This window comes from Rattus rattus, chromosome 5 (genome assembly GCF_011064425.1).
Source record: "Rattus rattus isolate New Zealand chromosome 5, Rrattus_CSIRO_v1, whole genome shotgun sequence".
Taxonomy (NCBI): domain Eukaryota; kingdom Metazoa; phylum Chordata; class Mammalia; order Rodentia; family Muridae; genus Rattus; species Rattus rattus.
This window is the reverse complement of record NC_046158.1, coordinates 150,787,762-150,895,261: the sequence shown is the minus strand read 5'-3', so window position 1 is coordinate 150,895,261 and position 107,500 is coordinate 150,787,762. Positions and strand designations below refer to the sequence as shown.

Below are 107,500 nucleotides of genomic sequence, written 5' to 3'. Positions count from 1 at the left end.
ACCACTGAACCATTTCTCTAGTCTTCCACCTTAATTTTCAAGACAGATCCTCTGACTGGGCTCTCTGATTGGTTGGCGTTTGAGTTCCCTTGGGATCCTCTAGTCGGCTTCCCCAGCACTGAACATATACCTTGCCTTCTTACATGGGTTCTGGGGATTCGAACTCAGGCTCTCGTGCTTGTCAGCAGGTGCATCTCAGTGGGGCCATCTCCCCCAGCCGCTCTCCTTACTCCGTGAGACGGACTTAACACTTGACTTGAGGGGAGGGGCAGTAGGGTGTTCCATTATTTCAAGGAGCTTCATTCGCCATCTTCTCTCATCCCTTCCACAAACATCGACTGAACACCTACTGTGTGCCAGGCAGGGTTCCAGAGGCTGGCACAGCACTGAGACAGAAACCCTGCCAGGGTTGGGAAACGTTAAAAGTGACTGAAGGAAGCGCACTGTGTGCGTATTAGATCACGTCAAACTGCAGTGACTGCCAGGAAAGGAAGCAGGCAGGCGCGGGGCGGGGAGACAGCGTGCTCATGGATGGTGATGGATGCTGAGGACTTAGGAAGCACTGGCCATACTCGAGGGGAAGCTTCACTGAGCGAGTGAATTTTGAGCCCGCTTTGCAAGACGTGAAGGAGGAAGTTACTAGTCATTTGGGGCAAGTCTTCCAGGCGGAGGGAAGAGACAGGACAAAGGGCTGGAGCCATGAACGTGAGCAGGAAGCTGTATTTTTTTCCCTTTAAAGATAAAGAAGATTTATCTTTTTGTTTTGTTTTTGTTTCACGTCAGGGTCTCTGTAGCCGTGGCTGCTCTGAAACTCATTATGTAGACCAGACTGACCTCGAACTCACAGAGATCTGCCTCCCTCTGCTTCCTAAGTGCTGGGGTTAAATACATGCAGTACCACGCCCAGTTTAAAGAAGATTCATCCTATGTTTAGTTGTCTGTATGTGTGCCTGTGTGTGGGTTTGTGCACATGAGTGCAGTGCCCACAGTGGCCATAAGAGGGCACTAGACTTCCAGAAACTGTAGTTATGGGTGATTGTGAATCATCCTTCGTGAGTCCTCTACAAAATGAGTGTGTGCTGTTAACTGCTGAGCCATCTCTCCAGACCTCTGTCTGCGTGTGTGACATTGTGTGGCACATGGTAGTAATGGGTTGACACATGAGTAATAAAATACGTATGTCTATTTATTTAGGGGTGTCATGGAGCTTGTGGTGCAGGGAGACTTCTTGGATCTAGACAACACAGTGTATCTGTGAGGGAGCACATCAGACACGCCTATGGACCACATACCTATGTCTATTCCGGATCTTTTGGGTGTGGCTGATATGCAAATGCATGTATATGGATAACATTAAACCGTTGGGCATGACGGGTCATGTCTAACACTGGCACTTGGATGGCAGAGGTGGTGATAAGATTAGGAGTTGAGGATTATTCTTAATTACCTATCAAGCCAGCCTAGGCAACTTGAGACAATGTTACAAACCAACAAATAAGCAGAAACAATGAGTCTGGAGCACTTAAGAACACTGGCTGCTCTTCCAGAGGACCCAGGTTCAATTCTCAGCACTGAACATGGTGTGGTGCACAACCATCTGTAACTCCCGTTCCGGGGGATCTGATGCCCTCTTCTGACCTCTGCGGGCTGACGGTGATACATGGATTTACACTCAGGTGAACTGCCCATATGCATAAAAGTACATGCAATTAAAAACAACGAAATAAAATGAATTTTTAAAAGACAGGGCCTGGGCTGGAGAGATGGCTCAGTGGTTGAGACCACTGACTGCTCTTCCAGAGGTCCTGAGTTCAATTCCCAGCAACCACATGGTGGCTCACAACCATCTGTAATGAAGTCTGATGCCTTCTTCTGATGTGTCTGAAGAGAGGGACAGTGTACTTATATATAATAAATAAACAAATCTTAAAAAAAAATAAAAGGACAGGGCCTTTAAAGATTTATTCATTTTTATTTATATGTATATGCATGTGCGTCTGTGAGCTTCTGTGCTCCACATGAGGTACCCTCAAAAGCCAGAGGACATCAGAAGCCCTGGAACTGGAGTTACAGATGGTGTGAGCCACCAGGTTGATCGCTGGGAATTGAATCAAGTGGGTGTGAGTCACTTGATGTGGGTGCTGGGAATCAAACCCTGGACCTCTGGATCAGTAGCCGGTGCTCTTGACTGCTGATCCATCTCTCCAGATGCTAAAGACAGGGTCTTCACAGCCCAGGCTGGCCTCGAATTTGCTATGTAGCAGAGAATGGTCCTGAACTCCTGATCTTCCTGTTTCCGTCTTGCTGGTGCTGGGAATCCAGGCATGCGGGACACCGAGCCCAGAGCTTCACAATTGCTTACTTAACAGCATCACTGTGTCCGCCGATGTTGGAATATGGTTCCCTGGAGGTTTTTGCGCTGGTGCTGTTGATTCTGAAAGTACCATTGACAATGATGTTAGTGATCTAGAGTCCCTGGGTCTTCTGTGAGTTTGTTTGTGAATCTGACACAGACACATCACTCTCCTCACAATGGCTGAGCCCCAGGAGGGAGGCCTGTCTGCTTCCAGCACCTCAGCACGTGACCAGAATCCAAACACATTTGAGCACATTATGTTCTCTTAAGAGGAGACAGCCTGGCCCTGTGGTGGTGCACGCCTTTAATTCCAGCACTTGGGGAGCAGAAGCAGATGAATCTCTGAATTAGAGGCTAGCCTGGTCTACAGAACTAGTTCTAGTACAGCCTGCGGTACCTAGAGAAGCCTTGTCTTGATAAGAACCAAAACCTGAAGAAAAAAAAAAAAAAAAAGACAAGACTTCGAGCAGGGTGTAATTGCTCCTGCCTGGAATCACTGTATTTGGAAGCTGAGGCAGGAGCATCAAAACTTCAAGTCCAGCTACATGGCAAGTTTGAGATCTGAATGGGCTATGAGGGATTCTGCCTTAAAACAAGAAACAGGAACCCAAACCCAAACATCAGGAACGGGGATATAGCTCTGGGTAGAACACTTGCCAACATGCATGATCCCGGGTTCCATCCCCGCAGCATAGGCAATAAAGAGACAAGAGTCCAGGCTAATCACATGCCAGGACTCTACTCTTATTTCGTGTTCCCTTATGACCACTCCAGCGGAAGACGTCTGCCTATTCAACCAATGACCTGTCTGTGCACCCGCATGTGTGTGTGTGTGCACATGTGTGCAAGTGCATGTGTGCAAGTGCATGTGTGCACCCGTGTGTGTGTGTGTGTGTGTGTGTGTGTCCAAGGTTCTGCTGTGTGACCTCAACAGGTGTTCCTACAATTCAAGCCTCAGTTTCCCCACCAATAAATGTCGGACATGGTGCTGCCTGCCCCCAAGGGTAAAATGAAGGATAGAACGGTAATGAAGTAGGTTCCAGACCGGGGATGGCGAGAGCCGATGAATGTGAAATGTTATCGTGGCTCTGCTTTTGAGGGAAGGAGGGGTCTGGAGCTCCCAGCAGCCCTTGGCAGCACCTTCATCCATCATCTGCCAGACGCCAGGCCCTGGCGCTCCGATCCAGGCAGCACTTAAGGAGTCGCTCCCAAGTTTCTCTTTTAATTTTCATTATGTAAATTCCACATTTCCTGGAATTAGGATCTTGACTGTCTGCACTTCTTCGGAAATTGAGTCAGCGAAGGGCCTCATTTATATTAATCGGGTCTAGAGTCTGACCGGAGGAGCCCAGACAAGGATGGATGGCGGCAGTGGGCCTCCGGGCCATGCAGGCGATACTCGTGTGCTGCCAGGGGAGGGGCTGCCTCTGGCTTGAGGCTAAGACTCAGGATGAGGAACTCCTCACGTGGCCTAGATTCCAGCTATCACTGCTCATAGTTTGGAGAGAGCGATAGGCAGTTTGCCTTGTCGAGAGGCAGCTTGATGGGCTCCCTGGCCTCTCCTGTCTTCTACCCTTACCCTTTCCCTCATCCATCCCTGCTACCACACGGGCTTCACAGAGCATTCCTGCCCCAGGACCTTTGCATTTGCTGGACTTTACCCTGGGTTGTTCTCCCGGCTCATCCGGTGGCAAGCTCCCTCTTGGCAACTCAGTTACACTAACTACTACCATCTCAAAGAAGCTTTGCCTGATTGTCTCTCTAGGGCAACAGTCTCAGGCCCCAACCATTTCATGGTCTCCATTGTGACAACCTGTTCTCTAGTCTGACTGTGTATTTATATGTTGACTGTCTTGCTCCAGGAGAATTTTGACCCCAGGGAAGCATCCTTTATCTCCTTTGGGCTTGGCTTAGAAAGGACATCTCATAAATAATCATGAAGCAAGCATTAAGCAGGGCAGAGTCCTGCGCACCTGTCCCAGGTGAGGCCCTGTGCTGGTCCAGGTGAGGCACTTGGAACACAAGGGAGAATAAGACAAGGTGAGTCCCAGCATGGAGGGAGTGAGGGGCAACTGACGTCAGCTGAGCGTGATAGAGATTTTTACAAAGTAACACACATTTAAACTCAAACTCAGCCCCTGGATCCAGCTGTGACTTCCTCACGAAGCACAGAGAGAAGTGAAGTCACTCATGCGAGGTCACACAGCTGGAAAATAAAGCAGCCAAGATTGGAGTCCTAGTTGTCCGGCTCCTACCACCTTCTTGGGGTAATCAGCCTACCCAAGAGATGGAGGACCTGTGGGCTATGATTGGAGAGGTGTCAGAGGCTGCTGGAAGCGAGAGGAAGCCAGGCTTCAATAGAGGGAGAGATGTGGAAGCCTTCCTGAAAATGAGGTGCCTTAGCACTGTGTTGCAGATGGGTTTCCATGCTGTGGTAAACATTAGAAGCAAAAGCAGCTGGTGAGGGAAGGGCCGATCCCACCCTGTAGATCCTCACTACCCTCTATCTCTGAGGGAAACCAGTGCAGGAGCTCAGGGCAGGGACCCTGGAGGAACCAGCTGAAGGAGTGGGTGCTGCTGACTGGCTTGCTTCCCAAGGCTCGCTCAGCCTGCTTTCTTATACCACCCAGGACCAGCAGTTGAGGAGTGGCCACCCGGAATTCTGGAGGTGGAAGGTGGTGATAGCTTGGAACTGTGCACTTCAAAAGGGTCACCTGGAGCCAGGCTTGTGGCTAACACCTGCCATTCCAGCACACAGGAGGTGGAGACCGAAGGATCAGAAGTTCAAAGTCATCCTCAGCTACATAGCAAGTTTGAGGTAGCAGGCTGGAGAGATGGCTGAATGCTTAAGAGCACTTGATGTTCTCCCAAAGGACTTGGGTTTGAGTCTCAGGCCCCATATGCCTTCCACTCTCTTTCTAGGGATCTCATTTTCTCTTCTGGCTTCCCAGGGGCACCAGATGCGAAGGCAAAGCATCCATACTCACAGAGTAATAAAATAAAGAATGACAAAAGCAAAAAAGAAGAAAGAGGAGGAGAAGGAAGAGGAGGGGGAAAGGGAGGAGAGGAGGGAGAGGAGGAGGAGAGGAGGAGGCGAGGCTGGAGAGATGGCTCAGTAGTTAAGAGCACTGGTTGTTCTTCCAGAGGTCCTGAGTTCAATTCCCAGCAACCACATGGTGGCTCACAACCATCTGTAATGCCCTCTTCTGGTGTGTCTAAAGACAGCTATAGTGTGCTCATATAAATAAAATAAATCTTAAAAAAAAAAAAAAAAGAAGAGGAGGGGGAGGAAGAGGAGGGGGAGGAAGAGGAGGGGAGGAGAAGAGGAAGGGGAGGGAGAGAAGGGGGAAGAAGAGGAGGGGGAGGGATAGTAGGAGGGGGAGGAAGAGGAAGAGGTGGTGGTTATAAATTTACATGTACTTCACCAGAACAAGAGTAGGAGAGAGAGACCAGGCTTCTGTCCTTGGTTCGTTCACTCTGGAGAACATCAGTTACCGGGCGGGGCACTCTTTCGACAGAGAATTAGATGAGGTTCTGAGGTGTCTGGTCCCCAGACCCTCCCAGACAGCCACCCCTTGTAGGACAGAGGATCATCTTAGGGACACTTCCGCTTTCCCAGCCTCCAGTCACTCCTGACCACCCCTCGGCTGCTGCACATCAGTAAGACCCTTTGCAAATCCACTGGGGAAGATGTTCCCAGATGGCTAAGCCCCCAGAGACAGTGAGATAGTAAATGTTAAATTATTCAAGCCACTGAGGGACAGAATAACTTGTTTTCCAGTGACGGACAAAGGTGGCTTATCAGTGAAGGAAAGATGGTGACTTCGTGGTGAATCTCTCTGTGGGTTGTTGAATCAGTGCATTGCATGGCACACTTGGAGTAGTGCCTAGCATGCAGTAGGTGCTTAATAAATGCTCACTGGGACAGTTTTGCGTCTCCTGGGACTGCTGACACTGTGGAGTGCTTGGAGTCTCACTAAGGAGCAATTCTACACCCCAGGGTGCAGTGTGGGTAACGCATGAGAGCCACAAGCAGGGAGGCTGTGATAGCACAAGCTTGCACAACCAGAGTTTGGCTTTGTTTTGTTTCTCAAGACAGGGATTTTCTGTGTAGCCCTGGCTGTTCTGAAACTCGCTCTATAGACCAGGCTGGCCTCAAACTCACAGAGCTCTATCTGCCTCTGCCTCTAGTGCCCAGATAGATTTTTGAATTAGAGGTAGTATTTTGAGTTTGAAGCCAGTTAGAGCAACATGGTGAAACCCTGTCTCAAAACAAACAAACAAACAAACAAACAAACAACAAGCCAGGTTTAGCGGCTCACAGTTTAGTCTCAGTGTTCAGAGGCAGAGGCAAGAGGATCTCTATGAGTTCAAGGCCACCCTGGTCTACATAGTGAATTCTAGAACAGTCAGGGTTACATAGAGACCATATCTCAAAAGCAAACAAATAAAACCAGTAAGCAAAAACAAAAAGATGACATAAACGGTAGAGGCTAGAGGGATAGTTCAGTAGTTTGTCTGCTGTTCGTCCATAAAACCTGGGATTTGGCTCCCAGCACCTACATGAAGGGGCTCACAACCGTCTGTAACTCCAGCTCCAGGGGATCTTAATTCAACGCCCTCTTCTGTTCTCTTGTGGGCACTACACACCCCACCACTACCACCCTACCAACAAAAATTACCCAAAGATAACGCAATGAAGCCTGCCACAATTGAGCACCTACTATGTGCCTGCTCTTGGGATAAACACTAGAGCCTTTAACTGAAGCTCCCAGCAGCACTCCAGAGACCAACTACCATTTTCCTCATCTTAGACTAGGAATCCAAAGAGGTTCAGACAGGCAAGATTACAGCTCTAGGTAACACCGCAGAGATTCGGTATAGATAGAACTTGAACTCAGCTGCTTCAAACCCCCCAACTATCTTAAACGGAAGTGCTGAACTGAAGCTACGGATACCTCGAAAGCCCACTGCTCCCTTCAGTAGCCCCTGCTGCCTGGCACAGGGCTCATTGTCCAAGTGTCTGACAATGGGAGCATTTGTTTCTTTACCCCCATTTATACAGCCAAAGTCTTTCACATTGGGCAGTCGAAGGGCAGTCTTGGGAGACTCCCTTTTGCCATTCTGGGGTTCTTCTCCCAGCTGGTGAACAGCCGGATCTAGAATGAGAGAATAGCATGCAGGTGCACACAGAGAGAGTGCAGGTGCACACACAGAGAGAGTACAGGTGTACACATAGAGAGAGTGCAGGTGCACACAGAGAGTACAGGTGCACACACACACACACACACACAGAGAGAGAGAGAGAGAGAGAGAGAGAGAGAGAGAGAGAGAGAGAGAGAGCGTGCACAGGTACAGAGAGAGAGAGCAGGTGCAGAGAGAGAGAGGGAGAGAGAGAGAGAGAGAGAGAGCAGGTGCACATAGAGAGAGTGCAGGTACACACAGAGAGAGTGCAGGTACACACAGAGAGCGTATATGCACACCACCCAAGCCCTGCTACGTCCAGTGTTTCACTGGGGGCTTTTAGTCAGCCCCAGGCAATTTCAGCAAGCTGGCTTTGCACAAACAGCTCTCCAGATAGCTGCTGGAGGCCATAGGCTGGCCAGATCTCCAAACAAGCCCTAAACTCAGGCCATGGGCCTGGGTACATCCTGAGTGCTGAGCAGTGGGTCAATCACAGCAACATTGTCTTTTTTGAGTGGGTCTTAAGTGTGTACTTGGGCACAGCAGGAGAGGGGCCAGGGGCCAGACTGAGCCTGGTAGGGACTCAGAGGGACAAAGGCGCTTCCAAATATCTGTGATCTCGCCAGGGCTAAGTTGGGCCTTTTGGTCCCTATGCTGTCTCTATCATCCCTTAGATTTTTGCTTTGTTTGTTTTGTAGACAAGGTTTCTCTCTCTATGTAGCCCTGGTTGTCCTGGAACTCACTCCGTAGACCAGGCTGGGTTGCTACTCAGAGATGCATCTGCCTCTGCCTCACAAGTGCTGGGACTAAATGTGTCACCATTAGTGGGGCTGAGTCCCCAGAAGAGGGAGAGTTCACTTGTTGAGGTTGATGTATTGTGACATCAGAGTCACCCAGGGAAAGCTGCTCCAGACCCTTCAGTATCATAAAAACCCCAGGAGGGCTGGAGAGATGGCTCAGCGGTTAAGAGCACCGACTGCTCTTCCCCAGGTACTGAGTTCAATTCCCAGCAACCACATGGTGGCTCGCAACCATCTGTAATGGGATCCGATGTCCTCTTCTGGTGTGTCTGAAGACTGCTACAGTGTACTCACATACATGAAATAAATAAAATCTTTAGAAAAAAAAACACAGAAGAACAAGTGTTTCAAGTTGCCAGGTACTGGGGTAATCTGGTTCACAATAGTTACAAATAAAAGGATATTCTTGACCTTGTTACTTGGGGCAGAGAGCCCAGTGCTGGTGGTTACTTCTGGTCCATAGTTCTGGTTAGTCTATAGCTATGGCTGGCATGTGGCTGTGGATGTCTGTGGCTGTGGTGAGCCCGTGACTGTGGTGAGTTCATGGTGTGACCGGCCTGCACACGAACCTCCATTGGCCATTACACGTAAAGTGACTAGAAGTCATCACTAACACTTAAAAGCTGTCTGAAAAAGCTTAAAAGCTAATCTCTTGTAAAATATAGATTTCTGATTCTTGTCTTTTTTTTTTTCAGAGCTGGGGACCGAACCCAGGGCCTTGAGCTTAGCTCTACCACTGAGCTAAATCCCCAACCCCTAGATTTCTGATTCTTTTTTCTCTCCTTCTACCATGTAGGCCTAATGGTCAAACTCAGGTCACCAAACTTGGTCGCAAGTGCCTTTATTTGCTGAGCCATTTTGCCAGCTGCGACTTGCTGGTCCTTATAGGATATGATGTTGGTATCCTGGTCCCAAGGAGATAGGAACCAGTGGAGAAGACAGCACGGTGGGCGTGTCTTCCAGCTGCCCACCCCACCCCCACCCCTTCCTTTACTCCCGGAATCCAGGTTGCTTTGCAAGTCTGTCAGCCTTTCCGCCCTGTGTTAGTCTACTCCCTTCTTCTCTTCTGAAGAGACGTTATTTTGTTTTGGGCTTCAGGAGACTGAGTCTCCTAGATTGCGTGGAGCTGCTGCTCCTGCTCCTGCTTCCACTCCCAGGAGTGCTGGGATGCACCATGTTACCTCCTCACTTGTGCATTCTTATGGGAAAGGGGCGCCCAGGTAAGTGGCTGTGAGAACCACATGGCTGGCACTGGGTAGTGATTCATGGACCCAGGCTTGTGGAACGGGGTGGGGGTGGGGGTGGGGGGATGGAAAGCCAGTTGCGTTTTCACGCACCCACTCTTAATGGACCTTCCAGGTCCCCAGACTCTCAGATTGAGCCTTTCCTACACCCCAGCCCACCCGAGCCTTCCCCCCTCCCGGAAATAAGTCAAACACCACAGACTTGTTTTCTCCGTATCTTTTATTTGAACGCTGCAGACTTCATTAAGGGACCATTTGCTTGAAAATTCTTAAACATGTGAACTTTTTTTTTTTTTTTTTTTTTTTTACAAGACAGGACAGCAGCCGGAGGTCACACAAGGGTCACAAGTCCATCTCACCACATGCAGAAGATGACATTGGGGTTTGGTTGGTTTCCTTGTGTGTGCACTCTTGTGCACGTTTGAGCACACGCACACCGATGTGCATTGTCACATGGACCGGAAGGGCTGATGAAGGTTGAACAGGACCCAGGAACACAACCCAAAGAAGAGTGACTGAGGACCCTGGTGGATTATGGCTAATATGGTTGGCTTGGTCTCCTTGAAAGGTGGGACAGTCAGAATGGCTTTGCTGGCAGAAGAACCCTGACCTTACATTGTGGGGTTCTGGGAGGGACAGAGAGTCTGGGCTGATGGGATTGGGGTGCTTGTCATTTTAAGGGGGCTTCTGGGCTCAGATGAAAGGAGGGACCATCGGTTCTTACAGTTCAGATAATGAGACCCGGTGATAGACACTGGCTCCTAGGTTCCTAGTCAAGTCCCATATACCACCTTGGACCCTTGGCTTGGACTACTGGGTAGCCACTGTGGTCTCCATGTGACCCTGGGAACTGAATTAGAATAAGAAGGAAGACAGCCAGTGCTGGCTAGCCTCAGGGTTTGAGTAGATGATGACCCCATCCGCTTGAGGCTCCCAACATCAATTGTGGGCATTAGTGTGACTCCAAATAATATGGTCTTAGAAGAGATGGCATTTGTGGGGACAGTTCAGACAAAGGGACACTTCCACTCTTTCCTTCCTGGCTAGCAACACCTCCAGTCAGGTGAGAATCCAGCACCGTCTGCCCAAGCACTTACCATACTCACATGCACTCACCCCAAAACACAGGCTGGATGACGACCGCTCTGTGCCAGCAGCACATTGGCAGAGGGCCATGAGCTCCTGGTGTAGGAAAAGGGGACTCCTTGTCCTTTAGCTTGGACTCAAGCCAAATGGGCCCAGAGAGAAAGAAGACAGCTGCCCTACCCTTCCTGTAGCCACATCTGGTTCTTGGATACTCGATGGTCTTGGGCATTTCAAACCTTGGGGAAGCCTGGAGGCTGGAAGCTGTGCTGTTAAGATAGTCCTTGGTGGTCTCTTCTGTGGTGCAACCCTGTCTATCCAAACCAAATTTCACCCAGGGAGGCAGGAAGTGCCTGGGCTATGTGTGTGTGGCTTAGAGCACATCTAAGTGGGACAGAATTGGGTGGCCCTACATTTCTCTTATTTACTCTGTAACTGGCAGCTGAGGTGTCATGGGAAACACCTCTGTGGACTGAGAATCTATAAACCAGTTTCTATTTAATTTAGTTTTAGAAGATAATGGTTCAGGTAATTCTGGCCTACTGGTCTACCTTGCCTTTCAAAACCACCAGCTCTGTGCTGAGTGGAGACAGACAGCATTCTCTTTGGAGACGGATGTGGAAGTGCAGGCTTTCCTCTTGGAAGCAGCTGAAGCCTTGTTTCCCTGATAAGGCTGGATTTTAATTACCTCTGCTGTCTTTATTTTTCTGGGTTTATTTCTTGGGCAGAGACCTTTGAAGATCTTGATTAGGTTTCTTTTTATTTAACAAGAAAAAAAAAAAAACAGCCCTTTTGGAATGGCGCCATTTGGGATTGCTTGGGCAGTGGGTGGCTGACTTGTGGGGAGATAGATCATTGAGTCCCTTTGAGGGCACAGGATATAGGGGAGGGGCTGAAGCACCATGCGGTGGCCAACCACAGGTGAGACCTCGAGTTGGCCCTTTACTGGCCAGGGGAAGGGCGACGTGCATCTCTTCCCTAAAGTGGTCCTTGTTAGGCCGCTGGGAATGGGCTGGATAAATGCTTGACGGGGTCAGAAAAATAGCAAGAGCAGGCTTAGGATGCTGAGTTTTCTGCGGCAGCCTGTCTGCTGTGGCGCTTCCTGGGCTGGCCCAGCAATATAACCTGAGGTCCCAGAAGCTCTGCTCTAAGTCCTTGTCTATGAGGCTTGAACCTGGACCCAGAATGTTCAAGACACCTATGCAGATACCCACATGTGCATGAAGGCCATGGACACACACACACACACACACACACACTCTCACACACCAAGAAAGAATTGCTTTGAGCTTCCAGTCCCATTTTGTATTAATGCCAAGGCGTATTGGTGCATTCCCCAGCCTCCCAGGGAAAACCTGTGATACACTGGAGAGTCTAGATTCCCCTTACCCATCATGCACTGTGATCTGAGAGCAGATAACCCACCCTGCTGAGAAAGGGCTTCATTGCTTTGAGCTGAAATGGACAAGTCCTGTTGAGTGGCTACTTCTTTGGGCCAACTCCCCACCCATGCTCTCCCACTGACTTTTAGATTTCTTCAGGACCTTGGCTGAGAGAGACAGATGTAGGGATAGCGATGGAGAGGAGGGCTCAAATGACTAACAGCCCCTTCCAAACTAGGTTCAAGTTACCTCTTGGAAATTTCAAGAGAAATTCTAGGACAAGGAGAGAAGGTAGGAGGGTACCCCCTCTTTCTTGGGAAGACAGCCAGTATTTACTTATCTGGGCAGGAAACCTCAGAAACAAGACAGCAATTTTAAATTTTGTTCTTATGCAAAAGTTGCACACATGCGTATGTCACACACACACACACACACACACACACACACACACACACACACACACACACACAAAATCTTGTCTGTTTTATTTAGCTCTGGAACAAACCAGATTACCAGGAATTTTAGGGATGGGAAAAACGGATTAGAATCACATTCCGAATTAATACATTCAGGGGCTGGAGATGTAGCTCGGGGTTGAGCGCGCTTGTCTGATACAGCCAAGGCCCTAGTTAGGTCCCCAACACCACAAAACAGAACAAACCCAAGGGGAAGTAAGGAAAATCCAACCACCAGAATATTAAATTTGTGTTTAGGTAGCATCCTCTTGGGATTCTTTCGGTGGGGATACCATCACTGCCTGAGATGAGGCTGTTCTGGCTTGACTCAAATCTCTGGGGCTGGCAGAGCTCAGAGTCCAGAGCTGAGGCAGGCAGGTGACTGGTTGGGCATAGGAGGCAATCTGATTGGCTTTTCTTGTTGCCCTGTGTAAGTTGACGGTTGGCAAAGCCTTTTCACTCCATGTGGAGTCTGTCCACCACCTGTCCCTAGGTTCAAAATTGTTTCCGACATGTTCAGGACTGACCAAGGACTGGAGACTTGGAAAAGTAGAAGCTGGAAAAATACTGCCTCAAGTCTCTCATTGGCGCTGCTGAGAGGGGCTGGGTGGGGAGATCACAGCTTTGGGCTGTCAGTCCTCAGCGTTCGGCTACAAGGCTGTCTGGCCACTGGTTTTTGGTAAGACGGTGAGAAATGGTATGGAGACACAGAATGTTCTTCTGAGGTTTGCTGGAGGCTGCATACACTCTGGTCCTTGGATCCAGTTGGTGGCCCTGGGAAGCAGGATGCTGGACTTGGGGACAGTCTGGCCAGGAGGGACTCAGGAATGTTCCTGAGCTCAGAGACAAGTTTGCTTTCAGGTAGGTCTTGATTCTAATATTTCTGGGAACCAGAAAGCCAGTCCTTTAAGACTTGGGGAGGGAAGGGTCTGAGCTCCCGGCAGCCCAGGTGCCAACCGCACCTGTCTTCACCTGGCTTGCTCCTGCGCACCTGGATTCTTAAGAGTGACAGCCAGGGAACTCAGACCTGATGAGGACAGACATGGAGCTGCTCTCCCAGGCCCCCATCATCCACCCATTTCCAGGGCCTCTGTCTGCCAAACCCCAGTCTTTCCCCATCTCTAGACAACTGGGATCCAACAGAAACAAACAAAACAAAACAAAACGAAAGAAGGGACAGTGGGAAGGAATGAGCGCGCAGAGAAGACCAGCTATGCGAATGAACAATAAGATCCCCAAGGTATTACTCTGTTACAAAAGAAATCAGACTCGATTGCCCTATTATAAATATACTAAAAAATACATATATGTATATATTTTATCTGAACAAAAAAATAGACTACTCTTGAGATGTGCAGACATCCTAGGGTATAGAGGCTTCTAGAGCCAGAAAAATGGCAACGGAAAATGCGGAGGTAAGTCTTATTTCCAGGTGCGGCCTGGGCTGGTTTGGGTGGCCCTGGCCTAGGACATGAAAGCATTCAGGGGTTGTCTAGAGCGTTCTATTGTCCTGTTGGGGACCTCGGAGACCCCATCTTCTTCCTCTCAGATGCACCATACACAAAGTCTGCCCCCAAAGGACCATGTTCTAGAAGCTTTTCTGTGTGTCCTCCCCACTTTGCTTCAGTGCAGCCTGTGGCTATTGTACATGAGACAAGTTGGCAGAGAAATAAGGAGAAGAGATCTATTTATATACCTATACTTATCTATCTATACAGAGAGACCTGGCTTTAGGGACCCTTGTCTGTGATGGCCTTTAAATATCCCCTTGTTCATGGACTAGACATTCCAGCCATGACCAGAGTCAGACAAATAAGTAATTATAAATATTGACAATACATTACAGTTGTACAGAAGAGGATGCTTCTGCGTCTTGTTTCCTCCTTAGGGATGTGGATCTTCTCAGGAGAAGGGACAGAGACAAGGCTGCAGCTACAGAACACAGAGGAGATGAGGAGAAGGTGAGACTCAGTAGGGAAAAAAAACAAAAACAAAAACTCGTATTTCCAGCCACTGTCAGGGTGAGCGGAGAGGGTTAAGGGTGGCTTCCTCATGACTTTGGTGTTTCCTCTCTCCTCGATATCACATCATCTCTCCTCTTTTATTCTCTCTCTCTCTCTCTCTCTCTCTCTCTCTCTCTCTCTCTCTCTCTCTCTCTCTCTCATCTAAATGTGCTTAAGGTAGAATCCCAGAGAGAGGTCTGTCGCCCCAGACCTGTTGCTCTGGAGGCATCCAAAAATGAGAAGACAAAAGAACTGGGTTGTCCTCACCTTGTCCACAGTAAGGCTTTCCCAGCGTGATGGGTGCTCTGACGCCTGGCCTTTTCTGATGGTGTGATTGGTGCTGGAACTCAGGTTCAGCTGGTTTCTTGATGGTCCTGTGGACTTCATAACTGGACCGTAGATCTCCACCTCCAGTTCCCGCTGTTATTTGGGTACCTTACTTCCTTTTGCTCTGGTTGGGTCAGGTCAGCTGGACCACCAAGTTCAAGCGGCCTCTGCCTCCATATCCTGGCTCTTCTCTTCACGGCTGAGACCCATCTGTCGGATTCAGCTTCATCTTGGCAACCCAAGGTTTCCCAGTGCGTGTAGACACAGGTACCCGGGTCAGGTACACTCGGCATGAGGCTCTGTGTTCCTTCTTAGCAGATGGAGGGTTGGTAGGAAAATTTATAGTATTCTAACTTGAGTTACACACGGCGCGGGGGGTGGGAGGAGCTGTATTTCCACAGTACATACAATTATAAGTGAAGGAAAGAAAAAGCCAAATGAAAACCGAAACGGAAAACTTTTATGCATCGTCTACACTGCTATGATGGTTGTTTCTGTAGGAATTCTGTCGGACTCTGCCCGTGCAGCTAGGAAGGGTATTATTCTGAATTCATCATTTTCTCTGCATAATGCTACTTGAAGGTCAGACAAAACACAAGAGGGAGGGATAGCCAGGTCCTACACAAGGCAGAAGGGGCCTTTGGTTACAAGGAAAGTTGCACCAAGTGGTTCTTAAAAAAGAAAGCAATCATTTCTACACTGTACACCCGCCATCGGCTTAACCAACCAATGAAATGCCTTGGTTTTAAAGAAGGGGGAGGGGCGGTAACTTCCTTCTGGCTATATATGGCTATGTTAAGACGCATTTACTTCCTGATATGTAAAATAGAAGACTATATCATCAGTAGGAGTTTTTACAGATAGCTCTAAAAATATCTGAGTCGGAAATCACAACTATTTACTTTTTTATCAAAAAAGCATTTGTTTGTTTCCCTGAATTTTCACATTTGTGCTGATGGGTGATTGATGGGCAACACAAAAGACAGACATGGGAGATGGTCAGCGGAAAGGTCCCACGGTCACGGTCACGGTCAGGTCACGGTCACGGCAACAGGCCCCCAGCACCAGGCTGAGCTCAGCAAGGGGCCGTGGAGGCCCACGCCCTGCTTCCTGCCTCCAGGATGCTGCTGGTACAGGTGACCAGGCACGGTCTCAGCCCCTTTGCTTCTGCTCTGAGAAAGCTCTGAGGACGGATAATGAGGCAGAGCCAACGTCTCATCTTCTTCATTAACACAGCCAAGTCCCAAGCTGTGCTCACTGGAGGGAGGGGGACCCAGGTCTTTGGAGATGCTGAGAAATGTCATGAACTGTAGAAAACGCGCTGTTTAAGGGTGGTGGTCTGAGCCTTGAGCATCTGTAACAGGTGGCCTGGCCTCAGCCGTGGAAACAAGAGAAGAAGGCAGAACATCGTGATGTGCGTGTGCTGACGGGTGGATCATGCCATCGAACTACCGGGCCGACCAGCCACACATGATACTGAGGTCAGGTGACATTACTGCCATCGCCCATCACTGTTCTGAGGACAGGGAGGAGGAGGACACTACAGCATTCGGGACATTACCCACTCACACCATCGTAAGAAAACCACAGTGCCCTGTTGTACCACAGACAGGCTGACCAACGACATCGCCATAACTAGAGCATCGCGCAGACTGGTGTCACTGAGCGAGGGGCCAACAATACTGTGCCACTGGGTCACAGGCAGGCGGGACAACGCCAGGTCAACGCTTGGACAGGAAGACTGACACCAGGAAGTACACGGGAACCTCGAGGGATACACGTGAGTGCTTATTGCTTTTGGCTGTGCCGTCTGCCTAGATGGCTGTAGGAAGGAGCGTCGGGCTTTCGGGACAGACAGTAACATAGAACACACAATGGCCGGTTGACAAGAAAGAGCGGTATGACACCCGACACCTAACTCTTTCTGCGCCCATTTGAGACGTGTGTGTCTCTTGTACGCAGGACTTTAAGAGAGCCCTGCACCGAGAGCTGAGGACCTCTCCCGTCCCATGAGGGATGAGGAGGTCACGGAAAAGCCCCGGACTCTGGTGTGGTAATGGCAGACCCACTGTGGCCAGAAATGGGCACAAGTAATACCCCAAGTGCCAGCATGCGGCCCACGGGAAATAGTGCTTGTTTTAAAGTGCGAGATCTTGACACTGTCCCTGGTAGAACCTAGATTAGAAAAACATAAAGTGCTTTTTTTATTAACTTATTAGTATTTTTTAGCTTGAATACCACAGGAAACAAAAAACAAAACAAAACAACCCCCCCCCAAAAAACAACAAAAGAAAATTGAAAATCAAACAAACGAACAAACAAAAAAAAAGAACTTCCTCTCAGAGTAGGTGTGTTCCCCACTACAGCAGAAAGTACTCACAACTCTGCACAGGGCAGTTCAGTGAAGGATTTTTTTTTCCTTTTCTTTTTTTTTTTTTTTTCATGTAGAAAATGAAATTTATTATTTTTAATGTTGCTTTTCAGTCACACACAGTCTCTTTAAATAATCTATCTCATTTGCATATTTGACGCCTGCGTATCTTTTCAGTCCATACGAGCGTTGTTTGGAACCCACGTTCCTGTGCCAGCCCTGGCTGCGTGCCAACCGTCGGAACACTTCCTGGATGGCCAGGTGGGCAGAAAGAATTGAGTCTAAATTGTCAGCTCACCCCGACAGAGTCTCCGAATAAAGCCCCAGGGACCACAGAATACTGAATCGTTTGAGCCCCTTGCTTATTTAAGCATCACAATGCCCTAGGAATGTGGCTGATGGAGCAGAGAATCCCTCATGATCAAGGGTCCTCTGCACCCTCCTAACAGGAGGCCGACACCCAGTACTTCTTGGTCAGCCCACTCTTTCACTAGCAACCCCTCGCTCCAACACCCACCTCAGCTGAAGCCTTGAGAGATGGTGATGGCATATCCAGAGGCTGAGAGAGCCTCCAGACGAGACTAGGGAGTGTGTGTCCTAGGCTAGGTCTTAGTGGTGGCTGTCAGCTCTGCTCCGGCCATCTCAGGAAGATGCTGTTAGGTGTGGTCCCCGTGGCTAGTTAGTGTCCACAGATTGGTCATGGCTCTCGGGGTCTCTCCTCTTGCTGGGGCTCTGTGGTGGTGGGGGCCTTGGAGTTCATGCAGAACTCAGCGGCAGGCAAGCCAAGCATCCCTCCTCCTCGATTTCTCCTGCAGATGCCCTCTGTGGTAGGGAGCTCAGATACTCTGATCCCTAGTGCTCCCGTGTGCTCCTCCCCCAGGCAGCATGTGCACGTCCGGGGGGGTATGGTTCTCCAGCTTGCATTTCTCTTGAGCCCCAGGGCCTTTTCCAGTCAACCCTTCTGAGGAGTAGACACAGTTCGGCCTTAAGAACTTAGGGGAGGTGGGCAAGGGGGAGCTCTCGAAGTGGTTCTTCTCCGTTCTCGCTCCAGTGCTGAACTTGGGGCTGGTACTCCCGTGGAGACTTTTGGGAGGGCTGGAGTCCACGCTGTAGAGCAGCTGACCCTCGTCATCTGTGTCGGTGTCTATGTAATGGTGGACTCCGGCCTCGAAGTTGAATGCTATTGCTGTGTGTTTCTCAGGGGAGCGAGGGGGCGTCCTGGCACTTGCTGTGGTGTAGATGGAGGACTCCGGGCTCAGCACGGGCTTGTCTAAGAGGGAGGCACACTCCAGTCCCGCAACTGCAGCCGCTGCCCCTCCTCTGTTCCTAAGAGGATCGTGATACAAGCCCAGGGAGGGCAGCAGCGGGGTGGGGTCGCCCTCCACGAAGTTGACCTTGAGCGCTCGCAGCTTCAAGGGGTTGTTGGTCTTCATGGAACTCCTGGGGCTCTCCACGAAGAAACCAGAGCGGCTGGCCTCAGGAATGGGGTTGGTGTCCGTGAGCCTCCCACCGCTGGCACCGAGAGCCCCCCGCCAGCCCACCTCCGGGGCTGCACTGCTCCCAGCCTTGCTGGAGAGGGATGCCAGAGGACTGTGGGAGAATCTGGTGGCTTCAGGGAAGTCCGTGGCACAGCTGATGAAGCTGTCAATGCTGGACATGCTCCGCATGTCGATGACGCCCTCCGTGCGGGCGGGCAGAGGGGCCACGGGGCTGGGCATGCTGCTCATCTCCAGCTCCTCCGGAGGCTTGCTCTGCGGGGCCATCTCCTTGGTGTTGAGGATGGGCTGGGACTGCGTCTTGGCCATCTTACTGTACATGTCTTCCAGCTGCTGGACGTTCAAGTGCTGTGGACTAGACGAGGACCTGGCCTTTTCGGGGGATCCCTGCTCCTTGGTTTCAAAGGACTTACTGGAGCTGGTCTCAGAGAGTGCCCTCTTGGTCCATTTCCACTTGTTGGGGGACAGGTGGTTATCTTGCACTTTATCCTTCTTAGCCATGCTCTCGCCATTTTTCTCCACTACGATGTCCATCATCTCGATGCTCCGGGCGAAGGCGTCCTTCATGTTCATGGACACGATGCTGCCATTCCTCTTGGCTCTCTCCAGAGCCTCCCTCCGCTTGATGGCTTTCTCCTGGCGCTTCTGCTCCTTGTAGAACTCGGAGAAGTTATTGACGATGATGGGGATGGGGAGGGCGATCACCAGGACCCCGGCAATGCAGCAGAGCCCCCCGACGATTTTCCCCAGGAGAGTCTTCGGGTAGATGTCTCCATAGCCAACGGTTGTCATGGTGATGGTAGCCCACCAGAAAGAGGCGGGGATGCTTTTGAACTTGGTGTCGTCCTCATCCTTCTCTGCGAAGAAGACCAGGCTGGAGAAGATCATGATGCCCATCGCGAGGAAGAGGATGAGCAGGCCCAGCTCGTTGTAGCTTCTGCGCAGGGTGAAGCCCAAGGACTGCAGGCCGGTGGAGTGGCGGGCCAGCTTCAGGATCCGAAGGATGCGCATGATGCGGAAGATCTGGACCACGCGGCGCACGTTCTGGAACTGCAGCACGCTCTTGTTGGATTCTGTGAGGAAGATGGTGACGTAGTAGGGCAGGATGGCCAGTAGGTCAATGGCGTTGAGGGGGCCCTTGAAGAACTTCCATTTCTTGGGGGAGGACAGGAACCTCAGCAAGTACTCCATGGTGAACCACGCGATGCACACCGCCTCCACGTGCGCCAGCTGCGGGTTATCCGTGCTCTGGCCGAACTCGTCTAGGCTCTGCAGCTCAGGCAGCGTGTTGAGTGACAGAGCAATGGTGGACAGGACGATGAACATGATCGAGATGATGGCCAGGATCTGCGGGGAGAAGAGAGGGCTCAGTCAGCACCCAGCACAGCATGACAGCATGGCCCTCACACACACACACACGCACACACACACACGCACACACACACACGCACACACACACACACACACACACACATACACACACACACACACACACACACACACACACACACACACACATACACACACACATACACACACATACACACACACACGCACGCACACACACACACGCACACACACACACATGCATGCACACACACGCACGCGCACACACACACACACACGTGCACGCGGTCATCGCAGCCTTCTCCCGGCTCTCCAGGGCTTCATGACTGACCGAGTTTACAGAAGGTAAGGTCGTCTGTAAACCCGTTTATGACACAGATGTGGAAAACCCAAGCTAGAAAATTGAGAACCATTTCAAACTTGCCAAGCAGGCAGACCAGACCTGCTCTACAAAGGCACAGGAAGTTAAAAGGGTTGCCTGGTGCTACTTTGTTGCAGCTCATGCAGGCCTGCGGCGGCAGCCTGGACAAAATAAGGAATGGCTGTGGCTACCTCTCAATAAAATGTTATTTATAAAAACGTCGGGGGGGGGGCAAAGGAGGGGCAACGGTGACATAGTTCTGGGGCGCAGTGCTGATGCTCAGGGTTGAGCTGAGCAATTTCCACCCTGTGGTGTGTCTCGCTGTCCTTTGGCTTTTGCAGACAGGGTCTCACCTTGCCACCTAGGCTGGCCTCTCCACCCTGACTCTCCTGCCTCTGCCTCCCAAGTCCTGGGATTTTATGGGTGACACCACACACAGCTTGTATCTCACCGTTAGATCAACTCTCTAAGTGTTATTCCTGTCAGGAACTCAAGGCTGGCTTGGCCTTTATGGGATCCCACCTCCCTAACCCCCCACATCAAAGGAAGTGTCAATAGCTCAGCTGAACGGGGAGAAACTCAGCAGCGAGGAGTCGGAGAAGTGGCTCAGTGGTTAAAAGCACTGGCTGTTCTTCCCGGAAGACCTGGTTTGGGTCCCAGCACACACAACTGTCTGTAACTCCTTTTTTTCAGGGGACCAGAGCCCTCTTCTGGTCTCTTCTGGAACTGCACACATGCGGTGCACAGACATACACGCAGGCAAAACACTTAACCACATAAGATAAATGAATAATAATTAAAAAAAGATACAGCTGAGCCGTGACTTGGACCCAGGTTCTTCTGATCCCTCAGCACGTGCTCTTAAGTGTGTTGAAAGTCACATGCGGGGTGGGGTTGCTAGAGAGACAGCTCAGCGCTTAAGAGCACTTGCTGTTTCTCCAGAAGACCGGAGTTAGATTCCCAGCACCCTAACCGTTTGTAGCTCTGGTTCCAGGGGATCTGATAATGTCTATATAATACCCGCACACAACACACACACCTACATATAACTAAAAATAATAAATATAAATCTTAAAAGTGTGAGATGAGCACAAGAGTTGTTTGCTGACAACAAGAATCCGGAATGAGATCTTACGATTCGCTTTCCCGCGGGCACAGATGTCCTGCATGTGTCTCAGGAGCTGGAGGGAAGTGCAAACGTTTGGGCTCAAGGGCCTCTGCTTTACCAGTTTTACCAACTAGTCCCTTGGGTAAAGAAGAGAGCTTTAGGCTGGTGAGAGGGCTCAGTGGGTGAAGATGCTGTCACACAAGCCTGGAGACCCGAGTTCGCTCCCCGACACCCACGTAAAGGTGGAAGGAGAGAACGGACTCCGTGAGTTGTCCTCTGAACACCATGACACATATTTTCACTCGTGTGTGTGCGTGCACACGTACATATACACACGCATACAGATTATGACTATACAAGAGAATTGGCCAAGAGAAGGGGCTTGGTGAATATTTGTTGAGATTAATGAATCCATCTGCAAACAGATAAAATGAATGGCTTCAGGGCTCTTTCTGTAAAACTATGAATCTATGCTGGGCAGTGGTGGCGGCTCATGCCTTCAATCCCAGCACTCGGGAGACAGAGGCAGACAGATCTCTGTGAGTTTAAGGCCAGCCTGATCTACAAAGTGAGTTCCAGGACAGCCAGGGCTACACAGAGAAAAAAAAAATCCAGCATCATCAATTTCTGCTTAATACAGTTCCAGGATTCTCAGGACAAAACTGAAACCCTCAGCCTGTCTGTCTGAATGTCTGTCTGTCTGTTGAGACGCCCGTAAAGTCTCCTTGGCTGCCCTTCCTTCTGCCACTGCCTGGGGGTGGGGATGCTCATAGCTTTATGTTCTTGCCTGTTGCTGACTGGATTTCAGGTGGGCAGGAAATTCAGGCTCAGTCAACCCATCCTAGAAAAGCTGTGCTCAGAAGTCCAGGTAGCAAATGGCTTGAGGGAGGGTGAGAATTAGCTGGTCACCTTGTCAATCTGTCCGAACTGTCTGCACCTCCCGAGTTGTAGGAGAAGGGAGGCCATGAAAGTTCAGAGAGGGGGCCAGGGAGGGGACTCAGCTGGCAACAGAGCCGGCCTAGCATGAGGGAGGCTATGGTTTCCCGTCAGGTGAACCAGAGGCGGTGGTAAACACCTGTGATACCAGCACCATGAAAGTTGGGGCAGGAGGGTCAGGAGTTCAAGGTGACACATCGTGAATTTGAGTTCATCCAAGAGGGCTGACCCTTAGCCTTTCTGTGTACTCTGCTCAGGCTCAGGGAGCATCATCCAATCCAGTAAGCTGAGTGCCTGCGGCTGGCCAAGCCAGGAGCGAGAGCTCATTCTGGCCTTCCACTTGCTGCGCTGTGAACTTGAACGACAGCCTGCAGACAGGTGTGCCAGCCTCCTCCCATCAACCAGCTTTCCTGCAGCTGTCTGCACAGAGCACGAGCGCTCCCAAACAAAGCCTGTTTCTGTCAGCCCGACACCAAACTGTGCGTGTCCCCCTGTTACCGACACCGTTCTGCAAAAACATTCACACTCACCTTTATTTCAGCCACATTCTACAAAGTGGCACGTCATCCTACCCATTCTACCTGCCCAGTGACCAGTGTATTAATACCAAGATAAACTTCGCTGTCACTCTCCATGAACAGCTGGGCATGGCTCTGCCACCCTTGGCCTTGGAGACTGGCCCCTTCCCCAACTCAGTGTCCTTGTTTGTACCACAAGGCTACTTCCTAGGGTGGATCTTAGCAACTTCTTGGAAGTGTCTGGTTGCTACAGCCCACAGAAGGAGTGCCACTGGCAACATCAGACAGGCAGAGGACAGGGGTACCACCCAACATCCTGCAACGTACAAGGTGACCCCTAGAAACAGCACTATCCAGGCTAAGGTGGCAAGACTCTGGGGCACGCACATGGTAGCCCCTTGCAAGTTCTAGAGCAGGGACCTGTGTTATCTTTAGCACAGGCTGGGCACACAGAACTTGGGTGGTACAGACACGGGCCTTAAGTTGAATCCTGTTGGCACCTGCTCCCATCTCTGATTCCAACAGGAATGGATCTTGGGGGTGGGGGAGGTCTGTCCCTTTAAGAGCTGGGAGACTCTGTCTCCTCGGAGACTGGCAGGGTGTAGCTGGCACCTGCTCCTATTTCTAACCGCAGACAACTCTGGGCAGACCCGCAGAGTGCATAAATAGTCTGTGACAAGAAATGAGTTGTAGACCCAGCTATCACACATTGGCGGGGTCAAGGGTCGTTGACAGGAGTGACTTACAGACCTGGCCATTGGCAACCCTATGGCTTGTTACCCCAAGGCTGTATCTGTGTCCCTGTGCATCCAGAGACGGGCCCTCCGAGTGCCAGTCTGGATCTTAGGGAAGAGTGAAAGGCAGTCATTCGTGTGTGTATGTGTGCATGTGTGTATGTGTCTGCCATTGTGGGAGGGGAGAGCCCGAGGTATCAGCCCCTCTCCGTGAACCCTCATTGTATGTCTAGGAGCATATGTGTCCAGGCAGCTCGGGGACTCCCCTAATCTCACGACAAGGTTTGTTTCTTCTAGATCGTCAAAGCCCTCAGTGTCAGGGCCACTCTTCCTGCCTCGGGAACTTCCAAGTGTTAGCTAAGCCCTCTGTGGCTTGGCTTCCTATCTCAGCAGGCTGGCCATCATGGCAAGACTGAGGTAGAAGGCCTTTAGTCCGTGTGGCGCGATTGCCCCTAACTCACAGCTTCTGTTTCTCCTTAGCTTGTTTGTTTATAATCTGGTTGGGGACCTGGGTTCGAGTCTTAGTGACTTTATTCCTTGGCTATGTGTGGCCCTGGACAAGCAAGCTACTTTCCCTCTTAGAGCCTCCAATTCTTTATCGGTCAAACGGGGTGGAAGTAACAGAGCACTTGCCCGTGATGGTCACCGAGTCCACCTGTCATTAGGTCATTGTCCAGGTGACCTATAGCTAACCCCTGCAAGCTTCATATGACCCTTAGGTCATGTGTACAGGTCCTGGGATGGGTGGCTAGTTACCACACAAGGTCCTTCTGGTCCTGGGTCAGGCACAGAAAAGTCCCTGCTTTCTTGGGATTAGAGCCTCACTGGGTCAGAGGGGGACTCCAGGCTCCAGACTCAGAGGCAGGAGCCAGCCTACGGGACCTGTGCCCACATTCTCTTCCCATGAGAAGGTCCCAGGAGTGTCCTGAGTGTGCCAGACAGTAGAGGGACAGCAGAGGGATTCAGGGCTGCCTGGATCAGGTCTTCTTTAACTGCTCTGGCCCAGGGACAGTTCCCACAGTTGATGCCACCTCCCCGCCCCTTCTCTGTCCTTCCAATATGGAGGACAAGACATCAAGCGTCCAAATAGCATAGGCCTCAGGTGCAGCAGAGAAAGGAGAGGCCACCGTCACTTGGCCCCCTGTGGTCAGCAGAGACACAAGGGTCCTTGGCAAATTACTTAGTACATTTGGGACTCACCAGTTGCTTCTCCTACCTGTCTCTAAGAACTGTTGCTTCTAAGTGCTGCAGAGAGCAACAACCAGAATTCCACCAAGCCATGATCAGACAAACCAAAGATGGTCCGCTCAGGCTCAGAGGGCTCAGGAAATGCCATGAAGGCGATGTGAGGCGACAGAGAGAAACGCCATTCTTTCCCTCCTTCCCTCCCTCCCTCCGTCCCTCCTTCCCTTCCTTTCTTTTTCGAGACAGGTTTCACTGTGTAGGCCTGGTTGTCCTGGAACTCACTTCGTAGACCAGGCTGACCTTGAACTCACAGAAATCTGAGGCTGCCTCTGCCTCCGAATGCTGGGATTAAATGTGCACCACTGGGGTTGGGGATTAGCTCAGTGGTAAAGGCCCTAGGTTCGGTCCCCAGCTCCAAAAAAAAGAAAAGGAAAAAAAAAAAAAAAAAAAAAAAAAAAAAGGTGTGCACCACCACCACCACCACCACCACCCGTCCGTTAGACTTAATACAAGCATTATGACCATGACCTCACATCACTGGCAGTTACCTGCACTGGGCCCACACAAGACCAGCCCTAACAACCAGTCAAGAGGTGGAAGGGACTCACTAGGCCTCAACCTTTACCTCTGAGCTACTGGTTACTGATAGGTCCTAGGAGGGCGGGGACCATGGTCTTCCCTTGTGTGCCTGATGCTGAGCCCAGCAAACTCCAAGGAACGGCTCCTAGGCCACAGTCACGCAGACCGCCTTGTTTAATCTCAATGGGTCGTAAAACAAGATAGAGTTATGAACTATGTATTACAAGAGAGATGTGTGGTGTGGGCTGGGGGTGGGGACGAGAGTGGTCAGTATTTAAAGTGAGCGTATTTGGAAATGTTAACAAACAATAATTTAAAAAAACTCAAAAACATCGTCGAATTGTACACGAGAAGTGGGTAAATCATGACATGTAAAGCAAGCGTCAGTAAAGATAGGAGTCATTTTCTGCCAAGGATGCCCCATTGCTTCAAGTCCCCATGACCTCAGGAGTGTCATAGACAGGGTCTCATTACGGGACACAAACTCAGGATCCTCCTGCCTTGGTCTCCTAGGAGTGGGGGTCACAGGTGGCTGTGAACCCAGCTGCTAGCTAAGGGGTTGCCACTTGCAAGCCGAGTTCTGGAAACCTCTGCCCATCGTCACTGAATCCTAAGTAAGGTAGCATCAGCGGAAAACGGAGGCTGAGGCAAAGACACCTGATTCAGCGAAGGAGCACCGGATCCGTCTCCTTCATGATGTCCCCAGCTCTGACTCTCAGGGAACAAACTGGAGCCTCATGGCCCTCAGCTTCATGCACCCACTCTGCCTGGCACTGATTCAGGAGCTGGGGATACCAGTGACCCTGTCGGAGAAAGACAACAGAGGACCTGCTTCCCTCCGGTGACGCTCCTGAGGTCACGGGGACTAAAAGCAAGGGGATGTCTTTTGCAGAAAATGACTCCTTATCCCACGTTCGTTGGCTCTTGCTTTGCAATATCACATGCTTTTTCACACTGTCATCTGTTAGCATTTGACGTCCGCTCTCTTGGTGGATCTGGGATGTGGTCTCAGGCCGTGGGGCTCCCCAAGAAGTGCTCAAGGACACAAGAAGGGGTTCCTTTTATGGTCCTTCCGCTTCCTGGGTTTTAGGGGGGCCGAGGGAGATTACATCAGGGAGTTTTAATTGGAAGGGTCACTGTGGCAAATCCGATTAAGGGATTGGGAGCAGCTTGAGGAACTGTCTCCTCTCTGCCTGATGCAAGGGCTGGGGTGGGGGGTGGGGATGGCAGGGGATGCTGGTGGGCACCTGGGCCTGAGCGAGAGAAGCCATCGCAAGAGGACAGGTGTGTAGGACATATCTCAGGGACATCCAGACAGCCAGAGCCTGGATTCATTTTCCTCAGTTGCCCATGTTTCAAGTTGGGAGTTTTTGTTTATTGGTTGGTTTGTTTGACAGGGTCTCACTGTATAGCCTTGGCTGGCCTTGGAACTCATTACATAGATCAGGATGGCCTTGAACTTGAGATTCTCCCGAGTGTTGGGATTACAGGTATGCGCCGCCACATCTGGTTAAAATGGGGAGATTTCACATAAAAATCCAGATGTTTGTAGTCCCTCAACAAACCAGAGGCATGCCACCAACCTGTGCTTTCAGTCATGGCCACTAGGTGGTGCTAAGGAGCAACAACTGCTTCCCAGGCAGAGGCTCAGGACCTTTGCACCTCACCCTAGGCCACCATCTCTATGTGCTCCTGAACTTCTGGGCCTACGTGGTACTATGGCAATGAGAATAGCTATTAACAGACCTGCTACTATGTGCAAAGAATGTTCTAGAGATCTGCATGGAATAAGAGGCAGAAACAAAGGGGGCAGGGGAACCCTACCCTCCTGCCTTAATTTGCCCCATATTCACAATCCAGCCACCACCCTGTCACAAACATCATCAGATCCCACTTGTACGGCTGCAAACAGATGCCTCTCCTGCCTCCTCCAAGTCGCTGTACAGACCCCACACGCCAGTGTATATTCCCTCCTTCCATTTCTGGGTGTGGACCATCCAGGATAAAGACTGCGCTTCCCAGCTTCCCTTGCTGTGTAGATGAGGTCCTGTGATCTGGTTTGGGCAGCAAAAGGCACCTGGAATTGGTGTAGACGCCCTCTCCTTTCTCAGGTGGGGAGAGCCATTATTCTGGATATGGGTGAATTAGCCACGGCACTAGACTGACCTTTTACAGTGAGGCCTGCCAGCTCTTGGTCTGTGTGGTCTGCATCTCCAGTCAGACAAGCTCGGTGCACAGGCCCGACAGCGGCGGCGGCATCGGTCCCAGCCTCTCTGTTCTCCGATCGCAGGTCTTTCTAGCCCCCTCATGGTCTCTACGGTCCTTCCTGCCTCAGTGCCTTTGCCCACACTGTCCCTCATGCCTGGGATGTTTCTCCCTCCACTAGCCGACTGCTTCTCATGTGTGGTTTAGCTGGGGGTCACCTCCTCGGGGAAGCCACCCCAACCATCCCCAGAGGCACAGCCTTCTCTTCTCTCAGAACTGTCCACCGGGAATTTCCAGCAGCAATGTTTGCCGTAGATACTTTCTGGTTAGTGGGCGTGGGCTGAGTCTCAAAGTCGAGTCCTCAGGGACCGTGGGAGACCTCAGCAGAGCTGCACACAAAGATGGGTATGGTGGCTCGTGCCAGCCACCCTGGCACTCAGAGTTGGTAGTTCCAGGGCTGCCTGAGCTACACAACGAGAGCCTGAATGAATGAATGAATGAATGAATGAATGGCCTGCGTGTATCTCAGTGGGTTGAGCACTGGTCTAGCAGGCACGGAGCCCTGGGCTGTACCCAAGCATGAACCAGGTATGGCTGGGCTCTTGTCATCCCAGTACTTGGGGAGTGCAGAGGAAGGCGGATCAGAGGTTCAAAGTCATTGTTAGCTACAGAGGGGGATTTGTGGCCAGCCTAGGCTACTTGAAACCCCCATTTTACAAAATGTAGGAGAGGGCTGGAAATACAGCTCAGTGGAGGAATGCCTGCCTAGCCTGTTTGAAGTCCTCAGTTCAATTCCCGGTGCTTCATAACAACCAAACAAACAAAAGCCTAGCACTGGGCCAGCAAGACGATTCCTTGGGGAAAGGCGCTGGGCACACAGAGTGGAGATCTGAGTTTGTGAGTCTGGTGTTCACTCACACAGTGGAAAGATGGAAAGAGTCTCACAAGCTGTCCTCTGATCTCCACATGCACTCTGTGGTGAGCATATGCTCCCTGTGGCCAGCGCACATGCACATGGACACTTACACACACACACACACACACACACACACACACGCATGCACACGCACATTGTAGTCTGTGTGCATGCATACTGGCACACATGCACACTGTGGCACGCACACACACACATGCAAGTTGTGATGGGGACACACACACACACACACACACACTAAAATAGAATTCAAGATATGCAACCTAGATATACAGAGGGAAAAAACTTTCCCTGTGGAGGTCAGGGGCTGGAGATTGTCCCCCTCCTCCTGAGCAACCTTGTGAAGGGGGAGCAGAGGTCGGCCCTGGTCCACATGGGGGAGACTAGGGAGAGGTCCCTAAGGTTCCTTTCCGAAAGGGAAAGTTCCGGACTCTGCCCTTCTGGCTGGGTGACCACCAGTCCCCTAGACCTGCAGAGGACATGAGAAGCCAGGGGAGGTGGGACTGTCAGTCAGGATTGACCAATGTGCAGGCTGTCCCTGCTAGCAAGTAGCACTGAGAATATAAGAGGTTTGTGTCTGGCCAGGCAGGACAGCGTCCACAGGTTCTAAGCCTCTAATTGGTGACTCTGTCCCCTGGTATGGCGGGATGTGAATGTAGAAATGGTCCCTGAGAATCTAACCGTGGTAGCTAATAGTGGAAGGCACACCCTGTGGGTCAGGAAAGAGGCTGGGTATGGCTAAAGCTACAGCAAGGCCTTCAAGAAAGCCATCTTCACAGCCACGTTTGCTAGTAGACAAAACTGAAGTGTGTCCATGAACTGTGTCAGCCTGCATTTCTGCCTCTCAGCTGGGGCATCGGAATGTCACCGATATGTCACTCACGGTAGGCTAAACGCAGGGACGACAGGCTGCGGGTCTGCCTCTGCCTTGCCACTGGGGAAATAAGAACGCAGTCTAGGATGGGTGCTGTGGTTCTCAAACTCCTCTGTGCACAGACACTGCTGGGACCTCGAGGAATTGGGAATGGGGGTCTGTGAGCTGCGCTCAGCCCTGGACAGGGCGGAATCCAGCTCAGTTCCGAGTGAATGCCAAAGTAAAGAGGGGTTGGAAGAGGGACCCTCTATGGGAGACTTGGGCTTTGCCCTGTGTGACTAAGGCCTCGCTCCACAGCGGTCCCTGATGAAGGAAGCAGTCTTCACTTGTCCAAACTGCTCTATTCATGGCAGATGAGGATGCATGTGTCTTACTCAGGATAAACCAGGGATTAAATACCTTTTGCAGAAAGGGATGCCCAGGAAGGGAAGCTTATTAGCTAAACACTCGGGCCTCTCTAGATACCTCATTAGTATGGAGAACTCTAGGTTTTCCTGCTATGGGACCGGTTGTCATGGTCCTCTCAGTGGGGTGTCCTAGTCACGTGCTCCAGGACAGGAACCTGGTCAGAGGCTAGTTCCTATTCCTGCCATGCTCAATTATGAGATTTACCAGGGATTCTGAACTTGCTACAACCTTACCAGTTCTGTCTGGTGGCACGGTCCACTGCCCCACAAACATGGCGGATGTGTTGGCTGGTGGGTCAACACCATTTTCTCACCTGATCTCACACAGGTCACCGACACAAAACAGACAGGTGAGGAGTCGTAAGAGTTGCCTTCTAATTCCAACTGAGCATCCTTAGGCAAGTATCCTCATGGCTCTGGCTTTGCGCACACAACAGCCACTGAGAGTCCGGTGGGCCTCCCGTCCCCTTCCCTAGTGACTCTCTCACCCTAGGGCACAGCCACCATGTGTGCCACAGCAGAGTATGTTGTCCAGGCTGGCCTTGAGCTTATTATCCTCCTGCCTCAGCCTCTGGGCCCAGCCTGATCCCTGTCTTCCTTCAGGCATTTAAGACAGGAAGGTAAAACGAATGAAAACCATTTCAGAACTGCTGGGGATCGAATGCGGGGCCTTGTGCACAGACTTGGAGATGTCTGGAAATGAACAGTGACCTGTGTCCTGCAGGAGGGCAGCGGGGAATGTGTTGGTTAAGATCCTGTACTGGGCCGCGATGTGGCTCAGTTAGTTGGTCGTGCTTGCCTGGCGTGCATGAAGGACCGCTAGCTCAAATAGTGGTTTGGGTGTTTGCAACGACCCAGTCAGTCTTTCACTCACTCACTTTCTCACTCATTCATTCACTCATTCATTCATTCACTCATTGGCTTGCTCATTCACTCATTCATTCATTCATTCATTTGCATTCATTCATTCGCTTGCTCATTCATTCATTCGCTCATTCATTCATTCGCTTGCTCATTCATTCATTCGCTCATTCATTCATTCACTCATTCACTAATTTGCTCATTCATTCATTCATTCTCCCTCTTGCTCACTCACTCATTGACATGCCAGGTCTCATCCTAAAGACCCAACAGTAGACAGTTCAGACAGAAACCCAACTGTGTGTGTGTGAAGAACCTGCCAGTGTATACTGGCCAGAAGCAAACCGGGTTGGTTTGGTTTACTAATGTCTATGGAGAGTGAGGTGGGCCTGTGAGAAAGTGGTGGCTGCTATGGTTCGTTTTGGCTGGTGGGGCTGGGCCTGGGCTCCAGCCTGAAGGATAAGGAGAAGCTGGCCCTGGGGAAGCACAGCAGGTGCAAAGGCCCTGGGGTGGAAGCTGCCAGGCAGGCACTTTTGAGTTAGGGAGAGGGGGAGGAGGGAGAAAGAGGTAAGGGGCAGTCTCCAGATGTCTCTCTACACGACAGGCAGCTCAGGCTGAGACAGCCACTCAGCAGAAGAGCAATGCAAGGAGACACCCCAGAAAGCACCGCCATTTTTATCTTCTGAGAGACATTGGCAGTGTTCAGCCGTGCCCACGAGACGCTGTGGGCAGCACAGTGAAAATCGGAAAGAACACCGACAGGGAGGCTTAGTCACGACCTTGGAGCGGCCATGTTACTGGGGCTCAGGGGAAGGAAAGGAAGCCGTGGGGAACGCCGGCTGCAGCACTCTGAGCTTGGGTCTCTGCTCCCAGAACCCTCTCCCTGTCTCCTCTAATCCCTCATTCAGTGCATCTCAGTGATGGGCTCCTCACGGGCCCAGGGCCACTGGAGGAAAGTCATGTGCTGCAGACAGCAAGCACCCATGTGCTGTTCCTTCATACCAACAGAACCCCGATTTTCAACGGTCTAACACAGATACTTGGCTTAGAGACTACATTTCCCAGCTGTCCTTGCTTCTAGATGGGTACTCAAATGTTTGGCCAATAACACAGGAATAGAGGTGTTGCATGGGCTTCTGGAAACCTCCTTAAAGCAGAGACGATTGCTTCCTCTTTCTAGATATTTTTCTTCATCCTCCTGCCAGGGATGATGATGTGATGGCTAGAACTATGGCAGCCATAAAGCGCCACCACACTGAAGCTATACTCCCTAGGCAAGGCTGACAAGAGCAGATGAGCCGAGGCTGTGATGACCTCATGAAGCCACCTCACTGGCCCTTGACTGTTTACCTCCAGATGAATGTGAGGAACCTAGAGAAGAAACATCCGGAGTCTAGATGTCTCTCTGAAGAACCAACACAGCAGTGGTTAGCCCAGCAACCCTCCTGTAAATGGAGACTGGAGTGCTATTTGCACACAGGACTGTGTGCCGATCTGATGGGTGGTCCCACTAAGGGAGTAGGGACGTCAAGCAAAGAATGAAAGAATGGACTTGGAGCTCAGTGTCCTCTCGTCCACAGGACCAGGCAGAGTCTTCTCTTTCATCTGCCCCTCCCTTCCTTCTCTGGCCCCAAATGGCTTCACTTTTTCCTGTCTTGGTTTCGGCACCACCCTGTCTGCGTGCCCAGGAGTGTCCGGGAGTTGTTTTCCTTGACGTTCACACTCCTGACGGGAGGAAATGTCATCTCCTCAGGAAAGTCTAAAGTGCTTTTTCCAGATGGAATCAACGCACTACCATGGTCCTTACAAGTACAAAGTAGGGGCACGACACACGTTAGAGTCCTGCCCCGTCTTCCTGTTGCTCTCAACTCATAGAGGCTCACGTGGCCCTGCCTGCACTGGCCTGGCTGGGTTCTAGGCCCCCACCCCTCACCTCCCGCCCTTATCTACGGTGTCACCTCCTCTGGTCATACCAACTGTCCATCTTCCCACGCCAAGCTCACAAACACAGATAACAATAACAAATACAGTGGTGGGTGCTCAGGCTCACACGGCCTGCATGGCTGCTCTGAGGAGGTGCTTTGTGGGAAACGGGCGGGGGGTGGGGGGTGGGAGAAAGTTTCCAGGATGATAGCAGCAAGTTCAAAGGTCCTAAGGTTGGGTACAAGAGAAAGACTGAGGACAGAACTGGGCCTGGAGTGAGGGTGGAAGGTGAGAGATGAGAAAAATGAGGCAGGCCTCGCAGACCCGGATGACCCGGGACCCACACACGGGGCCTCCTTGTCAAGCTAGTAGGGAGTCTTGTGGCCTAATGGAGCTTTAGGACCTGATACCCCCTCCCTCCCACATTTAAGACAAGTTGTAGGAAGGCTGGGGCGGAAGCAGCAAGAGGAGTGTGTGAAGAGGCCATGGCGGGCGTTCAGACGGGAGGTAGAGGCCGCTGAGAACTCAGAAGCCAAATTCAAGGGTTTGCTGAAGCCAAGGGAATTGCTGATGGGGCAAATCTCTGGGAGGGAAGAGCCAATCATTGGCCCCTCGGATTTGGTCCTGTGCCACCAGGAGAGTGCTGGCACTTCCCGAGACAGAGAGGGTGGCCTGGGCTGTGGACACTGGCTGAGACCCTGAAGGCAACACGGAGCGGTGGAGGATTTTGAGCAGACGTGAGGTTCCTCAGTCTTTTGATGAACATTTATGGGGAATGTAAGCCCCCTTCCCCCTCAGACAGTTAAGCTCCCTCCAAGCCACCATAAGTCACAGGGTACACACCTGGCCATCACCAGAGCGAGCACAGGGACCCCTACGAGCCTCATGAAAGGTGGACGCCCCTTTGTCACATCTTTGTTCCCACATGCCCTGCACACAGTGGGTGCTTAGTAACTATTGAGGAACCAAAATTTCAAAATAAGGAAGTGAATACCACAGGGTGAAGGATCAAGAGAGACATGGTACCACGCCCAGTACACAGCAGGTGCCTCCGGGGCATAGTGTCTTGAGGGTGTTGAGGCTACCCCAGAAAAGCAAGCGCCGGAGTTGGAAGGCGGTCTGTCAGGCATGCTTTGGTCTCTCTTGGGCTTGGTGTCTGCATTAATCCACTGAGCATCGCAAGCTTCCGAAGCAGCAGACCGAGAGACAGCTTGAGCCCGATCTTGACTGGAGGACCTCCAGCACAGGAGAGCCTATTCCCCAAGGCCACTCACAGCCGAGAGCCTCTCTACCCATACACCTCTGCCCCAGGGTCCTCCCTGCTGGGTGTCAAGCTGCACACATTTTCAGGGAAGGTGTCGAGCCATTCATTCCTTCACTCACTCATTCATTCCTTCAGCAAATAATTATGGAACCCATGTCATGCTTCAGGTGCCATCCCGTAGCTGGAGGAGACAACTAGACCCTGTCTTCATGGGTGTATATGTATGTGTGTGTATGTGTGCAAGTGTATGTGCATGCATGTGCATGTATGCACACATGTGTGCATGTGTATGTATGCACACATGTATGCATGTGCATGTGTGTGTGTACACATGTGTGTATGTGCATGTATGTGTGCACATGTGTTGTGTGTGTGTGTATGTCCATGTGTGTGCCTGTGCCCATGTGTGTGCCTGTGTGTATGTGCACACACCCATGTGCATGTGTATGTTTGTGCATGTTTACACATGTCTGTCTGTGTGTGTGGATGCATATGTGCATGTGTGCATGCACGTGCACATATGTCCATGTGTGTGCCTGTGCCCATGTGTGTGCCTGTGTGTATATGTGTGTATGTGTGCACACACCCATGTTTGTGTGCATGTGTATGTTTGTGCATGTTTATGCATGTGTGTATGTGTACACTCGTATATGTGTGCATGTGTACATATGTGTGCGAGAGCGTGTATGTGTGTGTACCTGTTGTTTCTGTGTGACATTTGGGGCAGGAGAAGCAGACACACCTCACAGGAGCAGATCACTCACACGTCACTTCAGAGCTACAGAGGCAAGAACATGAGTAGCAGGGGTGACCAGGTGCCAGGCTGATCACCATGATGACCAGGGGCTTCTCTGAAGAGTTGAGATGGACTGGGTGCTCTCCGACCCTGAGGGTTCACATGTTGGAGATGTGGCTCTCAATGTGGTAGTGTTGAGGTGATGCTATCGTTAAAGGGGTCAGAATGGTGGGGTCTTAGGTCTTGGGACTCTTTAACCCGGCTGAGAAGATTGTGTATCTCCCCAGCCTCAACACCCTTCTTCTTCCCCAGCCTCTGGCTCTCCATGTCTAACCCTCTGCTGGCCATGTGATCTCTCCTCTCAGACACCAGTCACTGTAATGCCACCTGCCAGGAAGCCTTGCAGCCAAGAGGCCCTCACTGGAGCCCGCTCTATCCTGTTCCAACTTCCAACCTGTGACATGGAGACTAAATAAAGCTCCTCACCCCGGGGATTCTGTTACAGTCATGAGAAGCTGGCTAATAGCGCAGCAGCTGTCTGAATGAAGCTCACAGCAGTCTGCAGCCCGGGAGAGGAACGTCCAGGCAGAGGAAGGGTTTGTATCACTAGTCCTCCCGTCACATGAGTCGGCGCTGTGACTTCCATTCTGTAGACAGGAGAAATAGTGTTTACTGAGCACCCACTCACTGAGTGCCACACTCTGTTCCGAGCACTTCACACACAACAAACCATGTCGCGTTCTGGCTGCTGGGAAGGTGGCTCAGCAGCTCCAGTTTCAGGGCACCCTCTTCTGCCCTCCCTGTCCTTTCTAGCAATTTCTTACAGGTCCTTCAAGCCCCGACACCCCTTGTCAGTTGCTGTGGATAAAATGAGAGCCCCAGTTCCTTTGGAACAGAGCGCATCTGAAACAGTGGAGTGGGTCCCATTTCTTCTCCCCTGTCTCAAGGACCCCCAGTATCATCTGGGCACCCAAGATTCAGTGGGACTCTCATAAGCGATGTCATTCCTCAGCTGACCCCAGCCTCTGCCTTCAGAGGACAGTGCTGGGCCAACCAGGCTACAGAGAAGGCACACATCCCGCCTTTAGAAGGACAATGCTGCCAAGCTCCGTGATAACAAAGGACACAGATTGAGTACCTACTGTGTGCTGGCGTAACACGGGAGAACGGAAGAAGGGCCTTAGATTTATTTCTGTGTGCAAGGCTCTCTCTCCGTCTACACGTTCTCTGGCGCTTCTGCAGGCTGACACTGGCAGTCGGCCGAAGGGACAGGCCTGGAGATGGGGTCTGAGGACACATGTCCTGTCCTGCTCTGGCCTTCTTGGCCCTGCTCTGATGTTTGTAGGCAACAGAGGGTTAGGCTAGCCCTGGTTCTCTACTCAGCTGGGCACGGGGCCTCCTGCAGCCTCCTTCTGAGGCACATGAGTACATCCTGGCTCTCACTGACTAACCAGGTGCCCCCAGAACTGAGCCAATGGTGATTGTGGGGCTAGGCCTGGGGCCGGGTGGCCAGGTGAGATCCTGGGTTCCATCCCTAGCCTGACCTCCCCTGCCAGGGTAGGGACCCCAGAGTCTTCAAGTCCTCTTGCCCCGGATAAGCCACACCCAGGGAGTTTCCTGTCGTATTCCTATTCAGAGGCCAAGGAGTGGGACTGTCCTCCCCGCACCCCTTCCCTTCCGCCAGAGGGCCTGACCTCTCTGCTCTACAGGGGCCAAATGGGAAGAACATGGGGCTGGGCCAGGCTGGGTGTGAAGCACCAGGAAGTGCGGGCGGCCCTAACCAGCTCCACGGGGGCCTGGAGGTGTCCACAGGGTGGCCCGATTTTCCTGCTTCTCAATACATGTCAATGAAGAGGGCTATTGTAAATATAAATATATATAAGTATCTATACATATATTTTTTTTTTTTGTGTGTGTGTGTGTGTGTGTGTGTGTGTGTGTGTGTGCCTCCAATAAATTAAATTATGCGAATCAACAAAGTCAGCCCTGATGGCAATAAACCATTGACCTCAGCCCTGAGGAGGCGGAGGCAGGAAGATTGTAAGTTGGTGAGCAGTTTGAGCAAATGTAGTTTAGCTGAAGTTCACACATTTACGGGTGATGTCTTTCTCCTCCTCTCACAACAAGTCCCAGTTGCTAGCTGGGTGTCCCTCCCTCCCCTAAATTATTACAAGCAAGCTCAGCTCCCTCGGGAGCTCACTGCTTCTGAGCATACAACAATAATGACAGTAGCAGCCACCACAGAGGGAGGCAGGGAGGCGAGTGCCCCGGGGTTGGCAGAAGATACTAAAGTCACCCCAGTAGGTAGTAGGAGGAACACACAGGGCTCAGAGAGGTTAATCAACATGCCCAAGGTCACAGAGCTAAGTGACAAAATGGCTTTGTGCCCAGGCTGTGTGACTCAAAAGACTATGATCTAGCCCAGCGATGGTGGCTCTCTCCCTTGGGAGACATTTTGGAAACATGGGGGAGGGAAGGTGTTTCTGACTGCCATGCTACTGACATTGGGGGGGTGGTATCATAGTGGCTTTCAGTGGTGCAAATGAGGAATAAGGCCATCCTGTGATATAAGTCGCCCTGAGTCATGATGTCACATCCTCACCCCAGTGTCAACAGTGCACCAGATCTCCCTTCCATAACAGAGTGCCGGCTGAATCCAGTGAGGGGGGCTTCACCAGCCCCAGTCTCAAAGAAGGGATGCCATAGATCAAAGAGAGGAGGGGTCGTGACCGGTAAATGGCAGTGGGGCTGGAAGTCCGTGGAGTGAAGTTAAGAACACTCGTTTTGTCCGGAACCTCAGGTCAGGACAGGGCTATGCTCCGAGAAGTTGAAACATTGGCAGTCAAAACCCCATTGACAAAGGGCTGGTAGGTGGGCAACCCGCCTTTAGTCCTGGCACTCAGGAGTCAGAGGCAGGAGGACCTCTGAGTTCAAAGACAGCCTGGTCTACAGAGTGAGTTCCAGGACAGCCAGGGCTACACAGAGAAATCCTGTCTCCAAAAACAAACAACAAGAAGCAGAAATAAAACCCAACCAAATAAATACCCTTCCATGCAACTGTCAGCCTTCCCGGCAGAGCCCGGCAGCTTCCCGGCAGAGCCCGGCAGCTTCCCGGCAGAGCCCGGCAGCTTCCCGGCAGAGCCCGGCAGCTTCCCGGCAGAGCCCGGCAGCTTCCCGGCAGAGCCCGGCAGCTTCCCGGTGCACCTGTGGTGATCTTGGGCCACCTGCCAGGGGTTTGTCTTCTTTTGCTCTCCCCCTTCCTTGTGTTCAACGACTCAGAGCCGTGCACACGCCAGACAAGCACTCTACAACTGAGATTTAGCTCTGGTCCCTAAAACAAGGGTTTTTAAAAAACCATCTCACTAAACTACTCAGGCTGGCCTTTTAACCGTTATCCTCCCGTCTCTGGCTTCTGAACAGCTGGGATCGCAGGCCTCTGCCTCTAGGACAGTCTAGCCCGAATCAATGGACTGTTAGGCCACACCACACCAACCTTTAAGAAGCTTAAAGAAGGGGTTGGGGATTTAGCTCAGTGGTAGAGCACTTGCCTAGCAAGTTCAAGACCCTGGGTTCGGTCCTCAGCTCCGAAAAAAAGAAAAAAAAAAAAAAGAAGCTTAAAGAAAAAACCAACCTACCAACCTACTAACCAACTTACCAACCTACTAATCAACCTACCAACCTATTAACCAACCAACCAACCAGCCTATCAACTAACCTATCAACCAACCAATCCCAACCTATTAACCAACTTACCAACCAGCCTATCAACTAACCTATCAACCAACCAAGCAACCTACCAACCTACCAACCAACCAACCAACCAACCTACCAACCTACTAACCAACTTACCAATCACCCTACTAATCAACCTACCAACCTATCAACCAACCAACCAACCAGCCTATCAACTAACCTACCAACCAGCCTATCAACTAACCAACCAACCAACCAACCAACCAACAAAACCCCCAAGATTCAAAGTTCTAAGTACAGTGTCCACCAAAGCAGTCATGGTCACCCACCACCAACCATCATGCAAATTCAAAATGTCTAATGTCAAACCACTTCCAGACCAGACGGGGTGTGCTCAAAATATTTTAAAGGGGATTTCTTTGTTTTGTAAACAAATAGCTCAGGTTGAGCTAAATCTTGGAAATCTCCTGCTTCTGTCTACCGAGTGCTGGGATTTCAGGCACGTGCCATGGTGCTTGGTATGATTTTTTTTAAAGGTTCTAACTAAATGTTGCAGTTGCTAGAGTGCTGGGCTAGCAAGCATGAAGGCCTGCTTTCAGAGACTAGGCGTGGCAGCCTATGCCTGCAATGCCAGCGCTTGGGAGGTGGTGGCAAGCGGACCAGCCTTGGATACATAGCAGATTCCAGGTTCGTCTGTGCTACATGAGATCCTTCTTCACAAGACTTAACACAAAATACAAGATGTTTGGATCAGTAGTACAAGGCTCACGCAGTGTGCAAGAGGCCTTTTGATCTATATACACACATTACAGATGCACGCACAGACATGCCATTAAATCAATCTATAATGAATAAAATACCCTTATTAAAAAACAGAGCCTGGGGTTGGGGATTTAGCTCAGTGGTAGAGCGCTTGCCTAGGAAGTGCAAGGCGCCCTGGGTTCGGTCCCCAGCTCCGAAAAAAAAGAACCAAAAAAAAACAGAGCCTGAGAAAAGTGGTAAATGAACACTGATTTTGTGCCCGGGGGGGTCCCTCAGTCTCACTGAGAGCAGCAGGCCTTTCTTCTGGAACCCTGAGCCTGGTGAGACATGGAGAGTCCAGTCTCCTGCCTCCACTGTGGATCTTGGAGAGCATGGTTAAACACAGGCTACCACCAGCACTGGTCTGTAACACAGGAGGCAGATAGTCCTGTCATCAGTGCCATGCTGCCGGGTGGCTGGGCAGCTGGGCAGCTGGGCAGCTGGTGGGTGCTAAGCTCTACACCCCAGCTTCAAATAAGCACCGGAGTTCCCAACAGGCCAGCTTCTACTGTTTGCTTCCCAGAAGCCTCTTTTGGAAACTGTTTCGCAGAAAGTGGCACAGACAGCTATTTCTGCCCCAAGGAAGAGAAATGAGCTTGTGGCAGGGAGCCAAGGCCCAGCCCTGCCCCTCACTGCTGTGTGGCCTTGGGTAAGTTGGGACCCTTTCTGAGTCTGTTTGCATCTGCCAATGGCATAGAAGGTTGAAAACCCTACGTAGCCACTTTGTCATCGCCATCTCTCTCTCTCTCTCTCTCTCTCTCTCTCTCTCTCTCTCTCTGTGTGTGTGTGTGTGTGTGTGTGTGTGTGTGTGTGTGTGTGTGTGTGTGTGTGTGTGTGTGTCCAGTGAGGCCAGAAAAGGGCTTTGGCAGATCCCTAGGACCTGGGGTCACAGGTGGTTGCGAGCTGCTTGACATACGTGCTGGGATTTGAACCCAGGTCCTCTGGAAGAGCAGTCAGTGCTCTTAACCACTGAGCCATCTCTCCAGCCCCCACAAGGAAGCTGTCCCTAAGTTTTGAAAGTGGAATCCTGAGGACGCAGGACCTGTCAATTGTCAAAAAGCCAACAATTTCATTTATTTCATTTTTCCTTCGTCTTGAGACAGGGTCGTGACGCTTAGCCCAGGCCATCCCTGAACTAATTGTGTAACCTAGGCTATCCCTGAACTTCCCATCCTCCTCTGTAAGCTGCCCAGGTGCTGGCATCCCAGGCGCATACCACCACACCGGACTTCAAGACCAGCAATGCTCTTCCTTTTCTCTGTTGTGGTCTCCCTCTCCAAGGCAGAAGAGCAGGTGGTTCACACAGGGCAGAGGGTATATGGTGGAAGGAGGAAGAAAGGGACGGATCTTAGTGTCTTTTCCTTCTCAACTGGGAAAATGAGCTCTCAGAAGCTCAATGCTTTACAACACAGTACTCCTGAGAAGGGCCCTTGTCACCTGCAACTTCTGTGGGGCGTTTCTGAGGGTCTCCGTCCTCTCAGCTGCTGTCACCACACACATCTGGGAGTAGCACTGTCCCCAAGCTGACTAGTGCACACAGAGCTGCTGAGACATCACAGTGGGTTGTGTCAGGGCTGCTGGCTTTGCTGGACGCTTTCCCTGGCACCTTTGAGGCCTGTTGACTCCCAGGACTAATTAACCAAGGATGTGTGAGGATGGGGAAAGGACCCTGACAGTAGTCCTGTAAACAAGCTATCAGCTTACAGCCGAGTCATCCACACAGGTCTGGCTGTCACTCGGGGTTGGGTTCAAGATTCCAACTAAATGTTCTGAAAATCCACAAGGATGTTCCACAATAGCAGAGGATGCCACAGGCAGGAGCGAGCAGAAGCTGGGATTCCAGGTGACTTGGGAGGCACCAGATGGACTTGATCTTCAGAGCAAGCGTCTTCCCTTGTATTGATGGTGACAGGCCCTCCAGTTGGTGACAACTTATCTTACACTTCTTACGCCTAGATTCTGAGGTTTTTCTTTTGTCCTTGCCTCTTTGAGACTGGGTCTCATGTAGCCCAGGCTGTACTTGAACTCTATCTGTAGCTAAGGATAGCCTTATATTTCTGACCCTCTTGCCTCCCTAATGCAGGGACTGTGGTGTGCTGGGTGTGGTACCCAGAGCTTCATGTACACCAGAATGATGCTCTACCCACTGAGGCACATACCCAGCTCTGCTGAATTTCCCAGAAAATGCATTTCCTGGAGAAAAGAAGGGACCAGAATTGCCTTTCCTTCAATTCAGATCTCCCATGCAGGGACCATGGCATAGTCAACAACTTATTTATGTCCTTGTCACACTCTCTCCATAGCACTGGCAGCTCTGTGGCCTTTTCTGGTACCATTGTTGTGAGCAGATATTTGCATAAGCAAATGAATACACTGTCCATGCAAATGAGCACAATGCTGGCCATTTCCTTTAAATTTCTTGTTTGGATGAGGTTAGACATTATATTGACTTTAAAAAAATAATTATGTGTGTAGAAAACATGCTTTTGTTTTTGATTTTGAGACAGAGTCTCCTTATGTAACCCAGGCTGGTCTCAAATCTATGATCCTCCTTCCTCTCCCTCCCCAGTGCTAGAACTGAAGGTGTAATAAATCTATTATATACAGACTCATAATCTGATGACCCCTGAGAGGATGAATTCAGAAAGTCTATAGATGGAGGGACCTGGGGCTGGATGTGGGGAGCCAGAGGACCTCTGTGACTCTGATCCCTTTGAGCTCTGGCTAGATGTCAATGTGCCTGAATTTTCACAGTGTCTGCCCTTACTTTTCACTGTGTACAGGGACCCCATAGGCTGTTCCTGCCTCAGGTCCAGGCACCTCTTTTTCAACCTGTAACTTAATGACTTATAAGATGAGCACACTCACAAACATGCACATGCACAGGTGCACACAAACAAACACACACACACACACACACACACACACACACACAGAGAGAGAGAGAGAGAGAGAGAGAGAGAGAGAGAGAGAGAGAGAGAGAGAGAGAGAGAGAGAGAGATGTTGTTTTTTGTCTTGCTTGCACATGGTTGAGATTTCACGACATCATTTTGACATAACATTCCGGAAACACACATTCAGCTAAACCATGTTTTTCTGTGCTAGAGACGTGTCACCTTTCCAGCATTGCAGCATGTACAATGACAGCCAATATTTGTCACTCAGAGATAAGCGAGAAGAAAAAAAAAAGAAAAAAGAAAAAAGAAAAAAAGAAAGAGAAAGAAAATTCAGCAAGAAGGGAAAATGTGCTCAAATAGCCTGTGTTCCCTTTCATTTTCATTCACTGTCAATGCTGGGTGGACAGCTGTAGACATAGCTGCCACATTTCCTCCTCAGAGACTATCAACAAATAAGGTAACATCAGCCCATGAGAAGCAGCATCTAAGAAAGCCAGTGCTAAAGGAGGGCAGCAAGCAGGGTAGAGCATGGCCCTGTGACTCATCCACTCCTTCCATCAACATTTAGGGAGACAATGATTCCTAGAGTAGGCCTGTTTCCAGCTTCCCTTGCAGCTAGAAAGTCTGTTTCCAGCCTCCCTTGCAGCTAGAAACCTCATGTGTCTCAGTTCTGCCTTGTAGAAGTGAATAGGTAGGTTTAGCTGTATTTGTTCTTAATGGTGTGCTGTCTGCTTTCCTCTATTCCTTCCTGTCGGAGCCTCTCTTTAAGACTTTAGTACATTTTGTTTGCTTGGTTTTGAGTCTTTGAGACAGGGCTCATGGAGCCCAGGCTAGCTTCAAACTTGCTATAGAGCCAAGGTGACCTTGCACTTCTGATTCTCTTGCCCCTACCTTCCAAGTGCTGGAATTATGGGTATGTACCACTAGATTCAGTTTGATGGGGTCCTGGGCTTCATGCATGTTATCAACTAAGTCTTATTCCTCAGTCTCTTTCTTTTTCATTTTTTTAAAAGATTTATTTATTGTATTAATATGAGTACACTGTTGATCTCTTCAGATACAGCAGAAGAGGACATCAGATCCCATTACAGATGGTTGTGAGCCACCATGTGGTTGCTGGGAATTGAACTCAGGACCTCTGGAAGAGCAGGCAGTGCTCTTAACCACTGAGCCATCTCTCTAGCCCCCTCAGTCTCTTACTTATTTTGATTTTCTTGATTAATCCATTTATCTGTCCACTGGACAAGCATGTACAGAGAAGTGAGCCTGTGCTGAAGATGCATAATTGAACTAACTCTACCTATGTGTCAAGGAGCCTCAAGTCCTTTAAGAGGGAGGGGACTCAAGTAGCTCTTTATACAACAGGACATATAAAGTCTGAAACTGTTGCTTTGGTTTCTAGCTGCAAGGGAGTCTGGAAGCTTACTCTGGGAATCATTGTCTTCCTAAATGTTGACGGAAGAAATGGATGAGTCAGGAGGCCATGCTCTGCCCTGCTTGCTGCCTTCCTCCAACACTGGCTTTTTTTATTTGTTGCTAAAATAACATCAGAGTATGAAACTGTTACTGCCTTGAAGCTGTAACTTCATGTCCCTGAACTTTAATTTTCTTGTAGTAAAGCAAAGACAGCAATGGCCACTCCCAAAACCCAGGAAGAAAAACACTTTTGGGGAGTGTGGGGCCAGCTGAAACTCACAAGCCACTTCCAGCTATTCTATTCTAAGTGGAGACAGGGAAGACATGCTTGGAGACTCCCAGGCATTGTATGGGAGCTGAGGAACCTGGGTGTGTGTGAGAGGGAGTTAGAAAGGAGATTTATGCAGAAGGCAGGGAGAGCACAGGCGGATGCATACATGGATACAGCTGACTGTGGGGCAGTGGGGAAGGGTTCGCTGTCTCTTCCCCAGTGTCCCACTGGAAAAGACTGGGGATGGGGTATAGGCTTAGAGCACCTGCCCAGCGTGTCCCAGACAGCTACCAGCAGGCAGAACTGGGCTGTGGGAGTTAATATCTGCCCTAGGTGCCCAGAGTCTTGGGAACTCTCTGACTCCTGTCCCCTGTATTCCACACTGGGTGTTCCTACGGACCTCTATCTTTGAGGCAAAGTTCTTTAAAGAACTCACATTCTGACTACTTTCTCGTGCTCACTGCCCTGGCCCACGCCACCGACATGTCCCACAGAGGCTACTGTGTTTTTCCCTTGTCTCCCTCCATCCCTTTCACCTCCACAGTCTATGTTCTCTTCAGGAACAGCTTTGTAAAATAGACCCCGACCTGCTCACAAGTCCTCCGAGGCACCTCCCACCCCGACTGCTGGAACAGAAGCCCCTGGCTTCCCATGGTCTTCAAGACCTCTGACACTGAGACCTCTGCCCAAGCTCACTTTCACCCATCTGGACTCTTTCTTCCCTGGCCTCCCATTCACCACTGGCTGCAGTCCCAGGGCCTTTGCACTGGATCCTCTGCAGGAGGTCTCAGTCCCATCTCAGAAGCCTCTTTCCTTTCCAGCCTCAGATTTCCACTCCATGCTACCCCTATAGAGGATCCCTGGCTACACTCCAGGGGCTGGGGATGTGGCCCCGTTGGTAGAGTGCTGCCTACCATGCAGGAAACCCCAGGTTTCAACCCTAGCGCTGTGTGAGATTGATGTGGCAGCATGCACGTGTCATCTCAGCACTCAGAAGATGGAGACAAGAGCATCAGACTGTCCCGGGCCAACCTTGGCTACACGGAGAATTCAAAGACAGCCTAGGCTATGGGACTCCATCTCAATAAATTAAATAGATAAACAGAGCCACTTAACCCTCACAGGCACTGTGAGTCTCTATGGGTTTTAAAGCCTTTGGTTGATTCACGGTGCACTGACTGCTTCTCGTGCTTGCATGTGGGGTTCCTGAGGGGAGGGTGTGTTTTATAAATCTCCAGCACATGCTCCACTGGTACCAAGCACATGCTCAATAAACGCTCACTGGGTGAACGAGTGAGCGAGACTTGTCCCAGTGGCAAAGGTGAAATGCCAGACTTGACATCTGGAGCATTTTCAGGAAATGGGAATGGAGTGGTTGATAAGGATCCTTCGAGGGCCACACCCATGGCCCAGACATAAAGCTGAGACCCAGAAAGGGAAGGAAGGGATGCAGGCATGTAGCCCAGCCACACAGCCAAAGCCACCCACAGTGGCACTACCACAACAGTTCCCAGAGGGGGCCCATGCCTCCCTCCTCTCCCACAGACCTTTCCTTCCTCAGGAATGGCACTGCCCAGGCTTTCGACAGTCCCCCTCAGGGCCCTGCTCAGACTTAGTCTCCCCTACCTCACTGAAGGAGGTGGGGAGGAAGAAAAGCCCCCACCTTCCCCTCTGGGCTTCAGGGGTGTGGCAAGAACTGAGTTTTCTGCTGTCCCAGGACAGGGTGACCCAATCCAGAGGTCCCTCTGCCCCAGTTTCCCCTGCCTGGCCCTGCTCCCTACTCTGTACCCACCCCCCATTCCTCTCCTTCCCTGCCAAGTCGCAAGGGTCAAGCTCTCGCTGAGCCTGGCTCCACATTCAAAATGGCCTGGGAGCTATGGCACCACCAGAAAACAAACAAGAAACCTCCTCTTGCTGCTTCTAGCTGTCTGCAATCACAGCTTAAGCACCACTGTATGCATTTTCCAAAGTGCTTTTGTGGTTTCTGCACCGGAGGGGGCAGGGTATGAAATATTCTTCCTGTCCCGAGGCGGCGACACAGGCTCTCACCCGCAGAATCGATTTACATTCTTCAGTTGCAAAACATTCTGTCCGTTTCTGTAAACCCTACCACAGAGAGCTCCCCCCAGGCTCAAGGAACAACAGAGGACCAAGAGGGTGGAGGTCATAGGCCAGTCACCCTCGAGGGGAGACGGTGGGTGGCATCTGTGTGTGTGTGTGGGGGGTGGTTCTTGGGGCTCTCTGATGGGCTCTCTCTATAATCCTTGGCTGCTTCCCTGTCTGGGCCCTGGCAACTCCTCTTTTGGTTTCTCTAAGCAAGATGTCAGGTTAGGGAAACAGATTCCAGCCTTTAATGAAAATAATGAGTTGTGTCAGAGCAAGGGCGCCAGCACCACAGAGGATGAGTTATGGGGCTGGGGGCAGGGGGAGTGGGAAGACAGCAGGGTGGGCGGATGGCTGCGGCTGTGGGAGAGGAGAGAAGACAAGAGAGAAAGGCAAAGCCAGAAAGAAAAGGAGAATGGAGAGGAGGAGAGGATGGGGAAGAGGAAAAGACAGGACAGAGTGAAGAGGGAGCAGGAGGAGGATGGGGAAGGAGAGAGAGAGTAAGGAGAAAAGGAGGGGGAGAGAGGGACGAAGGGAAGGAAGAGGGGGAGGGGTGAGAGGGGGAGGAGGAGAGACGGAGAGGCAACACTGTTTCCATTTGGCCTAGTCTTGGCCTCCTCTGACCTCTCCTTCCAGAGAGCCTACTACGGATCTTTCTCCAGGATCGAATCTTGCTGTTCCTAGGCTAGAGTTGTCTACTGAGTCTCTGCCTTCAGGACGAACGCCTCTCACTACAGTGACTGGGGGCCTCAGAGGAGCTGACTCCTAACCTCTCCTTTCACAGCCTGCCCTATCTTTGCCCTGACTGTGCCCCGCTCCTCCTGCTGAGTGAACCCCATCCCTGCCTGCTTTCAAGATCCAATTAAATATCTCAGGAGTGCAGGGGGAGGTGTGTAGGGGGGGGCAGGACTGAGGCTGACTAGTAAGACCCCTTCCTGATGTTTATAGTTCAGAGGCTGGGAAAGTGGGGACCAAGACTGTCTCAGGTGATTACCAGCAAACTCAAAAAGTCAGCCTTGAGTTTCTGGAGTGCTCAGCCCTGTGCTATCTAGAGCCCTCAGGGCTGGCTCAGAGCTTCTAAGGAACAACCTGCTGTCCTTAGGCTCAGACTAGAAACCACTAGGAGAGATGGGGTGGGGTTGGGGGATAGACCGCAGATGAGGGGACAACTTGATAGTTGCCAATCGGAAGTGGCCCTCCAGCGTCCAGGTAAAGTTAGAGGGTAGAGAGAGGCAGGTACAGAAGGACCCAGAGAAGGCAAGGAAGTCAGAGCGCTGGCGAATTCTGGGCCCCATGAGTCCCCATTCTTCCTGGTTCAGATTAACAGAGTAGTGGGAGAGACCAGAGCCAAACCCACAGAAGCCTGTGGAGGCTGGGCTGGGGGCAGAAGTGTGCGGTGTGTGTGTGATCTGTAGCAGTGCAGGGCCTCTTCTCTCTGGGGCCGGCACTGAAGAAAGATCTGGGAAATGCAACAGGAGAAAGCCTCCAGTCTTCCTGGCAACAAGAAGTGTGGCAAGGGCCATACATGCTTCTTGAAATACCACAGTTTCATGTAACATGTAAGTGGCTTCTCCCAGCTCACATGTCTCCACAGGCCTGTCTTGCCTCTTTTCTTGGGGGCTACTCCTCTGCCCTGTCCATGGCAACCTTGGTGGGCCTCTGGCTGCTTTTCTACTACACTGAGCTCACTGCTACTCCGGAGCCTTTGTATTGCAGTTTCCTCTTCTGAGAATTATCCTCCTTCATTCTGTGATGGCGTCAGGCAAGCCTCAGTTTCCAGAAAGTAGCCAGGGCATATGAAAGCGTGTACCACGCTTCTCAGCTAGAGCAGGGTTCAAAAAGGTCTTAAACAAGGGTTTTCCTGACAGGGGTAAGATTATTCACTTCAGAATTCTGTGCTTGGTTGAAGGGTCTAGTCTATACGTTCATTATGGCGAAGTTAAAACTCACAGGGGGATACTATGCAGCTGTGAAAAAGGAAGGGTGTGTTGTGATGACCCTAAACAAGGAACATGCTCTCGGCTGTACAGTGAGCAAACACAAGCACAGGCTCCTATTTTGACAAAAACAGAAGAAATATATGTATGTGTCTGGGTTTGTTGGCACACGACTGTAAGAGTTTATAAACTGGTGCCAGTGTCTGCATCTAAGGAGGACCAGTTGCCCAGAGCTGGAGAGAAAGAAGACTTCCCCCCATGTGCCCTCTGAACACCCTGGCTTTCCAACAGGGGAGCTATATTCGCCATTCAAAACCCAAGGCTGCAGTATTTTTAGAATTTCGACCGTATCTCTAAATGGGTCGCGGTTGCGTACACAAAGAGCAGCAGGCCGATGGCGTGTAAAAAAGTCTCCTGTATCCATCACCAAGTCACTCCCAGAGGCTGGCACAGACCAGAGGACGCAGACAACCTTCATACACAGACGCTATCAACAGCCCGTCTTGTGGCCTCCTCTCCCGTGGCCTGGCATTTGTGCACACAGGTTGGACCTGGCATTTCAGACGCGCCAAGCTGAGAGGTGTTTTCTCGTTTCTCTCTACACCGATCAATATTCCAGGAGCTGCAGAAAATAGAATGTTCCAGGCTTCTTCTGTTCCTGAGGGGCCCTGCCCCTGCTTTCCTCAGGGAGGAGAGAGGCCAGGTTCTCAGGAGGCACGGCAGTCACATGCCCACATTTAGCCTCCCCCGGGGGACAGCGATAAATTTGCCAAGGGCACAGGGCTACGGGGCCTGCCTCTGGGAACGCGCTCTGACTGGGCGTGGGGAAAAGGTGCCGCCCCACCCCCAGCACTCAGCCAGGGGCTCCAGTCCTGTCCTGAGTCCGAAGCCTAGGTGTTTTACTCTCTGTGTCAAAGTGAGAGAGATATGACCTGACTGGCTGTGAGATATGACCTGAACCAAGCTGAAAATCTCCTGCTAGCCAGGGTGAAGGCAGAGGTGTCAGAATGGCTTGCTGCTAAGGAATGTTTTGCCCACGTGACAGCAACACCGAGGCCTTCTGTCTCCACGGCGCACCTGCCTGAACCTGAACTAACCTTCGACATCCTCAACCCATCAGGGGAAGTGGTGGCGGCTGCCGGCTGGCTTCCTAATGTCCAGACATTCTGCATGGGGAGGGGACTCCCCTGGGGTCCCTGAGCTGAGGCATGGCCAACACAGGCCCCGGGAGTAGAAGCTAGTCACTACTAGCTACTACAGCCTGATGACCCTGGTGACCAGAGAATTCTCCTGAGACACCAGTCCAGAGACTCATATCCAGCACAGCAGCGAGCTGCCAGTTTGGCTTCTGGAAGCATCCAAAAGGCAAGCATCCAAAAACCTCTTAACAGAGAAGCCTGAGTGGTCACAGCCCCTTGCACTGCGGCTGCTTCCCACCCTGGTCCCCGTGGCAGATGTCCTTCCACCTCAGCCGTCCAGAGGGACCTATTGGAACCCACAGCAGATCTCTCTGTTCCCTGCTCAAAACAACCTCCATTTCCACCCTACTCTGGGCAAAAGCCAGAACCTTCCACTCCTCCCAAGTGCTGTGTGCCTGGCTTCTCCTGGTCAGATGTCCACCCAGCTCCCCTTGCGGCTGCTATCCTGACCTCCTCTGGTTCCTGCAACACAACGGGAGCCCTGGAGCCTCGATGCCTTCCCACTTGTTGGGCTCACACAACCCTCTGCCTCCAGACGTGGTCCTCTCCTCACTTTCCTGAGTCTCTGCTGAAGTGTCACCCTCCCGGGACAGCTTTCTCCGACTGCTCTCTTTTGTCCACTGTATTGTCCCTTACCCCCAACATGTCACATCTACAAGCCCGATTTATATATTGAACTGGATCTTACGATGTCTCCACAGGTTTTCTTTCCCCTTTAGAACGCACCTTCAGCAAGCCTGGATCCCTCCCTTGCTTTTCAATGCTATGCCCTCTAAAGCCTAGCATCAGTCCAGGGAGTTCACTGTTCTGGTGAAGAGCCGGTAGGGAAAGGTTTCCACACTTGCATGGTCAAGCACTCAATGAGCAAGTGTGAGGACCTGAGTCCCAAGCCTGGGAACCTGCATCAGACCAGGGTGTGGAGGCTTATGACTGGAATCCCAGCACCAAGCAGGTGGAAACAGAGCTCCCTCAGGGCTGCCTCACCCTGCAGCCTGGCTGTATAGGTGAGTTCTGGTTTAAGTAAGAGACTGTCTCAAGAACTAAGGTGTAGGAGTGACAGCCGAGGTTACTTAACACTGACCTCTAGCCTCCACACACATGTGCCCATTTCGATGGTTTGTATATGGTGGGCCCAGGGAGTGGCACTATTTGTCGGCATGGCCTTGTTGGAGTAAATGTGTCACTGTGAGTGTGGGCTTTAAGACCCTCATCCTGGCTGCCTGGAAGCCAGTCTTCTCCTAGCAGCCTTCAGATGAAGATGTAGAACTCTCAGCTCCTCCTGCACCATGCCTGCCTGGATGCTGCCATGTTCCCTCCTTAATGATAATGGACTGAACCTCTGAACCTGTAAGCCAGCCCCAATTAAATGTTGTCCTTTGTAAGAGTTGCCTTGGTCATGGTGTCTGTTCACAGCAGTGAAACCCTAAGGAAGAGACGCATGCATGTACATATGCACACATACACACCTGCATGCACACACAGACTCTGGGCTCAGTGCCTTATAGTTTTGTCCTCCCTCCCTCCCTCACCTCCCCTCCCCTCCCTTCCCCTTCCCTCCCCTCCCCTTCTCTTCGTCCCTCCCCGGGTGGGCTCCATGCACCCGTTGTCCATGTGTCCAGGTGACTGTAGGAATGATGTTGTTTAGTTAAAGAACTTCCATGGCTGGAGATAAAGTCCGCCCTTTCCTCAATGCTGTCAGTCAAAGTAAGAGCTGAGGCGACTCCAGGAGAGGCGTGTAGAGTGAGTTTCGCTGGGACACAGGCTTTCAGGAAGCAGGAAGAAGGCAAAGGCTTCTGTAAACTGCAAGGGAGGCTTCCCCTCAGGCTGGCTTCTCCTTCCAGGAAGGACTCAAACATTTTATCACATTTATCATATTTATAGAAAATAACTATCCAGGAGAATAACGGTGAAGATTAATGCAGCTATGACAGGCACCGCCCTGAGTGGAGGGTACTGCGTGCCTTCTTACGCAAACCTCCAACATCTTCAAATAGTATCCCTGCTTGCCAGAGAAGGAAACTGAGGCTCAGAGAGGTGAGGTGATTTCCCTGATGTCCCACAGACTTGAAGAGGGACATCGGCTTAGAAACATCCTCATCCTCTTGATTTGGTTAAAGCCAGAGCCCTGGGGCAGCCATGTCATAGTGGTCCTCTCTAAGTAGACATGGCTGACTGAGGCTGGTAAGGTCTTGGGCTCTACATGCTCAGCCTCCTTGAGGACAGGGCGAGGACAATGAGCAGCAGCCAAGGGCAGACAATCTTGAGCTGCATTCCCACCAGGCAAGATGGAGTTAGCTCTCGCCATCTTTGGCCGCCGTGGAGTTCCAAGCCATGTCCTGTTCTTGGGCAGTCTTGTGATCTGTCAGTCCTGTGCAGCACTGTCCTTTCACACCTGATCCCTTCCTTGACATGAACTTGTAATCATGAGAGCCTCAGGATGTCACCCCATGGTCTCTGAGGTGACAGTCTCTCTTACCGTTGATTCCAGCTCAGAAACTGAGGCTTAGACAGGTGACTACTATGGGACTCAGCTAATATGAACTGTCTAAGAATAGCACCGTAAAGATACAGGATGGGGGCTAGAGAGATGGCTCAGTGGTTAAGAGCACCGACTGCTCTTCCAGAGGTCCTGAGTTCAATTCCCAGTAACCACATGGTGGCTCACAACCATCTGTAAAGAGATATGATCCCCTCTTCTGGTGTATCTGAAGACAGTTACAGTGTACTTATATATAATAAATGAATAAATCTTAAGAAAAAAAAAGATACAGGATGGACCAGTGGTCACCTGTCCAAGGGCAGGGGGACAGGACAGAAGGCATAGGGACATGAAGTTCCCTTAGGAATGTTCTCAAGTTGGATGGTGGTGACTGCTCAATTCTGTAAACTGACTAAAATTCATTGATGCACAGACTCAAAATGGACCAGTTATGTGCATGTGAATTATACTTTAGGTGGGTGGGGTGATGCACACCTGTAGTCCCAGCTGCTTGGCCTGGATGACTGCAAGTTCAAGACCCACCTGGGTCCAGAATGAGTTCAAGGCTTTAGTGAGACCCTGTCTCAAAATAAATGGTAAGAAGAGAGAAGGCTCAGCATTAGAGCATCAGCCTAGCTCACACGAAATCCTGAGTTCAACATCTAGTAGGTCCCCCCTGTCCCCCCCCGCCCAAGAACCAGCGGATGGAGGAGGAGATGCAGGCTGGGGGCTGGGGCTATGGGTGCCTCATTGGGACATGTTAGGCTGATGGGTGGAAATAGAGCTGTGACATGCAAGACATACAAGCAGGAGGAACAGGATGCCGGCGAGGTGCGGATGCTGCCCCCAGCACCCTGCAAAAGTGGCTCCTATCGAAGGTGGCATGTGCTCGTCTAGAGCCCTGTGAGGAAGTGTTGGGGGACAGCTCCTGTGGATTTCCCAAAGTCTGGTGTGTACTGAACCTCCTCTGGGATGTCTGGTTATCTATCAAGCAGACAGAGCTAGCATGCCCTCTGGGACCGTAGACATGGTATCGTTTCTGCAGTCAGCATGAAGGCAGTGTCTACCAGGGCAAAGGCTGGCCAGGCTTGCTGGGCACACCATGAGAGGACGCTTCTTGGCTTGGGGATCCACAGCTGTGTGTGCTGTGCCCATAGGGACCGCTTTGTGTGGAATGCAGGGACAGAGAAAAGCCATGTGAAGATGTTGTACCTCCTGGCCTATGAGCTGTGACTCCTTCCTCTCTTACCCAGGAGGCTCCAGGCCTCAGCAGCTGAGGGGCAAGCCAAGTTCTCAAGGTCTTTGTCAGTATACACCACCTCAGGTCAACTTAGAGATGAAAGCTCAGACAGAGGCCCAAAGACCTCAAGCTTCTTATGCAAGGTCACACAGCTGGGGGAAACTCAGTTGGTAAAGGGTTTGCGGAGCTCAGATTCCCCAGAACCCATATGGGAAACTGAGGGTGGTGGTGGCACGCGTCTATAAATCCAGCATCGGGGAAGCAGGGAAAGGCAGATCATCAGGGCTCTCTGACCTGCTAGTTCATTCCAATATATGAGCTCCAGGTTCAGTGAGAGATGCTGTATCAAAACATAAGGTGAAGGAGCTGGCAAGATGGCTATGTGGGTAAAGATGCTTGGTGCCTGGCCTGGTGACTTGAGTTCAGTCATCAGGTTTGCCTGATGGGGTCTGGCAACTTAACCTTCGACCTCCACTCTCATGTCATGACACGTGTGCTCCCTCACAATAAATAAATATGAAATACGAAATGAAACATCTGTTAAAAATAAGGTGGGGAGGTGGGGGATTGGGGATTTAGCTCAGTGGTAGAGCGCTTGCCTAGGAAGTGCAAGGCCCTGGGTTCGATCCCCAGCTCCGAAAAAAAGAACCAAAAAAAAAAAATAAAAAGGTGAAAAGTGACCCGAGAAAGACACTTGACAGTCACGTCTGGTCTCCACACAAATATATATATATATATGTGCTTGTCCACTTGCGTGTGCACATGCACACACACATGCATACATACAATCACAGAAAAACAGTGGCAGGTCTGGGACTAAGCCCCAGGCAGGCTGGGAGAGGCAAGAACTCCAAGCAGGGATGGGAGCAGCTAAGAACAGCAGGATCTAAAGACCCCAGTGGTACCCAGAAGGCCGTCATACCTCAGCGTCCCTACGCCTGCCCCCTCCATAGGCCGCCTGTCCCCACATCCGGCTGCTGGGTTTGAGCAGCCAATTTGGGATGACCGTGATATATTTAACGGTGAGTCACGCTCTCCCCCGGCAATCAGCGGTGGCTGGGGAGGATGCAGGAGCATCTCTGGGAATCCGTGCCCGAGGGTCGCCATGGCAACCCCACCCGAGTTGCTTGCCAGCAGCTGGGATGCCAGTACCCAACAAAGGCAGAAATAGTCTCAGAGGCTGAGTGCGGCCAAGGATGGGAGCATCCGCTGCAGCGTTCTATGGGGTCACAGGGGCTGACTGAGAGTGGTGGGGTTGGGTGGACACCCCGTCCAGACCAGGGCTTTTGATGGTGGCTTGGAACCCTTGGCTTGCTGGGATAGACACATTGCTGTGAGCAGTCGTGAGTGAGAGACATCACTCCTGCCTTTGGCACCCAGAGTATCTGCACTCTCACTACCTCCTGATCCTCACAGAGGTCCCCCCTCCATGTGTGGGGAGCACCAAACAACCCTCACTGACTGACAGCCACCCGCAGAGTCACCTTCTAGAACCTAGGACACATCGGGCACACCCACACACCCCGTCACATACGAATGTTCCTGTGAAAGCAGGGAAGTTTGAAGTTTGTTCATTCATCTGTCTGTCCATCCATCCATCCATCCATCCCTCCCTCCACCATCTATCTGTCCATCTGTCCATCCATTCATTAATCTTTACTAAATTTGAATCAAGTCCCACAGCCCCTGGCCAGAAACGGACTCTCCACTCCTCTACTCTCATCTCCTTCCACTCTGAGCTAAAACCTGATGGCCTAATTGCTGCTCCTCAGACAGACAGGTCTGCCTCGGGGCTGTTACGTAGTCTCATCTATTGGAAAGCTCTCCCCTCAGATAGCCATGACCTGACTCCCTCACTCTCTTCATGTCCCTATTCCAGTGCTACCTTCTAGAGACGTGCAATCAAGACCACATAGAAAAGCAGCCGACAATCTAGCTAAGGGATATAACCAGTATGTAGTATGTATGCATGTATGTATATATGTATGTATGTAGTATGCAGTATGCATGTAGTATGTAGTGTGTATGCATGTATGTAGCATGTAGTATGTGTGTATGCATGTATGTGTGCATGCATGTATGTATTGTTTATATATTTATATAAGCAATGCATATGAGTGCCTTAGTTTTCCCATCTGTAGCAAGGAGAGGGAGAGAAGTTGAAAATGGTGGCCTGGAATTTGAGTCTATTCCCACAGGTATACTTTGCTTGCTCTAAACCTTGATTCAAAACAAAACAAAACAAAAACAAAACAAAAATGTACTAGCCTTTAACATTCACATTTTTAAGAAATTGCATTTTAAATCTTAATTTTTCTACTTCATATTTTGAGGCGTGAGCTACACGTAGGCTTCCTGCTTGTGCGCCAAAGGCCCCGTGTGATCTTCCTCCTTCATTCATGGGGCTATATCCAGTCTCCAGGAGACTTTGCACCCGGTCTCAGGTCTGAAGGGGATGGAGGGCCATGGCTACAGAGGATGGGGAATGTGGTGGCTTAGGGTTGAGGGATGGGGGTTAGACCTTGCCCACTTCACCTGTACAGCCTGTTTCTTCTGGTGGTTTCTAATCCCTAATCTTGCAAACTGAGCAGTCATTTGAATAGCAAAGCATGCTGGGAACCTGGGCAGGACACAGCAGTCACAAGCTAAGAGAGAAGGCTGGTGAGTTTTCTGGCCTCTGGGGATAGTGCGTCACTAGGCTTGGCTCGCCAGGGAGGAAGGGAGGGCTCTGTGCTGAGGCAGGAAGGACTCCAGGCCAAGCTTGGAGTTTACATTTCTGAATCTTAGAAGAGACAACTGGCCCTGATGACAGGCTCCACCCCCGGGAATATCTCCACCCTTCCCCAAGACCTCCCCTCCTAAGACATTGACTTCAAGTAGGCATCAGCTTGGTGCAGCTCCAGCTACGGGCACTGTATGGACACCTGCTGCTTCCGGCTCCTTTGCCCTCTGCAGCCTTTGAGGTTGGAGCCTCCCTCCCTGGTCTCCAGGAAACAGCTCCAGATGAGGGTGTGGACCACACCTGCCTGGTCAGAACCTTCATGAAATCAGTTCAGGGATGTGTGACACCTCCAGGTCCATGTGTGTCAGGCAGGATTGTGACAGAGCCACTGGCATCCACTGGGGTTGTTAGATGGTTAGGAGCTGGCCTGGGGCTGCAGAAAGTCATCCTGACTGGACAGCAAAACCAACGCAAAAGAGACAAGGGCCAAAGGTCGGGGAAATGGAAATACTGCAATGTAATCAAAAGCCTGGACTCAGTCATGCTCGCCCCATTAACTGTAGGGCTTTTAGTTCTCCGAGGCAGCCATTCACACCTGGCCCCCTTTCCTTCAGTCAGCTAGAGAGATTTAATAGTCAAAGCTGGGCTTTTTTGCTGGGTGACAGTGGTCCAGGGGTACGAGCACACGGGACACATTCTGGGATTGCTACTGATGCTGGAATGGAAAGGTGTTGGCTGTGTCACAAGACACTAGGACACACGAGGCTTGAGTCGATTTACCAGGTCACAACTTTACTCGCAGGTAACCTCAGAAGGCTCTGGAGGAAGGAAGGGGATGTAGCCAGAATTGGAAGTTGTGTGAAGTCTGGCTCAGGGTTCTCTCAGGGTCACCCTCCCCCAGGCTGGGGTGCATATGGTAGTGCGCTAGAGTGGGTAGTGTCTCCTTCCAGCACCCTCAGCTCCCAGAGCCCCACCCTAGCTGGTTCATAATAACAGTGTTTGCAGTAGACACGTCCAAGGTCCCCTGCCGGGAATCATTCAGCTACCCTCCCGGGGAGAAAACAGAAAGCCGTGGGTTTGGTGCACTATTCTGGGTTCTGCCCACGTCTTTGTTCTTTGAGAGTACACTCCCAGGGTGCCCTTGCTCAGCTGTGGCCCGACCCAGGTGAGGAGCACCAGGCCTGGCTTCACTGTAGAGACTGAGTAGCAGACGTCGGATGACTGACTGCTACGAGCCCCGTGCGGGTAAGGTTGTCACCAGAAGGTGCCAGAACAGGTGGTGGTGGTGACTGACTAAGCAGGTATCTTATCCCAGGTCACATGCCCGCCCATCCCCACAGCTGCCTGATCCATCTGCTCCGGAAGCACCACCCCCACATCCCAGGATGCCACACGGAAGGAAGGGGGTGGCTTGCACCGTGTCTGACCCCTGTGCCCCTTCAGGCAGTAGGCTGAAAGGAAGGAGGATTCTCCTGATCCTCTTTGGTGCAGTTCAGATTTACAGGTGGTACAGCTGAGGCAGGAGGAGAAAGCCGGTTTGCCCAGGATGGCAGAACAGTGGCCACAACTATGGACTGAAAAGACCAGAACAGAAGTCAAACCTCATAGGTATTTCCTTGTCTGCATTGCCACCCACTGTAATGTCACATCCTGGCAAATCAACACAGTTGTGGTAAGCACGTTTGAGACAGATGAATAACATCTCTACCACTGTATTTGGATTTCGTCTCCACGGAAACATAGATTCAGAGAGGTTTAGTTGCCTGCCCAAGAACACACTGCCCAGAGAAGACAGAAGCAGAATTTGACTCTGTGCTCAAAGTTTGGGGCATTTCTTAGAACCTTAAGAAGAGACTCTGAAAATGCCTACCTGGGAGCCGGAGACTTGATTCACAAGGATCACTCAGAACTGAGTCATACTGAGGGCTGAGGAGATCAAAACTACCAGGTATGCAAAATATCAAAATAAGATATTTCCATACAGCCCAGTGATCCACTCCTAAGTATAAATGCAGGAGAGTGGAGACACTGAGAGAAGCACCACTCGATCAGTAGATCCATCCACCCATCTGTTCACCCACCTACCCATCCGGTCATCTGTCCATTCACCTACCCATCCAGTCATCTGTCCATCCACCTATCCAGTCATCTGTCCACCATCTATCCACCCACCTTTCTCTCCATGCACCCATCCATCTACCCATCCATCCATCCACCTATCCATTCCTCTACTTATCCATTCAACCACTAAACTATTCACACATCCATCTATCCATGTATCACATCCATCTATCTACCATCCATTCATCTACCCATCTATTTACCCATCCATCTATCCATCCATCCACTCTCTCATTCACCATCTACCCATCCATCCACCCGTCTATCCATCTACCCATCCATCTGTCCGTCTACCCACTTATGCATTCATCCACCCACCCAATGATCAACCCACCCCTACATCAGTCAATCCACCCATCCATCTAACCATCACCCATCCATCCATCCATCCATGCACCCATCTATTTATCTACCCACCTACGCATTCATCCATCCATTCACCCAGCTATCGACCCACCCTACACACATCCCTCCACCAGTCAATCCACCCATCCATCTACCCATCATCCATCCATTCATCCAACCAACCATCTGTTGACTCATCCGCCACCCATCTAACTACCTATCAATCTATCGTGCACCCGTCTATCCATCCATCTGCTGTTCGCCATCATCCAATCATACATTCATTCATTCTTCTGTCCACTCATTCATGCGTCTCTCATTTATTTGATCCACATATTGAACAACAATCCTTACTGAAAGCCTGCTCTGCGTCAGAGTTTATTGCCACTGGGAAGAGAGGACAAAGAAGGTCTTTGTTACCGTGAACTCACAGTCTAGTGGGAAACAGGCCTTAGTACACATAAGTGTATCTGTAAACTGAGACAGATGCCACTGAAGAAAAGTCTAGAATAACATGAGGACCAAATGTCCACCTCGAATGTGGGGAGGGCTCTCTGAGGAAGGTGGCGTTAAGATGAGATCGGAAGTGTGATTTATGATCTATTAGTCAGGAGAGTTTGGCTTATAAATTAGAAGACAGTGAGTAAAACTCTACAGGGGACTTATTATCCCACACAACAGAGCTCTGTCTCAGAGTTCTCTGCCCAGGCTCTGGTCCAGGCTGGCTTACCTCCTGGATCCAGCATGGCTGCCGGTGCCATCATGGGAAGATATGCCTTGTTCAAGGGAAGGAAACGAAGAACCTCTTCCTCCCCAGAATCCTTCAGCAGCCCTGACTGTAGCACCAGAGAGTCACACACAGATCACCTCTGGCTACCACAAATCCTCCAGCAGTTCTCACTCAGGGTGAATATGCCCTTCAGGGATATCTGAAGGGATTGCTTTTTAGGGTTTATTATATTTATTTGAGCACACTGTAGCTGTCTTCAGACACACCAGAAGAGGGCATCAGATCCCATTACAGATGGTTGTGAGCCACCATGTGGTTGCTGGGAATTGAACTCAGGACCTCTGGAAGAGCAGCTAGTGTTCTTAACCACTGAGCCATCTCTCTAGCCCGAAGGGATTGTTTTAATATCCCACCCCCAAACACTGTGTGTGTGTGTGTGTGTGTGTGTGTGTGTGTGTCTGTGTGTGTGTGTGTCTGTGTGTGTGTGTGTGTTGGCATGTGGTGGGAGGAGTCAAGCTGGGGTAACACATCCTTTAACACACAGAGCTATTCTCTGAAAAGAATGTCCAATCAGGATGACAGCAAGGTTGAAATGCTGTACACTAGTCATAGTTAGATCCTGGGTGTGTGGTGCCAGCCTCAGGGGCAGCCCTAGTTCATCCTCCTGACCATGAAGCATGAGTGGCGACTAAGCAGATGTGGACAAGCCTATCACCTTTTCTGTCTCTCTTCTGTTGCAATAAGCAATCACAGAGGCAGGGACCTTCCCAGCTATTCTCCTATTCCCACCTCCATCCAGTGGCAGTCACCAAAGTCACGCTGTTGTTAAAAGGACCGAGTGGGGACCCACTCTTGATAATGAGGTGCCGACTCTGAATCTCCAGTAAATTACACAGAGAACGCTGGGGACAGAAGTGCTGGGATGGACTTAAGAAAATGAGAGTCACTGGGTGTGGTGGCACACACCTTTAATTCCAGCACTAGTGGGCAGAGGCAGGTGTGATCTGTAAGTTTGAGGCCAGCCTGGTCTACAGAGCAAGTTCCAGGACAGAAAGTTATGAGAAAGATCCCATCATAGAGATGGGGAAGCTGAGGCACAGAGGAGAGCCCAGTTCAGTGTCACCCACCAAGCAGAGGCAGGTACATTTGATCCAAGTGCCCCTCTCCTAACCTATGACCAGGATCTGCTGGGGTGTGTGTGTGTGTGTGTGTGTGTGTGTGTGTGTGTGTGTGTGTGTGTGTGTGTGTGTTTAATGTACATGAGTATCCTGTAGCTGTCTTCATAGAGCTGGGAATTGAACTCAAGATCTCTGGAAGAGCAGTCAGTCTCTTAACCACTGAGCCGTCTCTGTTTTTTGGCTGACTTGTTTGTTTGTTTGTTTGTTTGTTTGTTGAGCCATGACCCCCTCAGTGATCTGGGGTTCACCGATTAGGCTGGCTGTCCAGCAAACCTCAGGGACCCTCCTGTCTCTGCCTCCCCAGCTCTGGGATTACAGGGCTGTCCCCACAGCACAGAGCTTTCCACCTGGGTTCTGGGGATCAAGTTCAGATCCTGTACTTGCAAGGCAACCTCTTCTTGTTTTTGTCTTGTTTTCCCTTCAGACAGTGTCTCCCTCTGTAGCCCGGGCTGGTGAGAACCTACTGAGGAGACCAGGATGGCTGAAAGTACTGTCCTCTAGTTAGAGCCTGTAGCTCGGGTGTCTAGGCGTGTGCCACCATGCGTGTTCTGATGGCAGATCCTGAGTGATCACGGCGTCCCAGGATGCAATGGGACAGATCCCAGTTCTGACCCGGAGTCTTTTTGCGAATGGAGTTACTTTCTACCTCCCCTCCCTTCCCCAGCCATCTTCTCAATCACTCACTGCAGGGCCGGGATGCGGCAGGGTGAGCATCCTGTGAGTGACATACCCTGATTAGATTACAGAATAATAATGACTGGACAGGCCAGTTCCACGTGCCAACCCATAGCCGCACTCTGGCCACATGGCCCTTATAGAACAATTCTCGTCTGGGTTCTTTGCCAGCAGTGGTGTGCTATAACCGCACTGTTCATCTCCCCGAGGCAGGTAGAGGTTGGCAGCCCTGAATCCAGTTTTCCGCATGTCGGTAACTGGCTGGAGCTAGACAGAAGCCAGACCCAAGCACCTGATAACCCCTGGCTACATCTTTCACATCCAGCTGTCGGGTCCCAGGAGGCATTGTTAGGTTACAGTCTTGCCCCTCAGCTGGTGAGAATGGCGTGGGTGGGTGAGGCCACTCCAGGACCCCACGCAGGTCTCCAGGGAGGAAGGAAGCACTTCGGTTGCTGTGGCAACCGGATGCTGTTTATACAGCATCTTCTCCTTGAAGCCCATTCCTCAGATAGGCAATGAGCGCGTCTCTGGCAGCCCAAGCCCAGAGGGCATGAAGGAGGAATGTGATATGTATTCTCCAGTCTGGGCCCCCGAAAGCTGACACCCCACACAGCTCCGTTTGTTCAGCAGACCCAGGACTGGGGTGATGGGATGGCTGGCTTAGATTCCACCTTACGTAAAAACACTAGAACATTTTTGACTAGAGATGGAGGAAGGCGTGGGTGTCTGAGATGGGGCTCTGTTTTTGGGGCACGTACACATTCCTGCCACCTCCCTTCCCTCCTCTGCTCCAGACAGACCCTAGGGCACCCCAGTAGTTGCAGGTTTCCAGCTTGCCTGACGCCCTGGACCCCTTCAGCTCCCTCAGGGAGTGGGGGAAGCTTTCAGACAGCTGTCAGAATGGGATCTGAGTCCAAGAGGAAAGGCCGGTGCAATGCTTCGCTTTGAAGTGGAAGAGGTTGAAGCAGAGGCAGCCACCACCACCAGCCTCATTGAGAAAGGAGACCTAAGGAAAGAATGCTAATTAACACCCAGGTCCCCCCTGGAGCGCCAGCCATGAATATTAATGACCCTAATCATCCAGCATTAGAACTAATGCCTTGTAAATTAAGGGCATTTTCTTGGGAGTAAATAGTCACATTAGTGGCAGGAAAAGGTGACAGCAGGTGACAGCTCCCCGCATCGGCAGGCTGAGTGGAGCCAGCCCAGGATAGATGGCAAGAATCCCAGCCAGGGCAGGTCCAAGGTGAGGCATAGCCAGGGGATGCAGGAGTGGGGAGGGTGGGGCGCGTGGCTATTGTCAGAACAGTTGTAATAATATTTGAGGCCACAGCAGGGACAAAGGTGGGGGGCAGCAACAACGAGCTCAGGCACTGGGGCTCGACCTGTGGGCTTCTGCAGGCAAGGCTAACCTTACACTTACTCTGTAGTCCAGGCTGGCCTTGAACTTGTGGCAATCCTCCTGCCTCAGCCTCCCAAGAGCTGTGAATTCACACATGTGCCACCATGCCTAGCGTCATGATTTTATCTTTTCTGTGTTTATGTGTTGTGTGTGTTCACGTGTGAGAGTGTGCGTATTTTGTCCTCAGTGTCCAACTGAGTTTCCGGAGATTCTCCTCTCTCTCTGCCTCCACACTGGAATGCTGAGATCATGCTACTGAGTCTGGCTTTGAGTTAGTTCTGAAGATTTGAACTCGGGTCCTCAAGTTTGCACAAGTGCTCTACCCACTGAGCCATCTCTCCAGTCCCAGGCTTGTTTCTTCATTTGCTTGTTTACCTGAGATAAGGCCTCTCACTATGTAGTATAGGATGGCCTCAGATCTCTATCCTCCTGCCTCAGCCTCCTCGGGTGTGGGCTTGCACCAGCATGCCTAGCTCCTCCCATTGTCTTGATGGGACCTGCCTCCCCCTCCTTCCTTCCTTTTCCCTTGCCTCCTCCAAGGCAGACTTCAACCCAGTGCACACAGAGCCCCAGGACTCACACGACTTCCCGAGAATTTGTTTATTTTTATTTATGTGCATTGGTGTTTTGCCTGCTTGTTCATCTCTGTGAGGGAGTCCGATACTGAAGTTACAGATAGTTGTGAGCTGCCATGTGGACACTGGAAACTGAACCTTGGCCAGTGCTCTTAACCACTGAGCCATCTCTCCAGATGACTTCCTAGTTTTAAAATGGTGTCATTGGTTACACGGTTTGATCCTGACACCTAAGCAGCCTCAGGCAGCAGGACATCATTTTTAGGAAGGGAGACGAGAGTTCAGAGAGCGTACCCATTCACCTACTGCCAACACCCTCTTCCATCTTCCCCTTCCCTTTTTGTCCATGAGATCCTAAGCAATTAGCTTTGCCTACCATTCATAGCAAAGGAGTTTCATCTCTCATAACATGTGCTGACCAGGGGACACACACGGAGGACTTGCAAATAACCTCATGGACCCAAAACAGGGAGCTCACACCCTTCCCTTCCAGGAGGCTCCAGGATCCTGGGCCCTGGGCGGATGATGGCCTTGCACCCCGCCTAAATGAACTGCCTGGCCCCAGACCCCTTAGCCCTGGCTCTACTTCATGGCGCTCTAGAACTGGCTGGATTAAACCAGACAGATCAAGACAGTGTTCTGAATTCCCTCTGAACAGTTCTCCCAGGGCTGACTGATGGGACCACCTGCTCCTTGTTAGCCAGGGCAGGCATGATTGACAGAACTGACTGCCCATAAGAAGGCGGGTCCTTGAGCCGGTCAAGGACTTCAAGGTGATGTCAGAGACTCAAACAAATTGTGGGGCTTTCCCCAGAGTAGGTCCTGTGTCAGTTCAAGGTGAAAGTGAGCACACTCCTCCTCTACCCTCCCCGTTCTCTCCCTCTCTCCCTCCAATTTCAGCCAAAAAGAATGTCTCCTACCTCCAATTTATGCTGGGCATAACACTGCACCCCCATTTTCAAAAAGCAGACCAAAGGTAAAAATAAAATAAACAAGACAATAAATTTAGCAGGCACTCGTGGGGTGCTGACGTCAGCACCGTGTGTGTCTTAGTCCTCTTTAACACTCACTGCCACCTTCTGAGGTGAACCCTAACATTATCTTCATGGGGAGGACGGGGAACGGGGAACTGAGGCCTGGAGGAACATCATTTGCCCCTGATCAACGATGAGGGAGTGGGCAGGACTGGGACTCTGTGGGGCTGGAGTGGGGCCAGAACAGGGAAAGATGTTGGGTGTGTCAGGCCACCTGAGTAGCTCCGGATTCCAGGCAGGAGTCCTTGGATCAACACGACCTGTGTCTCTTGGGACAGGAATATGACTTGACCGTGAGCATTCCCACTCCAGGATCTTTGACCCCCACCCTGGGCATTCCCACCCCAGGGCCTTTGACCCCCACCTGGGTATTCCCACCCCAGGGCTTTTGCTTTTGCTTCTACTCAAATGGGAAGTTTAAACTTTTCTATTATATTTATTTATTGGGGCAGGGGGCACGTGGGTGCCACTGCGTGTGTGAAGGGCACAGGACACCTTGCAAGAGTCAGTTTTCTCTTTCAGCACGTGGGTTCTGTGATCAGGCTTACAGGAAGGATCCTTTACCTGCTGGGCCTTCTTGTCATCCTGCCCTGTTTTTATTTTTATTATCCTGCTTTAAATTCAAAGAGCAAGGTATTCAGGGAGGGGTGTGGTCTGCCTCCCTGTGGGAGGCCTCGGACAACCCTGTCTACCAATGTCCACCCAGCTCAAGAACGGAGAACGAACCAACCAGGACCGTCGCAGACTCACACCCTCTGCTGTGACTCCAAACCCCTCTTCTTCCTGAGGCTCTAGGGAGCCTTGGGCTGTGGCCACTGTCAACACCGCAGAGGTTGCTTTAACAGGACAGGACTCTGCCTAGTCACTTGAGGTTCAGATGCGGGCATCAGGGTGAACACCAGGTGTCTGCCAGCAGAGGCTGCTGATGGGCGCTGTGGCCAGTCAGCAACTCCGACATCCATCTCTCCCCTTTTCTAGTGTGCATAAAGGGGTACCAGCTGAAGTGCAGTTGGAAGAGGAGCAGAGAGCAAACCTCTGCCAAGCTGGCAGGGGGGCCAGATGTCCTCCCAGATTCTAAAGCCTGGGCCACAAAAGCCAGCAGCAGCTGTGGGGCAACCACTGGGCTTGGCTGAGGGTGGTGTGGTGTAGACACCTCTAGTGCTTTTCACACGGATCATGAGTGAGTAGCGAGGGCCTTATCCAGGGCCTTCAGCAGCCTCGGAAGCCTCAGCCGCACTGGGCCTGAGTGGGCCTTCCAGTCAGCATGGAGTTCTCCCCACTCTTGCAGGACATGGTTGCAATTAGCCAGCAGGGACATACGCAAATCAAAACCGCAGTGAACAGCGCTGGGCACAGTGGTGTGCGCCTTTCATCCCAGCACTCGGGAGACAGAGGCAGGCAGGTCTCTGTGAGTCTGAGGCCAACCTGGTCTACAGAGTGAGTTCTGGGACAGCCAGCGCTAAACTACATTGCAAAATCCTGTCTCAAAACAAACAAACCAGCAAACAACCACAGCTTCCAAAGGAGGCAAACGACCAGCAGTTTTACCAAGCTGTGACGTCCGTGAACCACGACCACGACCAGCATGGTCCTAGAACGGTAAGGGGCACACACACACCTTGGGGGCAACCAACAGCTCTCTAATTAAACTAAAGACCTACTCAACAAGAAGGAAGTCATGCCTGGTACTGGGAACCCAGGCAACTCCTCAGGACTAGGACGTTATGGATCTGAGATGAGAACCTACCACCACCAATTGACCAGACCGGCACAACCACAAACTACACCCCAGAATTCGTCCTTGTGCACAGAGGTAAGCGCAGTCCTCACCCCTCATCAGAAACAAAACAAAAACAGCAAACAAACAAACAAACAAAAACCCTTCTCTTTGCTATCGACGGAGAACATTAATTACAGAAAACCACAACAAATCACAAGGAAGGGAACAGAGGCCGGATGGTTCCCAATCCCCATTGAGACTTCTACAACACAGCTCCCACATCTAAGGCTCGGGGATCATAGCAGATGAGGGGGCGGAGAGATTGTAAAAGCCAGGGGAACAGGAAGTTTGCTGCGAGATTGTATCTCCCAGAAATGTCAGAGAAGATAAACTCGTAAGTCTCATCCACACAGTTCCCTAACCTGACCCGAACGTGAATGGATACCAACGGACGGGCTAACACAGACACCAAACAAACCTTTTCCTCTTCAAGTTGCTTTTGGTCGGTTTCACACAGCAGCAGAGAGGCGAACTGAGGACAAGGGGTGACTGCTGAGGCAGACTCAGGCAGGAAACGGGATGGCTGCTTTAGAGGGTGGGCAGAGGCCCTGGCTCTCTCTGTAGAGGTGACACTTGAAGAGGGACATCTGAATGAAAAGAGGGAGCTACATCTGCCCGTGGAGGGATTGGGGGGGTGGGGGACAAAGTGATGAGCAGCTGGGATGAAACATGATAATCCAGATAGCATGTGACTGTGACGGGAGCCAAGGCAGGGGAATAATGAGGTAGGTAGACCCTGCTAAGAGCAGTGGCTTTATTCTGAGTGAAGTAGGAGACACAGGAGGGTTTTGGCTCTGACTTGCTATGGCTTGGAGGTGGAGTTGGGCAGAGAGAAACCAGAGACCACAGAGGAGCCTCCTGAAGTAGACCAGGGGAGAGACACTGGGGCTCGGAGCAGATGGGGCACTGCGGAATGAGATGTAGTCATTTGCTCCCATTCTCACCCGGACTCCCACAGCTCTGAGGAAGACAGGGATTTTCTCCTCCCTTAACTTGAAGGAGATATCAGTTGAGGCTCCCCAGACAGCAGATCGTCTGCGAACCCCTCAACCTACAGATCGATCCTGAATCCGCAGCCCCTCCTCGGAACTCTAAAGGCGTCCACAGATCCGCACACCCATGATGTCTGCTGCTCCTGACTCTGGTGTCCAGTGTCTTGGCCATAGTTGAGCAGTACCCAGTCTCTACCTACTCATGGCAGCGTTCTGGTGTTCTCTTCCTCTAGATGAAAGTTACACAGGGGACCACTCATGAAAGCACCGTCAGAATTAAAGAAAGAACTGAGGCAGAGATACCCCAGATCTTAGCACAGCACAGTCATGGTGCCCAGGGGTACGTGGGAGGCCACTCTCTTTCTGGAAAGCACCAGCTCGCCCACCTTCATCCCACAGACATTCTCATTTTATGAGCCACAGAGAAACCATCTTCCTAACGACATTGGAGCCAGAGAGGATTCTGCAGCTGGGAAGAGGGCCTGCTCCCATTTTCAATCATTCCTGGGGACGCAGAAACCCCTGGAAGATATAAAGGTCCAGCCCAGGTCATGAGGTGCAGGTGTGGCCAGGAGCCTTCTGTGTATGTCAGGGCAAGAGGCCCCACGGCAGCTTAAGGAGAGCCGGTGTCATTGGGAACCTATTGCATTCTGCACCATCTCTGCAAAGGCTGCATTTTTATATAATTTGTGCTGTTTTTTTTTTTAATTCTTTGGATGCTTTCTTAATGAAATTTATTTATTGCTTATGTGTATAACTGTTTGCCTGCATGCATGTAAATGCACCAAGTTCATTTAGCACCTACATAGGTCAGAAGAAGGCATTGGATTCCTTGGAACTGCAGTTGCAAATGGCTGTGAGTCAACATGTAGGTGCGGGGAACTGAACCCACGACCTTCTCAAGAACAGTCAGTGCTCTTAACCACTGAGCCATCACTCTAGTCCCTGCTATGTTTTGAAAGGGAAAACATGGATAAGTATGAAACAAATATAAAAAGGTGCAGAGTTAGAAGTGGGGGTTCCTTCCTGTTCCCCAACCCAAGCCAGAAACAGCCGCTGTTCCCAGCCAGCAGAACTTTGAAGCACAGGGCTATGAAAGGCAAATTCTTTCTTACTGAATTCTACTTTTATTCAGATGGCAAGGGGCCCAGCTAGAAAACATTCATGCTCCCAGACTCCCTTGCAGCTAGGGTAGTCACGTGACGGTCCTGTCTGATGAACTACCAGACTCCCTTGCAGCTAGGGCAGTCACATGACTCAGTCCTGTCTGATGAATTATAGGTAGAAGTCTCTCATGGAGAGCATTCCTGCCCACTGCCCCCCCAAATCAAAGTGCTTAGGAAAAGGGTATTCATGATTTTCTTTGCCTTTGTCTCCAAGCCCACCTTTCCTTCCTTTCTTTATGGAACATGGTCTTAATGGCTGGAGGCCACATTCTGGGGACAGAGCAGTAGAAAGGCCTGGAGCTGGGTTTCCTGACCCTTGCAGCTGCCCGTCTTCCTGAGAAATATGTTGTGGCCAAGTACACATTTGTACTTTCCCCATAGAGAATGCAGGACATCCCTCGCTCACTCTTCAGGATCTTATATCGTCAATTAACGACAGGTTATCACATATCAGCACACACTGATACCCCAGCTTTATCTGTGTGTGTGTGTGTGTGTGTGTGTGTGTGTGTGTGTGTGTGTGTGTGTGTGTGTGTGTGTGCATGTGTACTTGCAGGTAAATGTGCATGTGGAGGTCAGAGGTCAGTGGAAGATGGTCTCCTCTCTCACTCTCTACTTTATTCTTTAAGGCAGGGTCTCTCCCTGAGCCTGGAGCTCAGATTCAGCTAGAACAGCTAGCCAGTGAGCCCCAGGGATCTTTCTGTCTCCTTCTTCCTAGTGCTGGGCTACAGCTGCATGCTACCACACCAGACTTTGCTAGCCCTAACTTTAGTGACTGTGTCACTGGCCTGAGCTGATGTCTCATTGAGCCTTTAGCTGGTCCCTCCTGTTACCAGCTTCATGCCATTTCAGACACTACCATAAAGGCTAGCCAGGCATACAATCTCCTGACTGCCTAAGAGTGCACGTGGCCAGAAGAATGGCTGTGTCAAAAGGCAGGTGCCCTTAAACGTTCTAAGGTGCTTTCCCTGCCTCTGCAGAGACATGTGACCTGTTTGCATTGCAACAGCTATGTGTAGGTGTCACCACACAGTGTCTCTACCCCTTCAGTAGCAAACGCAGAAGTACTCACTCTGCTGAGGCCCAGGAACTTGGATGCAGGCTGCTCAAGTCACTGAGCAGAGAGCTTGGCGTGGGCTTTTACCTGGGGCTAGGGTGATGTCCAGGCTGGGTCTGCACAGCCTCAGCTGCCCAGCAGACTGGGGTCTGAGACCCTCTGGGAATGGATAAATGTGACCAGAGGGGTTTGGCCCGAGAGAAGTGGATGGGATAGCCTCTGAGGGCCAGGTTTGTTCAGGGCAGATGGAGGGAGGTCCTGCTTCATTTGATGTGTGTGAGTGGGTGGGGGGCGCTCAGTCTCTTCACAGCCCGTGTCCTAAGGTCCCCTGAGAACATCTTTTTAGACCCCCAAATGGAAACAATCTTTGGAAGAAAATTTCCTCCGTTGCCTTCAGAGTGAGGTTGGCAGTGTCTGGGGTTCTAGCTACTTCTTCGTGCTGAGGTCACACTCCCTGGGTGAGGTTAGGCTGGGGGCGGGGGAACAACCTCTGCTTCCTCCACTCCCCAGCACAGGTTCTAATCACAGCCCTGGTGATCCCACTCCGCACCTGTAAGATCACCAACTCCTACTTTACAGATAAGGAACCAGGGTCAAGAGGTGACAAGCTGGCATTTGACCCCAGGAAGTTTATTACCAGGGTCTGTGCCCTCCCCCAACAACCCCCCCTTTTGTCACAAGGACATTCTGGGGGCTGCCCCAGGTGATGTGGGGCACTGGGAGCCATCTGTGGTCTCTTAGGTAAGATAACTGAAAACAGACCTTAAGCCGTCTCTGTAGTCAAGATTACACTCCTTGTCTCCCCTGAGATCCACTGCCTTAGCACAGCTTCAGGGGGCGGGATTCTCCTGAGCTCCACTCTGAGGTAACATTAACCAAGGTCATCACAGCAACATCACAGGGGGACCTTCGGGGGCAGTTTGGTGAGAACTTGGAGGTTGGCTGTGTGACCTCAGGCAAATGTCTTAACCCCTCTGAGATGTGGTCTTCTCAGCCACAGTGAGAACAACCCTTACAGAATCGGAAACAAGATGCTTATCAAAGAGGTCACATTCACGGATGAAAGAAAAGCACACTGGGAACAGCCCCAGTGTCTAGTGAAGTTAGCTGAAGCAAGGCGTCTCCTCAGCAGGGAAAAAGAATGTGGCTTTTGGCTGACGTTGGCTCTCTGAGGTAGATCAACTTGGGAGTAGTTACATTGTAGCACAGAACAGTATGAACCTTCAACATCTTCTTACTTAGGACCTACTATGAACCAGATGCTATTGTAAACAGTCAGGAGCCAGTGCCAGATGAAACAAATTACAGTCACTATTACCACAGGCTGCTGGGACATAACCAGAACCGGTCCACGCAGATTCTCTACGAAGACGGGCAGGGAGATGCTGGGGAAGGCTAGACTGTGGAGTGGGGTGAAGGAGTGTATCTTCACAGCTGTGCCCTGAGGTGCTGTTTAACCTGGACTGCTGGGGGTGGGGTCTGTCCTTTGGAAGTGTCAGACTCTAAAAGACTCAAAAATCCTGAGGGAAGGCCAAGAGCCACAGCTCAGGGGGAGAGCTGCTGGCATGGCCGTTACTGTCTGTTCATTGTTTTCTGAGCACCTACCCTGCACTGGGTGCTGTGGACACTATGCTGAGCAGGAAAGACAGGGGTAGGGTGGCAGAGATGTTACAGAAGTGGCCACATGGTTATGATGACCGGAATATGCTGGAGAGGAGGCCTGCAGCTCTGGGAACTGGCCAGAGGTCAGACCTTCGTCTCCCCTCTGTCCCCATACGAGTTCTGCCCGTTCACAAGGAACGGCCCCTTGACAAAGTACGAACAGTTGACATTCATTGAACACTTAACCACCCGCCAGCCGCACTGCCAGCATTTTACACATATGAACTTTAATTAATCCTTCCTATGACTTTATAGCTGTTATTCTTAGCATGTCGCTTGTCAATGAGAAAGTGGAAACACACTGAGTTTGGGTAACCTGCTCAAGGTCACACAGCTAGCAAGTGCCAGATCCCAAATTCAAATCTACACCTTCTGAATGAACGTCCCCTCCACCTTTGGCATTCCTAGTCCCCGGGCTCAGGAGGTGCCTGGCTTTGCTCTGGAGCACAGAAGGTGGAGGGGCACGGTGAACAGGAGCCAGGCTAGTACACTCCTGGTTTTCTGTCTGTGCTCCTACAGGGTTGGTGTCCCCACGGACTCTACCTCCTGCCCTGAAAGAGGCACAAGCCAAGCCCCTACCCTGGTCACAACGATTCCCAGGCTCCAGATCCAAGGCCCTGATCCTGGCCACACAGTCACATTCACTGACTGAGTCATGATACCTGTCAGGAATCAGCCCCATACCTTTGGAAGTGTCCCAGCTGCACACAAGTCCCTTGGCCACTGCTCCTTGACAGGGGCAGCCAGATCTGATGCTTCCTTATTTACAGTCCCCCAAATAGGCAGAGACAGGCCAATAGTCTCTCAGCCAGCCAGCCAGCCAGCCCCAGGATAGCTGCCTTACTTTTTCATGTAAACGCCAGGCAGGCAGACTCAAGTCACCCATCTGGTTTTTCAGTGGAACCCCACTGCTGGCTGGATTGTGACAAAACAGTCATTGGGACAGACCGGACAGTCAGTAACCAGACCCTGGAGGATGTGAGGAATCAGACACTTGGTCCAGTATCCACAGAACACCTGGGGAGGCCTCAGTACCCCTCAAAAACCATCGTGGCCCTTAAGCCCCCAGAGGGCCTTTCTATAAGAAGAGGAGGAAAGGGGGGAAGAGAGGGAAGGGAGGGCAAGGAGGAGAAGAGGAAGAGAAGAGAGGAGGAAGAGGGAGAGGAGGAAGAAAAGGAGGAAGAGTATTTCAGGTTGGTCAGTTGCTTTCTGTAACTCTGCCCTCTATTAGCTGGGGAATGGTGCCCACACACCTGACCTGACTTTTGTGTCATCACCAGGTCTCCCCCCACAGCAGGCACCCCCTCTTCCTTGGCCGCATCCAGCCTCCTTTCACAGGCCACAGGAAAGAGGAGTGGCAAGGAGCCCTGAGGATGTGGGTGTGTGTGAATGTGTGTGCCCACAGGTATGTGAAATGGGGGGTGGTGGGCAGAGTCCTTGCTCAGCCCCCAGCTCTGCTAAGCCTCCTCCCTGCTTCATGCTATGGGGGTGGAGAGCCCACCTTCTGGCTGCAGGTGTGGGGGTGTACCGTCCTCCTTTTCTGTGGCATGGCATGGGGATGGGCAGCCCCCCTCCCAGCTATGTGGCGTGGGGGTGGGAAGCCCCCCTCCCCTGTGTGCTGTGGGGTGGGGAATCCTCCTCCCTGCTGTGTGCTGTGGGGGTTGGGGGCCCTCCCTCCCTGCTGTGTGTTGTGGGGGTTGGGAAGCCCTCCCTCCCCGCTATGTGGCTATGTGCTGTAGGGGTGGGGAGCCCTCCCTCCACTTCCCATTTTGGGAATCAGGCTAAGAACTATGCATGAGACAGAAATAATTCCTTTTTCGAGTCTGGCCAGGGCTGCAGCAGCTCAAACACTGGTTGGCACAAGACCAGTGCTGGGGAGCCTAAGGGGGTAGCGGGATGGGATTGAGCTCTGGGGCCCTGATAGACAAAGGCCTGGCACGTGTGATGTGCCTCCTCACCCAGGGCCAGGAAGATTCCACTCTCTTAGAGTGAGGCTGCCCGGCCAGAAAGGGCTGGAGGTGGGGAGAGGTGGGGCAGAGGCAGAGTACAGAGAGCAAGAGAGGAATCTGCTCAAGACAATGTGAATAGACCATGGCCGATAGCCCAGAGGGCTCCTCAGGTCCCTCTAGAGAATGCACCCCTGAGCCAGCCTCAGAGCCTCCTGGGCTAGTCACCTCACCCCTGGCCACACGTTTGCATCTGATGAGTCCACAGGATAGAAGCCCCTTGTGGGGGGTGGGAGGGCACGGGACTAAATGGTTAAACAGGAGGTGTGCAAAACAATCTAGTCTTTCCTTCTAGCACAAAGCACCGAGGTCCCCTAACCACCTCAAAGGGAGTCTGGTCCCCATTCTCTGGACAAACCGTGCGCCTCCTCTCTGAGCTTCAGCTTCCGAAATGAGTGTCTTAACAGGAGCAGTCTGGGAACACATCCTCAGCAGACTCCCCCTCCCCCGTCCCTGTGGCGCTGACTGTTGTGTCTCCTGGACACTGGTCTCACTCCCAGCTCTTCCCTCCTCTGCAGGGGCTCTGCAGGACTCCAAGGAATAAGCACCCAGTCTGCCCCAGCACCAGAGCCTGCTCCGAGGTCATGTCCTCAGAGGCGGCTGACTAGGGATGCTGAGACTTAAATCCCCTTTCCCTCTGGCTGACACCGTGTGATGCAAGAAGGTTGCAGCCACTGGGCCTCATGGCAAAACTGACTGGCCAGAGTAGCACAAAACAGAGATACCGGGAGGGGGGACCCTCCCCCACCTCAACCAACACTGCCCCTCCCGGGGGGCGGGGTCGAGGACAGATACCTCAGCGGTCACGAGTTCCTGTGGCTTCTTGCTTCCAGAATGCAAATATACCCACCTGAAACCTCTCAGCGACAGCTTGAGTCCCCGCCCTCACAGAGAGGCTTTTCCTTTTTATGAATAAGGACTGAGGTTCAGCCACGTGAGACAGTCTGTCCCAAAATCACAGGGCCCATAAGAGTCCACACTAATATTTGAACCTGGTAATGTCCTACACGCTTCTAATGGTGTGACGTCACCCCCTCTACGAATCCCAGCAACAACCTGCCAGGGGGTGGCTGAAATACTCATAAATAATGGTGGGAGAGAAGCTCAGGGCCTGTGGCAGCGCGTTCCTCCACCTTGGGGTGGCTTTGAACCTGTCTGGGGGCTCCTTCCTACAACTCTCTTTTTTTTTTCCGGAGCTAGGGACCAAACCCAGGGCCTTGCGGTTGCTAGGCAAGCGCTCTACCACTGAGCCAAATCCCCAACCCCCTTCCTACACCTCTTGAGAGCCACCTCTTCCAGTCATTGCCTTTGTGGGTGAGGAGGCACAAATGAGGAATAGCTCCACCTCCTTCTCAACGCTTGGCCAATCAGAACTCTACATTTAGAGAGCACGCTCCAACCATGATTGGCTCAGTTTGGGCATGTGACCAGAAAATTAGACTGACTTCTAGAAGGGGCCATAACAGGGCTCAGCAGTCAGATGGAGTTCAGGAACGTACTCGGTTTTCTTGGGCTTCCTTTAAGACCCGTCTTCTGTCTAGAGTGACTAGCTCTGTCTGGTTCAACAGGACCACTCAGATTTTAAGTTCAAAGGTCATAGCCAAGAACCTCTGTAGTCCCTGGTTTTCTGGACAGGGATGGTTGGTCGCCCTGGTTCGATATATGAATATCAGGTCTGGCCCTAGCTTTAGTAAAAGAAAGTTCTTTCTTAAATCAACGTGCAAATTTTTAAAGTGAGTTGGGATCAGGGATTTGGCTCAGTAGTTAGAGTCCCTCCCCTGTAAGCCTGGGGACCTGTGTCCACAGAAATGCTGGGTAGACATGGCTCCTGGCCTGTAGTCCCAATCTCCAAAGGTGGAAGTCAGGACGGGGTCTCCTGAGCAAGCTGGCTAGCAGGACTTGCCACATCCATGGGCTCCGGGCTTGAGGGAGAGACCCCACCTCAGTGACTACAGTGAAAGAGTATTGACTGATGGCTTCCACATTCCAATCAGGCCTCCACATGAACCCTCACATGTCCACACACATGCAAAACATTCACACACACACACACACACACACACACACACACACACACACACACACACACACACACGGGGAATACCTGCACCTTGGTGAGAGAAAATGGCTCCGAGTCACCAAAGTTGCACTGGACTGATAGGTATCAGTGGGAGACACACAGTGTCTGGAAATCTGTGCCTTGTGCCTGGGTCTGTGGATAGCACCGAATGTTTCTATCCTGGACCTGATCTCCCTCCCTGAGCCTCTGCCTCCTCCCTGGTTCATAAGGCCAATCAAATATGTCAGATGCAGGAGGAATCTGTCCATACCCTTAACAGACCAGCTCTTTAAGGTCGGACCACAGAGTTGCCTCAGGCGTTACGGGTGCTGGCTGCCTTTCCACAGGCTCTGGGTTCAAGTCCTGGTATCCACACGGTGGCTCACAATCATCTGTATCTCCGGTCCCAGGGGATCCAGTGCCCTCTTCTGGCATTCATGGGTACCAGACATGCATGTGGTGTGCTTACACACATGTAGGCGAACGCTCAGACACATAAAATAATTTTTTTTTTTAAAAAAAGTCATCAATGTGTAACCTCTGGGACAAACCCAGAGCCAACGGCACGGTTGATTTTCACTGGCTCCTGGGGAAAGGCTGTCATTCCCTACCCTCCAACTGCTGTGTGAGCCCAATGGGGCCCTGTCTGCCCATTAACCACCATTCAGTGGAGACACCCTTTAGAGATGCTAATTGCCTGGTGCCCAGGCCTCCTCAACCCTCCTGGCACAGCCGGTTGGCTGCAGGTCCCCTGCCATTATCTTCCGATACCAGTATTTGAGTTGTTCTCAGAGGCCAGAGGCTCTGCCTATCCCTGCTGGAGCCTCACTGCTGGCCAGGGCCACACAGGGTGCAGTCATTAACCCTCACTAGCAGAGAGCCGGGTGCCAGCAGACATCTGGGCAGTGTCTGCAGCCACACACAGTCGCATCAGCAAGCCCGCCCTGGCCCCTGAGGGTGTATGTGTAAACCATTCCCACATTGACTTAGAGACAGCCTCCAAGACTCACACAGAGGATCTCGGCCTGCACAATGGCCGGGCACGCAGGAGTGAGCCTTTCTTTAGCAGATGCAATGTTACTGTTGGAGTGAGGTTTGATACATGCATAATAAAACACATGTTTATGGGTCCTTTGCAATGCCTCTGTGTGTGTGTGTGTGTGTGTGTGTGTGTGTGTGTGTACACTCGTTCACATGTGTGCACCTGTATATGGAAGTCAAATGTCTGCTATTTTATTTGGCTATATTGACGAGCCAGTGAGACCCAGGGCCTCTCCTGGCTCTGCCTCCCCAACACTGAGATGGCAGCTGCTTTTTACTTGGATACGGGGGATTTAAGTCACATGACCAGTCAGCACTGTATGACTGAGCATCTCCCCAGTCCTGGACACTCCCAATAAATAGATATGCTTGTGCTTTCCCGGCCCTGGAGTTAGGGAGCAGAAGGCTCCTATCTTAGGCTCCTCTGTTCCAAGCTCTCAATATTGCCTCCTTGAGCTTCATGTGCATAGAATCACGTGGTGTGTCCTTCACAATGCTGGCGCATGCCTGGGTGTGTGCAAACGTATGGAGCTACACACTTGTACACACATGTGTGACAGTCAAACAAGCTTGGGATGAGACACGCCTAGACTATGAATCCCTTTGCTTTGTGTCTCAGGGAGCCTCACGATGAAGCAGGGCCTGTTCTGGGGGTTGTATAAGCCCTAATGTACTCTATGCCCTTGGAGACTCCACAGACAAGCCAAGCTGTCCACAATTCTGACAGATAAGGAGCCAGAAGCACAGAGAAGTCCATTGGCTTGTCCAAGGTCACACAGTCAGGAGACAGAGTGGCTGAACTTTGACCCCAGTACAGCTCAATGTTCTCCTCATGGGCAGACTACGAGGTGTTGACAATGTCTATGCCAGGGAACATAGTAGGTGCTTAATAAGGGTCAGAAGTAGCTACTTCCAAAACCATTTATGGTCACCACCTCATGGAAACCTCAGGATAACCCCATTTACAGATGAAGAGATGAGGTCAGCAAAATGCCTGGCCACTGAGTGGGCGTGAGCCAAAGTCAGGCTGAGAAGTGTTGGTGAGGGTGTCTGGAGTTGGGACCACACACGTACTATCAATGGGAACGCCAACTATTACAGTCACCCCCAGAGAACAGTGCTGAGGTCTCTCGGCTTAAATATAAGAAGAACAGAACAACGCAGAACCCCACTTCTTCACACCTTTCCAAAGGGAACAGGCTCCGTTTGGACAAACAGCACCTGTGCCTGCAAGGCTTATTACAGCCCCATTCACAAGAGCTGAGCTATAAAGTCAGTCCAAGTGTCCATCAATGATCGGATGGATAAGAAAAATGTGGTGTGAAAGATTGTTCAGGCACACACACACAAAAAGGTGAAATCTTGCCATTCGTGACACCACAGAGGAACCAGGAAGACCTCACGGTAAGCAAATTAAGCCAGGCACAGAAGGGTGAGCACGGAACGGTCCACTCAGATGTAGAATCCAATACAGCCATTCTCACAGAAGTAGAGAATAGAAGAGCGGGGCCTGGGACTGTTGGGATTGGATGACTGCCAGGGTGGTACAGTCAGGAGGAATAAGCCTTGGTGTTCTGTGCTGTGGGGCCACTAGAGTTGCTAACAAACTGTCTTTCAAAACTGCAAGAAGGGAGGAGATGGCAGTTAGTGCTAATTACCAACTTGACAGAATTTAGAATCACCTGGGAGCTGGGCTTCTGGCATGCCTTTGGGGGACTATGTTGAGTGTCTTAACTGGGAAGACATGCCCACTGTGGGCGGTACCATTCCCTAGCCAGGATCCTGCGTTGTGTAAGTAGAGAAAGGGCAGCATGTATTTGCCACTCTGCTTTCTGACTGTGGATATGATGTAACCAGCTGTCTCATGCTCCTGTGTCTTGATTTCCCTGCTGCTGTGAAGAGAATTTCCCTGCTGTAAGCGAGAATAAATCTTTCTCCTTTATGTTGATTTTTTTGTCAGACTCCTCTGTCACAGCAACAGAAAGGAAGCTAAGAGGATTCAGAATGCTCTCAGTACAAAGAGATAAGTGTCTGAGGTGGTGTTGTGTGCTGATCCCCTAATTTGAGCAACACTCCACACTCTACCCCATAACTCTATGTGGCTGTTAAGTGAATAACATTTCAAAGAGAGATTTAGAGCATGGCCCAGGGAGATGGCTCAGTTGGTAAAGTGTTTGCCTAGGAAGCATGAGGGCCCGAGTTTGATCCCCAGAATCTACATTTGGAAAGGCTGCTTTTTAAAATCCCAGTGCTAAGGAACTGCAGACATAGAAACTGGCTGGTCAGACAGCCTAGCCTCACCGGTGATCTCCAGGCCAGCAAGAGATCCTGCCTCAAAGGAATCAGAAGGCTCCCGAAGAATGACACCCATGATTGTCCTTTGACCTCCACCTGCATGCCTATACATGCACCCACAAACGGGGCCACACATACATGCATACATACACATGCTTTTTAAAAAATGTAGGTCAAAAAGGTAAAGTCAGTTTAAAACCTTAGGCTCTCTGATCCTAAAACCCACCCTTTCTCCATTACCCCACGTGATGGTTTGTATATCCTCAGCCCAGGGAGTGGCACTATTAGAAGGCGTGGCCCTGTTCAAGTAGGTGTGGCCTTTCAGGAGTAGGTGTGTCATTGTGGGTGTGGGCTTTAAGACCCTCATCCCAGCTTCCTGGAAGCCAGTCTTCTCCCAGCAGCCTTCAGATGAAGATGTAGAACTCTCAGCTCCTCCTGCACCATGCCTGACAGGACACTGCCATGCTCTTGCCTTGATGATAATGGCTGAACCTCTGAACCTGTAAGCCAGACCCAACTAAAAGTTTGTTTGTTTTTTGTTTTTTGTTTTTTTTTTATAAGAGTTGCTTTGGTCACGATGTCTGTTCACAGCAGTAAAACCCTAAGACACTTTTACCCCACAGAGCAGGGTTTTGTGTCTTCTATTGTCCCCAGAACCTAGGAGAGGGCCAGGCATACACATGCTGATCAACAGACGCTTTTGCAGTGACTGGATGGAGCAAGGAGCTGGGAGGGTCTTCAGCTCCTGGACCTCCTCCATTCATAGCCAGGGGACCCCGGGAAGAGCGTGGCTCATTGATGTCACTGTCTCACCCACTGACCTCTTACTTCCCTGCCTGGCTTACCTTCTCCGCCTCCCAGCCTGAGCAGGCAGGAAGGTTCAGGAACCCTGAGGGACTCTAAAATTTGAGCTAATGTGGAGCTGGCACGGGGCCCCTCCCGGCTTCATTAAGTCGTCCAGGGTCGGCTCAGAACGCTGCCAAACCAAACCTCAGGAACGCCACCACTGAAGGAAACAAGGCCCAACTGGCCAGAGTGTTTGCTGGAGACGGGAGGCTGCGTTGCTGGCAGCCTAGGCAGAAAGGAGAGACCAGGCGAGCCTTTCAAAGCCCTTCACAAACAAGCACAAGCACTTGGCCGTCCCTCTGGCGAGAGTCTCCAAGCAACTCAGCAGAAAAGGCCAAATCTCTCAGGCCAGTAGAGACGGTGAGCCCACCCCGAAGACGAAGCAGAGAACTGCTGGGAGGAGGACAACTTGGCACTCGGGCAGGGATATACTCCTCCTCCTTCAGGCTGTCAGGAAGCCTGAGGCAGAGCCAGCCAGGAACAGGGTTCCATGATTCATTGAAGGATCAGAGTGGGGTAGGGTTTCTGCTGGGACCAGGCCTCAACTGAAATCTGGTTTGACCTTGACCTGACCCCAGGGGAGCTTGGCACCCTGGAGACACAGTGTAGCCTACCTGGAAACAAGAGGACTGACTTCTCCTGTACCTGACTCAGGGCTGCTAGGGACAGGAGAGCCAGGACACGGGGTAACCCCCTAAGTGACCAGGAATAAGTGCTCAGGGACAGCTGTGATGTGACAGCCCCCAAGCAGCTGACAGCAGTCGCGCAGTGCTCTCAGCAGTCAGGTGTGGCTATACCATCTGCTCATGGATGTCAGGGGAGCCATCCTGGATGCCCCATCCCAGCTGCCCACTCTTTGTACAAGTTCCTTAGAAGCAATGGGACTCAGGGCAACCTCAGAAGCCGTCATGGACCGAACCGGCTGGTGGCCACCCATCCCCAGCACAGACCACAAAGGGGCACCCGAGACCTAGAGGGCGTTGCTCACAAACTCGGGTTGTCAGCACACTATGTCTGTCGAACCCTTGACACTCCGGAGTCCATGAGGCATGGAGGGTTTAAGGACCTGAGGCCACGTGACTGCTGAGAATCAACCAAAAAGCAGACAGATGGAGTCACAAGGTGACAAGGAAGCTGGGCTAAGCCAAGGAGGACCCAGATCACAGAGGATGGAGTGCTGTGATCCCGTGAGAAGTCAGTGTGACACCGAAGGACAGACACAGGTACCCAAGGACCTGACCTGTAGCCCCCATCGCAGCTGACAACACGCACAGCCACAGTCTCCTGATACCGGACCCCACTCTACAGTGACCACCCCGCCTACCAGCTCAGCACTTTGAAGTAACTGAACTGAGATCAGGATTCTGCTCCTGGGGACACAGGGACCACAAGAAAGAACCAGGCTAAGAACATCCATGAGCAGATATAAATCAACCACTGTGTGACAATTTATGGATTCTTGGGGCACCTTTTTAAAAAACCCAAGAGTTGCTGCCTCATCATACCTTACAGGTTCTGCTGTGCCATGTGTGGGTTGGGGCAGAGGCTACGACTGCTTTAGTGAAAACACGCAGGCAGGGAAAGGGGTGAGGTGGACGCCGCTATGTCACCTCAGACTGTCAGGGAAGGAGTTACCGTCTACAAAGGAGATCTTTGACTACACACCTGGAAGGAAGGTAGACATTCAGGCCAATAATAGCGATCAGCTTGTGCCAAGGCCCTGGGGTAGGTCCACAATGGAGGTGGGAGGACAAAGGCAGAAGGGTTATGTGGAGAACGATCCCCCCAGGCCCTTGGGCCCCGTGACTGGAAACACTGGAGGCCTTGAGTGACGGGCCTCCTGGTGTGACTTGAGTTCTCTCAGGATGGTCTGGCTGCTGTGGGATGAACACAGGGAAGCAGGTGGTCCTTGACGAGGTGACAGAACTTAGGTCTGCAGTCTCTACCCCAGAACAATCAGCATTCAGGACTAGAACAAGCAAGTGAAGGGGGAGCCTGTGTTACCGGAGGCCTGTGAGCTTCCCCGCTGTGGCTGCTTAGTGGTGTCCTGGTGTCTGTCTACTCATGAAATGCCGCGAGCACATTCACCTTACAAACTGTGTCCAAACATCTGCAAATGACTCCGGGGTCAAAGGTCAGCCAAGTATAACCGTTAGAGGAAAAATAACCAGCTACCAACTTTCCACAACATAATCTCAGTGATGAGTGTCATCCTCTGTACCTGGAATCGCAGCACTTGGGAGGCCGAGGCAGGAGACTCTCCAAGTTTCAGCCTGAGCTAAATGACAAAAGTCTGTCTCAAAACCCAAACCGACGCAAAGATAAGAAAACAGAGGTAAAAGGCAGTCCTCCGGGATTTAAACGGTTCCATTTTCACCGATTTTATAACAGCCCTGACTTTGCCTCTCAGCCCACAGACCTGACTGTTTACTGTGAGGCCACTTAAGGAGCTGCTGGCAGCTCCTGGTCAGAGCTGTTAACAGGGTGGTGAAAAGGGGTCAGAGTACAGACAGCTTGGGGAGCTGCGCTCTGGCGTCTGTACAGAGCCCGGCACAGCACAAGCGGAAGGCACGCGGCATGGCTCTCAGCTTTCAACCCCTGTACCTGAATTAGGTGCTAAAATGGGGGAATCCCAGCAAGGGTTGAAGTGGAAAGGGGGTGTGTGTGTGTATGTGTGTGTGTGTGTGTGTGTGTGTGTGTGTGTGTGTGTGTGTGTGTGTGTGTGTGTGTGTGTATCTTAGGGCATGCTATAGACCAAATCTGTCTTGTACAAAGATGGGGAAAGCCCCAACTTCAGAGGTAGAAGGTTCATCAGACCCCAGCATAGCCCAGAACTTCTTGCAGATCCTGGGCGAAGGATGAGGGTTCTCTGGGCCCAGCGTCCTCTGGAAAAGACTGTTGCAGGGAGGGCTGGAGCACATGTGGGTAGACCTCTGCTTAGGGGCTTTTGTAAGGAGCCTAAGGCATTAAGGGTGTGCTTTAAGTGTCCAGAGAACTACACAGGGAAGGTAGACCTGGGGACTGGTAGACCAGTGTGTGTGTGTGTGTGTGTGTGTGTGTGTGTGTGTGTGTGTGTGTGTGTGTGTGTGTGTGTGTGTGTGTGTTGGGGGTGGGGGCTTGGGATGTAGCCTTGCCTAGTGACAGAAGTCCTGATAAGAAGCCTGTAGGTTTTCCCTGCTCACAGAATTTCAAAGACCCCCAGAGTAAAGATGACCTGATGTTAAATCTCGGTTGTCAAGTTGACCATATCTGGAATCCTCTAAAACTCAAGCAGCTTCGAACACCCGTGAGGGATTTTCCTGATTGGATCATCTGAGGTGGGGAGACCCACCCTAAATCTGGGCCACACCTTCTGGTGGCAGCCCACATAAAAGAATGAGGAGGAAGGAAGCATCTGCGTTTTGCCTGCTTGCCCTCACTCTCGCTGGTGAGTTCATCTACCCTGCTGCTGGGGCACTCCTTCCCTGGCATTGAAATCCACCTCGTTCTGGATTCTAACAGAAGACCAGTGCTCTTTAGGAATCCTTTGGGACTCCAGCTCCAGATTGTGGCCCATGAGACATCCCATCTCACGGACTGAACAATGCAACAGCTACCGGATTCTTGACCTTTCTGAATATGAATATGAATATGAATATACCATCAACCATACTTCAGAATTCCTGCCAGACACGGGAGCCTGCTGCCTCTTTGGGATAAAGGGACCATCTGTGTGTTAGAGAGGCATCCAAATCCCAGTTGCCTCCCTCTGGGGCTGTTTCCTGAAGAAGGCAGAAAGTTTGATGAGGACCAGAGGGGGTGATCCCTTCTTGGGGATCAACTGGTGTTTGCTTTGGGACAGCTGACCTGGTATGGCCCACAAGAGAGATTTCTGAGAATCCTTATCAGACTCATTTGATCTGAAGCTCGGAGGTTGGAAGGAGACCTAGCCACGGGTGCAGTGGTCCCAAGATAACCTTATCAGACAGCAAGGCCAAGGAGGGTCAGGACTAAGGAGTCCACTGCAGGTGGTGTGTGTGTGTGTGTGTGCACAGTGTGGCAAAGCACTGCGGCTGCAGGAAGGCATTGCCTTGGGCTGACTGGGTGCTGTTACAGGGAGAGCATTCTCCATCCCTATGGAGTTCTCTACACCAGAGTCTTGGGAGGACCTGTGTTAGTCTCCCAATCCCAGAAAGGGGTTCAGGACCCAGGATGAAATTTAACTCTCACCTCTACCCTCTCCAACTGTCTGGACCCAACTTCATTACCATACCTGGTCATCTGTCCACCAGCCACTCCAGCCATGACTGCCGTGTGGCGTCTGGCAGATCATTTATGAAGTCAAGTTCCCTTTTCATCCATTTGACTTCATTAAAATAAATGAGAAAGAAAAAAAAGTGAAGCAAACCCCGTGTTGGACCCTTCCTGATGTCATAATCCTCTGGCCCACATCCCTCCTCTGCCCTCAGCAGGCTCTGTCTCTGGAGTGTCCGACAGCAGTCAGTCCTCGGCTTTTGCTGGGAAATTCAGGAAACAAGACTATCTGCTAGCTCCATGCTGGGACACTGTGTCAGAGGAGAACCGATCTGTGGGCTCTGGGCCCGGCCATTATCTTAAACACTTGTATGCATGAATGAGAAGAATAGCGGTGGCTCTGTGTGAAATGGTCGGGGGATCTGAAAACCCAGGCCACCTCTGAAGGAGCAATAGTCATTCATTCATTCATTCATTGACAAATACATATTTAGTATTGACAAATACGAATTTCATGCTGGACAAAGTCTGGGCATTTTAGGGGAAACTGGGTGCTCTGATAAAGCTGTCTATAGGAGACAGGCTGACACAGGATGGGCCTGACTGGACCAGAGAAACCTCAAAGACCGGCTTGTGAGAAAAAAACAGGAGAGTCCCGGAGGAGGGGTTGGGCATGCAGCACAGACGGCGTGGTATGGTGAGCTTAGAGGACAGGCCTGGGGAATGCCAGTCAGCAGTTCCCACCAGCCCCTTCCAGCAGCACCCGCCAGTTCTACACTGTAAATAGACTTTAAAGATGAGCATCGAGGGACCCCCACTCCATCGTGGAATCGCCACAGGGCATTCACAGCGACCAACTGCAGCAGCCAGCAAACTACCACTTCCCCATCTGCCCCTGTTAGTCACACCTCCCCACACCGGGCAGCCACAAGCCTTTGGCACATCCTATCACCCTTGCCTGACACCATTTTCTGTTCTCTGGATGACAACATGGTGAGGTCCTGTGAGAGGACTCAGGCCTCCGTGCCCAGCACTTCAGGACAACAGACTCCGGGGACTCCAGTGGGTCGGGCAGGAGAACCAGGCTTCCACCGCTCGGTGATGGCGGGAAGCAGCTGGCTAAGTGGAGACTGGGGAACCTTCCATTTCTTCAGGACGGCTGCCAGAGGGGGATGATGGCGCCTTGATGGCATGCAGAGGGGGGAACAGGCACGCATCGGGAGGAGCCGAGAGCCATAGCTCTTTCTACACGCGTCTGCAGAGTTCTGACCTTGAACCTCAGATTTCCAACTCTGGACTCGAGTCCCAGCCTGGAAGACCAGCTGTCTGACCTTGCCCGTGAGCTTCTAGCACACAGAACGATGCTCTGGCCATGCTCCTTGGGTCCAACTATGGACCTGACGGTTCTGAACAAGGGCGGCAGTGACCTTGAATTTGAACGGTCGCATTCCGATGCAGGACACACAGCTGTAAGCCTGAGAGCCAGGATTCCAACCCCAAACGTCAAACCGCAGCACCTTGATCTTCCTGGAGACCCTCTGAACGCTCAGGCCCCTCTGTCTGAAAAGGAGCTGGTGTCTCTCTGTAAGAACGGGACACTGAATGATTGACTGACTCCATCACGGGGCTGGGACGTGGCTTGGTAGGCTGGATCCTGCCCTGCGCGCACATTTTTAGCACCTCATAAATCAGGCGTGGTGGCTCACACCTGTAATCTCGGCACTTGAGAAACGGAGGCAGGAGGATCAGGATTTCAAGGTCATCCCTCTGCTACAGTTGAAGTCTGGCTGTCCCAGAGCCACCAAAGGCTGGAGATGATGAAGGAAGCAATGGTTTACGCTGCTGCATGCCATGCTGCTCTGTGATTCGTCTCCTTCTGGCCCCTTGACAGCCTGAGGGTGACTTTATTACCCCCACGCTACAGAGGCAGGTCCTGAGCTTGGAGCCGGTTCAGTTGACAGCCTCGACATCCGTGATCTGCCTGCTTTGGCTTCTTCTGCAGCCTTCTCCTCCAGACCCGGTCAGAGGTGGGGTGAGGGGCTCAGAAGCCATTTACCACCGAATGGGTTTAAGATCTACCCTTGAGTTGCCCTGACTGCTGTTTGCTTCTACCAGATGGGAGCTGACTTGGTCTGGGAAGCCGGGACCCATCTGAGTGGAAGCCGTTCACTTCATAAATCCTTGCCACCCTGGGCTGTGTTGATGGTAAGACTGTAAAATGGAGCAGAGGACTGTGGACTATGGCTGGGCCCAGTAGTGCCTGCCTGGAATGCATCAGTGAGGGGTTAGGGCCCTAGCTCATCAGTACAGCACTTGCCTAAACTCCCAGAAAAGATTTGGGGTGTGGTCAGCAGTGAGAAGTGGCCTAGAATCTATCAGTGAGAGGCTGTGCCATAGCTCAGGGGTAATGTATAGAGTATTTTCCTTAATCCACCAGGGAAGGACTGGGGCGTGGCTCAAAGGGAGGCTTAGCTTGTACAAGGCCCTGGGTTCCATCCCCAGCATCATGAGAAAGATGGTTGACATGGCATACACCAGGCAGCGGTGCCACAGGGTGGTCGGAGGAAGCGTTCTGGGTGTGTCTACTAGCATGTTTTAGGTCGAGGTTGGAGAGGTTGGCATTTGAGTTGGAGACTCCCCAGACCCCTTCCTGATGGCTGAGGGCTTAAGCATCACAAGAGGTTAGGAAGGCTCTATCTAGCACTGCAACTCAGAGAGTGATGTGTAGTGGAGCATGCGTGTGAGGCCATGGCTCTACATAAACCAGTACACCAGGGCACATGCCCTTAATCCCAACCCTTGGGGTGGGGTGAAGACGGTAGGATCAGGAGTTCAAGGTCGTCCTTGGCTATATAGAGTCAGAGGCTAGCCTGGGCTACATGAGACCCTGTCTCAAAACACCCTCCACCTAAAATTGTAAGCTGTTAAGTGCCCGTGGCACTCGGACACTTGGGCAATGGACCCACGGTCTTGTTACTATAGCTTCTTTTTCATGTTGAACTTGGTACAGCTCAGGTGACATGTCACTCCCTGCTGGCCAGGGCCCACCCAGCCTATCCCTCAAGAGCAGTGGCCAACCACCATAGCCTGCACTGTTGTGGTCTACCTTGTCCCTGACACCCACCTCTGGTGACGTTGGGCTGACACTGGGACCTGTTTCTGCAGCCCTTCCTTCCAGCTGTTTCCTGTTGGTGCCACACCTTCCCTGGCAGACCTCCCATCCCCACACAAGGAGCTTGAGGGGACAGTCGAGACAACCTCACGTCATCCTACATGACGTGCCCCTTTGGCACCAGCTTTAGGGGCACCTTAGGGACTGCCCAGCCATGCAGGGTGCAGTGTTTCCAAAGCTCCCCTCCAGTGCTGGGGAGATGGCTCAGTCAAGCACTTGCTGCTCGAACCCGAGGACCCAAGTTCAATCCCCAGTGCCTGCCTGAAGCCAGGCTTGTAATGTGATCCTCTACATACACTATGTGTAACCGTACCACACCAACACACACAAAATGAAGATAAACAAAGCCCCTCGTTTTTGTTTTTTTTTTAAGATTTATTTTACTCATATGAGTGCACTGTAGCTGTCTTCAGACACACCAGAAGAGGGCGTCCAATCCCATTACAGATGGTTGTGAGCCACCATGTGGTTGCTGGGAATTGAACTCAGGGCCTCAGGAGGAGCAGTCAGTGCTCTTAACCGCTGAGCCATCTCTCCAGCCCCGCCCCTGGTCTTAAAACAAAAATGCTGGCCATGCTGTGGTGGCACACATCTTTAATCCCAGCACTGGGGAGGTCTCTACCAGGGGATCACTGAGTTCAAGGCTAGCCTGGTCTACAGAGTGAGTTCCAGGACAGCCAGGGTTACATAGAGAAACCCTGCCTCAAAGGACCGACCCCAACCCCCAAAGGCTCTACTCTGCGTGTAGAGTTCTTTTTTTTTCTTTGGTTTCGCTTTAGGTTTTGGATTTTCAAACAGGATTGGTTTCTTTGTGTAGCCTTCACTGTCCTGGAACTCCCTTCTATAGATGAGGCTAGACTCAAACTCAGAGATTCTCCTGCTTCTGCCTCTAATGCTGGGGTCAAAGGTGTGAGCTACCACACACCACACTCTGGTTGGTGTGTTTAGAGTTCTTTGTCCCCACTTGACGGCGTTTTGAAGAAGGTCACCCCATTTCATCCTGGCTGCAGCTCTTAAATGTGTAGCTGGCCTTGCCAATGGGTGCCTCAGGAATTAGGGGCTCCAGCCCCCATCTGCTTTGTCCCCAGGCCTGTCCACTCCTCTGGTACACCAGAGGGTAATGAGCACCCTCTCGACTCCGATGCACACAGAGCTCAGAGGCTTACACTTTAAGGATGCTACCGGTGTAGCCTGCTGAAGGCGGGACAGGGGACCTTCCACGACATGCGCTTTCAGAGATTTTTGGAGCCAGAGAAGCCATCTGTACCCATCGAGGATGAGGGCGACTGTGGGACCCTCCCTCTTCCTGCTCCTGCCAATCATTGCATGTGGCAGTCAGGCAGACCAACAGGTCACAAGGTCACGAGGTGCTAGGCGAGGGCTGGGAAGAGATGGATGCCTGTTGCTTCTGCACCCTGCTGAGCACAGAATCTCGCCATGAAGAGACACGTGACTCCCTGCACTGGGGCCACCGTGCGCATTTCCCAGCGAGGCAAACAGGCTGAGAAAGGCAAAGGTGCTCAAGGGTCAGATATGTCATGTACCACACATGGGGATTAAGAACACACGCCATCTGGGGTTGGGGATTTAGCTCAGTGGTAGAGCGCTTGCCTAGCAAGCGCAAGGCCCTAGGTTCGGTCCCCAGCTCCGAAAAAAAGAAAAAAAAAAAGAACACACGCCATCTCCTTCACTCACTGCCTGTGCGTGAGAGGAGGGTTGGTTTCTAGAGGGGGAGGGAGGCTCCTGCCCACCAGGTTTAACCCTGCTACACACCAGAAACACTTTATCATGGAAAGGCCTCGACACCACTCCATCCAAACTAGTCATTTGAGGTCTGAGACTGTCTCTCGGAAGAGCTGATGAGCCAAAATCTGGAGTATCAGGATGGACTGGTGGACACAGCCAGACACAGGGCCAGAGGCCCAGCAACGGCAAGTGATTTGTACAAGGTCACACAGCTAGTTTGCCTTGTCCTTCCTCTGCACCAGGCTCTATGGTGGCCTCAGAACACAGGTCAGTCAGGTTTTTCTATCTTAGGCTTCTTCATCATCATCACCACCACCATCATCACCACCATCACCACCACCATCATCACCACCATCACCACCACCACCACCACCACCACCACCACCACCACCACCACCACCATCATCATCACCACCATCATCATCACCACCACTACCACCGCTATCATCAATGTAGGCTTTGTGGCCATACATCTGAAAGCAGTTGTACTTAACAGGTCAATGAATAGGTTCGGCTGTGTTCCCATCAAATTTTACTTACAAACCAGGCAGCCCTTCTACTCTACTTTAGAACATGAGGCGAGGAAGACAAGGCAGGGAGAGCATCCTGCTTCACTCAGTGAGAGGAAAAAAAATGCAGAATAGAATAGAAAGCAAGAGTGACCCCATTTACGGCATAAGGAGAAATCTAGACTCAGCAATTCCTGGACAAAAGGAAGATAAGGTTGTACATTGTTGCTGGATATCTGGGTCCAGCACTGTAAACTCCAAAGATGGTGAACTGGAAAAGCCTGTTTCCAGGTGTGGTGTGGCTCAGCCTTGGCACACGCCTTTAATTCCTTCTACTGGAATGCAGACACGTCCTTACTACTCACCTTTAATCCCAAACAACAAAGGTAAAGTTAGTTTATGGAAGGAGGCATCCGTGTTTGAAAGCGATAGTTGAAAGTCTAATTGAGTGGCAGACAAAGTGACGAACCAGGGAAAGATTTGACAGAATGAGTCAGAGATAGGATATACCCAACTCTCACTGGAAGAGAGGAGGAAAGGGAAGCTACTTAAGGAGCAGTGCAGAGAGAGAGAGAGAGAGAGAGAGAGAGAGAGAGAGAGAGAGAGAGATACATCAGGAGAGTACAATTACAGTACACCCAGGGGAGTTCACCTTTGTCTGTACCCTAGATTCCCATTAAAACACCTTGAGTCCTTCCCTCCTTTAAATCACGCCCACTGTGTGTCCTTCCTTCACAGCATGCCTACTGTGTGCAGTATGATTATCTTTCTTTGATTTTTTTTCACTCCACTCACACTTGACTCCTCATGAACGCCATGGTGGCCAGAATCCTCCTGCCAGCTCACATGGGTCCCCTCCTCTTGGCTAGAGTGTTTCCAGTGTCCCCTCACAAGCCAAGCACAGCTAAGTGATTGATTGGTTCTGACATGATCGGCTTCAACGTAGGCAATGAAAATCAGCCCTGAGATTTCGCTGACATAGTTGGTGCCCAGGAAGGAAGCCTGAAGAGCCAGAGGTCATGTTGATGCTCCCCACTGAGAAGCCAAGGTAAGAACAGAATGTAGAGATGGAGGAGACCGAGTCCCGATGATGTGTGTGAGGTCCTAGATCCCGCCGTACCTGAAGCCTCACCTCACTCAGATGCAGCTTTGCTTGTGATATTCTGAGCTGCATATCTGTCCTTATAACCACGGGGTCCTGACAATTGCCTCCTCGGCACCCAGTATGGTGCTCAGCATATCATAACATATACTGATTGGTTGTTGTTCAAACAGGTGGCATCTGGGCACATGTACACCACCGAAACAGAGGACTGGCAACTCTGGAGCTGAAGAGACTGTCCCTTTGCTGGGAAGGAGGACTGAGTCAAATTTCAGCCACTATTTAAGGCTCATTCCTCCAGGAATATTTCCTATGTAAGAAAAAGACACTGAGAACTCATGGTGACACCGAGAACTCACGGTGACGGCTGCTCCCATGACCTCTGTCTCCTGGTTCCTCTGTGTGGATGCCATGGTAGTGTCCCTCTCCCTCCTTCTGGAAGGCCTGGGCTATGAGGCCAGTGTCTGCTTTGCCATCTGCAAGGCCCCTAACTCCCAGCACAGCGCTACGTATACAGCAAGTGCTCATTGAGTCCTGACTGAATGGGCATGAGTTCTGGATCACACCATCACCTCCTCACTACCCTTCCAGCCTCCTTACAAGCTGGGGCTGCAGTTAGCTCCACTGTACGGCAGAGGAAACTGAGGCACGCCACTCCAGGCTAACACTGGCCGAGACTCCCACAGACAGACTGGGTATCTGTGCCCACTGGGCAATGATTCCCTGGCACTGCCTCATAACCTCACACACTCCAGATCCAGGATCCAGCCACCGCTCGCTCGCCCAGTGCTTGGCTTCCACCCTCTTAAAATCCATCGTCACCTCCGGTGGCAGAATCTGCCCTTGTCTTGATGAGGCCGGCTCTCTACAGGGCACTCAGCATACGGAGATGCCCTGTGAGCACACAGGTCCATTCCCAAACAGAAGCGAGGCCCAAGGTGAGGAGCTGGGGTGTGTGAGGCTCCAGATGGGCTCTTCAGTGAAGGGCAACATGTGTGGGTGAAGTCACACTCCTAGCCACGTGTCAGTCCCCCATACATGAACAATTCCCTTTTGTCCGATTAGTAATACTCTTAGCTAGCCTTATGACTGCCTCGTTCGTTCGTTCGTTCGTTCGTTCGTTCGTTCGTTCGTTCGTTCGTTCATTCATTCATCACACAGCCCCTGAGGTTTTATTCTGTGGCAGCCACTGCTCCGGGCACCAAAAGCTTAGGCAGCCCTAAGCTCTGTCCTTTAAAATCACATCCAACGGGTGGGTAGGGAGAGGAACCCAGAGTTCAGAGATATAGAGTGTGTGTGTGTGTGTGTGTGTGTGTGTGTGTGTGTGTGTGTGTGTGTGTGTGTGAAGCTACCAGGGGAAGAACCCAGAGCTGAGGACATGCCTGAACCACTAGCATTTGAGCAGGGATCCCCACCAACACAGCGTGAGTGTGGTTGGGGGGTGATCATGGGGGCTGTCTCTAGGATTGACCCCAGTGAAGTCAAGAGCTACTGCAAAGGCCCTGAGATGGGAAGGCACCTGGTTGGTGTGGGGTGGTGTGAGAGAAGAGGTTTGAGGGGAACTGAGTGGTAGTGGGTGGCCGGTGAGGAAGAAGGGTGCAGGGTGTCTGAGAGAGGAGAGCTGGGTTGTTTTGAGCCGGAGTCTCACGTAGCCCAGGCTGGCCTTGGACTCACTGGGTAGTGGAGGATGACCTTAAACTTCAGATCCTTCCACCTCCAGCTTCCGAGTGAGAGCTGAGGTTATCAGTGTGCACTACCATGCTTGGTCTATGCAGCCCTGGTGACAAACCCGCACGCTGGGCCAGCTCTCTGTTGACTGCTAGGTCCTCAGTCTCCTTGGAGGATTTTGAGCAAAAGAGTGGAAGGCAGGCTGTGGGCTGGGGTGGGGAAAAACAGTAGTGAGGAGCTCTGGGTAAAGGGCGGGGACAGGGACAGCAGTGGATGGTGAGTGGTGACCACGTTCTGGGACAAGGGTCCAGAGTCTCCCCTCCTGCTGTCATAGCTTTCTCACTATCATGGAGAGCCTCTATCCTGCTCAACTGCAGGACAAACCAAAGGGCTCTTCTGTGGGTGAATAGGGGGCCACGTGAGATGGTCTGAAAATGCCCGTTATCCCACAGCCTTGACGCCGGCCCCAACCCAGACGGCCACACCGGACACTTCTAGAGCTTTTAGGGTGATGGGCCACACGGGCATAAGCACTTTCCTCCCAAGCCCCTACCTGGCACTTCCTGCCACTCAGAGACACCTAGGGCAGCACAAAGGGTTGGGAACAGCGTATCCACAGGAAAGAGTGTCACCAGCTCCTAAACTTGTACCACAGCAAACCACCAAACGTGAGACCTGAGCCACAGGCCCGAGAAGTCCGGACCTGGCAATGGTGTGTTAGCAGCCACACTGGAGCACAGGAACAGGCTGACGATGGGGCTCAGTTGGCAGAACGCTTGCTTGCCTAGCGTGCTCAAAGCCCTGAGTTTGTCCTAAGCACGGTGTTTGGGAGTTGGAGGCAGGAGGATCAGAATTTCAGGGTCACCCTGAGCCGCAGGGTGGGCGACACAAGGCCTTGCCCGAAAAGCAGACGAAATGGACTTCATCAACATTAAAAGGAGCTCTCTGCAAACGTCAGCGTCAGCAGAGAGAACACACCCACGGGACGGGGGAAGACAGTCGCAAATGACATCTGATAAAAAAAAAAAAAAAAAAAAAGGATGTCCTGAATATATATAAAGGGCTCTGAAGGCTGGAAGACGGCTCTGTGGGTAAAGGGCTCCCTACACAAGCATGAGGTCCTGAATCCAATCACCAGAGAAAAGAGGATGTGGTAGTGCTTGGGAGGTGGGGTCAGGGATCCCCTGGGCTCTCTGGCTAGCCAGCCTAGCCTACCACAACAGGCCACAGCTCCCAGGGAGAGAGACTCTGGAGGAGGAGCACTCAAGGTCAACCTCTGACCTCCCCCCTCCCCCCATACTAAAGGACAACTCAACCACAAGAGTCAAATAATTCGATTGTAAAGTTGAATGAAGGAGGCTGGGGAGTGAGCTCGGAGGGCTAAGGCATCTGCTGCCAAGCCTGCCAACCCGAGTGAGATCCCAGGGACCCACATGGTGGAAAAAAAGCTGCAACTCAGGAAAGTTGTTCTTTGGTGGCTACGTGAGGGTCATGCCACCCCCCTCATGCATATAAAGTTTATTAAATAAAACAATGACATCATTTTATCTGAGCACAGGGCCTAAGTGCTCCTCGGCATCCTGGAGGCGCAGAACCACAGTGGGAAGTGGGCTCCTCTGGTTGGCTACTCTGTGAACAGAAGGAGCCGGTGCACAGACAGCACAGCGGTGCGTGCCTGGAATCCCTGCACTGAGGAAGCTGAGGCAGGAGAATGTCTAGTTTGAGACTCTTTTTTTTTTTTTTTTTTTTTTAAATGGGACAGTCATGGTGGTGTACACTTTTAATGCTGGCACTCGGGAGGCAGAGGCCATGAGGATCTGAGTTGGAGGCCAGCCTGGTCTACATATGAGTTCCAGTTCTAGGACAGCCAGGGCTACACAGAGAGACGCCGTCTCAAAAAGTGGGAAGCTGGCACAGGTGCGGTAAAGTCAGAGCCCTTCCGCTTTGCTAGTGAGAACACAGAGTGAGGTGGCTGCTACAGAAACAGTTTCTTAAAAACTTCGTGAGGCCAGGGAGCGGTTGCCATGGGGAAAGCCACACAAGCAGTCCCTAGAGCCCACGTAAAAGCCTGCCACTGGGGCACATCCATAATCCCAGTGACTGGGAGGCAGAGATGGGAGGGTCCCCGACGCTCATACACTGAAGCCTGGGACAGAGCAGAAGACCACTAAAGTTGTCCTGTGCCCCCCACATGTGTACAGTCATGTGCACATACCCAAACTCACATACACAAGTATGTTTGTGTACACACAGAGAGAGATAGACAGACAGACAGACACAGAGACAGACAGACACAGGGAGAAAGAGAGACAGACACACACACAGAGACAGAGACTTCTGCATATAGACTGGAAAAAAATGAGAGTAAGATTCAGTTGTTTGTACCCCCACATTCCCAGCAGCCAAGAGAGGTGAAGCACCCAAGTGTCCATCGACGGATGAAGCCAGAAACGAAATGTAGTATATCTACACAAAGTCTTAAAAGGAAAGAAACTGTGTCGGGTCACAGTGTAGATAAACCCCAAGGACCTTAGGCTACACAAAAGAAGCCAGGCACTAAGGACAGGGATGTGTGATCCCTGTGTGTAACTTTCCTACGAGAGTCAAATCCAGAGACAGGAAGTCCACGTGTAGTTCCCAGGGGTTGGGGGTCACTTGGGGTAGGTGCTGTCTAATGGGGACCGAGGCTTGATTTTGGTAATGAACCGTTCCATGCTGGCTGCATAACACTGCGCACGTCTCCTCGCTTAAAACTGTGAAGATGGACAGTCCTATACTTGGTGGGTTTTACCAAATTTTAAAATCACCTGGGGCATGTGTCCACCACAGGCCCTGGTCACTGGAATTTAGGTGACCCCAGGGGACACTCACTTCCCAGTCCCAGCAAGGCGAGATGCTTCTGGAGCACATGCACCTTGGGAGTGCAGAGGGCAAGACACACCCCAGCCTGTAGGAGAGTCACATGACAACCTTATGTCACCAGTGGAAAAAACATGAGGATTGGCACCCTGGACATTCACCTGTAGATTCTGGCTCCTGCCCATCCCCCCCCACTCGGAACTGGCCTCCTGTCTCAAGCTTTACCTCATGACACCTAAGTCTGCCAGAGACACCCAAATCGAGAATGCCTACCTAGGGAGATGGCAGGCACTCCTCTAGTAGATTACCTTACAGATAACAGTTAATGCCGCTCTTGTGTCTCTAGGACCATCTGGTCCATCAAGCGTCCTTTGGGGACAGAGCCAAGACCACTCCCATTTCAGGCAGCAGACACTAGACACATCTCTCATCTTCTAGCACACCCCTGTGAGAAAAGTGACTTTCTGGGGCAGGGCAGCATCCCTAGGATGCATCTGTACTTCTGAAGACCATCGTCACTGCCCAAGACAGATTCGTCAGTCAGAGCACCCGGGGTGGGCTCTGTCCCAGCCTCCCATTCCTTGTGGCTGCTAATCCACTTCTCTAGATCTCAGTCTCCACAGCTGTAAGAGGAGAACAGATCCATGGGGCTATGGGGTCCCCTTTGTGTGTGTTTGTGCAGGGTACAGGTGTGCGAGGGTGTGTGGCGGTCGGAGGGCAACCTTGGGTGTCATTCCATCTCGTCTGAGGTCAGATCTCTTCGTTATTTACCACTAGCTAGCTGCCGAGCAGCTTCTAGTAACTCTCCTGCCTCCCCATATTGCCTCTGAAGCAATGGGGTTGCAGTCGTGGGGGACTGTGCCTGGCTTTGTGTAGGTTCTAATGATGGCTCGCCCCTCCCCCACCGAGATGTCTCCCCAGCCCCAGCCCCCATCCTCCTGGCACTGGGGTCACACCCAATGGCGACTGTCACTACTGCTGCTGTTGTTTCGTTTTAATCCAAGAGATGACAGCGATGTTGAGGGTGTGCAGCCTGGGATGTGCGCTGCTGAGATGACCTCAGCTAGGGGGTCTGTGGCAAGGTGCCCTCGTAGCTCATAACACAATCAGGACACACCAAGTAAGACTCCCACTGACCAATCTTTGGTTAATTCTTCCAGAATTGGATCTTAAGTACATGTGCTGAGATATGAGGAGTGACCCCCCACCCCCAAAAAGTGGATAGCAAACAAATGTGTCGTTCCCCCCCCCCCCGGGACTCAGAGCCTCAGCTCCAGCCTGGAACAAGATGGCTGTGATACGTCACACCTCTGCCCCTCCAACAGCAGCTGAGGGCAGCTCTGGTTGGGGCGCTGGGTCCCTGAGCCCCTCCCTGACTTTTCTGGGTTCCAGCGGCCAGAGAAAAATCCCGCAGGCTTGCAGCAAACCTGGCATTTTCTCAGGATGACGTTTCGGAAGGAGTTTATTCCGCAGATGGATTAGGAGAGACAGTCAGACCGTAAGCCTTTTAGTCACTGCCCCTTACGTGGGTGACAACTGACCTCTGGAGGTAATTCAATGAGGCAGGCAGAGCTGTGGATTCCGGATGGCTGTCACCTGACGGAACCGTAATTCTTTGCCCCAAATCACACAGAGGAAGGGTAAAGGAGCCAGGCTGAGCCTGGGCAGCCCAGCTTTGTCAAGATGCTCCCATCTAGGCCAAGGATGGGGTGAGGCGGGAGAGGTTGCAGGGCTGGGTTTGGAGATGCTGTCTAAGATATGAGAGTTGTCCCCCACCCCCAAGCTCCCTGCTGGCACTTTGACTTCCTAAGGGCCCCGCTGCCAATATTCAACCCCGTCACTGTTCTACGATGAGGACCAGAGAGATCCGAGAATGGCACCAAACTTGGAGTGACTAGGAAAGTCAAAGGAGCAGCCCAGCCCAGCCCGTGGGTTCCCCTTTCCCCAGTAAGAGCCTGGATCCGCCAAGCCTGACTTCAGTACTTCCCACTCGTGATCACATCTCACCCTCCTATGGCCCCAAGGTGCAGGCTTACACCATCACATTTACGGATTGGGAAGCTAAGAAGGGTCCAGAGTCCACAGCCAGGAGAAGGCAGGACTCACATCCAGCTCTGGAACGGCCCTCGGGCTGAGTCTCTGGCAAGCGATCCCTCTTAATCAAATAGACATGGAGGTGCCCTGCCTGGCTCAGCTAGGCAACGTGGAGCACAGGGGGCCCTGGGCTCCGGGTGTCTCCTCGCAGTTGATGGTAACACACAGATCCTCCTAGCTCAGGTGCTGCAACCTCACCCAGCCACATCCAGCACCACAATAGGACATGTAGCTACAAAGGAGGACTCTGAAGGGCTGCCAGGAACTGGCGTGGCCAGTCGCCAAGTGCTGCCTCATGCCAGGAACTGGCTGAACTCTTCACTTGGGCACGTCCTGGGCCTGCATGGTGGCCTCCCCCTAACTCCCATTTCCTACACGGGAGACGGAATCCAGGTCCTCGGAAACCATGGGAAAGAATCTGCACGCATTGCGCCCACAGTCGGTCGGAGCGCAATTCTAGCCACTATCTCCAGGGAAAGGCCACTTCTGCTTTTGATATAACACGGTAATGATAATAATAATAATAATAATAATAATAATAATAATAAAAGATAGCCTTCCTATGTTCTGTGTGTAAATATGTAAAAGAGTGGCAGTGCAGGGGCAGATGGGGTGAGGACAATGTCTCTACTTCCCCAGTACTGGAATTAGGGCCACCGTGCCTGGCTTTTTCACATGGTGCTAGGATTTGAACTCAGGTCCTCATGGTTGCTAAGCAAGCTCTTCACCAATCAGTCCATCTCCAGGCCCCTAAAATTTACCTTTATAGGTCCTTCCTTCCTTCCTTCCTTCCTTCCTTCCTTCCTTTTCCTTGTTTTTTATGATAGGGTTTCTCCATGTAGCCCTGGTTCTCCTGAAACTCGCTCTGTAGACCAGGCTGGCCTAAAACTCAGAGATCCGCCTGCCTCTGCCTCGTGGTTTGTGAGATTAAAGGCATGCACCACCACGCCTGGGTTTACCCTCATAATTTCTGTTCTCAAGGTACACTCACAGCTGGAATCCCTTGACTCAAGATATTCCTGAAGGTGGGTGTGGCCACCGTCCCCACTGGGCAGACACACTCACTCAGATGGTGTGACTGACCCACCCGAGCTTGGGAAAAACCTGGATCCAGACTTGATGCAGTGTGAATGAGACCCACGTTCGAATACTTGGTTTCCGGTTGGAGGAAATGTTTGGGAAGGACTAGGAGGTGTGTCTCTTAGAGGAGGTGTGCCACTGGGGGTGGATCCCAAGGTTTCAAAAGCCCACACCAGCCCCAGTTTGCCCGGTAGATCTTAGCTCCAGCTTCAGTGCTGGGCCGTTCTGCCTGCCTGCCACCACCCTTCCAACCATGACGGTCACGGACTCAACCTCCGGAACTGTAAGCAAGCCCCGAATTAAATGCCTTCCTTTAAAATTAGACCTGGTCACAGTGTTTTGTCAGAGCCGTAGAACACTAATTAAGATGCTCCACTTTGCCATTCCTACTCAATTCACACAGTTACTGATCCTTCTGGCGTAGATGAAGGTGCATCACCTCCCAGAGCCAGTTCCCTCTGGTGTGAAAGGTCTTGCTTTCAGTCATCAAACGCCTTTGACCATCCGTAAGCACACCCACTTTCCCAGATTCCCTGGCCGCTAACGCATACGTACATCTTAGGTAACGCCACTAGAACACCCACGAGGGTGCTCCTGGGTAGAGGGGAGGAGGTTTGAAGGAGAACACAGTGGGACACGGGAGGAAGTGACACTCATGGTGTGGGCGTCCCTGTTTCTACATTGGAGGGCTGGATCTGGCAGTCATAGCTCCTGACACCAGGCATCAAGCACAAGTACCAAATCACTTTCCGGGTTTAGAGAAGCAGAGAGGGAAAGAGTCTCGATTCTGGGGTGGCAAGATGGCACGGTTGGAGGACTGACTGCCACCAAGCCTAATGACCTGAGCTTAATTCCTGGGACCCACATGGCAGAAGCAGGAAACACAAGTTGTCCTCTGACTCCCGCAACTGTGCTACACACAGACACACGCAAAATAAATAAATAATAAATAAACGTAACAAAACGCACCGTTTAAAACAACAACACTTGGGGGCCAGCAAGTTAGCTCAGCAGGTAAGGATCCTTTCCACCAAGCCTGATCCGAGTGATGGAAGATCGGAATTGATTCCCCTGAATTGTCTTCTGACCTCTGACCTCTGGCTTCCATATAAACTCTCACACATATATAAACGAATAAGGGTAATAAAAAAAAAAAAAAAAAACACAAAACTGGGGCTGGAGAGTTGGCTCAGCGGTTAAGAGCACTGACTGCTCTTCCAGAGGTCCTGAGTTCAATTCTTGGCAACCAAATGGTGACTCACAACCATCTGTAATGGGATCTGATGCCCTCTTCTGGTGTGTCTGAAGACAGCTACAGTGTACTCATATAAATAAAATAAATCTTTAAAAAAATTAAACTTAAAAAGAATTCCTGGTAAGATTACTGAGCCATCAGCCTAGCCTGCTACCCTGCAATGTCAGGAGACACGAAGTAGCACATCTCCCTCCGTATAGAAGCTGATGTTTCTGCTTTGTCATTTATGACCCACAGAAGCACTAATGGGCGCCCCACTGCCCAGGAAGGCTGCAGAAGGAATGGCTAGGTCACGCCAGCTCCAGACCACCGATCTGTGCCGAGCACAGTAAACATCCGGCAATTTGGAAGTGGTCTCAGAGCTTTAACCTGGAGACTCGGGGCTGACGCATTAGCTCTCCTCACACCACACTGAGAGAGAGAGTGTGTTCCCAGAGAGCAGGATCTCTGAGGAGGCCCTGGCATGCCTGCACTGCCTCCCTGCCAGGGCTAACCCCACCTCCCAAACAACCTAATGGGTTTTGATTTCTAGTCCTCCGATGGAGGCTCCAGGGCCTGGGCTTTGGTTTGCCTCCCTTGGCACAAAAGCCATCAATTATTCACAGCATCGGTTCAGTCTCCCCAGGGTGCTGTCGGAAGGGAAGTGATTGCTGCCCATCCAGCCCAGGGAAAGGACCCCAGCTCACCCAAAGAAAGGACACAGCAACTTAGCACTGATAACAACCGCACCCTCCCACTAGTGCTGAGCATTAAGATTCCACATACACAACCTCACTGCCAAGTGGCCCCCAGTCTTCATCTTACAGAGGGGAGGCAGGAAAGGGAAGAAACTGCCTCTGCCCAGAGAGTAGTGAAGAGTGGCTGATTCCACAGCCCTGGTCTGTCCTTCCTCCAGGACTTGTGAGATGAGGCCATGTCTGATCCTCACAGGCACCTGGAAGGGATACTTGGCACTTGGCCTGTGCGGTTTCTGAGGAACCCGCGAGTCTCACGGTGCTGACAGGGTTCGCTTTGGAGATTGTGGGATGGGGTGAGCCAGGTGCAGGTGATAGAGCAGAGGTCCAGGGAACTGAGCCACAGGAGGCTGAGGAAGAATGGCTGACAGGTTTCTGAACCCTGAGAAAGTCAGTACCTGATTGCTTCTTTGATATATTTACCTATCCAGCCGCCCACCCATTCATCCACCAATCTACTCATTCACTTACCCATACATCTACCAATCCATGGACATATCCATCCATCCACCCACCCATCCACCCCCCTGTCCATCAAATGATCACCCATTCACCCATCTACCCATCCATCCACCACCCATCCACTTATCTACCAATCCACTCATCCATCTACCCACCCACCCATCTATCCATCCACCAATCCATCACCCACTTATCTATCTACCAGTCCACTCATCCATCTACCCACCCACCCATCCATCCATCCACCAGTCCATCATCCACACACCCATCCATCCAAACACACATCCGCCTCCATCCCTCCATCCACCCAGCAATCACTCACCCATCCACCGTACACAGAGTTATTTGGAGCCCTCTGAACCGGGCACCACGACGCATGCTGGGAACACAGCAATGTGTATGGTACATCCTTGTGCGTGTGAAGCAGAAACACACAGCCCAGATATGATCTCTAGTCGTGTTTAAAGATCATGCAGGAAAAATACTGCACTAGGTGACAGGGGACGGGACAGGACTCAGGGAGGTCTCCAGGGGGAAGCAGTTCGTTAGGAACTGTAGCAAGTAGGGACGTGAAGAGAAGACATCCACGGACGATCGGGGACGACAACTGTAAGCAGAAGGAAAATAAGTGCAAAGGTCCTGGGGTAGGACAGACTCTGATATGTTTCCGGACGGTAAGGAAGCCAATGGGACGGGGACCACAGGAGCCAAGAGAACAAGAAAGATGAGCCTGAAGAGCTCTGAGGGCCAGGATCTAGATCTCAGACGCATAGTGGCATATGGATTTCATGCTGAATATGATAGAAACCTCCGTGGGTTTCAGACGGATGAACAATGCAATCCGACTTGCACCTCGGGCTGCTGGGAAAGAGACTATAGGAAGCAAAATGAGAGGAGGCGCTAGGGAGAGAGGTGCCCTCGATCACCAACAGAAAGAAGTGGGGTGTTCAAAACCTCGCCTGGGGGAGGGGCGGGGAGGTACATTTCTGACTACTCCTAGTTGCATGCTTTGTGACCTTAGGCAAGTTCCCTCACCTCTCTGAGCCTTGTACCCGTTAGGCATGTATTTGCTCAGTGGCTGTGGACGTGTGCGCTGACCAGCCAGCCCATTTTGGCTCTGGCTGCAGAAACTGCAAGAATGTGTGAGCTGACATCCCGGCCTGGGATCACAGCGAGGTCATCATGATGCTGTCCGACTGAACCGATTAAGCTGAGAAAGAGGAGGGAAGACGGTTTATTCCCACGCACTGCCTCTTGCAAGCCGGCTGCCTGTGCCCTGCAGCCAGGTGCTAACCCAAACACAGTCCTTCGCCTGTTTCTTCTCAGGGAGGGTAAATCCCCACTTCCTGTCCCTGGATCCAGTGTCTTAAGGACAGGGCAGGTGAGGAAGGAGGGGCCTACCTGGGCCTCAATGGGCTGAGCAGTGAGGGAACCTGTGTCAGGCCTAGAAATAGCAAAATAAGTCTGTTGATCCTAAGCCGGCTAAGGGTGAGTGCCTTTCGTCTTAGAGGGAGGCTTTCTGAACACGGAAACTAGGGAAGGATTATGGTCTCAGTCTTCCAGGAGGAGACCAAGCCCAGAGGCAAGAGAAAGGGATTGTGGGCTCTATATACCAAACTACTAGACACCCTTCCTATGTCTACTGCAGACTTCTTGAGCAAGTCAATTCTCCAGAAATAACCCCACAGAGTCCCCTGAGAGAAGGGACCAGTGAGGGGCCAGCTGAGCCACCAAGACTCCACACTCAGAGGCCAAGCTAGCCAAGAGCCAGGCCTTGCTTCTAAACTATGGCTGGCTGAACAGGCAATCTTGGTCGCTTGCTTCTGGTCCTGTTTCCTGGGCTCAGCGCTCAGCGACAATCTTGTCTCTTCCTGGACTTGATCTCTCTGGATTCCCACACATCTCTTTTCTGGGCCCCTTCCCAGCCTCCCATGCAGCCCTGAACACACCGCGCTGTCATTTACTCCTGCCACCCAACACGCAGGCCACGTGAGGCAGGCCTCACCCTCCAGACACGCCGAGGTGCCAGCCTGACTCAGAGGAATTGCACCTGCCTTGGTCCTCACCCCAGTCCTCTGCTGGCCCCCAAGGCTTCCGCCTTCGCCCAGCAGCCCACCCCGTGTGAACGACCTCACCCCTGACTCTTTCCCCTGCCTATTTTTCTGCTCTGATTTGGAAATTTACATCCTCCTCCAACAGCCAACTGCAAACTGCTTCACACAGCAAAGACACAAACAAGGAGTCAGCCTGGCCCCTCACCCACAGTCCAGAGCCTTTGGGCAGGCCTGTTCTTGCCACTAGCCTTCCCTTTCTTTTGTCATCTCTTAAAAGGCCCCGGCCTCTTCCAGGAGTGTCAGTAGGCTGCATTTACACCCTTCCTTATGAGCAGAGTGGGGTTATACTACAGGGCTAGATGCTACATGCAGGGCTCGCTATTCCAACATGGATCTAGGCCTGGAGGGCCGGGACGCCAAGACTATCCAGCAAAGCTCGGCTCTGCTCTCACCAAGGGTGTAGCATTCTAGAGTATTATAAACCATTTCCCCTCAACAAAGTGGGGGGAAACAACAAAGTACACAGCACTGAATCACATGGGAAGGATGTAAAAGCAGTGGTCCTTGGAGAACTCTCCTGGAGTCCCTGCCTTTTACCAATACTCGACGTGAGGAGCCAGGAGCCGCTGTGTAGGCCTCCATGGGGGGAACAGACTCCAGACTCACCTTGGCGGCCACCGACGAGTTGGGCTTCTCCAGCAGGTCCCAGAGTTTCTTCCTCTTCTCTGCACAGCACGTGTTGTCGAACTCCTCGCCCTCCCGCTCCCGCAGCGTCTCGGCCTCGCGCTTCAGCTCCTCGTTCATCTGCTCCTTCTTTTGGTGGTAGCGGGCCTGGCAGCAGGACTCCAGGTAGATCTCATCGATGCCCCAGTAGTCCAGCTCCTGGCTGAAGCTCAGCGCGCACATCTCCTCCATCATGTGCAGCCGGCCGGTGCGGTAGAAATTGAGAATGGAGGTAAAGGCGCCAGGGTGGCGGTCGAAGAAGTACTCGTTGTCCTCGAGGCTGTAGTCGTCGCACACCTGGAGCAGGGAGTCGTGCGTGTTGCAGTCCCGAAGCTTGCCCAGCCGCGTGCGGGGCAGGCGGTCCAGAGTGCGCCACAGCACCTCGTGCGCCAGGCCCCCGACGTTGAGGCGCACCCGGCGCGAGCACGCCTTGCTGCGCACGATCTCCATGGGCTCGGGCGGCAGCGAGCTGGTGGAGCGCGAGCCATGCTTCGTCATGCCCGCCGGCATCGCTGGTCTGGCCGCCCCCGCCCCCCCTGCCCCCCAGGCCGCTGTCACTCGACGGCAAGGCCCGCTGCCGCGGGGGCGGGGGGCGGGGAGCTCTGCAGGCCGCTGTGGTGCAGGGGTGCGCGAGGGCGGGTGTCACGGCTACCGTCTCACCTCCATCCCGACGGCTGCGAGGCAGAAAGCGAAAGCGGACACGGGTCAGCGAACCGTACTGCCAGGCCCCTCCCCCAGGGTCCCCCACGGGCTTTGACCTTCCCAAGGCTTAAGCGGCTCAGGGTAGTTGGGGGGCTGGAGGGGGGGAGGGAGAAGGGGGGAGGGAGGACGGATGGCCGCTGTTCCTCCCTCCGGTGCTGAAGTCAGCCCCACCCCAGGACGAAGGGAGGGGTGTCCCTCCAGGCGGGAGAGGCCCCCTGGAGGCTCCCAGGAAGCCCCACCCCCGCCCTGGCGAAATCCGGCCGCCCGGGGCGCTGTCCGCCCCGTCGAGTGCTGAAACTCCCTGCTCTGCGGGTCTCGGGATGGAGAGCCCAACCTGGCCCCGCAACGGGGAGGCAGGGGAGAGGCAGGGAGAACTTTCTTTCTTTCTCTCTTTAGTGAGTTCTCATCTCCTCCCACCCCAAGATAGTCAAGATTTTGGGTGGGAGCATAGCGATGGCATTGGGCTTGCTTTTTCTAAATCTTAAAAGATTTTGGGCCGAGTGGGGATCGTGGCGGCTACCAGATGCCCACCTGTCGGAGGCCACCAGGCAACCCTGTCCTGGGGCGACCCACTCCTCACTGCACCAGGACCTGAGGTCGCTCCCGAGACCAGGTGAGGGCTGAAGGAGCCCAGCCAGCGGGGTCTGCACCTCCTTTTGCCCCCCCAACCCTAGCGCAGGAGGGGCGCGGACTCCTCGGGATCCGCCTGCTCGGTGCTCCCCTTCTGCCCCTCCTCCTCTCTCTTTCTCCTCCTCCCCCTCCTCCCGCTCCTCCTCCTCGCTCCTCCCGGCGATGGCTTTTTATAACTCCGGGTTCTGCGCCTTTGCCCGGGCTCGGAAGGGAAGGGGTGGGGGAGGTGGGAGGCGGGGAAACCAGCGGAATCTTCTGGCCTTTCGGAGCGTGCCCCCTCCCGCCACGCACCGGTGATTTCTGGGGGTTCCGGGGCCCACAGCCCGGTTGGGGCGCACGCCCCTGCCCCCAGCCCAGGGTGGGTGGGGTACCACCCCCCCCCCGCCACACTCACCCCCAGGGTGGCCGCCTCCCGGGCCGCGCGCATCTCGCCGGCCGCCCGCGCCCCCGCCCGCGGCAGCGGCGGTCCTGGGGCCGGCTAGGGGCCTACCCCGGCCGGGCGGGAGGGCGGGCGGCGGCGCCGGGGCTGGGGGGCGCGGGCGGGGCTCTGCCGGGCGCAGGGACGGCGCGGCCGGGCGATCGGCGGCGCCTCCGCCTCCACCTCAGGCTCCGGCTCGGCTCGGCGGCGGCCGCGGCTGCCTGCGCGAGATCAACAAGTCGGGCTGAGCTTCGGCTCCGCGCTCGCCGCGATTCTGTCCCGCACTTCGGAGCGCGGCGAGTGGCACCGAGGCGGGACGGCGCCACCTGCGGGTCGGAAACGCGCGCGGCTTAACCCCTCCGTGCCCGGCCCGGTCCTGGCCCAGGCCGCAGGGCCCACCCGGGCTGCTCGTCTGCGTCCGGGCCACCACGAGGCTGAGCGCCTACTGCATGCAGGCGCTGCACGTAGGGCGGGCGTGGGAGATACAGTTGCGAAGTCAACTAGCCGCTGGGTTGCGAGGCTCCCTGGAGAGCGACTGTAAACAGAATTGGAAGACTATGTCAGACAGGCTAGAAGCTGGGAGGATGGGAAAGCTAGAGGAGGCAGGTGGCAATTTTAAATAGCCCTTGCTTTGATTCCATTCCCGGATTCTACAAAATCAAATTCTAGATTCTAGAGGAAAGTGGACGTTGCACCTACTAACCAACAAACACGCAAAAGAGGTGGGCAGCTGGGTGGTAGCTGCTGAGGAGAAACAAGGCCAGGTGAAGGGCCAGTGAAGACTCAGAGCTTGCCTGTCCTGGTTAGTCAGTCACCCATTCTTGCTAACTTGGACAGATGCTTCTGGACTGCTGAGGGTCTGGATCAACCCAGAGATCCACTGCTCCTGCCTCACCCTGTGCAGTGGGGTGGTCAGACTCAAGAGTGACTGCAAACAGGACTGAATGCAGAAGGGGCCAGGCCTCCCTTTGTCAGCCACACTTGGGCCCTGCTGGTTTGTTCTCTCACACACATATCTGTTGTGTGGGGTTGAGGAGTTAGAGGTACAGCAGAGAACCTGGCCCCGGAGGGAGGAAACTTAGTGGGGCCTGGTACCCGGAGATAAGGCCTTCTCCTCTCCACTTTGGGCTCCTTTCCACTGCATCACACAGAACTGTTTGTAAAAACCCATCCGCTCTGATCAGTTCCCCTCCTGCCTTCTCTCCCTGTGACCTCTGCTCTCAGCTCCCCCATCCCGCCTCTGCCTCTGCTTCCTACAGAACCACGGCTGTCAGAATGAATGTTCCATTTCCCAAACTGAATGTCTGTTGTCTTCAATGGAGTAAGGCCTTCTTGGATTTTCCCTTGCTCTGGCCTGATAGTTCTGATTCAGTCCCTCCCTCCTCATCTCAGCTTGCTCACCACTGAAGAAAGACAAACAACTAAACACATTTTTTGTTTGTTTGTTTGTTTGTTTTTTAATGAGAAAGCTTTGGCCAATCATAAGTGCTACCAGGGAATCATGGGGCCAGGGGTAGCTATGCTGAGACCTTTACCCAGGAGGTCAGCAGGGCCTCTCAGACTCCACAGGTAGGAAGGGAGTCAGATAGATATGGAAAGATAGAAGGAATTCCATGCAGACTTGTATCCAGGCTGAAGGCAAACAAGGGACGGCCATGTGCCTCCCTGGCCACCATAGAAACAGCATAGAAAATGCAAGATGAAGCACTCGGGGGGCAGAGGCAGGAGGACCTCTGTGACTTTGAGGCCAGCCTGGTCCACAGAGCCAGTTCTAGGGCAACCAGGGCTACACAGAGAAACCCTGTCTCAAAAAGCAACAACAAAAAGAAAATGTAAGATTTGTTTTTCTTCCCATGTGTGCTTATGTGTGTATGAGAGAGAGAGGGTTAGGGTTAGTGTCAACTCACCACAAATTAAATTCACCTGAGCAGGGAGCCTTGCTTGAAGAATCGTCTTAATTGCTTTAATTGATGTAGGAGGACCGACCGGAATGTGGGTAGCATCTACTAATGGGGGACCAGATTAACTGGTATGGAAGAAGGAAGACCACTTGCCCTTGTTGGCCTGGCCTTGACTCTTGTTGAAGGGTTGATTGATAGTGATGGTGGTGGTGGTGGTGGTGGTGGTGGTGATGGTGGTGATGGTGGTGATGATGATGGTGGTGATAATGATGGTGATGGTGGTGGTGGTGGTGATGATGATGGTGGTGATGGTGATGGTGGTGATGAAGGTGGTGATGGTGGTGGTGTGATGGTGGTGGTGATGATGGTGGTGGTGGTGATGACAATAGTGATGATGATGGTGTTTGTGATGATGATGGTGGTGGTGGTGATGATGATGTGATGGTGGTGGTGATGGTGATGGTGGTGATGGTGGTGGTGATGATGATAGTGATGGTGGTGGTGGTGGTGATGATGTGATGGTGGTGGTAGTGGTGATAGTGGTGATGATGGTGTTAGTGATGATGATTCCTCCACTGATACCAGAACCAACCATTTCAGGCTTCCATCCTGGGCCAAGGGCCTTCAAGTCTCCAGGAACCTCTGGATTTTTGGTTCTGGCTTGGTGACGACTGAGACACCTCAAGGACCAGGCAGCTACCAGATTCCCAGCCTCACAGTGATGAGATTGTTTCAGAGTAAGCTGATCCAATCCATTCTTTATTTGGTATATGGAATGTTTTATATTTAATATAGAAAACATGGGGTTCCATCAGTTCTGTTTCTCCAGAAAATCCCAACTTATACAGGGCACGTGTGTGTGCACGTCCATATGGAGGTCAGAGGTCAGTCTTGGGCATGCTCCTTAGATGGCATCCATCTATGTAATTATCGCATTTTACTTTGAGATAGCCTCTCTGACTGACCGGGAACTCTCCAAGCAGGCTAGGCTGCCCGGCCAGTGAGCACCAGGCATCCACCTGCCTCTGCCACCCCTCCCCCACCCTGGGAATATAAACATTCACAGCCACGCCTGTTTTGTTGTTTGTGTGTTCGTTTTGTTTATTAACATGTATTCTGGGGATTGAGCTCAGGTGCTTGTGCCCGTGAGGCAAGCGCTTTGCCGACAGCCCTGTCTGCAGATCCACTCATTCTGAATTCCTCGTCCCCCCACTTCCCCTCAGACCATACCCCCTACCTCCTAGGCAGTGGCTGTTATCTACCGAGTGAATATCATGGGACTTTTTTTCTATGTGATCTTGAAAAAAGATTCATACGTTTTTGCTGTTGTTGTTATGTTTTGCCTTTTTCCCCCCAGAAAATATTCCAATGTATAGCCCAGGCTGGATTTGAACTCACCATGCTGTGGGTCTTATCCAGGCTGGATTTGAACTCACCATGCTGTGGGTCTTATCCTTCTGAGCAACGTGGGCTTATAAGCCTGGATTACCTGCCTGCACCACTGTGCTTTGTCTCAACTTGCCCATGTGCTCTGTTCTGGAACTTGAATGGGTTTTATTTATTTCATTTTGTGTTCGTTGGTATTTTGCCTGTGTGCATGTCTGTGTGAAGGTACCAGAAGCCCTGAAACTGGAGTTACACACAGGTGTAAGCTACCTTGTCGGTGCTGGGACTTGAGCCCAGGAAGAACAGCCAGTGCTCTTACCTGGTGGCCCCCCTCTCCAGCCCCCACACTGTTTCTTTCTTCTACTCAGTTATGTGGG

The 107,500-nt window shown here is 51.9% G+C and overlaps 1 protein-coding gene across 1 annotated transcript; it reads right to left on the bottom strand.

The window, feature by feature from the left end:
• Positions 1-15,736: 15,736 nt before the first annotated feature.
• Positions 15,737-103,429, bottom strand: Kcnb1 (potassium voltage-gated channel subfamily B member 1). Its single transcript, XM_032904764.1, has 3 exons — positions 103,320-103,429; positions 102,030-102,760; positions 15,737-20,048 (listed from the first exon to the last, which is right to left on the bottom strand). The coding sequence occupies exons 2-3, from the start codon at positions 102,594-102,596 to the stop codon at positions 18,042-18,044; spliced, it is 2,574 nt and encodes an 857-aa protein (XP_032760655.1). The 5' UTR covers positions 102,597-102,760; positions 103,320-103,429; the 3' UTR covers positions 15,737-18,041.
• Between the last annotated feature and the right edge of the window lie 4,071 nt (positions 103,430-107,500).

What these genes read in the sequence shown, in the direction of transcription:
- Kcnb1 (XM_032904764.1), bottom strand. Translation starts at nt 102,596, where the DNA reads ATGCCGGCGGGCATGACGAAGCATGGCTCGCGCTCCACCAGCTCGCTG. An exon ending in ACTCGTCGGTGGCCGCCAAG is followed by an intron (nt 20,049 to 102,029) that starts GTGAGTCTGGAG and finishes TTCTCCCCGCAG; the next exon opens with ATCCTGGCCATCATCTCGAT.